The sequence below is a fragment of the Salmo trutta genome, chromosome 28 (genome assembly GCF_901001165.1).
Source record: "Salmo trutta chromosome 28, fSalTru1.1, whole genome shotgun sequence".
Lineage (NCBI taxonomy): Eukaryota > Metazoa > Chordata > Actinopteri > Salmoniformes > Salmonidae > Salmo > Salmo trutta.
In genome coordinates, this window is record NC_042984.1 from 8,939,802 (window position 1) to 9,061,697 (window position 121,896).

A 121,896-nucleotide genomic window follows, 5' to 3' on the forward strand; every position below is an offset into this window, starting at 1 on the left:
GTCCTACTAAGTGCAAACCAGATGGGATAGCGTATCGCAGCAGAATTCTGTGGTAGCCATGCTGGTTGTGTGCCTTGAGTTCTAAATAAATCAGACAGTGTAATCAGCAAAGCACCCCCTCACCTCCTCCATGCTTCACGGTGGGAACCACACATGCAGAGATCATCCGTTCACCGCGTCTCACAAAGAGGTTGGAACCAAAAATCTAATTTGGACTAATCAGACCAAAGGACAGATTTCCACCGGTCGAATGCCCATTGCTCGTGTTTCTTGGTCCAAGCAAGTCTCTTTTTCTTATTGGTGTCCTTTTAGTAGTGGTTTATTTGCAGCAATTTGACCATGAAAGCCTGATTCACGCAGTCTCCTCTGAACAGTTGATGTTGAGATGTGTCTGTTTCTTGAACACTGTGAAGCATTTATTTGGGCTTCAATTTCTGAGGCTGGTAACTCTAATGAACTTATCCTCTGCAGCAGAGGTAACTCTGGGTCTTCCATTCCTGTGGCGGTCCTCATGAGAGCCAGTTTCATCATAGCGCTTGATGGTTTTTGTGACTGCACTTGAAACTTTTCCAGATTGACTGACCTTCATGTCTTAATGTCATTTTTCTTTGCTTATTTGAGCTGTTCTTGCCATAATATGGACTTTGTGTTTTTTCAGATAGGGCTATCTTCTGTATACCACCCCTACCACAACACAACTGATTGGCTCAAACGCATTAAGGAAATAAATTGAAAAGCATTCCATCAAATCAATGTAAATTGTCCGATGGCGATTTTATGAATTGTTCAGCAGTCTTATGGCTTGGGGCTGGTTGAGAGAATGCCAAGAGTGTGCAAAGCTGTCAACAACGCAAAGGATTGCTACTTTGAAGAATCTCAAATATAAAATTGATTTTGATTTGTTTAACACTTTTTTGCTTTACTACATGATTGCATACAGTGGGGCAAAAAAGTATTTAGTCAGCCACCAATTGTGCAAGTTCTCCCACTTAAAAAGATGAGAGAGGCCTGTAATTTTCATCATAGGTACACTTCAACTATGACAGACAAAATGAGAAAAAAACCCCAGAAAATCACATTGTAGGATTTTTTATGAATTTATTTGCAAATTATGGTGGAAAATAAGTATTTGGTCAATAACAAAAGTTTATCGCAATACTTTGTTATATACCCTTTGTTGGCAATGACACAGGTCAAACGTTTTCTGTAAGTCTTCACAAGGTTTTCACACACTGTTGCTGGTATTTTGGCCCATTCCTCCATGCAAATCTCCTCTAGAGCAGTGATGTTTTGGGGCTGTCGCTGGGCAACATGGACTTTCAACACCCTCCAAAGATTTTCTATGGGGTTGAGATCTGGAGACTGGCTGGGCCACTCCTCCAGGACCTTGAAATGCTTCTTACGAAGCCACTCCTTCGTTGCCCGGGCAGTGTGTTTGGGATCATTGTCATGCTGAAAGACCCAGCCACGTTTCATCTTCAATGCCCTTGCTGATGGAAGGAGGTTTTCACTCAAAATCTCATGATACATGGCCCCATTCATTCTTTCCTTTACACGGATCAGTCGTCCTGGTCCCTTTGCAGAAAAACAGCCCCAAAGCATGATGTTTCCACCCCCATGCTTCACAGTAGGTATGGTGTTCTTTGGATGCAACTCAGCATTCTTTGTCCTCCAAACACGACGAGTTGAGGTTTTACCAAAAAGTTATATTTTGGTTTCATCTGACCATATGACATTCTCCCAATCCTCTTCTGGATCATCCAAATGCTCTCTAGCAAATTTCAGACGGGCCTGGACATGTACTGGCTTAAGCAGGGGGACACGTCTGGCACTGCAGGATTTGAGTCCCTGGCGGCGTAGTGTGTTACTGATGGTAGGCTTTGTTACTTTGGTCCCAGCTCTCTGCAGGTCATTCACTAGGTCCCCCCGTGTGGTTCTGGGATTTTTGCTCAACGTTCTTGTGATAATTTTGACCCCACGGGGTGAGATCTTGCGTGGAGCCCCACATCGAGGGTGATCATCAGTGGTCTTATATGTCTTCCATTTCCTAATAATTGCTCCCACAGTTGATTTCTTCAAACCAAGCTGCTTACCTATTGCAGATTCAGTCTTCCCAGCCTGGTGCAGGTCTACAATTTTGTTTCTGGTGTCCTTTGACAGGTCTTTGGTCTTGGCCATAGTGGAGTTTGGAGTGTGACTGTTTGAGGTTGTGGACAGGTGTCTTTTATACTGATAACAAGTTCAAACAGGTGCCATTAATACAGGTAACGAGTGGAGGACAGAGGAGCCTCTTAAAGAAGAAGTTACAGCTCTGTGAGAGCCAGAAATCTTGCTTGTTTGTAGGTGACCAAATACTTATTTTCCACCATAATTTGCAAATAAATTCATAAAAAATCCTACAATCTGATTTTCTGGATATTTTTTTCTCATTTTGTCTGTCATAGTTGATGTGTACCTATGATGAAAATTACAGGGCTCTCTCATCTTTTTAAGTGGGAGAACTTGCACAATTGGTGGCTGACTAAATACTGTTTTGCCCCACTGTATGTGTTATTTCATAGTTTTGATGTCTTCACTATTATTGTACAATGTAGAACATAGTAAAAATAAAGAAAAACCCTGGAATGAGTAGGTAGCGCCGTTATTGTGTATTTTATCTGAATCCTCGTGTTACTATTTGTATTTATTTTTTAACTGTATCGTTTGGAAGGGCTCGTTAGCAAGCATTACACCCGTTGTGTTCGCCGCATGTGACAAATAACATTTGATTTGATTTAGCGCTATTTGATATTTCTCACTTAAACAATAAATGTACAATTCCCCCAAAATAATCTCACGTGTTATAGGATCTTTGGTGTTTTCTTCTTCTTTTCATAATAGCTGCCATCGTCACGGCTGCTATCACAGCGAGTACCACCACCACACCAAATATTAATGTAGCTATAGGTGAGGTTTGTAGTCCACATTCAGAGTCGGACCAATGAGTTCCAGGTTTAATTTGCTGAAGCTTCAAGGTATCACATCTATAATAAGAGAAATAGACCACTGATAATCAAGAATTTGGTCATCCAACATTCAGTTTCACATTTCTATGTTAATATTGTAGTGTTTAGCTTATATTTTGAGGGAAATAACCATTATACATGAGCCACACTTACTGTGTGTGTGTCTGGCAGGATGTAAATGATCCATTTGAATAGGTATCACCAGTACAGTCAGAACACACAGTATCTGTAGATGTTGTTCCTGCACCAACACAGGTGAAACTCATTAAGGATCCTAACTTGAGATGTGCTTAACTCATGATTGCATAAATCATGTACTGATGTCAATGGAAGATTTGCATGAAGACATACCTGTGTGGTTGATGTATTGACCAGGTTTACAGCTGCTGTGTCTCTGGGCTGCTCTACAACCATCCTTAGTTGGGTCTAGACAGTAGAACCCCTCCAGTGTCCCACAGAGACTGTCTGATGAAGGTCTACATGACTGCTTTACCTTCAAACCCAAACCTATAGAGAAAACATGGCCTGTATTATCTGATGCAGATACAACTGACATATCCTCATAGCATAACAACATAGACTAACATATCAGTGTTTGTGTCTGGGTTTCAGTACAGACACACAGCACCACTCTTACCTGGATCACAGTTGGTACACACTTTGCATTTTATGAGACCATTGGGCTCATCAAGGAATGTAGAATCAACACAGGGCACACAGCTGGTGCTGGTGAATTCAGTACAATGCTTATATACACGATTTCCTGGGAAAGAAAATCACAACGTCATGTTTTTCTGTTAGTGTTGATGATGTATTAACGTCTGGTGATTCATATGATGTAAAGAGAGGGTCCTTACCTGGTGAACACATGGGACAACATTCATCCCCTATTCTGTACTCAGCTCTACCACATGCAATACAGGATCCAATGCTTACAAGCACCAATATAATAGGTATCTGGAAGTAGAGAACAGAATTCTAACCCAAATATTCACATTTCAAATGAAATTATTGTGATTATATGGGACGATTTCAAATAGGCATTTGTGAGTGTGGTGGCGCCCCCTGGTGTGTTTTAATTTTGTCTTTAAAGGTGTGACACCAGACCCTAAACCTAGGTCAGCGTTTCCCTAACTCGGTCCTGGGGACCCCAAGGGGTGAAAGTTTTGGTTGTCTCCCTAGCACTACACAGCTGACTCATAATCAAAGCTTGAAGATGAGTTCATTATCTGAATCAGCTGTTTAGTGCTAGGGCAAAAACGTATTGTGCACCCCTTAGGGTCCCCAGGACCGAGTTTGGGAAACGCTGACCTAGTGAAAATGTACATCTCTCCACCACGTTTTTTTTACGAGGTTTCAGTAAAATGGACAGAACTAGTAGGATAATAATAACAACTCTGATTTATATTTCGTAGATGAAATATTTACATTGAGAACTGTTTTTTTTGAACATGCCACGCCACAACATGTGCAAATCAGAAATATTTCACTTACAGTCCATATCAAGGTTTCAAACTGTGCCATGGTTCCTCAATCCTCTCCAACTCACTGGAAGACCCACACACTGGATTTGTTCTTAGGAGTTTTGATGTATCGAGATGAACTGACCTGTAGAGTTAATGTATTTTAATACATGTAAATATAATCTTTTCAGTTTGTAAATCATGAGATCTTTCTGAATTGAATCAGTCAAAAAAACAACGGTAATAAGATAGTTAACTGAATGAAACAGGTAAATAGTTATTAGAGAATCCTGCCATCTTGGCCACTCGATACAGCTACGACCGGAAGTGATTTTGTAGCAGGTTAGGAGAGCATTTTCGCTAACCCGAAACCCTAACCCTTTTCCTAACCTTAACCTAACTCTCCTAACCTGCTGCGTAAGATCTTCTAACGGTCCGTGCAATCCAGGATCCTTGAGACGTCCCTACCCCATTGTTCTGGGGCATTTGACTTGCTTTCTTTCCTCAACTTGATAATGGATCTGAGTAGCAGCATCGTTATCTGGCTCACTGTCTGCTAGGTCTAGCATCATCCTAGTTGGGAATAAATAAATAAATAGACTTAGACAATTATAGGGAACACACATTATGAACTAATTTGCAGTTAAGTGTGTATGTAGACATAATTAGGATTATTGTGTCATGTCATAAGTGTTCCCGCTACCCTAGTGTTAATTACTATTACATATGGAAAAAATACTGAATAGGTTACCATTGGCTCATAATGCCTTATAAAAGCCTAACTATTTATTTAGTAAATTAGTGCCTGGCTGTCATCAAATCAAAGTGTATTGGTCACATGCCCAGAATACAGGATGTAAACTTTGCAGTAAACAGGCTATCCTCAACAGCGCAATACACATGTACTGTACAACAAAATCCAGCCAAGTACTAAATTAAATTTTTTTTTTTTTTTTTAAAGAAGTTGTATATATTCCTAGTACTTTTACAATAGGAATATGCTGGGATCTGCAATAAAGTAAATAGTAGCAACAGCAGTATTGACCGTGTGTCAGTGTGAATTTTTTTAATTATACAGACACATGAGATATTTGAATAGAATACATATTGCCTACCATTTGTATTTTATAGTTATGCTTTTGTCTATTCAAATCTGGTCACTAACATAGGCCTATGACATTGCACCAAATTCTTGTCTCAAAAACATCTAATCTTTGCTTCAGAAGAAGGTTAGTGTTTTTTGTCATGAATGTTGTTCTGGAGGCAGCTCTGCAGAGTGGTCCCTAGTTGGCACAGCCACAAAGTCAGAAAATATCATTTTAAACCTATCCTTAACCACACTGCTAACCATAATGCCTAACTCTAACCTTAAATTAAGCCCAAAAAGCTCCTTTTTGTTTAAATTCATTTTTTACAAAATAGCCAATTTTGACTTTGCAGCTAGCCTATTTTAAGGGGGAAATGCTCAATTTTGCCTCCAGGACAAGACTCATGATCCTCTATTTAGGCAGCGCACGTGGCAATAGGCCTAGCTGATTAATGAGTTTCGGCTGTCAGTGAAAAGCATCTAAAATGTGTGAAGATAATGTGTCTTGAGTATAATTTAAATGTTATGACAAGAAGGGGAGGGGTGTGTGGAGAAGATATGGACGTCTTTCTGCAGAATGCACTCACTCAGCTCTCCAGAATGTGCTCCACTGTCTCCTGACAATTCCTGAACATTCATTGTGTCATTGTGTGAATTGTTTGTCCTTTGATTGTTTATTTGAATCAATTATCCATTACATATGTAACCAGTAGGCCTAGTAAATGCCCATCCCCCTCATTTTGTTACATTAATTACTGTTAATGCATGCATTACAGTCATTTACCGTTCTCATTCTGAGTGGAAACGTTGTTTGCAGAGTTCACAACCTGCTACACTTGTGAGAAACATTGTTTTGGTTTATTTCATGACCATCATTTAGGAGTATGGTCAAATTTCTTTTTTATTGTCTTTTGTTTGGAGTGCTTCATGTGAGCATGTGTGGTTTCTCTGTCCTGATAATGTTGAGGGAGCGTGTGCACATGAGCACGCCAGCCTCCTGAGTTGATACAATGTTGCACTTCACTAGAGATAGCTCAAGTCAAGACTGATAGAAAGGGAGGCAGACCAGCTGAGTAGAGATTCATGCGATTGAAAGAACCAGAATTTTCATCAGGATATTTTCTACTGTTTTTATTTGTTGGCCTTAGGCCTAGGTATTTTACAGTTAACGATGGAAGTTATATGCCTAATGCTGCATTGGCCTACAGGCTCTCTCTGAGTTCCATGCGTTAATGTCTTTAGCTACCAATGGATCGTGGTGTATCAATGTCCAGTTCTAAATTGGTTTAGGACCTATTTAACTGGTCTAAAGTTGTTTGTCACCCTTGGTGAACATAACTCAGAGAAAATACATATCACATCTGGCATTCCACAAGATTCGATTTTGGGTCCGGTACCGTTCAGTTTAAGTCGGAAGTTTTCATACACTTAGGTTGAAGTCATTAAAACTACTTTTTCAACCACTCCACAAATGTCTTGTCAAACACAAACTATAGTTTTGGCAAGTCGGTTAGGACATCTACTTTGTGCATGACACAAGTTATTTTTCCAACAATTGTTTACAGACAGATTATTTCACTTATAATTAACTCTATCACAATTCCAGTGGGTCAGAAGTTTACATACACTAAGTTGACTGTGCCTTTAAACAGCTTGGAAAATTCCAGAAAATGATGTCATGGCTTTTGAAGCTTCTGATAGGCTAATTGACATAATTTGAGTCAATTGGCAGTGTACCTGTGGATGTATTTCAATGCCTACCTTCAAACTCACTGCCTCTTTCCTTGACATCATGGGAAAATCAAATGAAAACAGCCAAGACCTCAGAAAAAAAATTGTTGACCTCCACAAGTCTGGTTCATCCTTGGGAGCAATTTCCAAACGTCTGAAGGCACCACGTTCATCTGTACAAACAATAGTACGCAAGTATAAACACCATGGGACCACGCAGCCGTCATACCACTCAGGAAGGAGGCACATTCTGTCTCCTAGAGATGAACGTACTTTGGTGCGAAAAGTGCAAATCAATCCCAGAACAACAGTAAAGGACCTTGTGAAGCTGCTGGAGGAAACAGGTACAAAAGTATCTATATCCACAGTAAAACGAGTCCTATATCGACATAACCTGAAAGGCCGCTCAGCAAGGAAGAAGCCACTGCTCCAAAACAGACCATAAAAAAGCCAGACTATGGTTTGCAACTGCACATGGGGACAAAGATCGTACTTTTTGGAGAAATGTCCTCTGGTCTGATGAACCAAAAATGGAACTGTTTGGCCATAATGACCATCATTATGTTTGGAGGAAAAAGGGGGAGGCTTGCAAGCCGAAAGCACCATCCCAACCGTGAAGCACGGGGGTGGCAGCATCATGTTGCGGAGGTGGCTTTGCTGCAGGAGGGACTGGTGCACTTCACAAAATAAATGGCATCATGAGGCAGGAAAATTATGTGGATGTATTAAAGCAACATCTTAAGACATCAGTCAGGAAGTTAAAGCTTGGTCGCAAATGGGTCTTTCAAATGGACAATGACCCCAAGCATACTTCCAAAGTTGTGGCAAAATGTGTTAAGGACAACAAAGTCAAGGTATTGGCGTGGCCATCACAAAGCCCTGACCTCAATCCTATAGAAAATTTGTAGGCAGAACTGAAAAAAGCGTGTGCAAGCAAGGAGGCCTACAAACCTGACCCAGTTGCACCAGCTCTGTCAGGAGGAATGGGCCAAAATTCACCCAATTTATTGTGGGAAGCTTGTGGAAGGCTACCCGAAACATTTGACCCAAGTTAAACAATTTCAAGGCAATGCTACCAAATACTAATTGAGTGTTTGTAAACTTCTGACCCACCGGGAATGTGATGAAAGAAATAAAAACTGAAATAAATCATTCTCTCTACTATTATTCTGACATTTCACATTCTTAAAATAAAGTGGTGATCCTAACTGACCTAAAACAGGGACATTTTACTAGGATTAAATGTCAGGAATTGTGAAAAACTGAGTTTAAATCTATTTGGCTAAGGTGTATGTAAACTTCCGACTTCAACTGTATATATATATATATATATATATATTACCCCTTGGCAGTGTTATCTTAAAGCCTAGTATTGATCTTCATTACTATGCAGACGATACACAAATGTACATTTCTGTGTCACCTGAGGATTTTAGCTCAAAATACTTGGATGGCTCACAACTTCCTCCAGCTAAATCAACACAAGACCAACCTACTTATTGTTGGAGCCAAATCAGAGAGAGAATCTGGCTGCACATTTTTAATTCACGGGCAACAAAGATAAAATACCAGGAAAAAAACCTAGGTGTCATTTTAGATTCTTAACTTATTTACGAATCACACATTAGGAATGTGACCAAAATAGCTTTTTACCACCTTAGGAACATTGCCAAAACGTGGGTCGTTTCGATTGAGTTCAGGAGTGAACTTTCAAAGCAGAAGGCAGTTGAGTCACCAAGAGGTAGAACAGACATTGTAAACAAAAGGGAGACAACAGCCTTGTCGTAAAATAATTTCGATTGAGTTCAGGAGTGAACTTTCAAAGCAGAAGGCAGTTGAGTCACCAAGAGGTAGAACAGACATTGTAAACAAAAGGGAGACAACAGCCTTGTCGTAAAATTACAAATACAGTCATTCATCAACATTAAAATGACATCACATGTTAAGTGCAGTAGCAGAAAACATAATAAGTAGGCTATTTTTATATACATAAATAATCCATATCTTACCCTGCCTTGGTTAGCATTTGGACTATTTTACTTTCACTTTCCAAATGACAAAATAAGGCATCAACGATGCTGAAGCCATGAAACTCCTGTCAATTTAGTGAAAGCCTATGTTCTATCAGTGGGTAAAATAAAACATTTCCTCCCATGTAACGTGTTAGTAGTCTGCCTGTGAAAATCAGGAAATCGTGTAAGGCTTCACAGCTATATCATTATTGTCACTGGAGATACAGGATTACACACATTTCATAACGCTTTCAAATCAATGACCTACACCCCAGACCGCCAAATCAGCCAGTCGATGGTCTTCCTCATCTGGAACACATCCATCCGTTTATATCGGCATGACGAAGTATAGCTTTAGTTTAGATGTGCTCAATCTAAACAGAGTACTAAATGATTAACCTCCAATTCTCCTTCAAGTACCATGTAGCAATGCGTTGAGTCTGTAGGATAACCGAACACGCTTCGAGCTAAAATGGGATTTAAATACCAAAAAGGTGTAATATATTATCTCCTGGAACACATCCAAGTCCTGTGAATACATCTTTATATTCACTCAAAATGTCAGTGTCTGTCCTTTGTTCAAGCTGGAATATTCTCGGTATTAAACCCATTTGCAGACAAGCTGATCTTCTAAGTATTGCATCTTGTTCCATCACTTGACATTCCAGGTCAAACACTTTCTCTTTGTATTGGCTGTTGTTTTCTTGCCTTTTTGCTCTATCTGGTGGGCAGAAAACGTCACTAGTTTGCGGTTGAATTTTTGCATGGAATCGCCACTCACTTTCACCTTCAGCGTTTTCAAGTCTCTCCCGGACAAGACTTTACATTCAGCTCCTGTATCCAGCTTAACAGTACATGTGTGGTTGTCTATTTCCAGTGTTTCTGAGTAATCTGCCTCGCACTTGGTCATTTGTGATTTCACACACAATTCCGTCCCGTATCAGTGACTCGGTAAATTGTTGAAACTCAAGTCATTTTTTAGATCAGTCGCATAAGCATCAAGTGACTTTGTTTGTCCTTGCACTGTCGTAAAAAGGATATCGGACTTTAAAAAAAAGATATCGGACTTACCTGAGGCGGTTTTTCTTGGCTCATAGTACGTCCGTCAAAATCGAAAGTATTGAATACTTTGCTTCCATCATCTCCGGCAACGTGCAGGAATGTGGCATATTTCACTTTTTTCGGATTTCTCGGAGATGCCACTGGCGATGATATATAGTAAAGGTTGAATTTCTGGATCCACACTAGATTTCCCTCTAGGTTCTGAGTAGTTGGTGGTCTCATTTGTTCCATGTTTCAGAATGTTGCGCTTTCCTTGTATAACTGTTTAACTTCTGACACCATGTAATATATTAGCACAATGAGGCAGGGATGCGGATGGCAGAACAACGTTTATCAGATGTCATGGGTTAAGGTCAAGGGCAGACGATCACATGTAGTAATTAGTAACAGCGCCACCCCACACGCACTCCAGGTAAGTATAGGAACATACATAACAAAAGGTTATCAAAAGGGATGTTTATTCAGAGTGGATATTAGTCCCATTGTGAATCCATATTAAATGTATGTTTTCTTAAAATAACATTAAGCCTGCAATTTAATTTGATGAATTTGTTTCTGTAATCCCCACTGTTTTCATGTAAATGTAACTACTTTTATTGCATTTTTTTTTTTAAATACAAACAATAATGCCGCAATGAAGCAGTAAGGCATACACATTAAGGGCTCTTCTTAGCATGATGCAGAGCATGTTCATTCTCATTCAATCTGATTGTGTCCCTCAAACGCCATTGTTTAGATTTACATAAAATAACATAAAAATATAGGACAAAACACACATCACAACAAGAAAGACACTACATCAAATCAAATCAAATGTATTTATAAAGCCCTTCTTACATCAGCTAATATCTCAAAGTGCTGTACAGAAACCCAGCCTAAAACCTCAAACAGCAAGCAATGCAGGTGTAGAAGCACAGTGGCTAGGAAAAACTCCCTAGAAAGGCCAAAACCTAGGAAGAAACCTAGAGAGGAACCAGGCTATGAGGGGTGGCCAGTCCTCTTCTGGCTGTGCCAGGTGGAGATTATAACAGAGATTATATACATAGAGACATAAGACAACATAGCATGGCAGCAACACATGAAAACACAACATGGCAGCAACACATGAAAACACAACATGGCAGCAGCACAACATGGTACAAACATTATTGGGCACAGACAACAGCACAAAGGGCAAGAAGGTAGAGACGACAATACATCACGCGAAGCAGCCACAACTCAACCTTTCTTGTGGGAACCCCACTTTGAATCCAGTTTATAAACTGTGACATACATTTTTCATTTCACATTCAAATCACTCTTAGTTAGTAGTTTGTTTTACTGTCCAAAATGACAAGGAATCCAGTCAATAGTAAGAGAGAGAAGGTCCATTTGCCTTCAATTGAGAACAGTCAGAAGTGTCCATCATGTGCCAGAGCAACAGCAGAGCATCCTAAAATCATCCCTAAATCTGCCCCCTCCCTCCAGTCTAAGATGACGGCCTTCTCATGTTGCCTGCTTATTGAATGGATGATAATGCATGTAAACCCTTCCAATTTCCATTAATAAAATCATATGCCCATAGGTAATAACACATCTAAACAAAACATTGAAATAAACATTTGTTTAGTGTTGGAGAGGTAAAACAAACAGCTTGTGTAAAAATAAAACTATACTTTTAATGAGTTAAGTGAAAGTTATTGAATGTTTCTTGCATGTAACTGAAGCCTGCAGGTTAATGGCTCCACAAAAGGAAATGGCAGGTTTAGCCTGCTTGGACCCAGGAGCAGCTAGAGAGGGACATCAGAACAAGTCTAACTTCACCAGTACCACCATGGCTGAGGACACAGGGGGGAAGGTACCATGGTGCATGACCCTACTACATGAGAAGGTTCATCATGTTATACAGATTGGTGTGGCCCAGTCTGAAAACCTCCCTCTAGACACTTTAAATGGTCCCTAGTAGATCTAGAAGGATCTGATGGTTGTTAGCACTATGTTTGGCTCAGTGGGGTGGGCATCATATTGGAGGATGGTAGTGAAATTGTAATCCCCTAGTATTGTGATCCCTCTTTTTACAGGAGTTTTTTTTACATGTTCTATTTATAGCTGTAAATTAACCAATGATATCAAGCCACACCTGGCCATGATTACAGACACCTGTGTGTGTCCTTTGACACAATATAAACTGGTGACGCACAGTGTTTGTTATTATACCCTGATGAAGACAACGTTCTGTTGAAACGTTGGTTATTAGGTTATTAAAATATTGCATCTGAGCTCCTAGAGTGTGGGGGCTCTCCTTTGTTATTTCAAGTGTTCTACTCCGTTAGCCAGCACCTTGCCTGAACAGGTGTGCATTTCTTTCGCCTCCAGGCGAGGAAATCCCTCACCTGTCAGTTTGAAGAGGTGAAGAAAGACCAAGAGATCTGTGTGCTTCAGGAGGAGCTGACAGAACTGACCATTTCTCATTATGAGGATGTGGTCAGAGGTCAGGTAGGAAGTAGGAACTTCTCTGTACTGTATATTTCTGAGTTCTGTGAGAGTATTGTAGCTCATGTACTGATCAACAAGTTGTGACCTTTGTTCATTTAATAAGGTTTAATGGGTATACATACACACATACTGATTACCACTAACTTTAACATTGCCATCTATCCCTCTATCTCTGACACTAACTACAGTATAAAAGTGATCTAACTTTAACAGTGTCATCTATCCCTCTTCCTTTGAACCATAAAGGTTGACTAATATTTACAACAAGATTGATCTTGTTTAGGGACAATACAATTATCCTACCTAGACTATAGTAGCCTACAACACCACAATACAATGATCCTACCTAGACTATAGTAGCCTACAACACCATAATACAATTATCCTACCTAGACTCTAGTAGCCTATAACACCACAATGCAATGAGTAATTGCATTATTGTTTTCAAGTGAGTACAAGATTTTACTCTAGGCTGCAGTGAAAATGTCATCCCTTAAGATGGCGCCGGAGAAGAAGGCTGACGTTTTACGTGTCCCCAACCTATTGTGTTTTTTTGTTCGTTTCTTTGCGTTGTTTGTAACTTTTTTTAAAATTTATTTCATACATAATGTTGCAGCTACCGTCTCTTATGACCGAAAATAACTTCTAGACATCAGGACTGCGATTACTCTCCACGGACTGACAGAATCCTTTTTTTCCTTTCACTAGTCTGATGAGCCCAACGTGAATGATTTACTGCTCTCCCGGGAACGGGCCCAGATCCCCATGATTTGCGTGAAGAGAAGGTGGAGAAAAAGGGGCCGGAGGGCGGGGCTGCCTTCTGAGAATTCGTAGGCGAACGAATAAACCCCCACTTCCTTCCATTCTGCTTGCAAACATGCAATCTTTGGAAAATAAAATCGATGACCCACGCGGAAGATTAAACTACCAACGGGACATTGAAAACTGTATCTTATGCTTCACGGAGTCGTGGCTGAACAACGACACTATCAACATACAGCTGGCTGGTTATACGCTGTAACAGCAGGATAGAACAGCGGCGTCTTGTAAGACAAGGGGCGGTGGACTATGTATTTTTGAAAATAACAGCTGGTGCACGATAACAAAGGAAGTCTCGAGCTATTGCTCGCCTGAGGTAGAGTATTTCATCATAAGCTGGAGACCACACAATTTACCTAGAGAGTTTTCATCTGTATTTTTCGTAGATGTTTACATGTTACCACAGACTGAGGCTGGCACTAAGACCGCATTGAATGAGCTGTATTCCGCCATAAGCAAACAAGAAAACGCTCACCCAGAGGCGGCTCTCCTAGTAGCCGGGGACTTTAATGTAGGGAAACTTAAATCAGTTTTACCAATGTTAGATTCTGGGTTAAACATGATACATCAGAGACATGATACATCAGAAGTAATACTATAGTATCCGATGAGTAATATAGACTGGTTTTTACATCAGAAGTTAATGGTTATCTGTAGGAGCCAGATGGCTTTGGAATGTGCTGAGTAGAGGGGAGGCAATCACATGATTGCTATAGGTGATAGGGGTGGAGAGCTTTGGATGAGGCATCAAGGGGGTTCAGGTCAGGTCACCTTAAGGGAGAAGGAACAGTTATTACCCCATCAAATCGTCTTCCTGTCGAACCATAAAAGATGTAAGGGTTGGAGAGAAGGAGGAGTGTTGTTGGAAACATGTTTTGTCTAATGCAGCTGTATTGGTCCTCCGGGAAGAATTCAACTTGGTTAAGCTTTCATAGTTTCCGTTGAGTTTTTTACTCTGAGAATTAGAACCTAACACCAAAATTCTATCAGCATGTTAAATGTGCAACCAGAGGGAAAGAAATTCTGGACCACCATTACTCCACACACAGAGACGCATACAAAGCTGTCTCTCGCCCTCCATTTGGCAAATCTGATTCTAATTCCATCCTCCTAATTCCTGCTTACAAGCAAAAATTAAAGCAGGAAGCACCAGTGACTCGATCGATAAAAAAGTGGTCAGATGAAACAGAAGCTAAGCTACAGGACTGTTTTGCTAGCACAGACTGGAATATGTTCTGGGATTCCTCCGATGGCATTGAGGAGTACACCACATCAGTCATTGGCTTCATCAATAAGTGCATAGATGACGTCGTCCCCACAGTGACCGTACGTACATACCCCAACCAGAAGCCATGGATTATAGGCAACATCCACACTGAGCTAAAGGCTAGAGCTGCCGCATTCAAGGAGCGAGACTAACCTGGAAGCTTATAAGAAATCCTGCAATGCCCTCTGAACGAACCATCAAACAAGCAAAGGGTCAATACAGGACTAAGATCGAATTGTACTACACCAGCTCTGACATTCGTCGGATGTGGCAGGGCTTGCAAAACATTACAGACTACAAAGGAAAGCACAGCCGAGAGCTGCCCAGTGACACGAGCCTACCAGACAAGCTAAACTACTTATATGCTCGCTTCGAGGAAAATAACACCGAAACATGCATGAGAGCAACAGCTGTTCCGGAAGACTGTGTGATCACGCTCTCCGCAGCTGATGTGAGTAAGACCTTTAAACAGGTCAACATTCACAAGGCCGCAGGGCCAGACGGATTACCAGGACGTGTATTGCGAGCATGCGCTGACCAACTGGCAAGTGCCTTCACTGACATTTTCAACCTCTCCCTGTCCGAGTCTGTAATACCAACATGTTTTAAGCAGACCACCATAGTGCCAGTGCCCAAGAACACTAAGGTAACCTGCCTAAATGACTACCGACTCGTAGCACTCACATCTGTAGCCATGAAGTGCTTTGAAAGGCTGGTCATGGCTCACATCAACACCATTATCCCAGAAAGCCTAGACCCACTCCAATTTGCATACCACCCCAACAGATCCACAGATGATGCAATCTCTATTGCAATCCACACTGCCCATCTGGACAAAAGGAACACCTACGTGAGAATGCTATTCATTGACTACAGCTCAGCGTTCAACACCATAGTGCCATCAAAACTCATCAATAAACTAAGGATCCTGGGACTAAACACCTCCCTGTGCAACTGGAACCTGGACTTCCTGACGGTCCGCCACCAGGTGGTAAGGATAGGTAACAACACATCCCCCACGCTGATCCTCAACACAGGATCCCCTCAGGGGTGCGTGCTCAGTCCCCTCCTGTACTCCCTGTTCACTCATGGCTGCACGGCCAGGCACGACTCCAACACCATCATTAAGTTTGCAGATGACACAACAGTGGTAGGCCTGATCACCGACAACGACGAGACAGCCTATAGGGAGGAGGTCAGAGACCTGGCCGTGTGGTGCCAGGACAACAGCCTCTCCCTCAACGTGATCAAGACAAAGGAGATGATTGTGGACTACAGGAAAAAGAGGACCGAGCACGCCCCATTCTCATTGACAGGGCTGTAGTGGGGCAGGTTGAGAGCTTCAAGTTCCTTGGCGTCCACATCACCAACAAACTATCATGGTCCAAACATACCAAGACAGTCGTGAAGAGGGCACGACAAAACCTTTCCCCCTCAGGAGACTGAAAAGATTTGGCATGGGTCCCCAGATCCTCAAAAGGTTCTACATCTGCACCATCGAGAGCATCCTGACCGGTTGCATCACCGCCAGGTATGGCAACTGCTCGGCATCTGACCGTAAGGCGCTACAGAGGGTAGTGCGAGCGGCCCAGCACATCACTGGGGCCAAGCTTCCTGCCATCCAGGACCTATATAATAGGCGGTATCAGAGGAAAGCCCACAAAATTGTCACTTGTTGCATTCGGCGCATGTGACAAATAAAGTTTAATTTGATTTGCTTATGCTGTTCACGACAGACACGTTGTGTTCCGGGACTTTTCAGGGGGTGTATTAATTAAGGAAACAGTTTACAATTTAAGAACCAAACGGAAACAGAGAAAAACTAAAGTTTATATTCGACAAATTCAGCTAGGACCCGCCCCATTTAGTTTGTTTCTGTTAAGAAATGTTTTGCAACAGAATTGGCATAATGAATATGCCCCTGCAGGACCATAAAACAAAACAAATAAATGATTTAACCCTCAAACTACCTACATATTTTACATGGATTATACCGTTCCGGGGTCATTTTAACACCAGAATGAAATTATTGGAAAAAGCGACAATCAAAGCCAAATATGAATATATTACTTATCAAAACATCATTAAAATAAAATAACCAAGAAAGACTGTAATTTTAGCAAAATTAGGCTACAGCTAATTTAAATGTAAAACAAAAACACATTTTCCAAAATACAATCCACATCAGTACTAAAATGCTGGTTTACCATCATTTCATTCACTTTTCAAACCACAAGATCTAGTATATAGTAGATAATTTCATATGCAATGAACTACATTTCCATGAAAAATGGGAGAAAGGGGACAGATTTTCTGTTGTTGTTGATAATCTACATATATTTAAAATCAACTTCACAAATGACATCCTGAAGATGGTGTGAGACACCTGGTAGACTAAAGACACTCTTAACTAGCGGAGCCAAGATCCACAAATGTTAGACTTACTGGAGCCTTCCAAACTACCAGGAAAACCAAGCAGGTCTGATACACTTTAAAGCTCATTACATTACCCACGCTCACAGTCGAGTGCTGACTGGGGAAAATGGTGCTAAATCAGCATTTTAACAACTTTGTCCCAGTGCTCTTTTTTTTAATCAATTATGCATGGCAAACAAATTGGATTTGCAAGTCATAAACGTAGACTCTTTATACAACTTTTAACCCAATTCACATTTAATTTTTGTTGGTTGGTAGCTCAATTAAATATCAATTAGAACTGAAATTTCAGCTGACATCTCTGCCCAGTAATCAGTGTCGGGGAAAAGTACCCACTTTTCATACTTGAGTAAAAGTAATGATAACTTAGAAAATGACTCAAGTAAAAGTGAAAGACACCCAGTAAAATACTACTTGAGTAAAAGTCTAAAAGTATTTGGTATTAAGTGTACTTAAGTATCTAAAGTAAAAGTATAATTTCAAATTCCTTTTATTAAGCAAACCAGACAGAACAATTTTCCTGTTTTTATTTACGTATAGTCAGGAGCACACTCCAACACTCAGACATCATTTACAAACAAATAATTTGTGGTTTAGTGAGACTGCCAGATCAGAGACAGTAGGGATGACCAGGGATGTTCTCTGTTTAGTGAGTCCACCAGATCAGAGACAGTAGGGATGACCAGGGATGTTCTCTGTTTAGTGAGTCCGCCAGATCAGAGACAGTAGGGATGACCAGGGATGTTCTCTGTTTAGTGAGTCCGCCAGATCAGAGACAGTAGGGATGACCAGGGATGTTCTCTGTTTAGTGAGTCCACCAGATCAGAGACAGTAGGGATGACCAGGGATGTTCTCTTAATAAGTGTGTGAATTGGACCATTTTCCTGTCCTGCTAAGCATTCAAAATGTCACGAATACTTTTGGGTGTCAGGGAAAATGAGTCAAAAGTACATTTATTTAGGAATTTAGTGAGGCAAAAGTAAAAGTTGACAAATATAAATAGTAAAGTACAGATACCCCCAAAAACTACTTAAGTAGTATTTTAAAGTATTTTTACTTAAGTACTTTATACCACTGTCCATTTGATAAGGTTTGATGGGTATACAGCCATATACTGATTACCACAGCAGTACTCTACCTTTGACCCTAACTACAGTATAAAATTGATCGAACTATAACAGTACCCTCTATCCCTGACCCTAACTACAGTATAGAAGTACTATCCCTGACCATAACTACAGTATAGAAGTACTATCCCTGACCCTAACTACAGTATAGAAGTACTATCCCTGACCCTAACTACAGTATAGAAGTACTATCCCTGACCCTAACTACAGTATAGAAGTACTATCCCTGACCATAACTACAGTATAGAAGTACTATCCCTGACCATAACTACAGTATAGAAGTACTATCCCTGACCCTAACTACAGTATAGAAGTACTATCCCTGACCCTAACTACAGTATAGAAGTACTATCCCTGACCATAACTACAGTATAGAAGTACTATCCCTGACCATAACTACAGTATAGAAGTACTATCCCTGACCCTAACTACAGTATAGAAGTACTATCCCTGACCCTAACTACAGTATAGAAGTACTATCCCTGACCATAACTACAGTATAGAAGTACTATCCCTGACCATAACTACAGTATAGAAGTACTATCCCTGACCCTAACTACAGTATAGAAGTACTATCCCTGACCCTAACTACAGTATAGAAGTACTATCCCTGACCATAAGTGTTCTAACTTCAAAACGGCAATATGTCCCGCTGCCTTTGAACCATAAAGGTTGACTAAAATTGAAACTAAAACAAAATTAAAAAGAAACAAAAAAGTAAAAACTTAACTTCAAGTCACAAGACTCAAGCTTAAACGGATACCCGAACCAACACAGCACCACTCACATCTAGAACTAAACTGCTAAACTAAAATAGAACATCTCTGATTGAAAGACAACCTGCTGTAAAATGTATACTGAAACTGGCATGAATTAACGTAAAATTAAATAATAAATTAACCCATAGAGACAGAGGGGGCGCTGTTTCGCTCCCTCGGATGCTTTCTCCGGTTAGATCAGTGGTTCTTAACCTGGGTTCGATCGAACCCCAGGTGTTCGGTGAGTCAGTCTCAGGGGTTCGGCGGAGGTCAAGACACACACCCGAGTCATATGATTCGTGATGACACGCCCCACTTGGCCATCGTTGGCTGCAGGTGATCACGCAACATCGCTTGGCCTATCTGTGCTGCAGGGAATTTGGCACGCTCAGTAGTCGAATTGTGACTGTCGTGATGGTACGTCGTGTGATTTCTTTCTTAATATTTTAATCCCTTCATACTAACTATGTCGAGCAAAAAAAGAAAGTGGTCGGACGAATATGTACAATATGGATTCACATGTATAACGGAACGTGATGAGAGTCAGCGTCCTAACTGCATGATTTGCAATGCCAAGTTGAGCAATTCTAGTCTAGCACCGGCAAAACTAAGAGAACACTTCCTTAAGCTGCATGGAGATGGACAATACAAGAACACAACGCTCGCTGAATTCAAGGTGAAGAGAGCCATTTTTCCAATTAAGAAGGGTTCGGTGAATGCGCATATGAAACTGGTGGGGGTCAGTACCTCCAACAAGGTTAAGAACCACTGGGTTAGATACATTCAGCCTCTTGCGAATAGAAAGACAATTATGAACCACAGAGAAATGATAGAAATTATTTAATGTTGTCCTTTTTTTCTTGGTAAATTTTTTGGCATCTAGGAATACACACCATTGCAATTAAGTAACTCACTGTGTGTTACATTCCCCAACGAGAGTAACTAAGAAATGAACCGTGGACAACCAAAACCTGAAGTTTTAAAATGGGTTCTGAAAAGCAAACATGCTGGCCAAGCAAACTCGAGTAGGGTGTTAATACATACAGACCATAGATGCCCACTAGATTTGCCTGATAACAGACAAATTACAAGAAAATAACCCACACCAACTTAGGTTAGGGAGTGAAAATAAACATGGAGCAAACCAAACAGGGAGACACAAGATAAATGGTTTTGTTTAACAACTTAGAACTAAACATTGGTGTTGCTTTTCCAGCCTCTCTCATGCCAACCAGAGCACTGGGCCAGCCACTCTTAAATATCACCCCTGCCAGCAAAGGTGAAACTATCATCTGACTAACAAGACAACAGGTGCAACACATCCTGACCAATGAGAATGATTCCAATCAAGGCTGGCCACACCCAAACTGTCTAACCTCAAACGAAAATCAAGCAAAACCCCAATGCCTATAACACTGTGAATGTTTTAAATTAAAATTGTCAAAAAGTAACAAAAATTGCTTCTTAGCAGAGAACAATTTCTCAAGCAAGAATTTTGCTAGGACTGTCTGGGAGTGGTCTGAGTGGGGAGGGGAAACCTAGCTGTCATTGGCAGAGAATTTTGGAACCCTTTCTTATTGGTCTATTAACTAATTTACCACCTGGTGATGTCACCAGGCATGCCAAAACTACATCCCACCAAAACAGCTCTTACATTAAAAGGGCATTATCGTCATTTTCACAATTTCACATTATTATTTTGACATCATACATTACTAACGTCCTGTTATTGTAATGGTGAGAGGTTAGCTTATCTTGGGGCGTCTAACTTTCTCACTCATCATTATTCACGATTCATTCAGGATTATCCGTAATCATGGAAGAATCCCCATTAAAGGGGAATGGAAACACTTTAGGAAGTAAATCCAAGCAAAGAGATGTACTCAAACCACTAATACTAAACATGTTCATTGAACATAAAAACATCTCTATAGTTAGTATTTTAATCAGCGACAAGGTTAATTGTAGCTATTGCCATAGTAACAACTGACGCCAGTGCGTCACTGGCAGGAATCATTAATTGTCTGTGGTAATTGATTTTTTGCGTTGAGAGTGAATGGAAGAGAGTGAGGTTAGGTGCAGACAACGAAGATGGCAAAAACAATTCAAACATGAACTATATGGCGTCCTAAATCCTAGTGTTTCCATTCCCCTTTAATGTAAAGGTGTTTAGAAACATTTCATTCTTATATACAATAAAAGTGACTTCAAAATGACACAATACATGATTTACCATTCATTTCTACTGGGCACAAAATAATCTGAAACACAACCAAAACAAACAAGCTTGTTGTAGTCATTGTGTGCTATGAATAGGGGACCAAATACTTTACTGTATACTTTTTATACACATACAGCACCAGTTAAGTTTGGACACACCTACTCATTCCAGGGTTTTTCTTTATTTTTACTATTTTCTACATTGTAGAATAATAGTGAAGACATTAACACTTTGAAATAACACACATGGAATCATGTAGTAACCAAAAAGTACAAAATACATTTTATATTTGAGATTCTTCAAAGTAGCCACCCTTTGCCTTGATGGCAGCTTTGCACACTCTTGGCATTCACTGTATTCAACAGTCCACTCCAGATAAGTACACTTAATAGTCAAAATGCAGGTGCAAATGCATTGCAGTTCATAAGTACTGGATTAATGTAATCTCCTGCCTATACTGTATCTGCATGCTCCAGTTTTACAGCCTTCTGGGTATCTGCATGCATTCATGGCACTTCATCAGAGTTTAGTGGATGCTGACTGTCAATCAGTTACAACATTACCAGGCACATTCTCTGCTGTTTTCACTCTGGAAAACAAGAAGCAAATGTAACCGATGTGAAATGGCTAGTTAGTTAGCGGTGGTGCGCGCTAATAGCGTTTCAATCGGTGACGTCACTCGCTCTGAGACTTGAAGTAGGGTTTCCCCTTGCGTTGCAAGGGCCGCGGCTTTTGTGGCACGATGGGTAACGATGCTTTGTGGGGTGTCAGTTGTTGATGTGTGCAAGGGTCCCTGGTTCGAGCCCAGGTTGGGGCGAAGAGAGGGACGGAACCTACACTGTTACACAAACAAGTCAATCATTTAGTTAGTAATATTATAAAGTACCAGTATTTAAATATTCTTTCCATGACCAAAATTAAAACACAAAGCAGACCGAACTCTTTGGTCCTTTAAAAACCTCCTGTATGTAAAATATTGTCTGCTAAAGCTTGTAATATAAATTCATGTGACTGCATGGCAACATAATGATGTTTGTTTACAACATTAGGGCTGTTTTCCTAACAAAGTTAAATCAGCTTTGTGTTTTGTTTCCTTGTCACGATACTAACGAGCATCACAATACTGTTATAGTCCCATCCCTAGTATAAAGTCATCTGCATTACTCAGTTATTACTACGATAGTCTGAAATATTGAATCTAAATAGATAACGTACAGGGAGTTACTGGTGACTTGTAGAGGTCCCGTTTCTTGCACAGGAACCTATGATGTATTACACAAGTTAGGATCGCTATAGCAACTAAAACAGACTAAATGACAATAACATTGGATTCTTTATCCATACAATTAACAGAATTGTACACTCACTACAAATCATTTTTCAGGAAAAACAAACTTTGACAATGGATTTGATTTCATAACAATGTTATTAGAGGGTTTATATTAAAACTTCAAATTACTAGGATTTGGATTTCAAAACATTTTAAACAATAGAAAAGTGAAATAGAATAACTTACCTCACAGAATTCATGCAGCTCTGAAAGTTCAGTAAAAAGAGTCATATTAATAGAAGCAAAACAAACTAGTTAAGATGGTGAGGAAGGTATTAATGCAAATAAATAGACTGACCTTTCTTACGTTTAGCTGAAAACACAAGAGTAATCAGATTAGTAGGGTAAAGACAACTCACCATGAATTGCATGTGTATGTATTAGAGTAGCAAGTTACATGACAATTACATGCTTTTAAAGAAATGACTCATTTAAAAGAGAAATAAAGTTAGATAAACAAAGGACTAACCTCTTGCCAGGTAGAAACAAAACAGTACAGCTACTAATAATAATAATAATAATAATATTGGAGCTATTAGAGTGGTATGGCTCCTTGGTGGCACTTTGTTACAAATAACATCTTGTCTAGAATTTCCATCTTCAGTCTTCACGCGTCTCATTGCTGCACAACTGCAGAGTAAGAAACACATAAACACTTATTTAATTATGCAGGTCAACTACAGCATATTGTAATGTCAGGTTTTATATGGATTAATGGTAAATCCATTTCAATTCAATCACTTTTTGACAGCATCCCATTTGATTTAAGCAAGACTTTCCATACATATTTGCCTATAGAAGAAGTGGTTATAAAGTTACTTTTTGGATCTGAATGACAAAACATTCAGGAGATGAAGGTGCTCAAATTTGACCCATTTTGCAAAGCCCACCATACCATGAGACATCCATGGCTTCATCACTGGAAAAGATAAACGGTTGTGTTTAATCATTTCTTGAAAAGAAAGTTGTGATACCTTCCATGCCTCGTTTTTCCCCCCAAAATGAAATAGTTTATAGTTTGAAACCCCTGTTTGTAAGCTTTTAAATTATATCAATCTCAATCATTTATCTTTTCCAGTGATGAAGACATGGATGTCTCATGGTATGGTTGTAAGGATCGACGCTGGTAGAGATGAGAAGCAGGTACAGAGAGAACGGAGAGAACATTTAATTATCAACGGACATGGAACTGAACAGGACAGAACAGCGTCTGGACAAGAACACATAACGACATTAATGCAGACACAGGGAACAAACGGGGAAGCAGACAGTTATAGACGGGGAAATCAACAAAGGGAAAGAGTCCAGGTGGGTCCAATGAGCACTGCTGCGTGTAATGATAGTGACAGGTGTGCGTAATGGGGCGGCAGCGTAGCCTAGTGGTTAGAGCGTTGGACTAGTAACCGAAAGGTTGCAAGATCGAATCCCTGAGCTGACAAGGTACAAATCTGTCGTTCTGCCCCTGAACAAGGCAGTTAACCCACTGTTCCTAGGCCGTCATTGAAAATAAGAGTTTGTTCTTAACTTACTTGCCTAGTTAAATAAAAATAAGGGTAGCCTGGTGCCCTTGAGAACCAGAGCAGGTGTGACAATGGTGGGGTATGCAAAATAGGTCAACACCTTTTATCTCTTTAATATTTTGGCATTCAGGTCCAAAAAATAATTTTCTGAGCACTTCTACAATGGGCAAATATGTATGGAAGGTTTTGTTTAAAAGAGGTGCTGTCAAAAAGTGAATGAATTCAAATGGATTTACCATTAATCCAGCCTGTAATTATATTGTCAACCATTATCTGGTTGCCAGAACATAATTTATAGATGGCTATCAGAGCATTGATACTGTTTAGTGAAATATAATATCATCAATGTCACCATTACTTTTAAAGAAAAAAGAAACCTAAAGCAATTCAAGAAACTCTAGAACACAAACGATGACCTACTCAGTCCAAGCAGTGCAGTTCACACCATGTTGTGAGTAAAAGCCATGCTGACACTCCTCACATATGGTATCTGTTGTCTTTGTTCCTATAAAGTGAGAACAAACAATGTTCTGTTCAAAAGTAAACCATTGAGGTGATGGAGAAGTCAAAATCACCTGAGGTATGACTTCACTTCAAAAATAAACCATTGCAAAAAAACACTAAGCTATCTAGAGCCCATGTTATATTCATTTATCAGAATTATAATGTCCTGTACGATATTTATCCTCTACTTCATACTTACCAGGTGATTTAGTACTCTGTCCCGGTGAACAGTGTGTATGTTCTACTGCAAAGTTACACTCAGAGTTGGATGAGTAGCTTCTACAGTAGTATCCATCTAGAACGTCGCAGACTGTGTTACTTGTTGGTTTGCATTCTGTCTGAGTGAACATGCCCTGTCCTGGAAAATATCAGGGTTGATTAATTTCAGTCAGAGGACCACTTATGAGAAGGCACCTCATACCCTTTTCACACTATTGTGGTGACCTGAAACGTAAGACACTGGCTCAGATATTTTCTATTTTACTTTCCAGTTGGTGGATGCAGAACCAAGCCAGTGCCATACAAGTCAGCTCAGCAGTGAAAAGGGGATGATGTCTACTGCTAAAAGGAAAGATGGGAAGGTTTGGAAGAAATGTAAATGTACCTGGGTCACAGGGACTGCAGGGAAAGCACTTGGTTAGACCATTGGCCTCGTTCATGAAGGTCCCTCTGATACAGGGTATGCAAGATGTGCTGAACACCAATGTACAATTTCTGCGGACCACCAAGCCTAATCATAGAAAATACAATTTATTAAAACTTGAGACATTACATATTTTCTTTAAGTAGCCTAGTTTTGTTGTTTGGCTATTTGAAGAGAACTCACAGCCCACCTCTTCCAATGCACTATGGAAAAGTGTGCATCGAATTCTACTAGAAGAGTATAACATCCTGGCATTTAAACCATACTCGATTTTCAAAAATGAATCTCCTATAAAAACATGTTAAGTGCACTTTGTTGATTTCAGTAGGGTATCCCCATATTTAATTGATCAGATGTTGTCAAAGCCGAAATGAGTGACATCTGTCCATTTAAAGTATACTTGATTTTTTTAAATATCACATACTACAAAACGTTCCTTTTTCACATACTCAGACGGCGACTATTTAAGACGCAAGTATGGGTATTCGGACAGAACCAGTGTTTCATGGAACACAGTTCTCTGCATCATTACGTTTTTTCTGGCCCCCGTTGACATCCAAGGGGGTTGTTTTCATAGGACCTGATCTACTATCTTTTTCACTACATACTGGCATGGTTCTGGAGATACTAAATATAATGTCAAAATGTGGAAAAGTGACCCTTTAAACGGGAAAATGCCGAATAGCGAAGCTTCTGCCGTGGTGTTTGAATGTAGCCTAAGTAGTTTTTGTTCTCCTTAAAATGATCATGAGTATTGCATCCTGGTCTTTTTTAGTTTTCTACCCAAAGTGGATTTCTGTTTTTTCATTGAAAAGTGTTTCTTGTTCTCTTGGCCTTTGTCAGCGCTTTTAAACTAAATACTAAATCAACTTTTGATTTCTGAGTGTGTCAGCACCGGGGACTCGGGATGTGGCTGCATTATTGATGTCATGTTAATCAGGCCTTTTGATTTGAACGGATTGTTTTAGTTTTGTAATCTAGGCTACCTTTTGAATTATTTAAGTTATGGATCAAGCCATAGCGGTCATTCTGATCTCGTTCCCAAATATCAGTACTTTAGTTTATTATGTTGCTGTCCAGCGGTTCTGAATTTGCGATGCACCCGACTGTCCACGTTTTTCTGTGCAATACCTTTTGATTTGAACATTTGAAAAGTTTTGATGTGTGTACTAGGCTATTTAATTTATATATGTTACAGCACTTTGATTTCATTAATAAATATGTTGAAATGGAACCAAACTATCTGTTTCTGTCCTCTTTAAATAGGATAGATAGACTTTATTGGCTACGGTATAGGCTCAGTGTGATAGGCCTACTCAGGCTGGTTATAGGCAGACTATCACTACATTCTAGTCAGAGTTTAGAGAAATTAATGGAAGTGGAACGCAGTCAGGAGCCGCTACTGTGCTGTGGCATACTTTTTACTAAACGATACGTGCTAAATAGTATGTGACGATGAGTACATAGTATGCAGTTTAAGCATGTAGTACGCTAGTATGTGTCTTCGGACACAGACAATGCCTCCCATTTACTGCATAAGGCCTCCGAAAACACTGTAGTGTGTGAGATATTGTAGGCTACCTGTAGAAATGCCCCTTGTTTACTGGTAACGTGCATTTCAACAACATTGAAAAAGCTAATGCATAAATTAACATTACCTTTACCACACATTGGGCAGCACTGCCCATCAACCTTTTTGTATTCTGCTGGACCACAATCGCTTCCAAATACATGCATAAAATTCAAACCTGAAACAGACAAAAAAGATGCATAGGCTAAGGGCCAGTCTGTTTGTTCTCTCTTGACAACTCCTTAATTGCCATGCCCTTAACAATGACATTGGAGTTGAAAATAACACAGTCAGGAACTTGTAATTAAAACAAATTATAACTTTGTGTCTTCCTCCCCCTAAGTGGAAATCTACAAGATAGTGGCCGGATGCCAACGACTGTCAGACTGACTTAAAACAACATCCCTCTATGGACTTCGAGTCAGGGGAGTGGTTTTTAAAAAAATAAAATAAAAAATCCAAGCTCCACAAACCTTGACCGTAGCAGGATGCGCAATTAATTTCGGCTCCGAAATACTGTAACCACGTCGTCAGATGAGTACGCTAGACTAACCAAAGTAAGTCTGATTTAAAAAATAATAATAATCTAAATCCATAAAACGTTAATTTAATCATCATTGGGGATTTTATGTCCGTCATCAGATTGAAACTCAATGTGCGCATCACTTCCGCTGCTCCCCCAACCTTGATGTTTTTCTTCTCATTGTCTAGCTAATGTCGTAAAACAGATTGTTGTAGCTAACTATACATGCAGACTATTGTAAGGGTTAGTGCTACCAAATATACATTGTTACGTCAACTCGAGTTTGCGGATTCAATCTGAAATGTGATAGTTTGACTATTTGATATAGCAGGACGCCCATTTTTATCACAACTTTGTAAAACCTAAATGTAACTAGTTAGGTAAACCAGCTAACTTACCAATGAGGACATACTGTGCAGACGAAAGGCATATCATTTTCACTTGATAAAGAAAGACGTCAGAACGTTGTGACGATACAATAATACTGATACTAGCCAACAATTATATGTCACATATGCTTTTAAAACACTATTATTAGTCAAATATCTGTGCCTCTTGTTTAGCCGGTATAGCAAGCAGGTTGCGTTGACATATGTAACCGGATATGACGTTATTGGCCCATTCAAATTCTTAGAAAACGCATATATTGCCTTAAGTATAACTGAAAACCATTGAATTTAGTCTATTATAATAGGTCTGAAATATTAGGAGGTACATTATACAAATAAACTTAACTGGCCCACTCACATCCTTGCAGTTCACATTTTGCTTTAACACATGTTTACAATATAAGGTCATTGGAACACTTGAACATAACATTTTACTGCAGCTCCTCTATTAATCCCAAGAGGGGACAATGGATTTGCCACCATATTTACACAGAAAAAAACATACATCAGAGAGACTGAGCACTGATGGCTGGTGAAACAAACACAACCCATGACCAATGCAAAATCTGTATTACGTGAATAATCTGCTAAACACTGTATAATACAATATGTACAAAATGTGCATCAAAAGCAAAGGAACTATACAATCATGGACAGTAAGAAAAGTCATGAAGTGTGTATTATTAATTGGAGTCCCATTGTGATGCATCAGGGTCACACACAGCCCCCACTTTGCACCATTGCCTCTGTGGGGAATGTGATTATACAAATCCATGGTCACACAACAAATCCATTTTTCCCAAACCAGTGTCAAGGCCATGTTTTTCAAAGGTCCTTTGCACATGTAACAGGGTTATATTGGTGATTTCCCCTTGCTACTTTATTGTTAAGCCAACGGGTTTTTGGTTTTGGTTTGGTCTTGCCTTCACCTACTCAACATGGCATCTTATTGGCTGGTTTGCGGGGCTTGCTTACGAGGGAGGATGTTTCAGTAAGAATCGTCCCAGTGAACAAGCACCAAACCAGTGGTAAGTTGTTGGTTGCAAAGCACTGTACGTCAAAAGTGATTTTTTTATACTCCCAAGTGATGATTTAAATGTACAATTTTAAATTAATTTGTTTGTAAATGTTACTAGAACACCACACATACGATGCAGCGTTTTTTGGTGAATATTTGTTGTGCATTTTGTTGTAGAGAATTCCAGCTAATACTAGCTAGCAACTTACTGTGTCTGGTGGGGGGATTGTATATTTTGTACAGTGCGTGAGTGCAGAGTTGGATGGTGAGCCGTGCATTGCATGACGTGCAATTTTGTGCTGTTCCCTATCAGAATAAATCTCAATGACTGGTGTTACAAATTGGAGTTCGTGTCGATGATTGATTGTAGACAACGCAAGAAGAGTACTGTTACACATAGTTTGTATCAACAGAATCTACAGTACACCATCACCAGAAGAACAAGTTCCATGGGGATGTTGTGGGATCATCTGTAGATTTCCTCAGTTTAAGGACAATTGCTCCAAAATGCAATTGTCTCCTGCACCATCTTCCAAAGACCAGGTACAGTGTCTTACAAAACTCCTTTAGATCCAGTTACGCTCAAATGACTTGGACTGACCATTAAACTTACGGCCACCTGACCTTCCCCTGGACAGACCTGGCTCCTACTAGGGTATACATCTTCATCCCCAGTATTGGAAGGTTTTACAAACAAAAACATTTAATTGGGAATTGTATTTTAGGGTTTCAGGCCATGTATCAAGGTCATAGTTTCTGTCCACTACATCTCAGGCCAATGAACCTCAGACTGGATTGTTGTAAAGAATGTCCTAGGGGCATGGATCTGGTAAGGATAATATTAATAACATGCCAAGTTTACATGAAAAAGATGAAAAGTACTAAATCATACATATTCTGGCTGAAGTTCATGAGAACTCATGCATACCATTCTGTACATATGTTAACAAAAAATTTACCTGTTCTTGTTCCCAGAAACAGCGTTCGGTCCCTCAGTGTCTGATTCCTTCAAATTAAACCTCAACTCAATAAAACATAAAAAGTGGAACCCTCGAGTCAATAGAAATAACAGAACAATTTCTGTCATCTATCTCCTTGCCACAGTGAGTATGATATAAAATACAGGGGGGGTGCACATTAACATACCACTATAGGCATTTGTAGGCCTTTGTCTCTGTAGAAATCCAAGCATTAGCGTTGAGACAAAATAATCAATATCGTCATATGACCAGTAGGAAGTGATATTGTCAGAATTGACAAAAACGGGGTATTTCTCACTGTTCATCTAGGCCAGGGATGGCCAACAGGCGGCCCGCATGCTTTTTATTTATTTTTTAAACTCAGTCACTTACTGTTGTAAGTTAGAATAGTAGAACACACAAGATGCAATTTCAAAATTTGGTTGTGCATCAGCAGTTTCTCTCAGTTCCTCTTGTGTCAGTTCTCAAAACATTTTCAGATATCTAAGTTAGTTTAGCGACCAGCTATCTAAACTTATCATGGTCGAATTACCGGCCAGGGGAACCTCATTGAATTTGTTAGTCTCACTCAGATATCATATTAAAAACTGCAAACATTTCCCTCTGACCCATGGCAAAATGTGCAGAATTACAGCAAACTTGCTTTAAAACTGCAACATTTTCTCTAGGCCCTAAAACTAAAATGTCTCTCCGGTGTCAAGAGGAGGGCCACTAAAATATGTTGCTCACAATGTGTCTGTATGTGTGTGGCGGGGGTGTTGCCCATCCCTGATCTAGGCAATTAATTAAAATGTTTCCCTCCCACCAGGTTTAATTTGCTCACTTAAACAATAAATGTACAATTCCCCCAAAATAATCTCACGTGTTATAGGATCTTTGGTGTTTTCTTCTTCTTTTCATAATAGCTGCCATCGTCACGGCTGCTATCACAGCGAGTACCACCACCACACCAAATATTAATGTAGCTATAGGTGAGGTTTGTGGTCCACATTCAGAGTCGGACCAATGAGTTCCAGGTTTAATTTGCTGAAGCTTCAAGGTATCACATCTATAATAAGAGAAATAGACCACTGATAATCAAGAATTTGGTCATCCAACATTTAGTTTCACATTTCTATGTTAATATTGTAGTGTTTAGCTTATATTTTTGGGGAAACAACCATTATACATGAGCCACACTTACTGTGTGTATGTCTGACAGGATGTAAATGATCCATCTGAATAGGTATCACCAGTACAGTCAGAACACACAGTATCTGTAGATGTTGTTCCTGCACCAACACAGGGTGAAACTCATTAAGGATCCTGACTTGAGATGTGCTTAACTCACGATTGCATAAATCATGTACAGATGTCAATGGAAGATTTGCATGAAGACATACCTATGTAGCTGATGTATTGAGCAGGTTTAGAGCAGGTTTACAGCTGCTGTGTCTCTGGGCTGCTCTACAACCATCCTTAGTTGGGTGTAGACAGTAGAACCCCTCCAGTGTCCCACAGACAGTGTCTGATGAAGGTCTACATGACTGCTTTACCTTCAAACCAAAGCCTGGGTCACAGTTTGTACACGGTATGCATGCCGTAAGACCATTGGGTTCATCAAGGAAAGTGGAGTCGGTACAGGGGACACAGGAAGTACTTGTATATTCTGTACAGTGTCTATATACCTGGTTTCCTGTGGGATAAAGGTCAGTGTCATGGATTGATTGATATTGAAATGTATTTTCTTCATAATAATCCATATAGTATACAGAGCTGGTCCTTACCTGGAGAACACATAGGACAGCATTCATCACCTATACTGTACTCAGCTCTACCACATGCAATACAGGATCCAGTGCTTACAAGCATAAATATAATAGGTATCTGGAAGATAGTATTTTAAACAAATAAAATCCCAAATGAAAACCGATGCTGTGTATTCATAAAACCTACAGAAGTAGTTAACAAAATTATAACCCAAATATTCACATTTCAAATAAAATTATAGTAATTATGTGGGACCATTTTGTGGTGTGTTTATAGTCTGTCTTTAAAGGTGTGACACCATACTCTAGATAATCTAGGTCAGCGATTCCCTGACTCGGTCCTGGGGACCCCAAGGGGTGCACATTTTGGTTGTCGCCCTAGCACTACACAGCTGACTCAAATAATCAGAGTTTGCCCTAGCAATACATAGCTGACTAGAATTATTAAAGCTTGATGTTAATTATTTGAATCAGTTGTGTTGCGCTAGGGCAAAAAACTAAACTTGCACCTTGAGTTCCACGGGACCTAGTTTGGAAAACGCTGACCTATGTTATTTGCAAATTCAGTTAATAAATGTGAAAATGTGCTTCTTTCCACCAAGTTTTTTTTTTTTTTACAAGGTTTCAGTAAAATGGACAGAACTAGTAGGCTAATAACTGTGATTTATTTTTCATAGAGAATATTTACAGTGCATTCAGAAAGTATTTTAGACCCCTTGACTTTTTCCACATTTTGCTGTTACAGCCTTATTCTAAAATGTATTAAATTGTTTTTTTAACCATCAATCTACACACAATACCCCATATTGACAAAGCAAAAACTGGTTTTTAGAAACGTTTGCAAAATTATTACAAATTTAAAAAACAAAACATATTTACATAAGTATTCAGACCCTTTCCTTGGTACTTTGTTGAAGCAGCTTTGGCAGCGATTACAGCCTTGAGACTTCTTGTGTATGACGCTACAAATCAAATTTATTTATATAGCCCTTCTTACATCAGCTGATATATCAAAGTGCTGTACAGAAACCCAGCCTAAAACCCCAAACAGCAAGCAATGCAGGTGTAAAAGCACGGTGGCTAGCAAAAACTCCCTAGAAAGGCCAAAACCTAGGAAGAAACCTAGAGAGGAACCAGGCTATGAGGGGTGGACAGTCCTCTTCTGGCTGTGCTGGGTGGAGACTATAACAGAACATGGCCAAGATGTTCAAATGTTCATAAATGACCAGCATGGTCAAATAATAGTAATCACAGTGAACAGGTCAGGGTTCCATAGTCGCAGGCAGAACAGTTGAAACTGGAGCAGCAGCACGGCCAGGTGGACTGGGGACAACGAGGAGTCATCATGCCAGGTAGTCCTGAGGTATGGTCCTAGGGCTCAGGTCCTCCTCCGAGAGAGAGAGAAAGAAAGAAAGAAAGAAAGAGAGAATTACAGAGAGCATACTTAAATTCACACAGGACACCGGATAAGACAGGAGAAATACTCCAGATATAACAGACTGACCCTAGCCCCCTGACACAAACTACTGCAGCATAAATACTGGAGGCTGAGACAGGAGGGGTCAGGAGACACTGTGGCCCCATCCGACGATACCCCCGGACAGGGCCAAACAGGCAGGATATAACCCCACTCACTTTGCCAAAGCATAGCCCCCACACCACTAGAGGGATATCTACAACCACCAACTTACCATCCTGAGACAAGGCCGAGTATAGCCCACAAAGATCTCCGCCACGGCACAACCCAAGGGGAGGCGCCAACCCAGACAGGAAGACCACGTCAGTGACTCAACCCACTCAAGTGACGCACCCCTCCTAAGGACGGCATGGAAGAGCACCAGTAAGCCAGTGACTCAGGCCCTGTACTAGGGTTAGAGGCAGAGAATCCCAGTGGAGAGAGGGGAACCGGCCAGGCAGAGACAGCAAGGGCGGTTCGTTGCTCCAGTGCCTTTCCGTTCACCTTCACACTCCTGGGCCAGACTACACTCAATCATAGGACCTACTGAAGAGATGCGTCTTCAATAAAGACTTAAAGGTTGAGACTGAGTCTGCGTCTCTCACATGGGTAGGCAGACTATTCCGTAAAAATGGAGCTCTATAGGAGAAAGCCCTGCCTCCAGCTGTTTGCTTAGAAATTCTAGGGACAGTTAGGAGGCCTGCGTCTTGTGACCATAGCGTACGTGTAGGTATGTACGGCAGGACCAAATTGGAAAGATAGGTAGGAGCAAGCCCATGTCATACTTTGTAGGTTAGCAGTAAAACCTTGAAATCAGCCCTTGCCTTGACAGGAAGCCAGTGTAGGGAGGCTAGCACTGGAGTAATATGAATCAGGATTCTAGCAGCTGTATTTAGCACTAACTGCAGTTTATTTAGTGCTTTATCCGGATAGCTGGAAAGTAGAGCTCTGCAGTAATCTAACCTAGAAGTAACAAAAGCATGGATTCATTTTTCTGCATCATTTTTGGACAGAAAATTTCAGATTTTTTAGCAATGTTACGTAAATGGAAAAAAGCTGTCCTTGAAACAGTCTTGATATGTTCGTCAAAAGAGAGATCAGGGTCCGAGGTCCTTCACAGTTTTATTTGAGACGACTGTACAACCATCAAGATTAATTGTCAGATTCAACAGAAGATCTTTGTTTCTTGGAACCTAGAAAGAGCATCTCTGTTTTGTCCGAGTTTAAAAGTAGAACGTTTGCAGCCATCCACTTCCATATGTCTGAAACACAGGCAGTGAAAGTTAACATTGTTTTTGAATGACATCCCCAAGAGGTAAAATATATAGTGAAAACAATAGTGGTCCTAAAACGGAACCTTGAGGAACACCGAAATTTACAGTTGATTTGTCAGAGGACAAGCCATTCACAGAGACAAACTGATATCTTTCTGACAGATAAGATCTAAACCAGGCCAGAACTTGACCGTGTAGACCAATTTGGGTTTCCAATCTCTCCAAATGAATGTGATGATCGATGGTATCAAAAGCAGCACTAAGGTCTAGGAGCACGAGGACAGATGCAGAGCCTCGGTCTGACGCCATTAAAAGGTAATTTACCACATTCAGAAGTGCAGTCTTAGTGCTATGATGGGGTCTAAAACCAGACTGAAGCATTTCGTATACATTGTTTGTCTTCACGAAGGCAGTGAGTTGTTGCGCAATAGCTTTTTCTAAAATGTGAGCGGAATAGGCTGATAGTTTTTTTTTATATTTTCTGGGTCAAGATTTGGCTTTTTCAAGAGAGGCTTTATTACTGCCTCTTTAGTGAGTTTGGTACACATCCGGTGGATAGAGACACGTTTATTATGTTCAACATAGGAGGGCCAAGCACAGGAAGCAGCTCTTTCAGTAGTTTAGTTGGAATAGGGTCCAGTATGCAGCTTGAAGGTTTAGAGGCCATGATTATTTTCGTCATTGTGTCAAGAGATATAGTACTAAAACACTTTAGTGTCTCCCTTGATCCTAGGTCCTGGCAGAGTTGTGGAGACTCAGGACAACGGAGCATTGGAGGAATACGCAGATTTAAAGAGGAGTCCGTCATTTGCTTTCTAATGATCATGATCTTTTCCTCAAAGAAGTTCATGAATTCATCACTGCTGAAGTGAGAGCCATCCTCTCTGGGGAATGTTGCTTTTAAGTTAGCTTTGCGACAGTATCAAAAATACATTTAGGATTGTTCTTATTTTCCTCAATTAAGTTGGAAAAATAGGATGATCGAGCAGCAGTGAGGGCTCTTCGATACTGCACGGTACTGTCTTTCCAAGGTAGTCGGAAGACTACCAGTTTGGTGTGGCGCCATTTCCATTCCAATTTTCTAGAAGCTTGCTTCAGAGCTCGGGTATTTTCTGTATACCAGGGAGCTAGTTTCATATGACAAATGTTTTTAGGGGTGCAACTGCATCTAGGGTATTGCGCAATGTTAAATTGAGTTCCTCAGTTAGGTGGTTAACTGATTTTTGTCCTCTGATGTCCTTGGGTAGGCAGAGGGAGTCTGGAAGGGCATCGAGGGATCTTTGGGTTGTCTGAGAATTTATAGCACAACTTTTGATGATCCTTGGTTGGGGTCTGAGCAGATTATTTGTTGCGATTGCAAACGTAATAAAATGGTGATCCGATAGTCCAGGATTATGAGGAACAACATTAAGATCCACAACATTTATTCCATGGGACAAACTAGGTCCAGAGTATGACTGTGGCAGTGAGTAGGTCCGGAGACATGTTGGACAAAACCCACTGAGTCGATGATGGCTCCGAAAGCCTTTTGGAGTGGGTCTGTGGACTTTTCCATGCGAATATTAAAGTCACCAAAAATGTGAATATTATCTGCTATGACTACAAGGTCCGATAGGAATTCAGGGAACTCAGTGAGGAACGCTGTATATGGCCCAGGAGGCCTGTTAACAGTAGCTATAAAAAGTGATTGAGTAGGCTGCATAGATTTCATGACTAGAAGCTCAAAAGACGAAAACGTCGTTTGTAAATTGAAATTTGCTATCGTAAATGTTAGCAACACCTCCGCCTTTGCGGGATGCGCGGGGGATCTGGTTACTAGTATAACCAGGAGGTGAGGCCTCATTTAACACAGTAAATTCATCAGGCTTAAGCCATGTTTCAGTCAGGCCAATCACATCAAGATTATGATCAGTGATTAGTTCATTGACTATAACTGCCTTGGAAGTGAGGGATCTAACATTAAGTAGCCCTATTTTGAGATGTGAGGTATCACAATCTCTTTCAATAATGGCAGGAATGGAGGAGGTCTTTATTCTAGTGTGATTGCTAAGGCGAACACTGCCATGTTTAGTTTTGTCCAACCTAGGTCGAGGCACAGACACAGTCTCAATGGGGATAGTAGCTGACTACACTGACTGTGCTAGTGGCAGACTCAACTAAGCTGGCAGGCTGGCTAACAGCCTGCTGCCTGGCCTGCACCCTATTTCATTGTGGAGCTAGGGGGGTTAGATCCCTGTCTATGTTCATAGATATGAGAGCACCCCTCCAGCTAGGATGGAGTCCGTCACTCCTCAACAGGCCAGGCTTGGTCCTGTTTGTGGGTGAGTCCCAGAAAGAGGGCCAATTATCTACAAATTATATCTTTTGGGAGGGGCAGAAAACAGTTTTCAACCAGCGATTGAGTTGTGAGACTGCTGTAGAGCTCATCACTCCCCCTAACTGGGAGGGGGCAGAGACAATTACTCGATGCCGACACATCTTTCTAGCTGATTTACACGCTGAAGCTATGTTGCGCTTGGTGACCTCTGACTGTTTCATCCTAACATCGTTGGTGCCAACGTGGATAACAATATCCCTCTACTCTCTACACTCGCCAGTTTTAGCTTTAGCCAGCACCATCTTCAGATTAGCCTTAACGTCGGTAGCCCTGCCCCCTGGTAAACAGTGTATGATCGCTGGATGATTCGTTTTAAGTCTAATACTGCGGGTAATGGAGTCGCCAATGACTAGGGTTTTCAATTTGTCAGAGCTAATGGTGGGAGGCTTCGGCGTCTCAGACCCCGTAACGGGAGGAGTAGAGACCAGAGAAGGCTCGGCCTCTGACTCCGACTCGCTGCTTAATTGGGAGAACCGGTTGAAAGTTTCTGTCGGCTGAATGAGCGATATCGGTTGAGCATTCCCACAGCATTTCCCTCCAGAAGCCATGAGAAAGTTGTCCGGCTGCGGGGACCGTGCGAGGGGATTTATACTATTATCTGTACTTACTGGTGGCACAGACGCTGTTTCATCCTTTCCTACACTGAAATGACCCTTGCCTAACGACTGCGTCTGAAGCTGGGCTTGCAGCACAGCTATCCTCGCCGTAAGGCGATCGTTCTCCTGTATATTATGAGTACAGCGACTGCAATTAGAAGGCATCATGTTAATGTTACTATTCAGCTTCGGCTGTTGGAGGTCCTGACAAACCATGTCCAGATAAAGCGTCCGGAGTGAAAAGTTGAATGAAAAAATGTTGAGTGAGGGAAAAACTAAAAATATAAGCGGTAATATAAACAGTAATTAAAAAGTAAAAACTGTAAAGTTGTCAGGTAGCAAAGTAAGGTTAGCAACAAAACGCACAGCAGCACGTAAACAAGTCTGCAAGTTGTGACCGGAGTCAGAAGACTCTTCTTGTTGTTTACAGTAATGCCCAGCCCGCCCATGTGGGTCAGGAGCATGTCTCTGTCTCTGGGTCCTGGTCGGGGCACAAATCAGCAAATCGTCCAGGTAATTGAGGATCAGCAATCCTTGGGACGTGAGAGGTGCCAGGACAGCGTCCATGCACTTTGTGAAAGTGCAGGGTGCCAAGGAGAGGCCGAAGTGAAGAACCATGAATTCGTAAGCCGTCCCTTTCGAAAGCTAATCGGAGGTACTGTCAATGAGCTGGGTGAACAGGAACATGAAAGTACGCATCCCTTAGATCCAGCATCACAAACCACTGGTCCCTGGACACGGCCTGCAACATGCAGGCTGGGGACAGCATATGGAACCTCAGTACCTTCCAGTACCCATTGAGGGTGCAGAGGTCCAGAATCGATCGAAACCCTCTGTCTCTTTTTGGGACCACAAAATAAGTGTAGAACCCACCTAGCCGTTCTGATGTCTCGATCCTGCGGATGGCACACTTGTCCAGGAGTGAGGAGATCTCCAGCCGCAGGGTTTTCTTCAGTGGGTCGGCCACCGGAATTGGAGTCAGTACCCCTCAAGCATTGTGGACAACACCCAGGGGTACTCCACACCTTCCTCCCACTTTACCCTTTGAGACCGGGAGAAGTGGCCAAGACCGGGAAGGGGGTGTCAGGGGTCCTGCCGGGGCCCGCCTCTTCTCTGGTGCCCGAGCGCCTGGGTCCCCCAGGCACGTCCCTATGGCAGTGACGGTTGACAGGTTGTTGCTCCACCGCACGCTGTGCCCCTCCCTGCTGTCGTCTCTCAGCACAAGACGATGGAGCAGGAGAGGAACCCCATTATCGTTCAGGTGCAGGTGGGTGACGACGGTCCGTCTGCCTTGGAGCCGGGGCCTGAGGCGGCGGCATGAACCATCTCAGGGTCTCCCGGGTCCCTACGAATCTTATCGGTCTGCTCCAGAATGTCATCAACCCCTGGGCCAAATGTCAGACCTGAGGTGATGGGAGAGTGCAAATGTGCACTGGAGAGCAGCTGGCAGACGGGATTGGGCCAGCCACAGATGGCCTGTCTGTTGGCGCGGGTCACATCCCTCTGGAGCAGGGAAGCAGGCGAAACACCTCCATTGCTTCCCGGAGGAGCTCCTCTGTGCCCTCCTGCACCCGGGGCAACAGAGCCTGCATGTAGGCCTGCAGCAGCATGGCCGCGTTGGTAAGGTGGCCAAGAGAGCAGAGGGACCCATATGTGGCTTTCAGGTCTGCATCAAAGACTCTGGGGGGTCCTGGCTTCAGTCGGGGGTTCCGCCCTATAATCTCCCGGTCCGGGAGGACCATGGCAGCTATCATGGTGTCCATGGTCGGGTACTCCCGGAGGCCGATTGACTCTGCGCCCGCAACATAACTCCATGGTCCAGTTTCTGCTGTGAGTCGGAAGTGCCCCCTGGCAGAGGCCCAGCTCCCCTGCAAGGCCTCATAGAACTTAGCAGAGATGGGGACAGATGGAGAGTCATCACTGTCCACCATTTCACAAAGTGAAGCCATAAGCTCAGCCAAGCCAACAAGGCCACGGAGCAGGGGTCCCTGGGAAAGCTTATGTCGTGACCCACTTGGAGGAATAGGAACCCGGTGAGGGATAAATTACCCAGTAACTCTTGATTTGCTTTTTTGTTTTTGTTTTACGCCAACTGCAATATTACCTAGCCGGTTTAATATCCAAGCAGTAAAAACAGCAACATATGATGGAGTAACTTCGTTAAGGAACTCCAAAGTTAATGTTTCAATGTAGTGGAAAGCCCACCACAATACTCTTACACTCTGCAAAAAAACCAGCAGGGTAATTAGCAGAGCAGCATGTTAGAGCAATTCACAACACACACATAGAACAAGCCAGTGGGCAAGTTGTGTAAGGTAAATTACAGTTTGTGGCAGCAAGAGCCACCATACTAATAGATGCACACGGAGTTGTAGTGTTACGGTGCATGTACACTAGATAGCGGTAAATTGCCTCGTGCCGTTTAGGCCGCCCATTGTGACTCGCTTGTGGGCTTGATGTCAGCATATAGCAGCATGTTCGATTGTGCGTCAAGAATTCAGCATAGCAAGTTTGTATGACGGTCTGGTTATTAAATGGGTAAATAGTTCAATAGTACTATGCTCTAAAACGCTCTGTTGACAGACGCTCTGTTTCCCTTATTCCAATTGTCCACATGGCTGGGAGAACCTATTCAAGCATGTAAATACATTTCTAAAATGTAAAAAAAATGACGTATTATTGGCTAACTAGCTACGGTGCAGGCTAACTCAAATGAGCTGCTAAATGAGTTAGCTAGTTGGCTAGCTAGATTTCTAACCAACTTTACATACTTTATAGATAGCTAGCTAAGTGAATGAAATATCACTAGCTACCTAACTAGATATTAGCTAGCTATCTTGATGTATTTATCACTGTAAAAAACAAACTCCAAATGCATTTGTAGGTAGCTAGCTAACAACCATGGAGGAGGGTGAAAGGATAGCAGCCCCAACTGTCAAAGTGAGAGAGTAGGCTTTTCTGGATAAGGCAGGTCATTTTGTGCAGTTCCAGTCCCTAGAAGTGAGGACGGAGATAATAGTAACATAATATTCAGTAATTTGTGTAATTTGAGTATTATGAAGTCCGTTTCTTGTGAGGTTTTCTGTCCTCAGATAAAGAGAGCTATGAAAGCCTGCCTACATATAAAGAGATCCCAATGAAGAGCAGTGGTTCTCAGTCCTGGTCCTGGGGACTCAAAGGGGTGCACATTTTTGTTTTTGCCTTAGCACTGCACAGCTGAATCAAATGATCAACTCATCATCAAGCTTCAAGTGGTATTTATGTATTCATTTGTGATGCTATCCTTGATATGATCCTGTTATTGTCACATGCTACACATGCACATGTGTGTGTCTATCACTCCAATGTTATCATGATTTGTAATCCACAATTAGTAATCCACAATGACATGGTGATGTAAAAGTCTACTAATGACATCTTCCATATTCCTACAGATACCTTGTAACTGGAGATTCTTTCAAAACGATTACCTAGTTACCGTGTAGGGCACTGCAAGGTTGGGTGACCAGGGCCATCTGGGACTGCCTCCTGGAGGAATTCAGGTGTGTGAAGACTACCTGTGTCCTTCATGAGGATGGACACAAGGACCAGTAGGGGATCTGCAGCTCTCCACTGTGTGCCAGAGGAGAAGTCTGCTGCTCTGCAGGATGTTTCAAGGATGTGGTCCAACAACGCAGCAAGAGAGGCAATCAGTGTGTAGGAAATCTTCACCTACTTATTCGAAGAGGGAACTGTTCCCTGGCAACACCATAGACTACACTATGCACAACCAAAGGCTATTTTAAGAGCCATTCACATTACAATAAGAGTAGTCTTCCATTTACTTAGCTATGTCAACGGCAGTTATTCAATTCCCAGTTTCTCTCCCTTTGATTTCTACTTCCTAGGTAAGGGTGCTGTTTAGGTAAGGGTGTGATGTCTGTAGAAAAACAAAACAGGCTATTTTAACTCACCTATATTGAAAAAATGTAGAACAATTACACACCCTATAACCCACACCTACACAGTGATGTATCAATCTGATTGATGGATTGTGTTGTGCAGTAAGCAGGCTCAGGTGTATAACTGTGGCTCCTTCTACCTTCAAAGAATAGGCAAGAGGGCCAACCATGGAGAATAGTAACACTTCATTATTTCTATAACTACGCTGTATTGTTTGTCCTCGTGTGTCCGTTCATGTTTTTCAGCATAAAGTCTCTGCAGCCACTTACTGTGGTGTGGACACCAGGTGAGGCCACACACAAATTCATGTTGAACAGTCTCTTTAACTACCTTAGTCTCGCTCCTTCACTTTATCCCTCTCTCCTCTTCTCCCTAAATCCTCTAGGTTATATCAGCTGTGTCGGTGAACTCCTCTCGCATCTGTGCATGTGTAGCATGTGACAAAACATTTTTTTTTACAAGATGGCGTAGCAGTGCAGACGTTGTCGTTCTCCTGGGTAATTTTTTTTCTTCGTCTTTCTTTGTATATATTTCAACCTCTTTTTCCATTTTTAAATTAAATATACCTTCCGGCAACCCGCCTCACCCAACGTGATAAAAAAGCTAGCCATCAGCATCTAACTAGCTATTTAGTTATCGTTAGTCACTGTTAGCGGCCTTTACCTTTAGCACAGACACCAGCTGTTTTTAGCCTGGTTTTTCTCCACTACAACAGCGGATTCATGCCGTAAGCCCTGGACCATTACTCTTGATTATCGCAGCTAGCTAGCTGCTACCGAGTGGCCCAGCCCCGAAGCTAGCCTTGAGCCAGGCCCATCTCCCGGCCTGCTCAGTGGACCCTATGATCATTCGGCTACACAGCTGATGCCTCCCGGACTCTTCACTAACACGACTAGAATCCACCACATCACCGGAACCTTGCCGTAAGCTCTGGACCTTTGCATCGGATCATCGCAGCTAGCTAGCAGCTACCGAGTGGCTATAGTGGCTAACGCCCTTGTCCCGAAGTTAGCACCAGTTGCCTCGAGCCAGGCGCATCTCCCGGCTAGAAAACTAAATTACTCCAGCTACAATACCTCTTGCCAACTGGCCTGGACCCTTTGTCGACACGGAGCCCCGCCGATCCATCACGACTGGTCTGGCGACATAATTCCATCCGTTGTGCCCTCAACCGGCCTTTGCCGGACATCGGTGAAGACGCTTCTTCTACCCCGGCCTGCTAACTTTTTTTGGAACGCTGCTTGCTAGCGTAGAAACGACTACCTAGCGGCTTCCCTGTTTCATATATTGCTGTTCACTGGACCCTATGATCACTTGGCTACATAGCTGACGCCTGCTGGACTGTTCATTAATCACGGTACTCCATTTAGTTTATTTAGTTTATCTGTCGGCCCCAGCCTCGAACTCAGGCCATGAGTGTAGTTAACTGACCCTCTCTGCCCATTCATCGCCATTTTACCTGTTGTTATGTTAGCTGATTAGCTGTTGTTGTCTTACCCATTGTTGTCTTAGCTAGCTCTCCCAATCAACCCCTGTGATTGCTTTATGCCTCGCTTTATGTCTCTCTCAAATGTCAACGTCTTGTATACTGTTGTTTAGGATAGTTATCATTGTTTTAGTTTACTGTGGAGCCCCTAGTCCCACTCAACATACCTCAGATACCTCTTTTGTCCCACCTCCCACACATGCGGTGACCTCACCCAGCATAACTAGTGCGTCCAGAGATGCAACCTCTCTTATCGTCACTCAATGCCTAGGTTTACCTGCACTGTACCCTGAATCTATCCTACCACGCCCAGAAATCACACTCCGCCAATTCTGATGTCCTTGCCGTGTCTGAATCCTGGCTTAGGAAGGACACCAAAAATTCAGAGATTTCCATCCCCAATTACAACATTTTCCGTCAAGATAGAACTGCCAAAGAGGGAGGAGTTGCAATCTACTGCAGAAATAGCCTGCAAAGTCCTGTCATACTTTCCAGGTCTATGCCCAAACTTCTAATTTTAAAAATGAATCTCTCCAGAAATAAGTCTCTCACTGTTGCCGCCTGTTATAGAACCCGCTCAGCTCCCAGTTGTGCCCTGGACACCATATGTGAATTGATTGCCCCCATCTATCTTCAGAGTTCGTTCTGTTAGGTGACCTAAACTGGGATATGCTTAACACCCCGGCAGTCCTACAATCTAAACTAGATGCCCTCAATCTCACACAAATTATCAAGGAACCCACCAGGTACAACCCTAAATCCGTAAACATGGGCACCCTCATAGATATTATCCTGACCAACCTGATCTCAGTGATCACTGCCTCATTGCCTGCATCCGCTATGTGTCCGCGGTCAAACGACCACCCCTCATCAATGTCAAATGCTCCCTAAAACACTTCTGCGAGCAGGCCTTTCTAATCAACCTGGCCCGGGTATCCTGGAAGGATATTGACCTCATCCTGAGTGTAGAGGATGCCTGGTTATTCTTTAAAAGTGCCTTCCTTACCATCTTAAATAAGCATGCCCCATTCAATAAATGTAGAACTAAGAACAGATATAGCACTAGGTTCACTCCAGACCTGACTGCCCTCGACCAGCACAAAAACAGCCTGTGGCGGACTGCACTAGCATCGAATAGTCCCCGCGACATGCAACTTTTCAGGGAAGTCAGGAACCAATACACGCAGTCAGTTAGGAAAGCTAAGGTTAGCTTTTTCAAACAAATTTGCATCCTGTAGCTCTAACTCCAGAAAGTTTTGGGACACTGTAAAGTCCATGGAGAATAAGAGCACCTTCTCCCAGCTGCCCACTGCACTGAGGCTAGGAAACACAGTCACCACCGATAAATCCATGATAATCGAGAATTTCAATAAGCATTTCTCTACGGCTGGCCATGCTTTCCACCTGGCTACCCCAACCCCGGCCAACTGCTCTGCAACCCCTGCAGCTAATTGCTCTGCAGCTACTTGCCCAAGCCTCCCAGCTTCTCCTTCACCCAAATCCAGATAGCAGATGTTCTGAAAGAGCTGCAAAACCTGGACCCGTACAAATCAGCTGGGCTGGACAATCTGGACCCTCTCTTTCTAAAATTATCCACCGCCATTGTTGCAACCCCTATTACCAGTCTGTTCAACCTCTCTTTCGTATCGTCCGAGATTCCTAAAGATTGGAAAGCTGCCGCAGTCATCCCCCTTTTCAAAGGGGGTGACACTCTAGACCCAAACTGTTGCAGACCTATATCCATCCTGCCCTGCCTTTCTAAAGTCTTCGAAAGCCAAGTTTCCATATATAAATAAAGTACAGATACCTCAAAAAACAACTTAAGTAGTACTTTAAAGTATTTTTACTTAAATACTTAGCACCACTGCTCGCTGGCAACGTTCTTGTCCCTTGCTTGCTAGCTAGCCAACTAGCTACGGCTAACACAGTCACGACCTCTGTGTTAGCCATAGCTAGCAAGCAAGTTATAAGAACATTGTTACTGAGCATGGCAACAGAAAATAAATATGTTTCGCGTCCATAAATATCGAACTAATCGAACAAACGACAACGCCTCTAGCAACCTAAAGATGAGAAATAATTGTTATAAAAATGAAAATATCAACGAAATGTTATTTCTACCAGTAAATGTATGCTTTAATATTGTTTTCTTTGGCAACTGTGGTATAAGAGGAATAAATGCCTCTGTTTTTTACATTACCTCGGAAAAATGAACTCTCCGCAGGCGTTTATCCCTTACTACATGTCTTCCAGCATGAAAGGCTGAGATTGAAGATCATCCAGGCTGTGTTCTCTTCTCCTGGAGCCCAACACCCCCAGACTGAAGTCAGTGATCAGGCTCTTCTCCCCACCATGCAGGTACCTCTAGGGAGTTTAGGTCTGGGTACAGTTTGTGACAAATCACTGTGTAACAAGCTGGGTATATGTCCAGGTCATTTTTTTTCACCCTGTAGATATCAGATTCCTAAAAGGTAAAAACCCTTGGATATACTGAGTACCAGATATGCTACCCATTGTTGAAACACCTATTTACCAAATACTCACGTTTTATGAAGCCCTGACTAATGGTTGCCTTTCCTAGCATGTAGACATAAACTGTGAACATAAGAATTTATAGGGTACATTTTTTTTATTGATGACCATTGAAAGTTTTACCAAAAACTGCAGCAGAAAGGGGAGAAAATCCCTCCTCTTACTCTCACTGATGTACAGGGAACTCAAGCTGAGACTGGGGGAGTGAAAGCAGCAGCTTCAACACCACAGAAGAAGATCTAATGAGAGAAAGCAGCAGCTCCAACATTACAGAAGAAGATCTAATGAGAGAAAGCAGCAGCTCCAACATTACAGAAGAAGATCTAATGAGCGAAAGCAGCAACTCCAACACCACAGAAGAAGATCTAATGAGGGAAATCAGCAGCTCCAACACCACAGAAGAAGATCTAATGTCACACACAGAGGAGGGGCTAGTGACACAGCTGAAACTGGGACAATGTTTTTATATTATTCTTTATCTATTCAGGGAAAACCCATTGAGACCAGGGTCTCATTTCCAAGGTTACCCTGACCACAACAATACAACAACCAATACAATGTAAAAGAAAGCAGCAATCAATAAAAAAACTAAATGTATGAAAAACAGTGACATTCCTTAGCTACTACGTCATCAATTAACACCCTAAACTGCCCGAGCGGCACCAGAACATCTAATTGTAATGAGTTCTGCAAATTTTTCCAGCAGTGAGGTGCATTAAAACTAAATGTTGATTTACCTAATATGTTGGAGACCTGAGGAACCTCAAGAGATAACCAACCCTGTGAACGGGTTTGGTAACTGATGGTTTTATACTTCAGCAACGAAGGTAAGTAAGTTGGAAGCTTGTGTAGTAGAGCTTTGTAAACAAAAAGGGAATAGTGAAGTGATCTACGGGACTTTAATGAGGAACAGCCAAACTTTGATACAGGATGCAGTGATGAATATTAAAACTGTCAACAGTGATAAAGCGAAGGAAGCCATGCTATTTAGGGAGAGGCAAGATGTCCTCCACGCATTTCCAATAATATACACAGCAGCTGTACTTTTATCCAATTCTTCACTAACAAAATGTACCCCCATTACATTCATTTACTATGTACCACTATAGTCTCATATTTCCATTGTCTTATTTCTGATAGCGCAACTGTTGACCGATTTATTGGTGATGAGGTAATGAAGTCACACAGCTAAATATTTTTTCGCAAACTAGTCTGACCACATCTTCATTGCCAGCAATAGTCCGTTCTGTCAGCTTCTCCTGAAGCACACAGATCTCTTGGTCTTTTTTCAAATATTTTTTCTTCAAACACAGGTGAGTGATTTCTGTATATTCTGCTCCTGTAAAAAGAGGGGTTACAATACTTCAACTACAGTCACTACCAACCTCCAATATGGTTTCCACCTCACTGAGCCAACCATAGTGCTAACAACCATCAGATCCTTCTAGATCTACTAGGGGCCATTTAAAGTGTCTACAGGGAGGTTTTCAGACTGGGCCACACCAATCGGTATAAAATGATGAACCTTCTCATGTAGTAGGGTCATGTACCATGGTACCTTCCACCCTGTGTCCTCAGCCATGGTGGTACTGAGAGGCTGCTGCCTACATACAGACTTGAAATCATTGGCCACTTTAATAAATTGATCATTAGTCACTTTAATAATGCCACTTTAATAATGTTTACATATCTTGCATTACTCATCTCATTTGTATGTACTGTATTTTATACCATCTATTGCATCTTGCCTATGCCACTCTGTCATTGCTCATTCATATATTTATATGTATTTATTCATATTCCATTCCTTTACTTAGTTTTGTGTGTATTAGGTAGTTGTTGCGGAATTGTTAGATTACATGTTAGATATTGCTGCACTGTCGGAACTAGAAGCACAAGCATTTCGCTACACTCGCAATAACATCTGCTAACCATGTGTATGTGACCAATAACATTTGATTTGATTTACTGGTGAAGTTGGGCTTGTTCTGATGTCCCTCTCTGGCTGCTCCGGGGTCCAAGCAGACTAAGCTGGTCATTTCCCTTTCTGCCATTAGCCATTAACCTGCAGGCTTCAGAGAAAAACATTCCCAGCTGAGAAGCATAACACAATTATATGTGTAAATGCAATCTAAGGTCTTTGAGTACAGATTCATCCATTCAAAAAGTTAGTAACATAAGTAGGCCTGTCAACCTACAACAGAGGGAGGGTGCAGATTTAGGGAAGACTTTAGGATGCACTGCTGATGCTCATGGACACTTCTGATTGTCCTCATTCAAAGGCAGATGGGTCTCTCTCTGACCTTTGACTGGATTTCTTGAAATTGACAGTGTCAGATCAGTCTGTCAAAAGAAAGTGATTGTAGTATGTTCACCTGGTAAACTCTTTGATCACTCCACTGGGCAGAGATGTCAGATTAACATTCAGTTTTGATTGATATTTCATTGAGTTGCCAACCAACATAATTTTAATGTGAATTGGGTTAAAGCTGCAATATGTAACTTTCTGGATGACCCGACCATATTCACATAGTACTATGAGTTATGGATCTGTCATTCTAATTGAAAGCAAGTCTAAGAAGCAGTAGATGTGTACTATTTGTGCTATTTCTATGCTTCCCGTTCTTAAATTTCCTTTATGCGTCTTTAACTTTCTGTTTTGTACACCAGCTTCAAACAGCTGAAAATACAATACTTTTGGTTAATGAAAATATATTTCAAAGCGGTTTAGATGGTACAATGATTCACTACGTTATACATGGCTTGTTGTGTCACATATGCTGAAATTAAGCGAACTATTATAATTTAAGCAACCAGGAAATTGCAAAGTGATTTCTGCATATTGCACATTTAAAAGTTGTATAAAGAGATGGTCTACGTTCATGACGGGAAAATCCAATTTGTTTTCCATGTATACTGAACAAAAATATAAACGCAACATGTAAAGTGTTGGTCCCATGTTTCATGAGCTGAAATAAAAGATTCCAGAAATGTTCCATATGCACAAAAGCTTATTTATCTCAAATGTTGTCCACAAATCTGTTTAGATCCCTGTTAGTGAGTATTACTCCTTTGCCAAGACAATCCATCCACCTGACAGCTGTGGCATATCAAGAAGCTGATAAACAGCATGATCATTACATGGGTGCATCTTGTGCTGGGGACAATAAAAGGCGACTCTAAAATGTGCAGTTTAGCTACAGGAATGTCCGCCAGAACGGTTGCCAGATCATTGAATATTAATTTCTCTACCATAAGCCACCTCCAACACCATTTTAAAGAATTTGTACATCCAACACGCCTCACAACCGCAGACCACGTGTAACCACGCCAGTCCAGGACCTCCACATCCGGCGGAGGAGTATTTCTGTCTGGAATAAAGACATTTTATGGGGAAAAACTAATTCTGATTGTGTCGGCCTGGCTCCCAAGTGGGTGGGCCTATGCCCTCCCAGGCCCACCCATGGCTGCGCCCCTGCCCAGTCATGTGAAATCCATAGATTAGGGCCTAATTAATTTATTGACTTATTTCCTTACATGAACTGTAACTCAGTAAAACCTTTGAAATTGTTGCATGTTGCGTATATTTTACATTTGACATTTTAGTCATTTAGCAGACGCTCTTAACCAGAGCGACTTACAGTAGTGAATACGTACATTTCATTTTCATTTCATGCATTTTTTCATTAAAAAAAAATATATTTGCACTGGCCCACCTGTGGGAAAAGAACCCACAACCCTGGCGTTGCACACACCAGCTGGCGTTGCAAACACCATGCTCTACCAACTGAGCCACAGGGAAGGCATATATTCTTGTTAAGTTTATTTCCAAGCTCCATTTCTTGTGATCTTTACTAGTCACACATGCATAGACCAGAGAGAGAGAGAGGGAATTCTTTATTTTCACTTTCAGGAACTTGCTGACAACATGATTTATGGTCTAATTAAACCAACACAATCACAAATAATTGTATTATTTCAGCCTGCCAGGCAGCTCTAGAAACATGTCGCCGAATGCTGAAGCGCGTAACAAACATCTGTCCTCGGTTGCAACACTCACTACCGAGTTCCAAACTGCCTCTGGAAGCAACTTCAGGACAAGAGCTGTTCATCGGGAGTTTCATGAAATGGGTTTCCAAGGCCGAGCAGTCGCACAAGCCTCAGATCACCATGTGCAATGCCGAGCATCGCCATTGAACTCCTGAGCAGTGGAAACGCGTTCTCTGGAGTGATGAATCACACTTAACCATCTGGCTGTCCGACGGACGAATCTGGGTTTGGCGGATGCCAGGAGAACGCTACCTGCCCCAATGCATAGTGCCAACTGTAAAGTTGGGTGGACGATGAATAATGGTCTGGGGCTGTTTTCATGGTTCGGGCTAGGCCGAAATCTTAACGCTACAGCATACAATGACATTCTAGACAATTCTGTGCTTCCAACTTTGTGGCAAGTTTGGGGAAGACCCTTTCCTCTTTCAGCATGACAATGCCCCCGTGCACAAAGCGAAGTCCTTACAGAAATGGTTTGTCGAGATCGGTGTGGTATAACTTGACTGGCCTGCACAGAGCCCATCCAACACCTTTGGGATGACTGGAACGTTGACTGCGAGCCAAGCCCAATCGCCCAACATCAGTGCCCGAACTCACTAATGCTCTTGTGGCTAAATGGAAGAAAGTCCCCGCAGCAATGTTCCAACATCTAGTGGAAAGCCTTCCCAGAAGAGTGGAGGCTGTTGTAGCAGCAAAGGGGGAACCAACTCCAAATGAATGCCCTTGATTTTTGAATTAGGTGTTCCACGAGCTGGTGTCCACATACTTTTGGTCATGTAGTGTATGAGTCATGTCACCAAATAATTGATTAAAATACACTGTTTTGCAATGAAGGTCTACAGTAGCCTCAACAGCACTCTCTGGGGTAGCACCATGGTGTAGCCGGAGGACAGCTAGTTTCCGTCCTCCTCTGGGTACATTGACTTCAATACAAAACCTAGGAGGCTAATGGTTCTCACCCCCTTCCATAGACTTACACAGTAATTATGACAACTTCCAGAGGACGTCCTCCAATCTATCAGAGCTCTTGCAGCATGAACTGACATGTTGTCCACCCAATCAAAGGATCAGAGAATGAATCTAGTACTGAAAGCATAAGCTACAGCTAGCTAGCACTGCAGTGCCTAAAATGTGGTGAGAGGTAAAACAAAGGTAATGTGGTTCGGTAAGAAGAATGCTCAATCCCCCCTATCTGAGATACATATGGCAACCCTCAAACTCCACATTCAACACCCGTTCTGCCAGTCACATTCTGTTAAAGTTCCCTAAAGCACACACATCACTGGGTCTTTCCTCTTTTCAGTTCGCTGCATCTAGTGACTGGAACGAGCTGCAAAAAACACTCAAGCTGGACAGTTTTATCTCAATCTCTACATTCAAAGACACACTGACACTTGAGGCTGCTTCGCATGATGTATTGTTGTCTTGACCTTTATTCACTTTGTGCTGTTGTCTGTGCCCAACAATGTTTGTACCATGTTTGTGCTGCTACCATGTTGTTCTGCAGCCATGCTGTGTTGTTGTCTTAGGGCCCTCTTTATGTAGTGTTATCTCTCTTGTCGTGATGTGTGTTTTGTCCTAAATCTTTTTTTTTTTTTTTTAAACAGCCCACCGTACGCCACGCACAAGGCTTTTTCCTCTTGGTAGGCCATCATTGTAAATAAGAATTTGTTCATAATTTACTTGCCTAGTTACATAAAGGTTAAATAATTAAAAATGACAACAAATTGATACAAAGACAGACATTAGTTTAAAAGTTTTGAACAAATACATTTCTTCAAAAATGAAGAGAGAGGTAGCTATATTTTGTTGTATTTTTTTTCACTTACTTTGCTAGTGAATGCAGCTAGCTAGTTTAGCCTCCTCAAACACCCGGCTCAAAGAGAGAGGGATGCTTCGTTAGCTAGCTTGCTAATGGCTATCGAACATTGGTACTCTTCCAAGTTAGGCTAAGCTTTTGGTTTTATTAATTTATTGCCACCAGGGCCTGCCGGTGTAACTGCTAAACTTCAGTTCCAAGATGGCGTAGCAGTAGGACGTCTGATTGTCTTGTCGTGTCCCATGTATATATATATTTTTTCGTATATATTTCGTATATATTTTTTCAATTTTTTTTATCTCAATTTCCATCTACGGACTGAACATACTCTCCTGCAACCCGCCTCACCCAATGTGGTTCGGATCTGCTATTTTTTTACACTTTAGAACCGGAACCCCCATCAGAAGCTAGCCAGATAACTAGCTACTAGCTAGTAGTCAGTTAGCCACTGCTAGCGGTCATCACCGTTAACTCGGACATCAGCCAGCCTCAGCCCGGTCAATTCCTGCCAGTCTGCACAGCACAATATCAACCCAGATAATATCGGACTGCTTTTTCTCTACCTCATCTCCGGATTCCTACCACAAGCTCTGAACCTTTACACCGGATCATCGCAGCTAGCCAGGTGCTATCCGAGTTGCTACTCCTGGCTAACGTCTCTGTCCCGAAGCAAGCACCAGTGAGCCTGGAGCTAGCCTCGAACTAGGCCCGTCTCCCGGCTAGCTGAAGAGGTCCATCAGCCAATTCTTGGGCTACAATACCTATTTTGCCAATTGGCCTGGACCCTTTTACTGCCGACACGGAGCCCCGCCGATCCATCACGACTGGTCTGCTGACGTAACCGTCCGAGGGGGTTTCAACAGGCTCTTCCGTTGCGACATCCCCCGAAGGCCCATCTGCTAGCCCCGGCCTGCTAGCTGTCTGAATCGCCGTGTCTCCAGCTTGCCTAGCTACTCACTGGACCCTATGATCACTTGGCTATACAAGACTCTCCTTAATGTCAAAATGCCTTGTCTATTGCTGTTTTGGTTAGTGATTATTGTCTTATTTCACTGTAGAGCCTCTAGCCCTGCTCAATATGCCTTAGCTAGCCCTTTTGTTCCACCCGCAACACATGCAGTGACCTCACCTGGCTTAAATGGTGCCTCTCGAGACAAAACCTCTCATCGCCACTCAATGCCTAGGTTTATCTCCACTGTATTCACATCCTACCATACCCTTGCCTGTACATTATGCCTTGAATCTATTCTTCCGCGCCCAGAAATCAGCTCCTTTTACTCTCTGTTCCGAACGCACTACACAACCAGTTCTTATAGCCTTTAGCTGTACCCTTATCCTACCCCTCCTCTGTTCCTCTGGTGATGTAGAGGTTAACCCAGGCCCTGCAGCCCATAGCTCCACTCCCATTCCCCAGGCGCTCTCATTTGTTGACTTCTGTAACCGTAAAAGCCTTGGTTTCATGCATGTTAACATTAGAAGCCTCCTCCCTAAGTTTGTTTTATTCACTGCTTAAGCACACTCCGCCAACCCGGATGTCCTAGCCGTGTCTGAATCCTGGCTTAGGAAGGCTACCAAAAATCCTGCAATTTCCATCCCTAACTATAACATTTCCCGACAAGATAGAAATGCCAAAGGGGGCAGAGTTGCAATCGACTGCAGAGATAGCCTGCAGAGTTTTGTCATACTATCCAGGTCTGTGCCCAAACAATTCGAATTTCTACTTATAAAAATCCACCTTTCCCGAAACAAGGCTCTCACAGTTGCAGCTTGTTATAGACCCCCTTCAGCCCCCAGCTGTGCCCTGGACACCATATGTGAATTGATTGCCCCCCATCTACCTTCAGAGTTCGTACTGTTAGGTGACCTAAACTGGGACATGCTTCACACCCCGGCCGTCCTACAATCTAAGCTAGATGTCTTCAATCTCACACAAATTATCAAGGAACCTCCCAGGTACAACCCTAAATCCGTAACCATGGGCACCCTCTTAGATATCATTCTGACCAACTTGCCCTCTAAATACACCTCTGCAGTCTTTAACCAGGATCTCAGCGATCACTGCCTCATTGCCTGCGTGAGTAATGGGTCGGCGGTCAAACGACCACCCCTCATCACTGTCAAACGCTCCCTAAAACACTTCAGCGAGCAGGCCTTTCTAATCGACCTGGCCCGAGTATCCTGGAAGGATATTGACCTCATCCCGTCAGTAGAGGATGCCTGGTTGCTCTTTAAAAGTGCTTTCTTCACCATCTAAAATAAGCATGCCCCGTTCAAAAAAATGTAGAACTAAGAACATATATAGCCCTTGGTTCACCCCAGACTTGACTGCCCTTGACCAGCAAAAAAACATCCTGTGACGTTCTGCATTAGCATCGAATAGCCCCCGCGATATGCAACTTTTCAGGGAAGTCAGGAACCAACATACTCAGTTAGGAAAGCTAAGGCTAGCTTTTTCAAACAGAAATTTGCATCCTGCAGCACAAATCCAGACAGCTGATGTTTTGAAAGAGCTGCAAAATCTGAATCGCTACTAATCAGCTGGGCTAGACAATCTGGACCCTCTCTTTCAAAAATTATCTGCCAAAATTGTTGCAACCCCTATTACTAGCCTATTCAACCTCTATTTTGTATTGTCTGAGATCCCCAAATATTGGAAAGCTGCCACGGTCATCCCCCTCTTCAAAGGGGAGACACTCTAGACCCAAACTGTTATAGACCTATATCCATCCTGGGTTCAATTCTCAGGCCGACTCTTTTCTCTGTATATATCAATGATGTCACTCTTGCTGCTGGTAATAACTCTGATCCACCTCTACGCAGACGACACCATTCTGTATACATCTGGCCCTTCTTTGGACACCGTGCTAACAAACCTCCAAACGAGATTCAATGCCACACAACACTCCTTCCGAGGCCTCCAACTGCTTTTAAATGCTAGTTAAACTAAGTGTATGCTCTTCAACCGATCGCTGCCCGCACCCTCCCGCCCGACTAGCATCACTACTCTGGACGGTTCTGACTAGAATATGTGGACAACTACAAATACCTAGGTGTCTGGTTAGACTGTAAACTCTCCTTCCAGACTCACATTAAGCATCTCCAATCCAAAACTAAATCTAGAATCGGCTTCCTATTTCGCAACAAAGCATCCTTCACTCATGCTGCCAAACATACCTTCGTAAAACTGACTATCCTACCGATCCTTAACTTCAGCGATGTAATTTACAAAATAGCCTCCAACACTCTACTCAGCAAACTGGATGTATTCTATCACAGTGCCATCCGTTTTGTCACCAAAGCCCCATATACTTCCCACCACTGCAACCTGTTTGCGCTCATTGGCTGACCCTCGCTTCATGCTCGTCGCCAAACCCACTGGCTCCAGGTCATCTATAAGTCTATGCTAGGTAAAGCCCCGCCTTACCTCAGCTCACTGGTCACCATAGCAACACCCACCCGTAGCACGCACTCCAGCAGGTATATTTCACTGGTAATCCCCAAAGCCAATACTTCCTTTGGCCACCTTTCCTTCCAGTTCTCTGCTGCCAATGACTGGAACGAATTGCAAAAATCACTGAAGCTGGAGTCATATCTCCCTCTAACTTTAAGCATCAGCTGTCAGAGCAGTTTACCGATCACTGTACCTGTACACAGCCCATCTGTAAATAGCACATCCAACTACCTCATCCACATTTTGTTATTTATCCTCTTTCTCTTTTGCACTCCAGTATCTCTACCTGCACATCATCATCTGCACATCTATCACAGTGTTAATGTTAAATTGTAATTATTTCGCCTCTATGGCCTATTTATTGCCTTACCTCTCTACTCTTCAGCATTTGCACACACTGTACATATATTTTTCTATTGTGTTATTGACTATACGTTTGTTTGTGTAACTCTGTGTTGTTTTAGTCGCACTGCTTTGCTTTATCTTGGCCAGGTCACAGTTGTAAATGAGTACTTGTTCTCAACTGGCCTACGTGGTAAAAAACTAAAAAGGTGAAATAAAATGTAAATTAAAAAAATAAAAACTGGTTGATAGTAAACCTGCTACAAACGCATATAACTATGTTGACTATGACGTTAGCTAATATGATGACAACGATGTAGGCTGTGTGTAGCGGTTATAGTAGGAAGGTTTGGCTTGGAAAAGTTTTTTTTTCACCTGGTCACAGACAGCTGTTGAAGTCCACAAACAAAGGGAAAAGGTGAGAGGAGAGCACGTAGATGTGAGAAAGAATTATACACCAAGCAAAGTGATCATGCTGTTTATATGGGGCTGCTTTGAAAGTGAACTGTGTTTGCGGGTGATCAGGGGTGTATTCATTCTGCTGACTCTGAAGAAAAACGTTTCTTAGAAGCAAACGGAACGGGGATAAACATTCTTGAACTTGTCCAATAGAAACTCTTGTTTGCAGCTGTTTGGACTATTGATTACACCCAAGATCAGCTAGATGCAGGCAAGAGTGTGCAAGGTGGTATTGAATGTGTCATTGCCTGTCACCTTGATTTCTCGACTTGTTCACCTACTTTGTAAAATTTTAATCGTAGGCTAGGTTGTAGCAATCTCATGATGGGTATAGGGAAAATTTGAGTATTATGTAGTAGCCTAAACCTAGCCTAGCCTGTTACATTGAGCTGGGTGAATGGAATATGAATGACAGTCATGAATATGCTGTAATATAAATAAGGCCATGCTCATTAAAATAAATCGCCCTCCCTAATCTTATACGGCACTGACCACCACTGCCTTCCATCCTTCCTTGAGGTATAAATGACAGGTGAAACCCATGTGGAGACAATTCACCTGTCCAATCAGTGAGTTTCCAAGGAAGGATGCACTTTTTAAAGGAATGTCAACATAATCCTTCTCATTTGGAATCTCTAAAGAAATGAATAATTGTTTTGGAATTTAGTCAATAATACACGTCTGAAATATCAGGAGGTTCATTATACAGATTAACTAAACAGACCCTTGCAGTTTTCACATTTTGCTTCAATGAATTTGCTTCATTCAATAGCATTTTTACAATGTAGCTAACATCATTGGGACACTCGTACATAAGAACATAAAGAAAGTTAGATGGTTTAATTGTATTCATTTTATTGCAGATCCTCTACTTATTAATCCCAAGAGAGGGACGTTAGTCACCAGCAATACACTTACAGCAACAATAGACTGAGCACTGATGGCTGGTGAAACAAGCATAACCCATGACTTACAGAGAAGCAAATGGATTCAATAGAATAGACTGTTAACCCATGGAATCAAAAACATCAACACATGATCAATAATGGCATGGAATAATGTGCAAAGTATAAAACAATATCTACAAAATACATATAAAAAGCAAAGAAACTGTACAAACAAGGTGAAAAATCTGTCGATGGCTGACCCTGTAAAACAACACATTTCACCGCACGTATCCTGGTGTATGTGACAATAAAATATTTTGGGAGGATTGTAAGAACAGAACAGTATACAAAACATTTGCATGAAATAGTTGGCCCATTGGTATTCATCATGGGTCACACTGGACATAGCCTACTACACTGCACCATTGCCGTGTAGTAGGTCTGTGGAATTATACAAATTCATGGTTACACAACAAGTGGAGTCCATTTTTCCAAACCAGTGTCCAGGCCATCTCATTCAGATGTCCTTTGCACAGTTTGTGTCAACAGAATCTATAGTACATCACTAGAAGCACAAGTTCCATAAGGTCCATGGATAGGTTGTGGGATCATCTGTAGATTTCCTCAGTTCAATGGCAATTGATCCAAGTTGTCACTGAATCTTGCACCACCATCCAAAGACCAGGTGCAGTGTCTTTCAAAAGTTTGGACATCTACACAGTCAAGGGTTATTCTTTATTTGAACTATTTTCTACATTGTAGAATAATAGCGAAGACATCAACACTATGAAATGACACATATGGAATCATGTAGTAACCAAAAAAAGTGTTAAACAAATCAAAATAGCAAGTTGAGATTATTCAAAGTAGCCACCCTTTGCCTTGACAGCTTTGCACACTCTTGGCATTCTCTCAACCAGCTTCAATTGGAATGCTTTTCCAACAGTCTTGAAGCAGTTCCCACATATGCTGAGCACTTATTGGCTGCTTTTCCTTCACTCTGCGGTCCAACTCATCCCAAACCATCTCAATTCGGTTGAGGTCGGGTGATTGTGGAGGCCAGGTCATCTGATGCAGCACTCCATCACTCTCCTTCTTGGTCAAATATCCCTTACACAGCCTGGAGGTGTGTTGGGTCATTGTCCTGTTGAAAAACAAATTATAGTCCTACTAAGTGCAAACCAGATGGGATAGCGTATCGCAGCAGAATTCTGTGGTAGCCATGCTGGTTGTGTGCCTTGAGTTCTAAATAAATCAGACAGTGTAATCAGCAAAGCACCCCCTCACCTCCTCCATGCTTCACGGTGGGAACCACACATGCAGAGATCATCCGTTCACCGCGTCTCACAAAGAGGTTGGAACCAAAAATCTAATTTGGACTAATCAGACCAAAGGACAGATTTCCACCGGTCGAATGCCCATTGCTCGTGTTTCTTGGTCCAAGCAAGTCTCTTTTTCTTATTGGTGTCCTTTTAGTAGTGGTTTATTTGCAGCAATTTGACCATGAAAGCCTGATTCACGCAGTCTCCTCTGAACAGTTGATGTTGAGATGTGTCTGTTTCTTGAACACTGTGAAGCATTTATTTGGGCTTCAATTTCTGAGGCTGGTAACTCTAATGAACTTATCCTCTGCAGCAGAGGTAACTCTGGGTCTTCCATTCCTGTGGCGGTCCTCATGAGAGCCAGTTTCATCATAGCGCTTGATGGTTTTTGTGACTGCACTTGAAACTTTTCCAGATTGACTGACCTTCATGTCTTAATGTCATTTTTCTTTGCTTATTTGAGCTGTTCTTGCCATAATATGGACTTTGTGTTTTTTCAGATAGGGCTATCTTCTGTATACCACCCCTACCACAACACAACTGATTGGCTCAAACGCATTAAGGAAATAAATTGAAAAGCATTCCATCAAATCAATGTAAATTGTCCGATGGCGATTTTATGAATTGTTCAGCAGTCTTATGGCTTGGGGCTGGTTGAGAGAATGCCAAGAGTGTGCAAAGCTGTCAACAACGCAAAGGATTGCTACTTTGAAGAATCTCAAATATAAAATTGATTTTGATTTGTTTAACACTTTTTTGCTTTACTACATGATTGCATACAGTGGGGCAAAAAAGTATTTAGTCAGCCACCAATTGTGCAAGTTCTCCCACTTAAAAAGATGAGAGAGGCCTGTAATTTTCATCATAGGTACACTTCAACTATGACAGACAAAATGAGAAAAAAACCCCAGAAAATCACATTGTAGGATTTTTTATGAATTTATTTGCAAATTATGGTGGAAAATAAGTATTTGGTCAATAACAAAAGTTTATCGCAATACTTTGTTATATACCCTTTGTTGGCAATGACACAGGTCAAACGTTTTCTGTAAGTCTTCACAAGGTTTTCACACACTGTTGCTGGTATTTTGGCCCATTCCTCCATGCAAATCTCCTCTAGAGCAGTGATGTTTTGGGGCTGTCGCTGGGCAACATGGACTTTCAACACCCTCCAAAGATTTTCTATGGGGTTGAGATCTGGAGACTGGCTGGGCCACTCCTCCAGGACCTTGAAATGCTTCTTACGAAGCCACTCCTTCGTTGCCCGGGCAGTGTGTTTGGGATCATTGTCATGCTGAAAGACCCAGCCACGTTTCATCTTCAATGCCCTTGCTGATGGAAGGAGGTTTTCACTCAAAATCTCATGATACATGGCCCCATTCATTCTTTCCTTTACACGGATCAGTCGTCCTGGTCCCTTTGCAGAAAAACAGCCCCAAAGCATGATGTTTCCACCCCCATGCTTCACAGTAGGTATGGTGTTCTTTGGATGCAACTCAGCATTCTTTGTCCTCCAAACACGACGAGTTGAGGTTTTACCAAAAAGTTATATTTTGGTTTCATCTGACCATATGACATTCTCCCAATCCTCTTCTGGATCATCCAAATGCTCTCTAGCAAATTTCAGACGGGCCTGGACATGTACTGGCTTAAGCAGGGGGACACGTCTGGCACTGCAGGATTTGAGTCCCTGGCGGCGTAGTGTGTTACTGATGGTAGGCTTTGTTACTTTGGTCCCAGCTCTCTGCAGGTCATTCACTAGGTCCCCCCGTGTGGTTCTGGGATTTTTGCTCAACGTTCTTGTGATAATTTTGACCCCACGGGGTGAGATCTTGCGTGGAGCCCCACATCGAGGGTGATCATCAGTGGTCTTATATGTCTTCCATTTCCTAATAATTGCTCCCACAGTTGATTTCTTCAAACCAAGCTGCTTACCTATTGCAGATTCAGTCTTCCCAGCCTGGTGCAGGTCTACAATTTTGTTTCTGGTGTCCTTTGACAGGTCTTTGGTCTTGGCCATAGTGGAGTTTGGAGTGTGACTGTTTGAGGTTGTGGACAGGTGTCTTTTATACTGATAACAAGTTCAAACAGGTGCCATTAATACAGGTAACGAGTGGAGGACAGAGGAGCCTCTTAAAGAAGAAGTTACAGCTCTGTGAGAGCCAGAAATCTTGCTTGTTTGTAGGTGACCAAATACTTATTTTCCACCATAATTTGCAAATAAATTCATAAAAAATCCTACAATCTGATTTTCTGGATATTTTTTTCTCATTTTGTCTGTCATAGTTGATGTGTACCTATGATGAAAATTACAGGGCTCTCTCATCTTTTTAAGTGGGAGAACTTGCACAATTGGTGGCTGACTAAATACTGTTTTGCCCCACTGTATGTGTTATTTCATAGTTTTGATGTCTTCACTATTATTGTACAATGTAGAACATAGTAAAAATAAAGAAAAACCCTGGAATGAGTAGGTAGCGCCGTTATTGTGTATTTTATCTGAATCCTCGTGTTACTATTTGTATTTATTTTTTAACTGTATCGTTTGGAAGGGCTCGTTAGCAAGCATTACACCCGTTGTGTTCGCCGCATGTGACAAATAACATTTGATTTGATTTAGCGCTATTTGATATTTCTCACTTAAACAATAAATGTACAATTCCCCCAAAATAATCTCACGTGTTATAGGATCTTTGGTGTTTTCTTCTTCTTTTCATAATAGCTGCCATCGTCACGGCTGCTATCACAGCGAGTACCACCACCACACCAAATATTAATGTAGCTATAGGTGAGGTTTGTAGTCCACATTCAGAGTCGGACCAATGAGTTCCAGGTTTAATTTGCTGAAGCTTCAAGGTATCACATCTATAATAAGAGAAATAGACCACTGATAATCAAGAATTTGGTCATCCAACATTCAGTTTCACATTTCTATGTTAATATTGTAGTGTTTAGCTTATATTTTGAGGGAAATAACCATTATACATGAGCCACACTTACTGTGTGTGTGTCTGGCAGGATGTAAATGATCCATTTGAATAGGTATCACCAGTACAGTCAGAACACACAGTATCTGTAGATGTTGTTCCTGCACCAACACAGGTGAAACTCATTAAGGATCCTAACTTGAGATGTGCTTAACTCATGATTGCATAAATCATGTACTGATGTCAATGGAAGATTTGCATGAAGACATACCTGTGTGGTTGATGTATTGACCAGGTTTACAGCTGCTGTGTCTCTGGGCTGCTCTACAACCATCCTTAGTTGGGTCTAGACAGTAGAACCCCTCCAGTGTCCCACAGACAGTGTCTGATGAAGGTCTACATGACTGCTTTACCATCAAACCCAAACCTATAGAGAAAACATGGCATGTATTATCTGATGCAGATACAACTGACACATCCTCATAGCATAACAACATAGACTAACATATCAGTGTTTGTGTCTGGGTTTCAGTACAGACACACAGGACCACTCTTACCTGGATAACAGTTGGTACACACTTTGCATTTTATGAGACCATTGGGCTCATCAAGGAATGTAGAATCAACACAGGGCACACAGCTGGTACTGGCGAATTCAGTACAATGCTTATATACACGATTTCCTGGGGAAGAGAGAATGACAATGTCATGTTTTTCTGTTAGTGTTGATGATGTATTAACGTCTGGTGATTCATATGATGTAGAGAGGGTCCTTACCTGGTAAACACATGGGACAACATTCATCCCCTATTCTGTACTCAGCTCTACCACATGCAATACAGCATCCAATGCTTACAAGCACCAATATAATAGGTATCTGGAAGTAGAGAACAGAATTCTAACCCAAATATTCACATTTCAAATGAAATTATTGTGATTATATGGGACGATTTCAAATAGGCATTTGTGAGTGTGGTGGCGCCCCCTGGTGTGTTTTAATTTTGTCTTTAAAGGTGTGACACCAGACCCTAAACCTAGGTCAGCGTTTCCCTAACTCGGTCCTGGGGACCCCAAGGGGTGAAAGTTTTGGTTGTCTCCCTAGCACTACACAGCTGACTCAAATAATCAGTGCTTCATGATGAGTTCATTATCTGAATCAGCTGTTTAGTGCTAGGGCAAAAACGTATTGTGCACCCCTTAGGGTCCCCAGGACCGAGTTTGGGAAACGCTGACCTAGTGAAAATGTACATCTCTCCACCACGTTTTTTTTACGAGGTTTCAGTAAAATGGACAGAACTAGTAGGATAATAATAACAACTCTGATTTATATTTCGTAGATGAAATATTTACATTGAGAACTGTTTTTTTTGAACATGCCACGCCACAACATGTGCAAATCAGAAATATTTCACTTACAGTCCATATCAAGGTTTCAAACTGTGCCATGGTTCCTCAATCCTCTCCAACTCACTGGAAGACCCACACACTGGATTTGTTCTTAGGAGTTTTGATGTATCGAGATGAACTGACCTGTAGAGTTAATGTATTTTAATACATGTAAATATAATCTTTTCAGTTTGTAAATCATGAGATCTTTCTGAATTGAATCAGTCAAAAAAACAACGGTAATAAGATAGTTAACTGAATGAAACAGGTAAATAGTTATTAGAGAATCCTGCCATCTTGGCCACTCGATACAGCTACGACCGGAAGTGATTTTGTAGCAGGTTAGGAGAGCATTTTCGCTAACCCGAAACCCTAACCCTTTTCCTAACCTTAACCTAACTCTCCTAACCTGCTGCGTAAGATCTTCTAACGGTCCGTGCAATCCAGGATCCTTGAGACGTCCCTACCCCATTGTTCTGGGGCATTTGACTTGCTTTCTTTCCTCAACTTGATAATGGATCTGAGTAGCAGCATCGTTATCTGGTTCACTGTCTGCTAGGTCTAGCATCATCCTAGTTGGGAATAAATAAATAAATAGACTTAGACAATTATAGGGAACACACATTATGAACTAATTTGCAGTTAAGTGTGTATGTAGACATAATTAGGATTATTGTGTCATGTCATAAGTGTTCCCGCTACCCTAGTGTTAATTACTATTACATATGGAAAAAATACTGAATAGGTTACCATTGGCTCATAATGCCTTATAAAAGCCTAACTATTTATTTAGTAAATTAGTGCCTGGCTGTCATCAAATCAAAGTGTATTGGTCACATGCCCAGAATACAGGATGTAAACTTTGCAGTAAACAGGCTATCCTCAACAGCGCAATACACATGTACTGTACAACAAAATCCAGCCAAGTACTAAATTAAATTAAAAAATTTTTTTTAAAGAAGTTGTATATATTCCTAGTACTTTTACAATAGGAATATGCTGGGATCTGCAATAAAGTAAATAGTAGCAACAGCAGTATTGACCGTGTGTCAGTGTGAATTTTTTTAATTATACAGACACATGAGATATTTGAATAGAATACATATTGCCTACCATTTGTATTTTATAGTTATGCTTTTGTCTATTCAAATCTGGTCACTAACATAGGCCTATGACATTGCACCAAATTCTTGTCTCAAAAACATCTAATCTTTGCTTCAGAAGAAGGTTAGTGTTTTTTGTCATGAATGTTGTTCTGGAGGCAGCTCTGCAGAGTGGTCCCTAGTTGGCACAGCCACAAAGTCAGAAAATATCATTTTAAACCTATCCTTAACCACACTGCTAACCATAATGCCTAACTCTAACCTTAAATTAAGCCCAAAAAGCTCCTTTTTGTTTAAATTCATTTTTTACAAAATAGCCAATTTTGACTTTGCAGCTAGCCTATTTTAAGGGGGAAATGCTCAATTTTGCCTCCAGGACAAGACTCATGATCCTCTATTTAGGCAGCGCACGTGGCAATAGGCCTAGCTGATTAATGAGTTTCGGCTGTCAGTGAAAAGCATCTAAAATGTGTGAAGATAATGTGTCTAGAGTATAATTTAAATGTTATGACAAGAAGGGGAGGGGTGTGTGGAGAAGATATGGACGTCTTTCTGCAGAATGCACTCACTCAGCTCTCCAGAATGTGCTCCACTGTCTCCTGACAATTCCTGAACATTCATTGTGTCATTGTGTGAATTGTTTGTCCTTTGATTGTTTATTTGAATCAATTATCCATTACATATGTAACCAGTAGGCCTAGTAAATGCCCATCCCCCTCATTTTGTTACATTAATTACTGTTAATGCATGCATTACAGTCATTTACCGTTCTCATTCTGAGTGGAAACGTTGTTTGCAGAGTTCACAACCTGCTACACTTGTGAGAAACATTGTTTTGGTTTATTTCATGACCATCATTTAGGAGTATGGTCAATTTTTTTTTTATTGTCTTTTGTTTGGAGTGCTTCATGTGAGCATGTGTGGTTTCTCTGTCCTGATAATGTTGAGGGAGCGTGTGCACATGAGCACGCCAGCCTCCTGAGTTGATACAATGTTGCACTTCACTAGAGATAGCTCAAGTCAAGACCGATAGAAAGGGAGGCAGACCAGCTGAGTAGAGATTCATGCGATTGAAAGAACCAGAATTTTCATCAGGATATTTTCTACTGTTTTTATTTGTTGGCCTTAGGCCTAGGTATTTTACAGTTAACGATGGAAGTTATATGCCTAATGCTGCATTGGCCTACAGGCTCTCTCTGAGTTCCATGCGTTAATGTCTTTAGCTACCAATGGATCGTGGTGTATCAATGTCCAGTTCTAAATTGGTTTAGGACCTATTTAACTGGTCTAAAGTTGTTTGTCACCCTTGGTGAACATAACTCAGAGAAAATACATATCACATCTGGCATTCCACAAGATTCGATTTTGGGTCCGGTACCGTTCAGTTTAAGTCGGAAGTTTTCATACACTTAGGTTGAAGTCATTAAAACTACTTTTTCAACCACTCCACAAATGTCTTGTCAAACACAAACTATAGTTTTGGCAAGTCGGTTAGGACATCTACTTTGTGCATGACACAAGTTATTTTTCCAACAATTGTTTACAGACAGATTATTTCACTTATAATTAACTCTATCACAATTCCAGTGGGTCAGAAGTTTACATACACTAAGTTGACTGTGCCTTTAAACAGCTTGGAAAATTCCAGAAAATGATGTCATGGCTTTAGAAGCTTCTGATAGGCTAATTGACATAATTTGAGTCAATTGGCAGTGTACCTGTGGATGTATTTCAAGGCCTACCTTCAAACTCACTGCCTCTTTCCTTGACATCATGGGAAAATCAAATGAAAACAGCCAAGACCTCAGAAAAAAAATTGTTGACCTCCACAAGTCTGGTTCATCCTTGGGAGCAATTTCCAAACGTCTGAAGGCACCACGTTCATCTGTACAAACAATAGCACGCAAGTATAAACACCATGGGACCACGCAGCCGTCATACCACTCAGGAAGGAGGCACATTCTGTCTCCTAGAGATGAACGTACTTTGGTGCGAAAAGTGCAAATCAATCCCAGAACAACAGTAAAGGACCTTGTGAAGCTGCTGGAGGAAACAGGTACAAAAGTATCTATATCCACAGTAAAACGAGTCCTATATCGACATAACCTGAAAGGCCGCTCAGCAAGGAAGAAGCCACTGCTCCAAAACAGACCATAAAAAAGCCAGACTATGGTTTGCAACTGCACATGAGGACAAAGATCGTACTTTTTGGAGAAATGTCCTCTGGTCTGATGAACCAAAAATGGAACTGTTTGGCCATAATGACCATCATTATGTTTGGAGGAAAAAGGGGGAGGCTTGCAAGCCGAAAGCACCATCCCAACCGTGAAGCACGGGGGTGGCAGCATCATGTTGCGGAGGTGGCTTTGCTGCAGGAGGGACTGGTGCACTTCACAAAATAAATGGCATCATGAGGCAGGAAAATTATGTGGATGTATTAAAGCAACATCTTAAGACATCAGTCAGGAAGTTAAAGCTTGGTCGCAAATGGGTCTTTCAAATGGACAATGACCCCAAGCATACTTCCAAAGTTGTGGCAAAATGTGTTAAGGACAACAAAGTCAAGGTATTGGCGTGGCCATCACAAAGACCTGACCACAAACCTATAGAAAATTTGTAGGCAGAACTGAAAAAAGCGTGTGCAAGCAAGGAGGCCTACAAACCTGACCCAGTTGCACCAGCTCTGTCAGGAGGAATGGGCCAAAATTCACCCAATTTATTGTGGGAAGCTTGTGGAAGGCTACCCGAAACATTTGACCCAAGTTAAACAATTTCAAGGCAATGCTACCAAATACTAATTGAGTGTATGTAAACTTCTGACCCACCGGGAATGTGATGAAAGAAATAAAAACTGAAATAAATAATTCTCTCTACTATTATTCTGACATTTCACATTCTTAAAATAAAGCGGTGATCCTAACTGACCTAAAACAGGGACATTTTACTAGGATTAAATGTCAGGAATTGTGAAAAACTGAGTTTAAATCTATTTGGCTAAGGTGTATGTAAACTTCCGACTTCAACTGTATATATATATGTTACCCCTTGGCAGTGTTATCTTAAAGCCTAGTATTGATCTTCATTACTATGCAGACGATACACAAATTTACATTTCTGTGTCACCTGAGGATTTTAGCTCAAAATACTTGGATGGCTCACAACTTCCTCCAGCTAAATCAACACAAGACCAACCTACTTATTGTTGGAGCCAAAGCAGAGAGAGAATCTGGCTGCACATTTTTAAGTCACGGGCAACAAAGATAAAATACCAGGAAAAAAACCTAGGTGTCATTTTAGATTCTTAACTTATTTACGAATCACACATTAGGAATGTGACCAAAATAGCTTTTTACCACCTTAGGAACATTGCCAAAACGCGGGTCGTTTCGATTGAGTTCAGGAGTGAACTTTCAAAGCAGAAGGCAGTTGAGTCACCAAGAGGTAGAACAGACATTGTAAACAAAAGGGAGACAACAGCCTTGTCGTAAAATTACAAATACAGTCATTCATCAACATTAAAATGACATCACATGTTAAGTGCAGTAGCAGAAAACATAATAAGTAGGCTATTTTTATATACATAAATAATCCATATCTTACCCTGCCTTGGTTAGCATTTGGACTATTTTACTTTCACTTTCCAAATGACAAAATAAGGCATCAACGATGCTGAAGCCATGAAACTCCTGTCAATTTAGTGAAAGCCTATGTTCTATCAGTGGGTAAAATAAAACATTTCCTCCCATGTAACGTGTTAGTAGTCTGCCTGTGAAAATCAGGAAATCGTGTAAGGCTTCACAGCTATATCATTATTGTCACTGGAGATACAGGATTACACACATTTCATAACGCTTTCAAATCAATGACCTACACCCCAGACCGCCAAATCAGCCAGTCGATGGTCTTCCTCATCTGGAACACATCCATCCGTTTATATCGGCATGACGAAGTATAGCTTTAGTTTAGATGTGCTCAATCTAAACAGAGTACTAAATGATTAACCTCCAATTCTCCTTCAAGTACCATGTAGCAATGCGTTGAGTCTGTAGGATAACCGAACACGCTTCGAGCTAAAATGGGATTTAAATACCAAAAAGGTGTAATATATTATCTCCTGGAACACATCCAAGTCCTGTGAATACATCTTTATATTCACTCAAAATGTCAGTGTCTGTCCTTTGTTCAAGCTGGAATATTCTCGGTATTAAACCCATTTGCAGACAAGCTGATCTTCCAAGTATTGCATCTTGTTCCATCACTTGACATTCCAGGTCAAACACTTTCTCTTTGTATTGGCTGTTGTTTTCTTGCCTTTTTGCTCTATCTGGTGGGCAGAAAACGTCACTAGTTTGCGGTTGGATTTTTGCATGGAATCGCCACTCACTTTCACCTTCAGCGTTTTCAAGTCTCTCCCGGACAAAACTTTACATTCAGCTCCTGTATCCAGCTTAACAGTACATGTGTTGTTGTCTATTTCCAGTGTTTCTGAGTAATCTGCCTCGCACTTGGTCATTTGTGATTTCACACACAATTCCGTCCCGTATCAGTGACTCGGTAAATTGTTGAAACTCAAGTCATTTTTTAGATCAGTCGCATAAGCATCAAGTGACTTTGTTTGTCCTTGCACTGTCGTAAAAAAGATATCGGACTTACCTGAGGCGGTTTTTCTTGGCTCATAGTACGTCCGTCAAAATCGAAAGTATTGAATACCTTGCTTCCATCATCTCCGGCAACGTGCAGGAATGTGGCACATTTCACTTTTTTCGGATTTCTCGGAGATGCCACTGGCGATGATATATAGTAAAGGTTGAATTTCTGGATCCACACTAGATTTCCCTCTAGGTTCTGAGTAGTTGGTGGTCTCATTTGTTCCATGTTTCAGAATGTTGCGCTTTCCTTGTATAACTGTTTAACTTCTGACACCATGTAATATATTAGCACACTGAGGCAGGGATTCGGATGCTCAGAACAACGTTTATCAGATGTCATGGGTTAAGGTCAAGGGCAGACGATCACATGTAGTAATTAGTAACAGCGCCACCCCACACGCACTCCAGGTAAGTATAGGAACATACATAACAAAAGGTTATCAAAAGGGATGTTTATTCAGAGTGGATATTAGTCCCATTGTGAATCCATATTAAATGTATGTTTTCTTAAAATAACATTAAGCCTGCAATTTAATTTGATGAATTCGTTTCTGTAATCCCCACTGTTTTCATGTAAATGTAACTACTTTTATTGCATTTTTTTTTTAAATACAAACAATAATGCCGCAATGAAGCAGTAAGGCATACACATTAAGGGCTCTTCTTAGCATGATGCAGAGCATGTTCATTCTCATTCAATCTGATTGTGTCCCTCAAACGCCATTGTTTAGATTTACATAAAATAACATAAAAATATAGGACAAAACACACATCACAACAAGAAAGACACTACATCAAATCAAATCAAATGTATTTATAAAGCCCTTCTTACATCAGCTAATATCTCAAAGTGCTGTACAGAAACCCAGCCTAAAACCCCAAACAGCAAGCAATGCAGGTGTAGAAGCACAGTGGCTAGGAAAAACTCCCTAGAAAGGCCAAAACCTAGGAAGAAACCTAGAGAGGAACCAGGCTATGAGGGGTGGCCAGTCCTCTTCTGGCTGTGCCAGGTGGAGATTATAACAGAGATTATATACATAAAGACATAAGACAACATAGCATGGCAGCAACACATGAAAACACAACATGGCAGCAACACATGAAAACACAACATGGCAGCAGCACAACATGGTACAAACATTATTGGGCACAGACAACAGCACAAAGGGCAAGAAGGTAGAGACGACAATACATCACGCGAAGCAGCCACAACTCAACCTTTCTTGTGGGAACCCCACTTTGAATCCAGTTTATAAACTGTGACATACATTTTTCATTTCACATTCAAATCACTCTTAGTTAGTAGTTTGTTTTACTGTCCAAAATGACAAGGAATCCAGTCAATAGTAAGAGAGAGAAGGTCCATTTGCCTTCAATTGAGAACAGTCAGAAGTGTCCATCATGTGCCAGAGCAACAGCAGAGCATCCCAACGTCATCCCTAAATCTGCCCCCTCCCTCCAGTCTAAGATGACGGCCTTCTCATGTTGCCTGCTTATTGAATGGATGATAATGCATGTAAACCCTTCCAATTTCCATTAATAAAATCATATGCCCATAGGTAATAACACATCTAAACAAAACATTGAAATAAACATTTGTTTAGTGTTGGAGAGGTAAAACAAACAGCTTGTGTAAAAATAAAACTATACTTTTAATGAGTTAAGTGAAAGTTATTGAATGTTTCTTGCATGTAACTGAAGCCTGCAGGTTAATGGCTCCACAAAAGGAAATGGCAGGTTTAGCCTGCTTGGACCCAGGAGCAGCTAGAGAGGGACATCAGAACAAGTCTAACTTCACCAGTACCACCATGGCTGAGGACACAGGGGGGAAGGTACCATGGTGCATGACCCTACTACATGAGAAGGTTCATCATGTTATACAGATTGGTGTGGCCCAGTCTGAAAACCTCCCTCTAGACACTTTAAATGGTCCCTAGTAGATCTAGAAGGATCTGATGGTTGTTAGCACTATGTTTGGCTCAGTGGGGTGGGCATCATATTGGAGGATGGTAGTGAAATTGTAATCCCCTAGTATTGTGATCCCTCTTTTTACAGGAGTTTTTTTTACATGTTCTATTTATAGCTGTAAATTAACCAATGATATCAAGCCACACCTGGCCATGATTACAGACACCTGTGTGTGTCCTTTGACACAATATAATCTGGTGACACACAGTGTTTGTTATTATACCCTGATGAAGACAACGTTCTGTTGAAACGTTGGTTATTAGGTTGTTAAAATATTGCATCTGAGCTCCTAGAGTGTGGGGGCTCTCCTTTGTTATTTCAAGTGTTCTACTCCGTTAGCCAGCACCTTGCCTGAACAGGTGTGCATTTCTTTCGCCTCCAGGCGAGGAAATCCCTCACCTGTCAGTTTGAAGAGGTGAAGAAAGACCAAGAGATCTGTGTGCTTCAGGAGGAGCTGACAGAACTGACCATTTCTCATTATGAGGATGTGGTCAGAGGTCAGGTAGGAAGTAGGAACTTCTCTGTACTGTATATTTCTGAGTTCTGTGAGAGTATTGTAGCTCATGTACTGATCAACAAGTTGTGACCTTTGTTCATTTAATAAGGTTTAATGGGTATACATACAGACATACTGATTACCACTAACTTTAACATTGCCATCTATCCCTCTATCTCTGACACTAACTACAGTATAAAAGTGATCTAACTTTAACAGTGTCATCTATCCCTCTTCCTTTGAACCATAAAGGTTGACTAATATTTACAACAAGATTGATCTTGTTTAGGGACAATACAATTATCCTACCTAGACTATAGTAGCCTACAACACCACAATACAATGATCCTACCTAGACTATAGTAGCCTACAACACCATAATACAATTATCCTACCTAGACTCTAGTAGCCTATAACACCACAATGCAATGAGTAATTGCATTATTGTTTTCAAGTGAGTACAAGATTTTACTCTAGGCTGCAGTGAAAATGTCATCCCTTAAGATGGCGCCGGAGAAGAAGGCTGACGTTTTACGTGTCCCCAACCTATTGTGTTTTTTCGTTCGTTTCTTTGCGTTGTTTGTAACTTATTTTTTAAATTTATTTCATACATAATGTTGCAGCTACCGTCTCTTATGACCGAAAATAACTTCTAGACATCAGGACTGCGATTACTCTCCACGGACTGACAGAATCCTTTTTTTCCTTTCACGAGTCTGATGAGCCCAACGTGAATGATTTACTGCTCTCCCGGGAACGGGCCCAGATCCCCGTGATTTGCGTGAAGAGAAGGTGGAGAAAAAGGGGCCGGAGGGCGGGCTGCCTTCTGAGAATTCGTAGGCGAACGAATAAACCCCCACTTCCTTCCATTCTGCTTGCAAACATGCAATCTTTGGAAAATAAAATCGATGACCCACGCGGAAGATTAAACTTCCAACGGGACATTGAAAACTGTATCTTATGCTTCACGGAGTCGTGGCTGAACAACGACACTATCAACATACAGCTGGCTGGTTATACGCTGTAACAGCAGGATAGAACAGCGGCGTCTGGTAAGACAAGGGGCGGTGGACTATGTATTTTTGAAAATAACAGCTGGTGCACGATAACAAAGGAAGTCTCGAGCTATTGCTCGCCTGAGGTAGAGTATTTCATCATAAGCTGGAGACCACACAATTTACCTAGAGAGTTTTCATCTGTATTTTTCGTAGATGTTTACATGTCACCACAGAGTGAGGCTGGCACTAAGACCGCATTGAATGAGCTGTATTCCGCCATAAGCAAACAAGAAAACGCTCACACAGAGGCGGCTCTCCTAGTAGCCGAGGACTTTAATGTAGGGAAACTTAAATCAGTTTTACCAATGTTAGATTCTGGGTTAAACATGATACATCAGAAGTAATACTATAGTATCCGATGAGTAATGTAGACTGGTTTTTACATCAGAAGTTAATGGTTATCAGTAGGAGCCAGATGGCTTTGGAATGTGCTGAGGGGAGGCAATCACATACATTTACATTTAAGTCATTTAGCAGACGCTCTTATCCAGAGCAACTTACAAATTGGTGCATTCACCCTATGATATCCAGTGGAACAACCACTTTACAATAGTGATTGCTATAGGTGATAGGGGTGGAGAGCTTTGGATGAGGCATCAAGGGGGTTCAGGTCAGGTCACCTTAAGGGAGAAGGAACAGTTATTACCCCATCAATTCGTCTTCCTGTCGAACCATAAAAGATGTAAGGGTTGGAGAGAAGGAGGAGTGTTGTTGGAAACATGTTTTGTCTAATGCAGCTGTATTGGTCCTCCGGGAAGAATTCAACTTGGTTAAGCTTTCATAGTTTCCGTTGAGTTTTTTACTCTGAGAATTAGAACCTAACACCAAAATTCTATCAGCATGTTAAATGTGCAACCAGAGGGAAAACAATTCTGGACCACCGTTACTCCACAAAGAGAGACGCACACAAAGCTGTCCCTCACCCTCCATTTGGCAAATCTGATTCTAATTCTATCCTCCTGATTCCTGCTTACAAGCAAAAAATAAAAGCAGGAAGCACCAGTGACTCGATCGATAAAAAAGTGGTCAGATGAAACAGATGCTAAGCTACAGGACTGTTTTGCTAGCACAGACTGGAATATGTTCTGGGATTCCTCCGATGGCATTGAGGAGTACACCACATCAGTCATTGGCTTCATCAATAAGTGCATAGATGACGTCGTCCCCACAGTGACCGTACCTACATACCCCAACCAGAAGCCATGGAATATAGGCAACATCCACACTGAGCTAAAGGCTAGAGCTGCCGCTTTCAAGGAGCGAGACTAACCTGGAAGCTTATAAGAAATCCCGCAATGCCCTCTGAACAAAGCATCAAACAAGCAAAGCATCAATACAGGACTAAGATCGAATTGTACTACACCAGCTCTGACATTCGTCGGATGTTGTCACGTCCTGACCAGCAGAGGGAGCAATTGTATTAGTTTTGGTAAGGACGTGGCAGAGATTTTGTGTTACGTGTGAGTTGGTTGGACTCCCAATTGAAGGCAGGTGTGTTGAGTTGCCTTTGATTGGGAGTCCTATATACTAGTGTGTGTTTTTCCTTGGGGTTGTGGGTAGTTGTTTTTGCACTGCGTTTTGTGTGCCTGCAAAACTGTTCCTGTCGTGTTTATTGTTTTTTTTCCTGTGGATGCTTTACTTGTGTTTATTAAAAATATGAGTATCCACATTCCCGCTGCGCCTTGGTCCATTCCTGACGACAGACCTTACAGATGTGGCAGGGCTTGCAAAACATTACAGACTACAAAGGAAAACACAGCCGAGAGCTGCCCAGTGACACGAGCCTACCAGACGAGCTAAACTACTTATATGCTCGCTTCGAAGAAAATAACACCGAAACATGCATGAGAACATCAGCTGTTCCGGAAGACTGTGTGATCACGCTCTCCGCAGCTGATGTGAGTAAGACCTTTAAACAGGTCAACATTCACAAGGCCGCAGGGCCAGACGGATTACCAGGACGTGTATTGCGAGCATGCGCTGACCAACTGGCAAGTGTCTTCACTGACATTTTCAACCTCTCCCTGTCCGAGTCTGTAATACCAACATGTTCTAAGCAGACCACCATAGTGCCAGTGCCCAAGAACACTAAGGTAACCTGCCTAAATGACTACCGACCCGTAGCACTCACGTCTGTAGCCATGAAGTGCTTTGAAAGGCTGGTCATGGCTCACATCAACACCATTATCCCAGAAAGCCTAGACCCACTCCAATTTGCATACCACCCCAACAGATCCACAGATGATGCAATCTCTATTGCAATCCACACTGCCCATCTGGACAAAAGGAACACCTATGTGAGAATGCTATTCATTGACTACAGCTCAGCGTTCAACACCATAGTGCCATCAAAACTCATCAATAAGCTAAGGATCCTGGGACTAAACACCTCCCTCTGCAACTGGATCCTGGACTTCCTGACAGTCCGCCCCCAGGTGGTAAGGATAGGTAACAACACATCCTCCACGCTGATCCTCAACACAGGGTCCCCTCAGGGGTGCGTGCTCAGTCCCCTCCTGTACTCCCTGTTCACTCATGACTGCACGGCCAGGCACGACTCCAACACCATCATTAAGTTTGCAGATGACACAACAGCCTGATCACCGACAACGACGAGACAGCCTACAGGGAGGAGGTCAGAGACCTGGCCGTGTGGTGCCAGGACAACAGCCTCTCCCTCAACGTGATCAAGACAAAGGAGATGATTGTGGACCACAGGAAAAAGAGGACCGAGCACGCCCCATTCTCATTGACAGGGCTGTAGTGGGGCAGGTTGAGAGCTTCAAGTTCCTTGGCGTCCACATCACCAACAAACTATCATGGTCCAAACATACCAAGACAGTCGTGAAGAGGGCACGACAAAACCTTTCCCCCTCAGGAGACTGAAAAGATTTGGCATGGGTCCCCAGATCCTCAAAAGGTTCTACAGCTGCACCATCGAGAGCATCCTGACCGGTTGCATCACCGCCAGGTATGGCAACTGCTCGGCATCTGACCGTAAGGCGCTACAGAGGGTAGTGCGAGCGGCCCAGCACATCACTGGGGCCAAGCTTCCTGCCATCCAGGACCTATATAATAGGCGGTGTCAGAGGAAAGCCCACAAAATTGTCACTTGTTGTATTCGGCGCATGTGACAAATAAAGTTTAATTTGATTTGCTAATGCTGTTCACGACAGACACTTTGTGTTCCGGGACTGTTCCGGGGGTGTATTAATTAAGGAAACCGTTTACAATTTAAGAACCAAACGGAAACAGAGTAAAACTAAAGTTTATATTCGACAAATTCAGCTAGGTCCCACCCCATTTAGTTTGTTTCCGTTAAGAAACGTTTTGCAACAGAATTGGCATAATGAATATGCCCCAGCAGGACCATAAAACAAAACAAATAAATGATTTAACTCTCAAACTACCTACATATTTTACATGGATTATACCGTTCCGGGGTCATTTTAACACCAGAATGAAATTATTGGAAAAAGCGACAATCAAAGCCAAATATGAATATATTTCTTACCAAAACATCATTAAAATAAAATAAAAATAACCAAGAAAGACTGTAATTTTAGCAAAATTAGGCTACAGCTAATTTAAAAGTTAAAACAAAAACACATGTTCCGAAATACAATCCACATCAGTACTAAAATGCTGGTTTACCATCATTTATTCACTTTTCAAACCACAAGATCTAGTATATAGTAGATAATTTCATATGCAATGAACAACATTTCCATGAAAAATGGGCGAAAAGGGACAGATTTTTGTTGTTGTTGATAATCTACATATATTTAAAATTAACTTCACAAATGACATCCTGAAGATGGTGTGAGACACCTGGTAGACTAAAGACACTCTTAACTAGCGGAGCCAAGACCCACAAATGTTAGACTTACTGGAGCCCTCCAAACTACCAGGAAACCAAGCAGGTCTAATGCACTATAGAGCTCATTACATTACCCACACTCACAGTGGAGTGATGACTGGGGAAAATGGCTCTAAATCAGCATATTAACAACTTTGTCCCAGTGCTCTTTTTTAATCAATTATGCATTGCAAACAAATTGGATTTGCAAGTCATAAACGTAGACTCTTTATACAACTTTTAACCCAATTCACATTTAATTTTTGTTGGTTGGTAACTCAATTAAATATCAATTAGAACTGAAATTTCAGCTGACATCTCTGCCCAGTAATAAGTGTCGGGGAAAAGTACCCACTTTTCATACTTGAGTAAAACTAATGATAACTTAGAAAATGACTCAAGTAAAAGTGAAAGACACCCAGTAAAATACTACTTGAGTAAAAGTCTAAAAGTATTTGGTATTAAGTGTACTTAAGTATCTAAAGTAAAAGTATAATTTCAAATTCCTTATATTAAGCAAACCAGACAGAACGATTTTCCTGTTTTTATTTACGGATAGTCAGGAGCACACTCCAACACTCAGACATCATTTACAAACAAATAATTTGTGGTTTAGTGAGACTGCCAGATCAGAGGCAGTAGGGATGACCAGGGATGTTCTCTGTTTAGTGAGTCCACCAGATCAGAGACAGTAGGGATGACCAGGGATGTTCTCTGTTTAGTGAGTCCGCCAGATCAGAGACAGTAGGGATGACCAGGGATGTTCTCTGTTTAGTGAGTCCACCAGATCAGAGACAGTAGGGATGACCAGGGATGTTCTCTGTTTAGTGAGTCCGCCAGATCAGAGGCCGTATGGATTCCTAGTGATGTTCTCTTAATAAGTGTGTGAATTGGACCATTTTCCTGTCCTGCTAAGCATTCAAAATGTCACGAGTACTTTTGGGTGTCAGGGAAAATGAGTCAAAAGTACATTTATTTAGGAATTTAGTGAGGCAAAAGTAAAAGTTGACAAATATAAATAGTAAAGTACAGATACCCCCCAAAACTACTTAAGTAGTAGTTTAAAGTATTTTTACTTAAGTACTTTATACCACTGTCCATTTGATAAGGTTTGATGGGTATACAGCCATATACTGATTACCACAGCAGTACTCTACCTTTGACCCTAACTACAGTATAAAACTGATCGAACTATAACAGTACCCTCTATCCCTGACCCTAACTACAGTATAGAAGTACTATCCCTGACCCTAACTACAGTATAGAAGTACTATCCCTGACCCTAACTACAGTATAGAAGTACTATCCCTGACCATAACTACAGTATAGAAGTACTATCCCTGACCCTAACTACAGTATAGAAGTACTATCCCTGACCATAACTACAGTATAGAAGTACTATCCCTGACCCTAACTACAGTATAGAAGTACTATCCCTGACCCTAAGTGTTCTAACTTCAAAATGGCAGTATGTCCCGCTGCCTTTGAAGCATAAAGGTTGACTAAAATTGAAACTAAAACAAAATTAAAAAGAAACAAAAAAGTAAAAACTTAACTTCAAGTCACAAGACTCTTCAAGCTTAAACGGATACCCGAACCAACACAGCACCACTCACATCTAGAATTAAACTGTTAAACTAAAATTAACTTTGCTCATCTGACATGTTTCTGTGTTTCTTTGTATTGTAGGCCTTGAATGATGTCCTCATCCAATTCTCTTACTTTGTCTAAAATGTAAACTAAAATAGAACATCTCTGATTGAAAGACAACCTGCTGTAAAATGTATACTGAAACTGGCATGAATTAACGTAAAATTAAATAATTAATTAACCCATAGAGACAGAGGGGGCGCTGTTTCGCTCCCTCGGATGCTTTCTCCGGTTAGATACATTCAGCCTCTTGCGAATAGAAAGACAATTATGAACCACAGAGAAATGATAGAAATTATTTAATGTTGTCCTTTTTTTCTTGGTACATTTTTTGGCATCTAGGAATACACACCATTGCAATTAAGTAACTCACTGTGTGTTACATTCCCCAACGAGAGTAACTAAGAAATTAACCGTGGACAACCAAAACCTGAAGTTTTAAAATGGGTTCTGAAAAGCAAACATGCTGGCCAAGCAAACTCGAGTAGGGTGTTAATACATACAGACCATAGATGCCCACTAGATTTGCCTGATAACAGACAAATTACAAGAAAATAACCCACACCAACTTAGGTTAGGGAGTGAAAATAAACATGGAGCAAACCAAACAGGGAGACGCAAGATAAATGGTTTTGTTTAACAACTTAGAACTAAACATTGGTGTTGCTTTTCCAGCCTCTCTCATGCCAACCAGAGCACTGGGCCAGCCACTCTTAAATATCACCCCTGCCAGCAAAGGTGAAACTAACATCTGAATAACAAGACAACAGGTGCAACACATCCTGACCAACGAGAATGATTCCAATCAAGGCTGGCCACACCCAAACTGTCCAACCTCAAATGAAAATCAAGCAAGAAAATCAAGCAAAACCCCAATGCCTATAACACTGTGAATGTTTTAAATTAAAATTGTCAAAAAGTAACAAAAATTGCTTCTTAGCAAAGAACAATTTCTTAAGCAAGAATTTTGCTAGGACTGTCTGAGAGTGGTCTGAGTGGGTAACCTAGCTGTTATTGGCAGAGAATTTTGGAACTCTTTCTTATTGGTCTATTAACTAATTTTGGCATGCCTGGTGATGTCACCAGGCATGCCAAAACTACATCCCACCAAAACAGCTCTTACATTAAAAGGGCATTATCGTCATTTTCACAATTTCACATTATTATTTTGACATCATACATTACTAACGTCCTGTTATTGTAATGGTGAGAGGTTAGCATGTCTTGGGGCGTCTAACTTTCTCACTCATCATTATTCACGATTCATTCAGGATTATCCGTAATCATGGAAGAATCCCCATTAAAGGGGAATGGAAACACTTTAGGAAGTAAATCCAAGCAAAGAGATGTACTCAAACCACTAATACTAAACATGTTCATTGAACATAAAAACATCTCTATAGTTAGTATTTTAATCAGCGACAAGGTTAATTGTAGCTATTGCCATAGTAACAACTGACGCCAGAGCGTCACTGGCAGGAATCATTAATTGTCTGTGGTAATTGATTTTTTGCGTTGAGAGTGAATGGAAGAGAGTGAGGTTAGGTGCAGACAACGAAGATGGCAAAAACAATTCAAACATGAACTATATGGCGTCCTAAATCCTAGTGTTTCCATTCCCTTTAATGTAAAGGTGTTTAGAAACATTTCATTCTTATATACAATAAAAGTGACTTCAAAATGACACAATACATGATTTACCATTCATTTCTACTGGGCACAAAATAATCTGAAACACAACCAAAACAAACAAGCTTGTTGTAGTCATTGTGTGCTATGAATAGGGGACCAAATACTTTACTGTATACTTTTTATACACATACAGCACCAGTTAAGTTTGGACACACCTACTCATTCCAGGGTTTTTCTTTATTTTTACTATTTTCTACATTGTAGAATAATAGTGAAGACATTAACACTTTGAAATAACACACATGGAATCATGTAGTAACCAAAAAGTACAAAATACATTTTATATTTGAGATTCTTCAAAGTAGCCACCCTTTGCCTTGATGGCAGCTTTGCACACTCTTGGCATTCACTGTATTCAACAGTCCACTCCAGATAAGTACACTTAATAGTAAAAATGCAGGTGCAAATGCATTGCAGTTCATAAGTACTGGATTCATGTAATCTCCTACCTATACTGTATCTGCATGCTCCAGTTTTACAGCCTTCTGGGTATCTGCATGCATTCATGGCACTTCATCAGAGTTTAGTGGATGCTGACTGTCAATCAGTTACAACATTACCAGGCACATTCTCTGCTGTTTTCACTCTGGAAAACAAGAAGCAAACAAGTCAATCATTTAGTTAGTAATATTATAAAGTACCAGTATTTAAATATTCTTTCCATGACCAAAATTAAAACACAAAGCAGACCGAACTCTTTTGTACATTAATAACCTTCTGAATGTAAAATATTGTCTGCTATAGCTTGTAATATAAATGCATGTGACTGCATGACAACATAATGATGTTTGTTTCCTAAATTAGGGCTGTTTTCCTAACAAAGTTAAATCAGCTTTGTGTTTTGTTTCCTTGTCACAATACTAACGAGCATCACAATACTGTTATAGTCCCATCCCTAGTATAAAGTCATCTTCATTACTCAGTTATTACTATGATAGTCTGAAATATTGAATCTAAATGGATAACGTACAGGGAGTTACTGGTGACTTGTAGAGGTCCCGTTTCTTGCACAGGAACCTATGATGTATTACACAAGTTAGGATCGCTATAGCAACTAAAGCAGACTAAATTACAATAATATTGGATTCTTTATCCATACAATTAACAGAATTGTTCACTCACTACAAATAATTTTTCAGGAAAAACTAACTTTGACAATGGATTTGATTTCATAACAATGTTATTAGAGGGTTTATATTAAAACTTCAAATTACTAGGATTTGGATTTCAAAACATTTTAAACAATAGAAAAGTTAAATAGAATAACTTACCTCACAGAATTCATGCAGCTCTGAAAGTTCAGTAAAAAGAGTCATATTAATAGAAGCAAAACAAACTAGTTAAGATGGTGAGGAAGGTATTAATGCAAATAAATATAGACTGACCTTTCTTACGTTTAGCTGAAAACACAAGAGTAATCAGATTAGTAGGGTAAAGACAACTCACCATGAATTGCATGTGTATGTATTAGAGTAGCAAGTTACATGACAATTACATGCTTTTAAAGAAATGACTCATTTAAAAGAGAAATAAAGTTATATAAACAAAGGACTAACCTCATGCCAGGTAGAAACAAAACAGTACAGCTACTAATAATAATAATAATAATAATAATAATGTTGGAGCTATTAGAGTGGTATGGCTCCTTGGTGGCACTTTGTTACAAATAACATCTTGTCTAGAATTTCCATCTTCAGTCTTCACGCGTCCCATTGCTGCACAACTGCAGAGTAAGAAACACATAAACACTTATTTAATTATGCAGGTCAACTACAGCATATTGTAATGTCAGGTTTTATATGGATTAATGGTAAATCCATTTCAATTCAATCACTTTTTGACAGCATCCCATTTGATTTAATCATAAACTTTCCATACATATTTGCCTATAGAAGATGTGGTTATAAAGTTACTTTTTGGATCTGAATGACAAAACATTCAGCAGATGAAGGTGCTCAAATTTGACCCATTTTGCATAGCCCATCATACCATGAGACATCCATGTCTTCATCACTGGAAAAGATAAACGCTTGAGTTTAATCATTTCTTGAAAAGAAAGTTGTGATACCTTCCATGCCTCGTTTTTCCCCCCAAAATGATAAAATAGTTTGAAACCCCTGTTTGTAAGCTTTTAAATTATATCAATCTCAATCATTTATCTTTTCCAGTGATGAAGACATGGATGTCTCATGGTATGGTTGTAAGGATCGACGCTGGTAGAGATGAGAAGCAGGTACAGAGAGACGGAGAGAACGGAGAGAACATTTAATTATCAACGGACATGGAACGGAACAGGACAGAACAGCGTCTGGACAAGAACGCAAAACGACATTAATGGGAAGGGAACAAACGGGGAAGCAGACAGTTATAGACGGGGAAATCAACAAAGGGAAAGAGTCCAGGTGAGTCCAATGAGCGCGGCTGCGTGTAATGATAGTGACAGGTGTGCGTAATGGGGCGGCAGCGTAGCCTAGTGGTTAGAGCGTTGGACTAGTAACTGAAAGGTTGCAAGATTGAATCCCTGAGCTGACAAGGTACAAATCTGTCATTCTGCCCCTGAACAAGGCAGTTAGCCCACTGTTCCTAGGTCGTCATTGAAAATAAGAGTTTGTTCTTAACTGACTTGCCTAGTTAAATAAAAATAAGGGCAGCCTGGTGCCCTCGAGAACCAGAGAGGGGGAGCAGGTGTGACAATGGTGGGGTATGCAAAATAGGTCAACACCTTTTATCTCTTGAATGTTTTGGCATTCAGGTCCAAAAAGCCACTTTCTGAGCACTTCTACAATGGGCAAATATGTATGGAAGGTTTTGTTCAAAAGAGGTGCTGTCAAAAAGTGAATGAATTCAAATGGATTTACCATTAAGCCAACCTGTAATTATATTGTCAACCATTATCTGGTTGCCAGAACATAATTTATAGATTGCTATCAGAGCATTGATCCTGCTTTGTGAAATATAATATCATCAATGTCACCATTACTTTTAAAGAAAAAAGAAACCTAAAGCAATTCAACAAACTCTAGAACACAAACGATGACCTACTCAGTCCAAGCAGTGCAGTTCACACCATGTTGTGAGTAAAAGCCATGCTGACACTCCTCACACATGGTATCTGTTGTCTTTGTTCCTATAAGGTGAGAACAAACAATGTTCTGTTCAAAAGTAAACAACTGAGGTGATGGTGAAGTCAAAATCACCTGAGGTATGACTTCACTTCAAAAATAAACCAGTTATCAGAATTATAATGTCCTGTACGATATTTATCCTCTACTTCATACTTACCAGGTGATTTAGTACTCTGGCCAGGTGAACAGTGTGTATGTTCTACTGCAAAGTTACACTCAGAGTTGGATGAGTAGCTTCTACAGTAGTATCCATCTAGAACGTCGCAGACTGTGTTACTTGTTGGTTTGCATTCTGTCAGAGTGAACAGGCCCTGTCCTGGAAAATATCAGGGTTGATTCATTTCAGTCAGAGGACCACTTATGAGAAGGCACCTCATACCCTTTTCACACTATTGTGGTGACCTGAAACGTAAGACACTGGCTCAGATATTTTCTATTTTACTTTCCAGTTGGTGGATGCAGAACCAAGCCAGTGCCATACAACTCAGCTCAGCAGTGAAAAGGGGATGATGTCTACTGCTAAAAGGAAAGATGGGAAGGTTTGGAAGAAATGTAAATGTACCTGGGTCACAGGGACTGCAGGGAAAGCACTTGGTTAGACCATTGGCCTCGTTCATGAAGGTCCCTCTGATACAAGGTATGCAAGATGTGCTGGACTCTATTGTACAATCTCTGCGGACCACCAAGCCTAATCATAGAAAATACAATTTATTAAAACTTATTGAGACGTCACATATTTTCTTTAAAAGGACAGTTTTCCACTTTTTAACATTATATTCACTATCTCCACAACCATACCAGAATGTAGTGAAAAAGATAGAAGAACGTGTCTTAAGAAAACGACACCCTATGATGTCACAGGGGGGTTATAAAAAATGTAAACACAAAGATGCAGAGAGCTATGTTCCATGAAACATGCCTCTTATTTACAGCATGAGACTGAAATACTGTATTGTGTGAGATTGTAGGCTACCCCCCCCCCCCCTTGTTTACTGTTAACGTATTTCTACTACCCGTTGTGTGCAATTGTAAAAAAATTCATTTTTAAAGATGAAGCATTCATTTACATTACCTTTATTACACATTGGGCAGCACTGACCATCACTAGTTTTATATTCTGCTGGACCACAATCCTTTCCAAGTACAAGCACCAAATGAAAACCTGAAACAACATAAAATATGTATAGGCTAAGTGGCAGTTTGAAGTGACTCAAATACATTTTTTTGGCATGTCCAATTATAATCTGTTATTTTTCCTGCAGTCTAAACAGCCAAAAAGCACATGGTATCAGATATTTCAAGACACATTTCAAACCACCTTCGTAGGTGGTTTGAAGTCAGATACAAATCTGTGACTTGTGTCTGAACGTTCAAATCTGATTTATTTCAAGTCGTTTTTAGACTGTAATTTTGGCATATCTTGTTGCTTGCTAGCTACTCGGACAGTTTGACAAGAACATGTGGTAGCTAATTAGCTTTTTAATTGGGCTCCCAAGTGGCACAGCGGTCTAAGGCACTGCAGCTCAGTGGTAGATGCGTCACTACAGACACCCTGGTTCGAATCCAGGCTGTATCACAACCAGCCGTGATTGGGAGTCCCATAGGGCGATTGGCCCAGCGTCGTCTGGGTTTGGCTGGTGTAGGCCGTCATTGTAAATAAGAATTTGTTCTTAACTGACTTGCCTAGTTAAATAAAGGTAAAAAAAGTGTGAATGTGCAAGAAAGCTAAACAGGTACCTAGCTAGCTAGTTTTGGCTAGCCAAAGAGGACTAATTTTGAAAGTTGGATCATCTTGTCCTTTGAGGCTTTAAAAGTGTTTTTACACTATGATTTTCAACATTCAAAGCAACTGGGAAACTTCCATGACGACGCATTGTTGTCACCTTAGGTTGTTACATAACTTCTGAGTGATGGGAAGCAGGAGCACCACTACATATCAGACTACACCACAGAAATAAGAATGAATAGAACATACTGAAGCTCTAACCCTGGCAATTGACTGGTAAACTCATGGGTACACTTGCAATGGCTGCCTGGTATTGTGATGCAATAATTTTCATAACATTTTGGAATGTTTTATCAACTGATGCTGGATTGCCATGGTAATGTAGATCGTTAATTCAAACAATGCTAACTGATGTGGCTCATGCAATGGCATTTATTTATTTGCAAAATGGCTGCCATTCCACCCCTTAGTCCATCATTGACTTGAATGGAAACGCTCTTTCTATTCGTTCTTATTTCTATGGCGCACACGCCTGTCATTACTATGATAAATAGCGTAGCCATGTCGGAAAATTACAGCTTTCTGACTCTAAACACACATACAGTTTTTAAAACAGAAAAGCCTCTGATGATACCACTGGGTGTTACTCAGTGGCTGGGGGGCAGCACTCAGCCTGTGGAAGTTGGGTTGGGGACTTAGTCTCTGAGTGGATAAAAGAACACGGGTCACCAGGTGCACAGAGCTTGTTTCAGGTTACCAGGTGCACAAGGAGGCCTCCATCAAGGTGGGGGCCACTCCGAGTCCAAGCAAGGGCGAACGAGGATGGGGGCAGCACTCAGGTGGTTGTTGGAGTGGGGACTTCGTCTGTGAGCAGAAAAAAAACAGGCGGTCACCAGGAGCACAGAGCCTGTTTCGGTTTACTAGGTGCACAAAGCCTGTTACGGGTCACCAGGTGCACATGGTTCCTGACAGCGGGACTATAGACGTTTTAGTAATTCCAGGGAGTAAGCTATACTCTAAGGCTAAGGGAGAGGGAGAGGGGTGTTGACTGGGTAAGGAGAGTAGGTGTGGAGGCCTGGAGGTCTATAGTTCCAGGGAGTAAGCTGTACATTCTCAGGCCAAGGGAGAGGGCAGACAGGCGGGCAGGGAGTATAGGCCTAGAGGCCAGGAGTCAGAGGTCACCAGGTCAATGGGGGCCTGCCTGGAAGTCAGGAAGGCCCCAGGGAGAAGGCCCAAGTGAATAGGTGTGTGAGTGACTGTCCTTCAGGGGAGCAGAGAAGGCAAATTAAATGTAAAATCGTGTGAGATGAAAATGGACAAACTAAAGGGTTTGCAATGTGTAGACCCACTGAGTGTACATTCTGAACCTTGTTTGAAGTCAGTAGGTCACATGACCAAGGAGCTATTGAAATTAGAAACATTGAAAATTCATGTAAAAATGTGTTGAGATGAAAATTGACAAACTAACGAGTGTGCAATGTGTAGGGCCACTGAGTGTACATTCTGAACCTTGTTTGAAGTCAGTAGGTCACATGACCAAAGAGCTATTGAAATTCTAACATTTAAATCAATAATTTTAAATCGTGCAAGATGTAAATCGACAAAAGAAAGGTGTGTGCAATGTGTGACTATGCCAATGTGTTAGCTAGAACCAGTTTTTAACGTTTAGGAGTAATTGAAATATGAAAAATTAGATTTGTCACTATGTTGACGGTCCCTAACTGCTGTTGGTGGACATAAGGAAAACTACAGCCGAATATTAGTCGAATATCCAACCTGAAACTGACTTTACCTCGGTCACCTGTGTAGTTGGAAGCTCCGTTATCTATTTCGGGTCGGAAACGTCAGGTGAGTACGCTAGACTAATTTCCAAGTATCTCTGAATACAAGGCTATCATAAAAATGCAATTTAACCAACATTTGGGATTTTGGTAGTAATTTTATGCTCTGTCATTATCAGCTTGAAACTTCTGAATGTGCGCACGACTTCCAAGGCTCCACCCCAACCTTATTTTAATCTAATCAATCTAGTTTAGATAATATAAAAATATTGTGGTAGCTATACATGCCGACCATTTTTAGGGGTAACTTGATGCTGCTAGGCAAGTAAGGATTCAACACCGATGAAAGCATCATCTTTGCATTCAACATATTTGGCAACATGCATGCACATGGTTGTGGTGATTGCGAAGTTAGTAGCTAATACTGTAGTACAGTAGCTTGCTGATCCCATTTTGGGGGGTAGCTAGAATCGCCAATTTGATAGTTGGACTAACATTACTTGATTTTCATTAGGACAGTAACGTTAGCTAAAATAGCCGGTTAGCTAGATACAGTTCGCTAATTTACCAAGGAGGATACTGTTCAGATTGAAGGCATTACATTTTCACATGCTGGTTTTGCTAATAACGTTACTCTAGTAGATAGCTAAAGTTTGCTGATTACATATTGGGGGTAGCTAGAATCGCCAACTTCATAGTTGGACTAACGTTATTTGATTCTCATTAGAACAGTAGTTAAGGACTTAGCTAGATACAGTTCGTTAACTTACCAAGGAGGAAATACTGTTCAGACGGAAGGCGTACCATTTTCACTTGCTGATGAAAAATGTCTACGCTCTCTACGTTGACAATAGATTAAACTTTACAGATAATTAAAAAAAATAAGTGTTATTTTTACATTTACGTCATTTGCTCCATTGGTATGCATCATTGGTCACACACTGGACATAGCCTATAATACTTTGCACCATTGTCCATTGTGTTTTACTCTGTGGGGAATCGGATGATACAAATCCATGGTCACACAAGAAGTGGAGTCCATTTTTTTCCATACCAGTGTCCAGGCCATATTATTCACAGGTCATTTTACAGTTTGTATCAACAGAATCTACAGTAGTACATCATCACCAGAAACACAAGTTCCATAAGGTCCATGGTGATGTTGTGGGATCATCTGTTTGTTACATTTTAGGGTTTCAGGCTGTCTATCGAGGTCATGGTCTTTTTAATCTGTACACCACAAAACAAATGTGCCAACCTCCAACTTTTATTTAAAAATGGAGTCTAGATCACATTTACTATGTAGTGGACAGAAATGGTGCCCTAATGCCTAGTCTAGTTTTCAAGCCAATGAACCACACATTAACCTGGATTGTTCCGATAAATATCCTGGAGGCTTTAATCCGGTAAGCATAAAATTCATAAGAGTCAAATTTACAAAAATATGTATAAAGTATTAAATCAGAAATATTTTTCTGTCAAATCTGGCTGAAATTCATGAACTCATACAATTCTGTACATACAAACCCTGCTAAGTTATAGGCTACCTTACCTGTTGTTGTTCCCACAAACAGCATTGATGTTCCCTGTGTCTGAAACCTAGTAAAAGGAAACCTCAACTCAATAAAACATTAAAAAGTGCAACCCTCGTGGCAATATAAATTCCTGTCAACCATCTCCTTACCACAGTGATTATGATAGAAAAACATACAGTGGGGGAAAAATGTATTTGATCCCCTGCTGATTTTGTACGTTTGCCCACTGATAAAGAAATGATCAGTCTATAATTTTAATGGTAGGTTTATTTGAACAGTGAGAGACAGAATAACAACAAAAAAATCCAGAAAAACGCATGTCAAAAATCAATCAATCCGATTCCAAACTCTCCACCATGGCCAAGACCAAAGAGTTGTATGGCATTGAAGCTCGTCTGGAGGTTAGTTAACACAGTGTCCAAAGAAGGGCCAGAAGTATACAGAATGGTGTCGTATGCGTAGAGGTGGATCAGAGAATCACCAGCAGCAAGAGCGACATAATTGATGTATACAGAGAAGAGTCAGCCCAAGAATTGAACCCTGTGGCACCCCCATAGAGACTGCCAGAGGTCCGGACAACAGGCCCTCCGATTTGACACACTGAACTCTATCAGAGAAGTAGTTGGTGAACCAGGCGAGGCAATCATTTGAGAAACCAAGGCTGTTGAGTCTGCCAATAAGAATGTGGTGATTGACAGTCGAAAGCCTTGGCCAGGTCGATGAATACAGCTGCACAGTAATGTCTCTTATCGATGGCGGTTATGATATCGTTAAGGACCTTGAGCGTGGCTGAGGTGCACCCATGACCGGCTCTGAAACCAGATTGCATAGCGGAGAAGGTACGGTGTGATTCAAATGGTGGGTAATCTGTTTGTTAACTTGGCCTTTGAAGACCTTAGAGATGCAGGGTAGGATAGATATAGGTCTGTAGCAGTTTGGGTCTAGAGTGTCTCCCCTTTTGAAGAGGAGGATGACCGCAGCAGCTTTCCAATCTTTGGGAATCTCAGACGATACGAAAGAGGTTGAATAGGCTAGTAATAGGGGTTGCAACAATTTCGGCAGATAATTTTAGAAAGAGAGGGTCCAGATTGTCTAGCCCGGCTGATTTGTAGGGGTCCAGATTTTGCAGCTCTTTCAGAACATTAGCTATCTGGATATGGGTGAAGGAGAAATGGTGGGGGCTTGGGCGGGTTGCTGTGGAGGGTGCCAGGCAGTTGACCGGGTAGGGGTAGCCAGGTGGAAAGCATGGCCAGCCGTAGAAAAATGCTTATTGAAATTCTCAATTATAGTGGATTTATCGGTTGTAACAGTGTTTCCTAGCCTCAGAGCAGTGGGTAGCTGGGAGGAGGTGCTCTTATTCTCCATGGACTTTACAGTGTCCCAGAACTTTTTTGAGTTTGTACTGCAGGATGCAAATTTCTGTTTAAAAAAGCTAGCTTTAGCTTTCCTAACTGCCTGTGTATATTGGTTCCTAACTTCCCTGAAAAGTTGCATATCAGGGGGGCTATTCGATGCTAATGCAGAATGCCACAGGATGTTTTTGTGCTGGTCAAGGGCAGACAGGTCTGGAGTGAACCAAGGGCTATATCTTTTCCTGGTTCTACATTTTTTGAATGGGGCATGCTTATTTAAGATGGTGAGGAAGGCATTTTTAAAGAACAACCAGGCATCCTCTACTGTCGGGATGAGGTCAGTGTCATTCCAGGATAGGTCGATTAGAAAGGCCTACTCGCAGAAGTGTTTTAGGGAGCGTTTGACAGTGTTGAGGGGTGGTCGTTTGATCGCAGACCCATTACGGATGCAGGCAATGAGGCAGTGATCGCTGAGATCTTGGTTGAAAACAGCAGAGGTGTATTTGGAGGGCGAGTTAGTTAGGATGATATCTATGAGGGTGCCCGTGTTTACGGATTTGGGGTTATATCTGGTAGGTTCATTGATAAGTTGTGTGAGGTTGAGGGCATCAAGCTTAGATTGTAGGATGGCCGGGGTGTTAAGCATGTCCCAGTTTAGGTCACCTAGCAGTACGAGCTCAGAAGATAGATGGGGGCAATCAGATTACATATGGTGTCGAGGGCACAGCTGGGGGCGGAGGGTGGTCTATAGCAAGCGGCAACAGTACGGTGCATGTGACTAATACAATTAGATTAAGTTCAGTGCTGGATGTTTCTCACTTGTTCATCTGGACAATTAAAACAATACATGAAACTGTACAATTCCCCCAATTTTTTTTATTTATTTTATTTATTTATTTATTTCACCTTTATTTAACCAGGTAGGCAAGTTGAGAACAAGTTCTCATTTACAATTACGACCTGGCCAAGATAAAGCAAAGCAGTTCGACAACATACAACAACACAGAGTTACACATGGAGTAAACTACATACAGTCAATAATACAGTAGAAAAAAAATAAATAAAAAAAATAAGACTATATACAATGTGAGCAAATGATGTGAGATAAGGGAGGTAAAAGCAAAAAAATGCCAATTAATCTCACCAGATGTAGGCTCTTATTTTTTTCACAGCTAGGAACAACACAACAGCAGATTTGATTACAGCCATGGAAAGGGAGGTCTGTGGTCCACATTCAGAGTCGGAGAGTTCCAGGTTTAATTTGCTGAAGCTTCAAGGTATCACATCTATAATAAGAGAAATAGACCACTGGTACATCAACAATTTAGTCATCTAACTTTCAGTTTTACATTATGAAAACTGTTCCAAACTGTTTGACTCAGGCCCCTCTTCCAGCATTGGGGAACATCCTGCTCCCATGTCTATTTCTATGGACACAAGCACTGTTCATGACACACATTGTTCACATCCCTCTTGTTGGTGGGGTGGAGAGAATTTAGCAGGTTTAAAGCATATTTCCAGCAATTCTATGCATTTTGTCACAGGGTGCAGAGAACATTTTGCTGTTTTAAAAGCTAATTTTCTTACAATTCTATACATTTTGCCATGTCTAATATGTATTCATGTCATATTTGAGTGTCTGAAACATTACAACATAATCTATGGGCTACATAACCTAGCAAAAAATGTTTGCTGACATGGGCTAGTTGATCTGGACATTTCTGACACGTTATAAATTGCTCTCTAAGTTATGCAATGCCTGACATTTTTTTCACCTTTATTTAACCAGGTAAGCTGGTTGAGAACAAGTTCTCATTTACAACTGCGACCTGGCCAAGATAAAGCAAAGCAGTGCGACACATACAACACAGTTACACATGGAATAAACAAATGTACAGTCAAAACACCAATAGAAAAAAAGAAGGTCTATATATTGTGTGCAAAGGAGGTAAGGCAATAAATAGGCCATAGTAGCGAAGTAATTACAAGTTAGCAAATTAACCTTGGAGTGATAGATGAGCAGATGATGATGATGTGCAAGTAGAAATGACAGGAAAACTGATGATGCACTACCCAATTTCGAAATTGCACCTTGGGAATTCTGATCAGTTTTAAGTTATAACTCGAAAAAATGTAAAGCGAGGTGTCACTTCGCTTTGGGAGTTTTGACGCGTATACTAATGCAAAGACATATGTTACATGTAGTTACGGTTATGCTACCTAATGTTACCCTTTAAGCCCGTGTCTAGCTAAAACAACGCTGACCAGCCTCTTGGTGTTTGTCTTTTATCATGTATGTAGATAGGCTAGCATAATGAAGGTACAATAATGTAATTTAGATAAACTACATTTTGTCTTGGCTACACAAACCGCTGGACAGCGCATGCTCTTAATTAAGGACGTGAAGCGTCGTGTCCTTTAGGACTAGCACTAACGTAAAATAAAACTTTAGCTAACAGTTCATTTCGAACATCATATTTCAAAATACGATATTACACATATTTAATCAATATTGAATACACTTTTCCTACACATGTAACAGAGCAGTTTTACCTGTTAGATTAACTCGGACTAGTTTTCACTTTCGTTTATGAACGAGATACTTTCAAGTCTTCGTGCTATCTGGGATCCTTGGGACGTCCCTAACCCTTAAAGCTGAAGTATGTTCACTATTTCTATGCTTCCCTTGTTTAAGTAAATGTTTTGTGTCTTATTTTCATTTTCACTTCTCACAAATGACAACAGAAAAAACGACAAGCAGATAGCAGAGGCATATTCACACTTGAAGATTTGTGTTTGTGGCACAGATTCGTTTTAGGTCTTATAGGTCTTATACAAAAAGATAACATAACTTCAGGACCCCACTCAGGGCTAGCCTCTCAGCCTGTGGAGCTCCTCTTCTAGCATGGCTATCTGCTGGCTCTTCTCCTGTACCTCCCTATCCACCTCCCTTAGTTCATCTGGAGGTCAGGAATCTATCAACTCAGCCTTCAATACAAAGAAACACACAGAAAACAGATGACCAAGGTTACTTCTGCTACTCATTTTAAAATATTTATTTTCTTTACAATTTTGGCTTTTCATTCGTTTTTTTTCTCCATTTCACGGGTTTTTAGATTTAATTCTAGATGTGTGTTGTGGTCTGTTGGTTTTGGTATCAGTTTTAGTTTGAACAGTCTTGTAACCTGAAGTTTCTACTTTCTTTTTTGTTTCTTTTCAAGTTTAGTTTAAGATTCAATTTTAGTCAACCATGAGTGTTTTAAGGCAGAGGGATAGATGACACTGTTAAAGTTAGAGCACTGCTGTGGTAATCAGTATATGGCTGTATACCCATTGAACCTTATCAAATGAACAAAGGTCACAACTTGTTGTTCAGTACACGTATGAGTGCATGATTATTGTACACGCTCATAGCACTGAAATATACACTGAGTGTACAGAACAGCCTCAATTCGTCAGGGAATGGACTCTACAAGGTGTCGAAAGCGTTCCACAGGGTTGCTGGCCCATGTTGACTCCAATACTTCCCATAGTTGTGTCAAGTTGGCTGGATGTCCTTTGGGTGGGGGCCCATTTTTTATATACAGGGAAACTATTGTGTAAAAAACCCAGCAACGTTGCAGTTCTTGACACAAAATGGTGCAACTGAGACTGCTCTTCTCTGTGTCACGGAGGCTCTCCGCACTGCTAAAGCTAACTCTCTCTCCTCTGCTCTCATCCTTCTAGACCTATCTGCTGCCTTTGATACTGTGAACCATCAGATCCTCCTCTCCACCCTCTCCGAGTTGGGCATCTCCGGCGCGGCCCACGCTTGGATTGCGTCCTACCTGACAGGTCGCTCCTACCAGGTGGCGTGGCGAGAATCTGTCTCCGCACCACGTGCTCTCACCACTGGTGTCCCCCAGGGCTCTGTTCTAGGCCCTCTCCTATTCTCGCTATACACCAAGTCACTTGGCTCTGTCATATCCTCACATGGTCTCTCCTATCATTGCTATGCAGACGACACACAATTAATCTTCTCCTTTCCCCCTTCTGATAACCAGGTGGCGAATCGCATCTCTGCATGTCTGGCAGACATATCAGTGTGGATGACGGATCACCACCTCAAGCTGAACCTCGGCAAGACGGAGCTGCTCTTCCTCCCGGGGAAGGACTGCCCGTTCCATGATCTCGCCATCACGGTTGACAACTCCCTTGTGTCCTCCTCCCAGAGTGCTAAGAACCTTGGCGTGACCCTGGACAACACCCTGTCGTTCTCCACTAACATCAAGGCGGTGACCCGATCCTGTAGGTTCATGCTCTACAACATTCGCAGAGTACGACCCGGCCTCACACAGGAAGCGGCGCAGGTCCTAATCCAGGCACTTGTCATCTCCCGTCTGGATTACTGCAACTCGCTGTTGGCTGGGCTCCCTGCCTGTGCCATTAAACCCCTACAACTCATCCAGAACGCCGCAGCCCGTCTGGTGTTCAACCTTCCCAAGTTCTCTCACGTCACCCTGCTCATCCGCTCTCTCCACTGGCTTCCAGTTGAAGCTCGCATCCGCTACAAGACCATGGTGCTTGCCTACGGAGCTGTGAGGGGAACGGCACCTCCGTACCTTCAGGCTCTGATCAGGCCCTACACCCAAACAAGGGCACTGCGTTCATCCACCTCTGGCCTGCTCGCCTCCCTACCTCTGAGGAAGCACAGTTCCCGCTCAGCCCAGTCAAAACTGTTCGCTGCTCTGGCACCCCTATGGTGGAACAAGCTCCCTCACGACGCCAGGACAGCGGAGTCAATCACCACCTTCCGGAGACACCTGAAACCCCACCTCTTTAAGGAATACCTGGGATAGGATAAAGTAATCCTTCTAACCCCCCCCCCTAAAAATATTTAGATGCACTATTGTAAAGTGGTTGTTCCACTGGATATCATAAGGTGAATGCACCAATTTGTAAGTCGCTCTGGATAAGAGCGTCTGCAAAATGACTTAAATGTAATGTACTACCATACCCCGTTCAAAGGCACTTAAACCTGGTCATTCGGTTGAAAAACATTTCTTAAAACAGCAGCTAACAGAACAAAACAGGGATAAACATTCTTGAATTTGTCCAATAGAAACTTGTTTGCAGTTGTTTGGACTATTGATTACACCCTAGATCAGCTAGATGCAGGCAAGAGTGTGCAAGGCGGTATTGAATGTGTCATTGTCACCTTGATTTCTCGACTTGTGCACCTACTTTGTAAACTTTTAATCGTAGGCTAGGTTGTAGCAATCTCATGATGGGTATAGGGACAATTTGAGTATTATGTAGTAGCCTAAACCTAGCCTAGCCTGTTACATTGAGCTGGGTGAATGGAATATGAATGAGTCATCAATATGCTGTAATATAAGTAAGGCTATGCTCATTAAAATAAATCGTCCTCCCTAATCTTAAATGGCACTGACCGCCACTGCCTTCCATCCTTCCTTGAGGTATAAATGACAGGTGAACCCACGTGGAGCCAATTCACCTGTCCAATCAGTAAGTCTCCAAGGAAGGATGCACTTTTTAAAGGAATGTCAACATAATTTCTTTAGAGATTCCAAATGAGAAGGATTAAGAATTGTTTTGGAATTTAGTCAATAATACACGTCTGAAATATCAGGAGGTTCATTATACAGATTAACTCAACAGACCTACTCACACCCTTGCAGTTTTCACATTTTGCTTTATTCAATAGCATTTTTACAATGTAGCTAATGTCATTGGGACACTTGAACATAAGAAAGTTAGCTGGCTTAATTGTATTGCAGATCCTCTATTTATTAATCCCAATTAGTCACCATCAATACACTTACAGCAACTATAGGCTGAGCACTGATGGCTGGTGAAATAAGCACAACCCATGACTTACAGAGAAGCAAATGGATTCAATAGAATAGACTGTAAACCCATGGAATCAAAAACATCAAAACTTTATTAGTACAATGAATGATGGCATTGAATAATGTGCAACGTGTAAAACAATACCTACAAAATACACAAAGGAACTGTACAATACAAATAACTACACAATCAAGGTGAAAAATCTGTCGATGTGTCCTTGAGCAAGGCACTGAACCCTAATTTACTCCAGGGGCAGAGTGGCTGACCCTGTAAAACAACACATTTCACAGCACGTATCCCAGTGTGACAATAAAATATATATTTTAGGAGGATTGTAAGAATAGAACTGCCAACAAAACATTAGTCCCATTGCTTTGCATCAGGGCTCCCCAGTGGCGCAGGTCTAAGGCACTACATCTCAGTGCAAGAGGAGTCACTACAGTCCCTGGTTCTAATCCAGGCTGTATCACATCCAGCTGTGAATGGGAGTCCCATAAGGCGGTGCACAATTGGCCCAGCATCGTCCAGGGTAGGCTGTCATTGTAAATAAGAATTTGTTCTCATCCGACTTGCCTAGTTAAATAAAAAATAAAAAATAAAAAAATGGGTCACACTGGACATAGCCTACACTGCACCATTGCCTCTTGATGTTTACTCTGTGGGATTATACAAATCCATGGTCACTCAACAAGTAGAGTCCATTTTTTCCCCATACCAGTGTCCAGGAAATCTCATTCGTATGTCCTTTGCACAGTTTGTGTCAACAGAATCTACAGAACATCATAAGGTCCATGGGGATGCTGTGGGATCATCTGTAGATTTCCTCAGTTCAAGGGCAATTGCTCAATATATCTACATTTACATTTACATTTTAATCATTTAGCAGACGCTCTTATCCAGAGCGACTTACAGTGGTGAATGCATACATTTTATACAATTTCATACATATCATACATTTTTTTTCTGTATCTGGCAACTGTATCCAAAGACCAGGTGGAGTGTCCTACAAAATCTAATTTGTGTTTTATTCTAATTACCGTCAACTGACTTGGACTGACCAATTGAAATCATGGACACACCTGACCTTTCCCAGAACACAACAGATCGGGCTCCTACTAAGGTTTCCTTCATCCCCAGTATTGGAAGACAGGCTGTCTATCAAGGTCATGGCCTTTTTAATCTTTACACCACAAAACAAATGTGCCAGCCTCCAACTTTTATTTAAAAACAGTGTCTAGATCACATTCACCATGTAGTGGACAGAAATTGGGCCCTACTGCCTAGTCTAGTTTTCAAGCCAATGAACCACACATTAGACTGGATTGTTCTGATGAATGTCCGGGAGACTTGAATCTGTATAATATTCATAAGACACATTTTAGCTCAAATCTGGCTGAAATTCATGAACAGGCATACTGTACCATTCTGATGTTATAGGCTACCTTACCTGTTCTTGTTCCCACAAACAGCATTGATGTTCCCTCTGTGTCTGATACCTAGTAAAAGGAAACCTGAACTCAATAAAACACAAAAGTGCAACCCTTGAGGTAATACAGATTCCTGTCAGCCATCTCCTTACCACATTGAGTATGATAGAAAATACAGTGGGTATTGGGGGGTTATTCATTAACATACCTCTGTAGGGCTTTGTGTCTCTGGAAAAGTCCTCCCTAGAAAAGTACAAGAATCAACATTGAGACAAAAACTAATTTAGAACTCAATAACATACTGTTTGACAGGGGCATTGTCATGATTTTCAGAACATTATTGTGCATTTCATTTTCTTCATCTTGTACTGGTACTTCCTGTATGTAGCACTATTCTTGCGTATTTAATTGTATTCATCTTGTGTGCTTTAGTATTTATTTTAATAATTTAGCAGACACTCTTTTCCAGAGCTACTTAAAGTAGTGAGTGCCTACATTTTCCATACTGTTCCCCCATGAGAATTGAGCCCACAACCCTGGCATTGCAAGCGCCATGCTCTACCAACTGAGCCACACAGGAACTGTACTGGTACTCCCTGTATATATCTACATTCTTGTGTATTTTATTTGAATCCTCGTGTTACTAATTTGTATTTATTTTTTAACTGCATCGTTTGGAAGGGCTCGTAAGCAAACATTTCACGGTAAAGTCCGTTGTATTCGGCACATAAAATGTGATTTGATTCAGTGTTGAATGTTTCTCACTTGTTCATCTGGGCAATTAAACAATAAATGAAACTGTACAAGTCCCCAAAATAATCTCACCAGATACAGGAGCTTTTCTTTTTCTTCTAATAGCTACTGCCGTCACTGCTGATATCACAGCTAGTACCACCCCCACCACCACAGCAGATATTATTGCTATGGGAGGGGAGGTCTGTGGTCCACATTCAAAGTCGGACCAATGAGTTCCAGGTTTAATTTGCTGAAGCTTCAAGGTATCACATCTATAATAAGAGAAATAGACCACTGGTAAATCGACAATTTAGTCATCCAACTTTCAGTTTTACATTATGAAAACTGTTCACATTTTGCAGTATTTGAAGGAAATAACCATTATACATGAGCCATACTTACTGTGTGTGTGTCTGGCAGGATGTAAATGATCCATCTGAATAGGTATCACCAGTACAGTCATAACACACAGTATCTGTAGATGTTGTTCCTGCACCAACACAGGGTGAAACTCATTAAGGATCCTAACTTGAGATGTGCTTAACTCACGACTACATAAATCATGTACTGATGTCAATGGAAGATTTGCATGAAGACATACCTGTGTGGCTGATGTATTGACCAGGTTTACAGCTGCTGTGTCTCTGGGCTGCTCTACAACCATCCTTAGTTGGGTCTAGACAGTAGAACCCCTCCAGTGTCCCACAGACAGTGTCTGATGAAGGTCTACATGGCTGCTTTACCTTCAAACCAAAGCCTGGGTCACAGTTTGTACACAGTATGCATGCCGTAAGACCATTGGGTTCATCAAGGAAAGTGGAGTCGGTACAGGGGACACAGGAAGTACTTGTAAATTCTGTACAGTGTCTATGTACCCGGTTTCCTGTGGAATAAAAGGTCAGTGTCATGGATTGATTGATATTGGAATTTATTTTCTTCATAATAATCCATATAGTATACAGAGCTGGTCCTTACCTGGAGAACACATAGGACAGCATTCATCACCTGTTCTGTACTCTGCTCTACCACATGCAATAGAGCGCTGAATGTTTAGAAGTGTCAAAATGATAGCTAGGTTAATCTGTAAATAGAGAAAATGAACACATTACCACTGTTAAAAAATAGGGGGAGGGGGTCACACATTGATGAAGCAGGGTTGAAGAGAGTTTAGGGTTAAAGTAGAGATAATACTGGAGGAGAGTTCAGATTGAGGAGCGATTGAGAGAAAGCATAGTTAAAGATTTATATGTTTTGATTAATAAATGTTAGTGAAATTTACTTACTCAGATAGATTTTTTCAAAGAGGAAATATAATAATTAGCTTTTGCAAGACCATGTCCCCTGCTGGAAGATTTGACAATGTTCAAAGACCAAACAATTTTCAAAACAAGAATTTGACACAGAAAATGTATAAACCCAGGATGACTGAATTGAGAACCAAGCAACCATTTTGGTAAAGATTTAGGAAGTTATAGAAATGCATGTATTAATGTCTACATTCGTTTTTGATAAGTAGCCTATATTCCGTTAGACAAAATAATTAATAAAGTATGCATTAATGTATGTGAATTAACATGGACTCTTAATCTATGCGTTAAAGTATTTTTTGGTTGTTGTACTAATTAGGGATGTGCGATATGTCGGTGAACATATTGGAATCGGTAGATATTAGCTGAAAATGCCAACATCGGTATTGGCTGATGTCTAGTTTAACGCCGATGTGCAAAACCGACGTCAAAGCTGACGTGCATACCTATATAACGTAGGTAAATGCCGTAATGACGCCACATAACATTTTGCGCTACACGTGCAACACAGCATTCATAACCTAGCCCACAATGTCTGCTGTGTAGATTGAGCAGTCAACAAGTCGTGCAGTCATTTGAAAGAGCAAGAATTTCAGTGAGACAACTCAAAAGGCGAAATCCATTAAAGCCAAGATAATGGAATTCATTGCCCTTGGCAAGCAATCCGTTGTCTGTCGTGGGTGATGTTGGCTTTCGCCGACTGGTCGAGCACCGATACACACTACCAAGTGCGCTATTTTTCAGATGTTGCCCTACCGGATTTACACAGTAATAGCTTCAATACATACATACATACTATGGAATGCCGTTAGCACTGTCAACACTGTACAAAAAAATCTGCAAACAAGCAAACACCGGCCACGAACGATGTGTTTACAATACCGCGTAGGTAATAAAGCATCATTTGTTCGACTGCAACTTCTGGGGTAGCTAGCTTTAGCTTGGTACCTAGCTAGCACCAATACAACCAGCCTGAAAACAATGACCAGTAGAAACTGCAGTCATTTTCATTATTCTTAGCAATGATTTTCGGAATCTTTTTGAGTAAGTATTAGCTAGGTTGCCACTTGTTGTTCGACTATTGAATAGCTAGCCAGCTACTTAACCCTGTTGCCCAAAGCGAACGTTATAAGCAGCCAGCTAGCTTCATCTGGCTAGTGACGCTCGACAGGACTTGGTTATGTGTTGTGTAGCTAGCCACAATAAGGATTAGGCACAATAGTGGAACTTGCGTTTTGCCGTAAATAAAAGTATGTAATTGACAGTGATGCAAATGAATACAAATAGTAGAATTATGCCATACTTTTATTTTGAAGGCTAACCGCAAAGTCCACTATTGTGGCTAGCTTCACATAGATGGATCTGACCACCATTAATCAAATACAGTGTTATAAATCAGGGTTATTTTAGATGACACCTAGCAGCTATATAGTTAGCTAGCTAACTAGCTATTGAAACAGATGTCGTTTTGCTATGTTTTTGGGGGAGAACATTGTTTACTTCCATGAGCTAGCTAGCTTTTATTTATTTTTTATGACCAGCACTTTTGGTGCTCGAAACAACTTCACCAGCATCATAGCATACGCATCTATGAATCGTTGTGACATGAAATACAAGTGATAGTGTAATCAAATCGTTATCTACTGGTCATTGTTTTATTTTTTGACACGCAAAGACCCAAACAGTGTTCCATAGAAATCCTGGTTGAGAATGAAACGACTGAACAAATGAACAACGAAACAGCACAGCAAGTAAGTGAAAGAAATAGCTTTTGATTATGTTTTACTGGTAATGGGGACATCGTAAACGCCAACAAAACTTTTTGGTGTGTGTAACCTTTCTTTAACTAGGCAAGTCGGTTAAGAACAAATTTTTTGATTCTTGGTCACCTTCCTGACAAAGGCCCTTCTCCCCCGATGGCTCAGTTTGGCCGGGCGGCCAGCTCTAGGAAGAGTCTAGGTGTTTCCAAACTTCTTCCATTAAAGAATGATGGAGGCCACTGTGTTCTTGGGGATCTTCAATGCTGCAGACATTTTTTGGTACCCTTCCCCAGATCTTCCCCTTGTGCCTCGACACAAGCCTGTCTCGGAGCTCTAAGGACAATTCCTTTGAACTCATGGCTTGGTTTTTGCTCTGACATGCACTGTCAACTGTGGGAACTTATATACACAGGTGTGAGCCTTTCCAAATCGGGTCCAATCAATTGAATTTATCACAGGTGGACTCCAATCAAGTTGTATAAACATTTCAAGGATGATCAATGGAAACAGGATGCACCTGAGCTCAATTTTGAGTCTCATAGCAAAGGATCGGAATACTTATGTAAATAAGATATTTCAGTTTTTATAAAATGTGAAAACATTTATAAAAACCTGTTTTTGCTTTGTCATTATGGGGTATTGTGTGTAGATTAATGAGGAAAAACATTGATTTAATCCATTTTAGAATAAGGCTGTAACTTAACAAAATGTGGAAAAGGTGAAGGTCTGAACTTTCCGAATGCACTGTACATCATTGGTGTATACTCTGAGCATATTATCTGGAGCCATTTACTGCTGCAGTGTGGAATGATGCCAAGCTACTAAGCTTACAAAACCCAAACGTTTAACTTACTATCCATATCAAGCTTTGAAACTGCGCCATGGTTCTCCAATCCTCAACATCTCAGTGGAAGAAGGTCCACCACCCTGGAATCTTAGTTTTGAAATAAGGACATCCCTGTTGTCCTCACCCTCATGTAGAACTTGACACACACACACACACAATTATTAGAAAAGTGTAATACCATTCAATTTAAAAATATTTGCCGTACAATATTTAACAAACATAATATTAGAATGGATTATTTTTGGTTCAATGGAATTTTATAGTATATGGCAATTTTATTTTTCAGTGTTATGCGAACCAACATACTAAAACCTAAAGATGCTGTTCTCCAATTGCCAAGCAACCAAAATGCCTTCATCACACAGTGATTTGTAGTACAACGGGGGTGTCATGCTGGATGCTGATTACCGACTAAATGTATATTCTTCTGTTAAAGGGTAGGAAGCATGAGTTTTTACTCACCAATGTAACACAGTGTGGTCAAAGACTTAGTTGTAGTCACGATCTAGTTACCTATAAGTACAAACATAGTTATGTTTTGGGGTTATTATACACAGCACATGACCAAAGGTATATGGACACCTCATTGAACATCTCATTCCAATATCATGGGCATTAATATGGATACAAAGACATTCTAGACAATTCTGTGTTTCCAACTTCATAGCAACAGTTTGGGGAAGGCCCTTTCCTGTTTCAGCATGACAATGCCCCCAAGCAAGGTCTGTACAGAAATGGTTTGTCGAGTTCGGTGTGGAAGAACTTGACTGGCCTGCAGAGCCCTGACCTCAACCCCATCGGACACCTTTGGGATGAATTGGAACACCGACTGCGAGCCAGGCCTAATCGCCCAACCTCACTAATCCTCGTGGCTTAATGGAAGCAATGTTCCAACATCTAGTGGAAAGCCTTCCCAGAAGATTGGAGGCTGTTATAGCAGCAAAGGGGGGACCAACTCCAAATTAATGCCCATGAGTTTGAAACAAGATGTTCGACAAACAGGTGTCCACATAATTTTGGTCATGTAGAGCATGTCACAGTGGTTTAGATGGTACAATGACTCTCTACAGCAGGGGTTCCCAAACTGTTTGACTCAGGCCCCCCTTCCAGCATTGGGGAACATCCCACACCCATGTCTATTTCTATGGACACAAGCACTGTTCATGACACACACTGTTCACACCCCTCTTGTTGGTGGAGAGAATTTAGCAGGTTTAAAGCATATTTCCTGCAATTGTACACATTTTGTCACGGGGTGCAGAGAACAGTTTTGCTGTTTTAAAAAGGTAATGTTCTTGCAATTATATACACTTTGTCATGTCAAATGTGTATTCATGTGATCTTTGACCGGATCAAACATTACAACAAAATCTATGGCTATTAAACCTAGCTAAAAAAAAATTACTGACATGGCTAGTTGATCTGGACATTTCTGACAAGTTATAAATTGTTCTGTTATGCAATGCCTGAGAAGAGAAACTGAAAGACGCCCTACCCAATTTCGAAATTATCATCAGAGATAAGCAATAACTCAATGTAAAAGTGAGATGTCACCTTGCTTTGGGAGATCTGATGTGTATACTAATGCAAAGTCATTTGTTACATGTTGTTACGGTTATGCTACTTAATGTTACCCTTTAAACCCGTATCTAGCTAAAACAACGCTGACCAGCTTCTTGGTGTTTGTCTTGTATTGTCTTGGCTGGACAGCGTCGTGTCCTTCAGGGCTAGCACTAACTAACGTAAAATAACACTTTAGCTAACAGTTGATTTTCGTGTTCGAAATTATATTTCAAAATACGATATTAGACTTATTTAATCGATAATGAATACACTTTTTCTACACATGTAACAGAGCAGTCTTACCTGTTCTTACCTGGTCGACCAGACCAAATGTGCATAGACATTTGAGTTATAGATCTGTCATTCTCATTTAACTACTTTAGGGTCTCATCGGTTCTCTCCCCTTTAATATGTGATTCTTTCTGTTTTTATTCTTTATTTTGTTTAACAAGTGCCTGAAGCTGTTCTATATACGGTAGACCAATGGGGGCCAAAGACTCCATTTTAGTATATGGACACCAAGTGGTATAGAATACAAGTATATAAACTTTATCCAAATGCAATGTAATAGACCAATTTATCTCCGGGCTTGACGTCTATCTTATTGAGAGATTCTTAAAGCTAGCATTATACACAAGCAAAGGTGCCTTACCCTATGCTTTGACCTCTTTCTCCCCTCTCTCTCCAGATGAAATCTTGCGACTTGTGATGGCCGGCCGCCCAACAACCTGCCCGCTTGACCCTATCCCCTCCTCTCTTCTCCAGACCATTTCCGGAGACCTTCTCCCCTACCTCACCTCGCTCATCAACTCATCCTTGACCGCTGGCTACGTCCCTTCCGTCTTCAAGAGAGCGAGAGTTGCACCCCTTCTCAAAAAACCTACACTCGATCCCTCCAATGTCAACAACTACAGACCAGTATCCCTTCTTTCTTTTCTCTCCAAAACTCTTGAGCGTGCCGTCCTTGGCCAGCTCTCTTGCTATTTTTCTCAGAATGACCTTCTTGATCCAAATCAGTCAGGTTTCAAGACTGGCCATTCAACTGAGACCGCTCTTCTCTGTGTCACGGAGGCTCTCCGCACTGCTAAAGCTAACTCTCTCTCCTTTGCTCTCATCCTTCTAGACCTATCTGCTGCCTTTGATACTGTGAACCATCAGATCCTCCTCTCCACCCTCTCCAAGTTGGGCATCTCCGGCGCGGCTCACTCTTGGATTGCGTCCTACCTGACAGGTCGCTCCTACCAGGTGGCGTGGCGAGAATCCGTCTCCGCACCACGTGCTCTCACCACTGGTGTCCCCCAGGGCTCAGTTCTAGGCCCTCTCCTATTCTCGCTATACACCAATTCACTTGGCTCTGTCATATCCTCACATGGTCTCTCCTATCATTGTTACGCAGACGACACACAATTAATCTTCTCCTTTCCCCCTTCTGAAAACCAGGTGGTGAATCGCATCTCTGCAAGTCTGGCAGACATATCAGTGTGGATGACGGATCATCACCTCAAGCTGAACCTCGGCAAGACGGAGCAGATCTTCCTCCTGGGGAAGGACTGCCCGTTCCATGATCTCGCCATCACGGTTGACAACTCCATTGTGTCCTCCTCCCAGAGTGCTAAGAGCTTTGGCGGGACCCTGGACAACACCCTGTCGTTCTCAGCTAATATCAAGGCGGTGACCCGATCCTGTAGGTTCATACTCTACAACATTCGCAGAGTACGACCCTGCCTTACACAGGAAGCGGCGCAGGTCCGAATCCAGGCACTTGTCATCTCCCGTCTGGATTACTGCAATTCGCTGCTGGCGGGGCTCCCTGCCTGTGCCATTAAACCCCTACAACTCATCCAGAACGCCGCAGCCCGTCTGGTGTTCAACCTTCCAAAGTTCTCGCACGTCACCCCGCTCCTCCGCACACTCCACTGGCTTCCAGTTGAAGCTCGCATCTGCTACAAGACCATGGTGCTTGCCTACGGAGCTGTGAGGGGAACGGCACCTCCGTACCTTCAGGCTCGGATCAGTCCCTACACCCAAAGAAGGGCACTGCGTTCATCCACCTCTGGCCTGCTCGCCTCCCTACCTCTGTGGAAGCACAGTTCCCACTCAGCCCAGTCAAAACTGTTCGCTGCTCTGGCACCCCAATGGTGGAACAAGCTCCCTCACGACGCCAGGACAGCGGAGTCAATCACCACCTTCCGGGGACACCTGAAACCCCACCTCTTTAAGGAATACCTGGGATAAGATAAAGTAATCCTTCTACCCACCCCAACCCACCCCCCCACCCCCACCCCCAAAAGATATAGATGTACTATTGTAAAGTGGTTGTTCCACTGGATATCATAAGGTGAATGCACCAATTTGTAAGTCGCTCTGGATAAGAGCGTCTGCTAAATGACGTAAATGTAAATGTGCTAGGTCTGTCTTTATGTTATTAATTTGTAGTACTGTATCCTGTAACCACCAGTCACTGCTTATTCAGTGGTCTCCAACTTCACCTCTGGAGCTTAGAAATGATGAAGATAACACTGAGAGACAGTGCCACTCTGTTAGAGAGGAATTTGGTGCTGAAGTACAATAATACTTCACAAGTCCTTTTGATTAGCCAAGGTTCATTTGTATGCAGCGAGGGATGGAAGGTTTTATTAAAATGTAAATTTAAGGGATTTTTTAGTTGCTCCTCCAGCTGTTCATTTGTATATTTTGACATGACAAAGTTGTGTATTTGTGGATCTACTGTATTGGTATTTACATAATTGTACTAACCACCGTTCACTGAGCTCTGTGTCACTGTAGCATTGTTATGTCACTACCTGCTTTTGATTTTCATGTTAAGACACTGGATGTACCACTAACTGTAAAGGTGACAGCTCGATAAATGATATGGGGAGAGAAAGTCACCTCAGGAGCCACATGACACCTATGGATTCTTGGACTCTTCTGTAACTGGATAGTGTTTTATAGATCACTGCATTATTAGAACGTACTATAGATTCACCTCTGAACTTGGAACCTGTTTGATGTATGACCAATGGTAGTGCCGTGAACATGTTACAATTATTCACGTGATTATTTTGACACTGTTATACTACTACATAATGTTGATTGTTACATGGTATTTATCAGTTTTATATGTTCAAATGGTGGGTTTGTTTTTAGAGAGAAGTGTTAATTAGAGCTGCTTTGTGGAAAATAAATACCATTGTTTTACAATAAGTTGAATTGTTATGAAAATAAATAACATTTCATAAAAGCTCTTTTCAATGAATGAAACAGTTTGAATGAATAAAACAGTTTGTTTACATCATACCAGTTAAGAGGTGCTGTTTTTTTTCCAGCCCCAAAAAATACACATTTTTGCCATTGTCAAGAGTGGCATAGGAGCTAAAACAATATCCTACATAGTGTGGGAGGACTGCACCTAAAAAGGCTGGAGACTCATAACTAATCGAAGAGCATGTATATGTCCTGACCAAAAGATGAGGAGTCAGTGGTAGGGTTCACTTGACGTTGCAGCACAGCAAGATTCTCAGTAGACGGGGCATGGGATGTCTGGAACAATGACCCCATTATCAGTGTTTTTAAGATTATCCTCCTGATAAAGCAGGTCCTCCACCTGCTGAATCTGGAATGCTCAAAATAAACAAATCTGTATTAGTGACGATAAATTTAAAGGAAGATCTGTCAAGCCATTCACATCCCAGACTCATACCTCTGCATATTCTGGCTCAGACACAGGTGTTTGGAGCATTCCAATATGCCACAGCTGATGAGGTGTCAGGTTCGCCTCAGTACTTAAAGGGTGATTATTCCATGGTTTTTTCATTAATGCATGTGAGCCAGGTTCCATGTACAACAAGACAGGCAGAGAGGAAGAGAGAAAAAGAACACAGAACAGTTTAATTACCTCTGATTATGGACACTTTTGTCAGCAATAAAGCTTCCACAGCCTGTTTCTCGGACAGTGAACATACATCTGGCAATATCTACATTTTCATCCCCTTGATCAGCTCGCACTCTGAAAGTAAAGAAAACAGCTTATTTTTTGTAGATATGAAAACAATAACTGAGATATGACCGTTCAATCTAAAGCAGCAGATGTCATTTTCAGGATACGTCAATACAGCACAGAAAGCAATGTTCTGAGGTTTGATGAGGAAGATGTCAAGGATTTTTAATCAGAAAGTAACTCCTCACAAGATGTTACAATACATTAGTGGTTAGGATGAATATGCATAATACAAGTAATTATTTTGTTCATTCTCCTATATCAATATTTACCTTGAAGGGCATCCATTTCTGCCGACTCCATTCATAAAGTATCCAAAAGCAGTTGCTGCTTTGTTATTGGCCGCAGTGTCCAGATAGAACATCTATACAAGAGGTAGCCTACACTTAACATCAGACTGGTATTGTGGTTGTTCATTAGGGGATGGGAAATATGCAATATGCATACAAAATAATATACTTACCTTCCTTGAAAATCCATCTATACTGCCAAAGATGACAATGTTGTACCTTGAAAAAAAAGCACTGGAATTAAAAGTGAAATGTTGAACCTATTAACCTGCTTCATTATTTATGTATTACCAGTTGATGAAGAACAACTCCAATTTCATACATCATGAACATTTGTCTACGAATAAGTAAGAATAAAACAGTTTAAATAACTTCTTAGATTTGATGGAGACATTATACATCTTAGTACCTTATCAATTTATGATTTGTATCAATGTGGACGAGAGACAGGGGAGCAGGAACAGAGTATCTTCGCCAAGCAATGCAACGAAGCTGGTTCATTCTGGCAATGATACCTGCACTATCTACATGCTCCAAAGACTCCCTAACTCTTTGCCATTGTACACAATAGCCCATTGCTCTGAGACTTTCTTTGACCATTCTAAAGCCCGCATGGGGCATCCTTGCCTTCATGGCCCTGACTTTCTGGTCTAACTCTTCATCTGACATATCAGAATAGCATTCCCTGACAGACATATTGTGTTCTTTCATCCTTCTGTAAATGGTCGACCTTGAAATGCCATGCATGTCAGCTAAGTTAGCCAGAGGAAAAGCAGTATCCAGCATACTTTGAAGGGTGTCACAAGTAATTTCTAGTTTTGACTGTCCTACATTCCCACTATAAGAACTGATAACAACTTAATTAAATAGTGAAGGGACAACTTTGTGTGTGAGATAGGTGCTGACAACTTTAATAAACTGTTGCAGACCATCTACCACCTCCGCGGGAATATCAATATAATTTACCCCAGCTCGAACAAACTAACTCGTGTGCACACAAACAGGAGATCAATCAATGGGTAATCTGCAGATGATAGAGCTTAACTTATCCCTCAACCTGATCAATAGCTGCTGAGCCATTCTTCCCTGCAATGAAACAATATCCCAATTAGTTAATGTTATATGATTAAAAACAATGCATATGATAACACTGAGTGCAAGTGTGTGTGTTTTAAAGTAGACCTATGTATCATTAGCTAATGGAAACGCAGTAATATTTTTCTGCAAAAAAAGTTAACCGTTGCACTGTCATGAAATACGATAATATATTGACTATGAAACAAATATGACATGGCCTGCTTATGAGTTGCCCCAAAAAATGTTTAAACAAAACTCCAATTTAATTTCACTACCCTCCATTTTGGCTAGACTGCCCCCTTTGCTTGCAGTGCCTCTTCTTTTTTTTTGCTTTTGAAACTTTTTTTGTTGTTAACCAAAAGCATTTAGCTACGATTGCCTGTTCTCACCAGGAACTAAAACAGGAAGCGCTCATGCTCAGGTCTATCCAATGCTGGTCTGACCAATCGGATTCCACGCTTCAAGATTGCTTCGATCACGTGGACTGGGATATGCTCCAGGCAGCCTCAGACAATAACATTGACGTATACGCTGACTCGGTGAGCGAGTTTATTTGCAAGTGCATCGGAGACGTTGTACCCACTGTGACTATTAAAACTTTCCCTAACCAGAAACCGTAGATTGATGGCAGCATTCACGCAAAACTTAAAGCGCGAACCACCGCTTTTAATCATGGAAAGGCGACGAAACATAACCGAATACAAACAGTGTAGTAATTCCCTCTGCAAGGTTGATCAATCAAGCAAAGCATCAGTTTAGAGACAAAGTAGAGACGCAATTCAACGGCTCAAACATGAGACGTATGTAGCAGGGTCTACAGACAATCACAGATTACAAAAAGAAAACCAGCCCCGTTGCGGACATTGACGTCTTGCTCCCAGACAAATTAAACAACTTCGTTGCTTGCTTTGAGGACTATACAGTGCCACTGACACGCCTGCTACCAAAGCCTGTGGGCTCTCCTTCTCCGTGGCCAACATGAATAAAACATTTAAACGTGTTAACCCTCGCAAAGCTGCTGGCCCAGACGGCATCCCTAGCCGCGTCCTCAGAGCATCCGCAGACCAGCTGGCTGGTGTGTTTACGGACAAATTCAATCAATCCCTGTCCCAGTCTGCTGTCCCCACATGCTTCAAGATGGCCACCATTGTTCCTGTTCCCAAGAAAGCTAAGGTAACTGAACTAAATGACTTTCGCCCCATTGCACTCACTTCTGTCATCATGAAGTGCTTTGAGAGACTAGTCAACGATCATATCACCTCCACCCTACCTGATACCCTAGACCCACTCCAATCTGCTTACCACCCTAATAGGTCCACAGACGATGCAATCGCCATCACACTGCACACTGCCCTATCCCATCTGGACAAGAGGAATACCTAAGTAAGAATACTGTTCATTGACTACAGCTCAGCATTTAACATCATAGTACCCTCCAAACTCGTCATTAAGCTTGAGACCCTGGGTCTCGACCCCGCTCTGTGCAACTGGGTCCTGGATTTTCTAACGGGCCGCCCCCAGGTGGTGAAGGTAGGAAACAAAATCTCCACCCCGCTGATCCTCAACAATGGGGCCCTGCAAGGGTGCGTTCTCAACCCTCTCCTGTACTCCCTGTTCACCCATGACTGCGTGGCCATGCACGCCTCCAACTCAATCATCAAGTTTGCAGACGACGCTACAGGGATAGGCTCGATTACCAACAACGATGAGACAGCGTAAAGGGAGAAGGTGAGGGCCCTCGGAGTGTGGTGTCAGGAACATAACCTCTCACTCAAGGTCAACAAAACAAAGGAGATGATTGTGGACTTCAGGAAACAGAAGAGGGAGCAGCCCCCTATCTACATTGACGGGACAGTAGTGGAGAGGGTGGAGAGTTTTAAGTTCCTCGGCGTACACATCACAGACAAACTGAAATGGTCCACCCACACAGACAGCGTGGTGAAGAAGGCACAGCAGCGCCTCTTCAACCTCAGGAGGCTGAAGAAATTCGGCTTGTCACCAAAAACACTCACAAACTTTTACAGATGCACAATCGAGAGCATCCTGTCGGGCTGTATCACCGCCTGGTACGGCAACTGCTCTGCCCATAACCGGAAGGCTCTCCAGAGGGTAGTGAGGTCTGCACAACGCATCACCGGGTGCAAACTACCTGCCCTCCAGGACACCTACACCACCCGATGTCACAGGAAGGCCAAAAAGATCATCAAGGACAACAACCACCCGAGCCACTGCCTGTTGACCCCGCTATCATCCAGAAGGCGAGGTCAATACAGGTGCATCAAAGTGGGGACCGAGAGACTGAAAAACAGCTTCTATCTCAAGGCCATCAGACTGTTAAACAGCCATCACTAACATTGAGTGGCTGCTGCCATCATACTGACTCAACTCCAGCCACTTTAATAATGGAACAATTTATGTAATCAATTTATCACTAGCCACTTTATATTATATAATATAATGTTTACTTACCCTACATTACTCATCTCTTATGTATATACTGTACGCTATACCACCTACTGCATCTTGCCATCTTGATGTAATGTATCACTAGCCACCTTAAACAATGCCACTTCATATAATGTTTTCATACCCTGCATTACTCATCTCATATGTATATACTGTACTCTATACCATCTACTGCATCTTGCCTATGCCGGTCGGCCATCACTCATTTATATATTTATATGTACATGTTCGTATTCATTCCTTTACACTTGTGTGTATAAGGTAGTTGTTGTGGAATTGTTAGGTTATATTACTTGTTAGATATTACTGCATGGTCGGAACTAGAAGCAGAACTAGAACATAGAACTAGAAGCACAAGCATTTCGCTACACTTGCATTAACACCTGCTAACCATGTGTATGTGACAAATACATTTGATTTGATTTAATAAACATAATATAGTACTGTACGTTGGCTGGCCACCCTTGAGTTCAGTCACCACCATCAATGTGAATAAAACCGAACTGAATCATAATAAAATATAACCTTTCAGTTTGTAAAGGATGATATCTTGCTTAATTGAATGACTGAAAAAGAACTGTAATAAGCTAATTATCAACCGAGAAATTGGCAAATAGTTAGAGAATGGTGCCATCTTGTGGTGAAGTAGCCTTGTACATGGAGGAATGTCCGTTCTACCAAAGACAGTACAGTATGAAGACAGACTAAAACTGCTTCACCAATAGGAATCCTCGATGACACTTGTAGGTGACGTCATGGCGACTCATGCGTAGAAACACGTAATCGGGTCTGTCGTCTCGAGACGATTGGTCTAACTGTCGATCTGCGCATGTGCAAGCTGTCAAATCAGACACTTTCGATATAAAGTCGTTTTTGAAAAAAATATAAACGTGTCAGTTTATCACTTTCACTAGGTTGGAGTAATAACATGTTCAACTAAAGTTTCAAGGTTTTACTTTCATTTTTGGTTCTTTTCAAATTGAGTCAACCATGAGTGTTTTAAGGCAGAGGGATAGATGACACTGTTAAAGTTAGAGCACTGCTGGGTTAATCAGTATATGGCTGTATACCCATTGAACCTTATCAAATGAACAAAGGTCACAACTTGTTGTTCAGTACACGTATGAGTGCATGATTATTTTACACGCTCATAGCACTCAAATATACACTGAGTGTACAGAACAGCCTCAATTCGTCAGGACATGGACGCTACAAGGTGTCGAAAGCGTTCCACAGGGTTGCTGGCCCATGTTGACTCCAATACTTCCCACAGTTGTGTCAAGTTGGCTGGATGTCCTTTGGGTGATGGACCATTTTTTATATACAGGGAAACTATTGTGTAAAAAAAACCCAGCAGTGTTGCAGTTCTTGACACAAAACGGCGCCTGACACCTACTACCATACCCCGTTCAAAGGCACTTAAACCTGGTCATTCGGTTGAAAAACATTTCTTAAACAGCAGCTAACGGAACAAAACAGGGATAAACATTCTTGAATTTGTCCAATATAAACTCGTTTGCAGTTGTTTGGTCTATTGATTACACCCAAGATCAGCTAGATGCAGGCAAGAGTGTGCAAGGCGGTATTGAATGTGTCATTGTCTGTCACCTTGATTTCTTGACTTGTGCACCTACTTTGTAAACTTTTAATTGTAGGCTAGGTTGTAGCAATCTCATGATGGGTATTGGGAAAATTTGAGTATTATGTAGTAGCCTAAACCTAGCCTAGCCTGTTACATTGAGCTGGGTGAATGGAATATGAATGAGTCATCAATATGCTGTAATATAAATAAGGCTATGCTCATTAAAACAAATCGTCCTCCCTAATCTTAAATGGCACTGACCACCACTGCCTTCCATCCTTCCATGAGGTATAAATGACAGGTGAAACCCATGTGGAGCCAATTCACCTGTCCAATCAGTAAGTCTCCAAGGAAGGATGCACTTTTTAAAGGAATGTCAACATAATTTCTTTAGCGATTCCAAATGAGAAGGATTAAGAATTGTTTTGGAATTTGGTCAATAATACATGTCTGAAATATCAGGAAGTTCATTATACAGATTAACTCAACAGACCTACTCACACCCTTGCAGTTTTCACATTTTGCTTTATTCAATAGCATTTTTACAATGTAGCTAATGTCATTGGGACACTTGAACATAAGAAAGTTAGCTGGCTTAATTGTATTGCAGATCCTCTATTTATTAATCCCAAGAGGGGACATTAGTCACCATCAATACACTTACAGCAACTATAGGCTGAGCACTAATGGCTGGTGAAATAAGCATAACCCATGGCTTACAGAGAAGCAAATGGATTCAATAGAATAGACTGTAAACCCATGGAATCAAAAACATCAATACATTATTAATACAATGAATAATGACATTGAATAATGTGCAATGTATAAAACAATACCTACAAAATACACAAAGGAACTGTACAATACAAATAACTATACAATCAAGGTGAAATCTGTCGACGTGTCCTTGAGCAAGGCACTGAACCCTAATTTACTCCAGGGGCAGAGTGGCTGACCCTGTAAAACACCATTTCACAGCACGTATCCAGTGTGACAATAAAACATATTTTAGGAGGATTGTAAGAATAGAACTGTATGCAAAACATTAGTCCCATTGCTTTGCATCAGGGCTCCCCAGTGGCGCAGGTCTAAGGCACTACATCTCAGTGCAAGAGGAGTCACTACAGTCCCTGGTTCTAATCCAGGCTGTATCACATCCAGCTGTGATGGGAGTCCCATAAGGCGGTGCACAATTGGCCCAGCATCGTCCAGGGTAGGCTGTCATTGTAAATAAGAATTTGTTCTCATCCGACTTGCCTAGTTAAATAAAAAAAAAAATTTTTAAAAATGGGTCACACTGGACATAGCCTACACTGCACCATTGCCTCTTGATGTTTACTCTGTGGGATTATACAAATCCATGGTCACTCAACAAGTAGAGTCCATTTTTTCCCCATACCAGTGTCCAGGAAATCTCATTCGTATGTCCTTTGCACAGTTTGTGTCAACAGAATCTACAGAACATCATCATAAGGTCCATGGGGATGCTGTGGGATCATCTGTAGATTTCCTCAGTTCAAGGGCAATTGCTCAATATATCATTTACATTTTAATCATTTAGCAGACGCTCTTATCCAGAGCGACTTACAGTGGTGAATGCATACATTTCATACAAATCATGCATTTTTTTTCTGTATCTGGCACCAGTATCCAAAGACCAGGTGGAGTGTCCTACAAAATCTAATTTGTGTTTTATTCTAATTACCGTCAACTGACTTGGACTGACCAATTGAAATCATGGACACACCTGACCTTTCCCAGAACACAACAGATTGGGCTCCTACTAAGGTTTCCTTCATCCCCAGTATTGGAAGACAGGCTGTCTATCAAGGTCATGGCCTTTTTAATCGTTACACACAAAACAAAATGTGCCAGCCTCCAACTTTTATTTAAAAACAGAGCCTAGATCATATTCACCATGTAGTGGACTGAAATTGGGCCCTACTGCCTTGTCTCATTTTCAAGCCAATGAACCACACATTAGACTGGATTTTTCTGATGAATGTCCTGGAGGCTTGAATCTGTATAATATTCATAAGACACATTTTAGCTCAAATCTGGCTGAAATTCATGAACAGGCATACTGTACCATTCTGATGTTATAGGCCACCTTACCTGTTCTTGTTCCCACAAACAGCATTGATGTTCCCTCTGTGTCTGATACCTAGTAAAAGGAAACCTCAACTCAATAAAACTTTAAAAAGTGCAACCCTTGAGGTAATACAGATTCCTGTCAGCCATCTCCTTACCACATTGAGTATGATAGAGAACACTGCTGTATAAAGTGGGTATTGGGGGGGTTATTCATTAACATACCTCTGTAGGGCTTTGTGTCTCTGGAAAAGTCCTCCCTGGAAAAGTACAAGAATCAACATTGAGACAAAAACTAATTTAGAACTCGATAACATACTGTCTGACAGGAGCATTGTCATGATTATCAGAACATTATTGTGCATTTCATTTTCTTCATCTTGTACTGGTACTTCCTGTATGTAGCACTATTCTTGTGTATTTAATTGTATTCATCTTGTGTGCTTTGGTATTTATTTTAATAATTTAGCAGACACTCTTTTCCAGAGCTACTTAAAGTAGTGAGTGCATACATTTTCCATACTGTTCCCCCATGGGAATTGAACCCACAACCCTAGCATTGCAAGCACCATGCTCTACCAACTGAGCAACACGGGAACTGTACTGGTACTCCCTGTATATAGCTGCATTCTTGTGTATTTGATTTGAAACCTTGTGTTACTATTTTGTATTTGTTTTTTTAACTGCATCGTTTGGAAGGGCTCGTAAGCAAGCATTTCATGGTGAAGTCCGTTGTATTCGGCACATAAAATGTGATTTGATTCAGTGTTGGATGTTTCTCACTTGTTCATCTGTGCAATTAAAACAAATGAAAGTGTATAATTCCTCCAAATAATCTCACCAGATACAGGAGCTTTTCTTTTTCTTCTAATAGCTACTGCCATCACTGCTGATATCACAGCTAGTACCACCCCCACCACCACAGCAGATATTATTGCTATGGGAGGGGAGGTCTGTGGTCCACATTCAAAGTCGGACCAATGAGTTCCAGGTTTAATTTGCTGAAGCTTCAAGGTATCACATCTATAATAAGAGAAATAGACCACTGGTAAATCGACAATTTAGTCATCCAACTTTCAGTTTTACATTATGAAAACTGTTCACATTTTGCAGTATTTGAAGGAAATAACCATTATACATGAGCCATACTTACTGTGTGTGTGTCTGGCAGGATGTAAATGATCCATCTGAATAGGTATCACCAGTACAGTCATAACACACAGTATCTGTAGATGTTGTTCCTGCACCAACACAGGGTGAAACTCATTAAGGATCCTAACTTGAGATGTGCTTAACTCACGACTACATAAATCATGTACTGATGTCAATGGAAGATTTGCATGAAGACATACCTGTGTGGCTGATGTATTGACCAGGTTTACAGCTGCTGTGTCTCTGGGCTGCTCTACAACCATCCTTAGTTGGGTCTAGACAGTAGAACCCCTCCAGTGTCCCACAGACAGTGTCTGATGAAGGTGTACATGACCGCTTTACCTTCAAACCAAAGCCTGGGTCACAGTTTGTACACGGTATGCATGCCGTAAGACCATTGGGTTCATCGAGGAAAGTGGAGTCGGTACAGGGGACACAGGAAGTACTTGTAAATTCTGTACAGTGTCTATGTACCCGGTTTCCTGTGGGATAGAAGGTCAGTGTCATGGATTGATTGATATTGGAATTTATTTTATAGTATACAGAGCTGGTCCTTACCTGGAGAACACATAGGACAGCATTCATCACCTGTTCTGTACTCTGCTCTACCACATGCAATAGAGCGCTGGATGTTTAGAAGTGTCAAAATGATAGCTAGGTTCATCTGTAAATAGAGAAAATGAACACATTACCGCTGTTAAAAAATAGGGGGAGGGGGTCACACATTGATGAAGCAGGGTTGAAGAGAGTTTAGGGTTAAAGTAGAGATAATACTGGAGGAGAGTTCAGATTGAGGAGCGATTGAGAGAAAGCATAGTTAAAGATTTATATGTTTTGATTAATAAATGTTAGTGAAATTTACTTACTCAGATTGATTTTTTCAAAGAGGAAATATAATAATTAGCTTTTGCAAGGCCATGTCCCCCAGGATGACTGAATTGAGAACCAAGCAGCCATTTTGGTAAAGATTTAGGAAGTTATAGAAATGCATGTATTAATGTCTACATTCGTTTTTGATAAGTAGCCTATATTCCATTAGACAAAATAATTAATAAGTATGCATTAATGTATGTGAATTAACATGGACTTTTATCCTATGCGTTAAAGTATTTTTTTGTTGTACTAATTAGGGATGTGCGATATGTCGGTGAACATATTGGAATCGGCAGATATTAGCTGAAAATGCCAACATCGGTATTGGCTGATGTCTAGTTTAACGCCGATGTGCAAAACCGACGTCAAAGCTGACGTGCATACCTATATAACGTAGGTACATGCCGTTATGACGCCACGTAACATTTTGCGCTACACGTGCAACACAGCATTCATAACCTAGCCCACAATGTCTGCTGTGTAGATTGAGCAGTCAACAAGTCGTGCAGTCATTTGAAAGAGCAAGAATATCAGCGAGACAACTCAAAAGGCGAATTCCATTAAAGCCAAGATAATGGAATTCATTGCCCTTGGCAAGCAATCCGTTGTCTGTCGTGGGTGATGTTGGCTTTCGCCGACTGGTCGAGCACCGGTACACACTACCAAGTGCGCTATTTTTCAGATGTTGCCCTACCGAATTTAGACAGTAATAGCTTCAATACATACATACTATGGAATGCCGTTAGCACTGTCAACACTGTACAAAAAAGTCTGCAAACAAGCAAACACCGGCCACGAACGATGTGTTTACAATACCGCGTAGGTAATAAAGCATCATTTGTTCGACTGCAACTTCTGGGGTAGCTAGCTTTAGCTTGGTACCTAGTTAGCACCAATACAACCAGCCTGAAAACAATGACCAGTAGAAACTGCAGTCATTTTCATTATTCTTAGCAATGATTTTTGTGATCTTTTTAAGTATTAGCTAGGTTGCCACTTGTTGTTCGACTATTGAATAGCTAGCCAGCTACTTAACCCTGTTGCCCAAAGCGAACGTTATAAGCAGCCAGCTAGCTTCATCTGGCTAGTGAGGCTCGACCGGACTTGGTTATGTGTTGTGTAGCTAGCCACAATAAGGATTAGGCACAATAGTGGAATTTGCGTTTTTCCTTAAATAAAAGTATGTAATTGACAGTGATGCAAATGAATACAAATAGTAGAATTATGCCATACTTTTATTTTGAAGGCTAACCGCAAAGTCCACTATTGTGGCTAGCTTCACATAGATGGATCTGACCACCATTAATCAAATACAAACTGTGTTATAAATTAGGGTTATTTTAGATGACACCTAGCAGCTATATAGTTAGTTAGCTAGCTAACTAGCTATTGAAACAGATGTCGTTTTGCTATGTTTTTGGGGAAGAACATTGTTTGCTTCCATGAGCTAGCTAGCTTTTATTTATTTTTTATGACCAGCCCTGTAGGTGCGCGAAACAACTTCACCAGCATCATAGCATACGCATCTATGAATCGTTGTGACATGAAATACAAGTGATAGTGTAATCAAATCGTTATCTACTGGTCATTGTTTTATTTTTTGACACGCAAAGACCCAAACGGTGTTCCATAGAAATCCTGGTTGAGAATGAAACGACTGAACAAATGAACAACGAAACAGCACAGCAAGTAAGTGAAAGAAATAGGTTTTACTGGTAATGGGGACATCGTAAACGGCAACAAAATAACCTTTTGGTCAGTCTGGTGTGTGTAACCTTTCTTTAACTAGGCAAGTCAGTTAAGAACAAATTCTTATTTACAATGACGGTCTACCCCGGGTAAACCCGGACGACGCTGGGCCAATTGTGCGCCGCCCTATCCGCCCTATCTGCTTATAACGTTAGCTTTGGGCAACAGGGTTAAGTAGCTGGCTAGCTATTTATTTTCATGAACTGAAGTTCAATTTCAATAGTCGAACAACAAGTGGCAACCTAGCTAATACTTACTCAAAAAGATTCAGAAAATCATGGCTAAGAATAATGAAAATGACTGCAGTTTCTACTGGTCATTGTTTTCAGGCTGGTTGTATAGCTTGCTACCTAGCTAGCACCAAAAGTTAGCTACCCCAGAAGTTGCGGTCGAACTAATTATGCTTTATTACCAACGAAGTATTGTAAACACATAGTTCGTGGCCGGTGTTTGCAGACTTTTGTACAGCTTTGACAATGCTACTGTATTTATTTTGACACGCAAAGACCCAAACGGCGTTCCATAGTATGTATGTCGTGAAGCTAATAGCAGTGACGCTATAACTGCGTAACTCTGGTAGGGCAACATCAAAAAAAAAATAGCACACTTGGTAATGTGTACCGGTGCTCGACCAGTCGGCGAAAGCCAACATCACCCACGACCGAGAACGGCTGATTGTCAAGGGCAATGAATTCCATTATCTTGGCTTCAATGGAATTTGCCTTTTGAGTTGTCTCGCTGAAATTATCTTACGCTTTCAAAATGACTGCTCGACTTGTTGACTGCTCGATCCATACTGCAGACATTGTGGGCTAGGTTAGGAATGCTGTGCAAAATGTTGTGCAACGTGGCGTCATTACGTCATGTACCTACGTTATATAGGTATGCACGGTAGCTTTGATATCGGTTTTTAACATCGGCGTTAAACTTGACATCAGGCTTATACCGATGTTGGCATTTTTAGCTAATATCGGTCGATTCCAATATGTTCACCAATATATCGTGCATCTCTAGTTATAGCCTTATTCCAAAAAATATTAAATAGTTTTTTTCCCCACTCATCAATCTACACACACAACACCCCACAATGAGAAAGCAATAACAGGTTAGATTTTTTGCACATTTATAAAACATTTAAATAATTATTACATTTACCTAAGTATTAAGACTGTTTACTCAGTACTTTGTTGAAGCACCTATGGCAGTGATTACAGCCTTGAGTCTTCTTGGGTATGATGCTGCAAGCTTGGCAAACCTGTATTTGGGGAGGTTCTCCCATTCTTCTCTGCAGATCCTCTGAAGCTCTGTAAGGTTGGATGGGGAGCGTTGCTGCACAGCTATTTTCAGGTCTCTCCAGAGATGTTTGATCGGGATCAAGTCCGGGCTCTGGCTGGGCCACTCAAGGATATTCAAAGACTTGTCCCAAAACCACTCCTGCATTGTCTTAGCTGTGTGCTTAGGGTTGTTGTCCTGTTGGAAGGTGAACCTTCGCCCCAGTCTGAGGTCCTGAGTGCTCCGGAGCAGGTTTTCATCAAGGATCTCTCTATACTTTGCACTGTTCATCTTTGCCTCGATCCTGACAAGTCTCCCAGTCCCTGAAAAATATCCCCACAGCATGATGCTTGGCATTCAGGCCAAAGAGTTCAATCTTGGTTTCATCAGACCAGAGAATCTTGTTTCTCATGGTCTGAGAGTCCTTCAGGTGCCTTTTGGCAAACTCATGTGACTTTTACTGAGGCGTGCGTGGCTTCCGTCTGGCCACTCTACCATAAAGGCGTGATTGGTGGAGTCCTGTAGAGGTGGTTGTCCTTCTGGAAGGTTCTCCCATCTCCACAGAGGAACTCTGTCATCGGATTCTTGGTCACCTCCCGACAAAGGCCCTACTCCCCCGATGGCTCGGTTTGGCCGGGCGGCGAGCTCTAGGAAGAGTCTAGGTGTTTCCAAACTTCTTCCATTAAAGAATGATGGAGGCCACTGTGTTCTTGGGGATCTTCAATGCTGCAGACATTTTTTGGTACCCTTCCCCAGATCTGTGCCTTGACACAATCCTGTCTCGGAGCTCTACGGACAATTCCTTTGAACTCATGGCTTGGTTTTTGCTCTGACATGCACTGTCAACTGTGGGAACTTATATACACAGGTGTGAGCCTTTCCAAATCGGGTCCAATCAATTGAATTTATCACAGGTGGACTCCAATCAAGTTGTATAAACATTTCAAGGAGGATCAATGGAAACAGGATGCACCTAAGCTCAATTTTGAGTCTCATAGCAAAGGATCGGAATACTTATGTAAATAAGATATTTAAGTTTTTATAAATGTGAAAACATTTCTAAAAACCTGTTTTTGCTTTGTCATTATGGGGTATTGTGTTTGATGAGGAAAAACATTGATTTAATCCATTTTAGAATAAGGCTGTAACGTAACAAAATGTGGAAAAGGTGAAGGTCTGAACTTTCCGAATGCACTGTACATCATTGGTGTATACTCTGAGCATACTATCTGGTGCCATTTACTGCTGCAGTGTGAAATGATGCCAAGCTACTAAGCTTACAAAACCCAAATGTTTAACTTACTATCCATATCAAGCTTTGAAACTGCGACATGGTTCTCCAATCCTCAACATCTCAGTGGAAGAAGGTCCACCACCCTGGAATCTTAGTTTTGAACTAAGGACATCCCTGTTGTCCTCACCCTCATGTAGAACTTGAGTCACACACACACACACACACACACACACACACACACACACACACACACACACACAAAATTATTAGAAAAGTGTAATACCATTCAATTTAAAAATATTTGCCATACAATATTTAACAAACATTATATTAGAATGGATTATTTTTGGTTCAATGGAATTTTATAGTATATGGCAATTTTATTTTTCAGTGTTATGCGAACCAACATACTAAAACCTAAAGATGCTGTTCTCCAATTGCCAAGCAACCAAAATGCCTTCATCACACAGTGATTTGTAGTACAACGGGGGTGTCATGCTGGATGCTGATTACCGACTAAATGTATATTCTTCTGTTAAAGGGTAGGAAGCATGAGTTTTTACTCACCAATGTAACACAGTGTGGTCAAAGACTTAGTTGTAGTCACGATCTAGTTACCTATAAGTACAAACATAGTTATGTTTTGGGGTTATTATACACAGCACATGACCAAAGGTATATGGACACCTCATTGAACATCTCATTCCAATATCATGGGCATTAATATGGATACAAAGACATTCTAGACAATTCTGTGTTTCCAACTTCATAGCAACAGTTTGGGGAAGGCCCTTTCCTGTTTCAGCATGACAATGCCCCCAAGCAAGGTCTGTACAGAAATGGTTTGTCGAGTTCGGTGTGGAAGAACTTGACTGGCCTGCAGAGCCCTGACCTCAACCCCATCGGACACCTTTGGGATGAATTGGAACACCGACTGCGAGCCAGGCCTAATCGCCCAACCTCACTAATCCTCGTGGCTTAATGGAAGCAAGTCCCTGCAGCAATGTTCCAACATCTAGTGGAAAGCCTTCCCAGAAGATTGGAGGCTGTTATAGCAGCAAAGGGGGGACCAACTCCAAATTAATGCCCATGAGTTTGAAACAAGATGTTCGACAAACAGGTGTCCACATAATTTTGGTCATGTAGAGCATGTCACAGTGGTTTAGATGGTACAATGACTCTCTACAGCAGGGGTTCCCAAACTGTTTGACTCAGGCCCCCCTTCCAGCATTGGGGAACATCCCACACCCATGTCTATTTCTATGGACACAAGCACTATTCATGACACACACTGTTCACACCCCTCTTGTTGGTGGAGAGAATTTAGCAGGTTTAAAGCATATTTCCTGCAATTGTACACATTTTGTCACGGGGTTCAGAGAACAGTTTTGCTGTTTTAAAAAGGTAATGTTCTTGCAATTATATACACTTTGTCATGTCAAATGTGTATTCATGTGATCTTTGACCGGATCAAACATTACAACAAAATCTATGGCTATTAAACCTAGCTAAAAAATTTTTACTGACATGGCTAGTTGATCTGGACATTTCTGACAAGTTATAAATTGTTCTGTTATGCAATGCCTGAGAAGAGAAACTGAAAGACGCCCTACCCAATTTCGAAATTATCATCAGAGATAAGCAATAACTCAATGTAAAAGTGAGATGTCACCTTGCTTTGGGAGATCTGATGTGTATACTAATGCAAAGTCATATGTTACATGTTGTTACGGTTATGCTACCTAATGTTACCCTTTAAACCCGTATCTAGCTAAAACAACGCTGACCAGCTTCTTGGTGTTTGTCTTTTATTGTCTTGGCTGGACAGCGTCGTGTCTTTCAGGGCTAGCACTAACTAACGTAAAATAACACTTTAGCTAACAGTTGATTTTCGTATTCGAAATTATATTTCAAAATACGATATTACACAAATTTAATCGATAATGAATACACTTTTCCTACACATGTAACAGAGCAGTCTTACCTGTTAGATTAAGTCGGACTAGTTTACACTTTCGTTTATGAACAAGATACTTTCCAGCGTTAGTGCTATCTGGGATCCTTGGGACGTCCCTAACCCTTAAAGCTGCAGTATGAACCTTTTGGTCGACCAGACCAAATGTGCATAGACATTTGAGTTATAGATCTGTCATTCTCATTTAAAGCAAGTCTAAGAAGCGGTATAACTGTTATACAGTATGTTCACTGTTTCTATGCTTCCCATGTTTAAGTATATGTTTTGCGTCTTTTATTTTCATTTTGGAAATATTATATTTTTGGTTATGGAAAACAAATTTCACAGCGGTTTAGATGGTACAATGGTACACTTAAGGACGTGAACCGTCCTACACAATTAATAGAGCAGTCTTACCTGTTGACCTCAGACTTCTTGTTCTTGAAATTGGCGAATCGCAAACAACTGACAGGTGCACACACCAGCACCTACTGTGTGAGGCCAGTCACCTATCTATACCGCTATTTGTCTTGACTACACAAACGGCTGGACAGCGTGTGCACTACAGGAAGCGAAGCAATCTGGCCATGTACTATCTCCACCCGGCACAGCCAAAAGAGGACTGGTCACCCCTCAGAGCCTGGTACCTCTCTAGGTTTCTTCCTAGGTTCCTGCC

At 41.3% G+C, this 121,896-nt stretch overlaps 6 protein-coding genes and 3 long non-coding RNA genes across 15 annotated transcripts; 1 reads left to right on the top strand and 8 right to left on the bottom strand.

The window, feature by feature from the left end:
* Positions 1–2,647: 2,647 nt before the first annotated feature.
* On the bottom strand, positions 2,648–10,032 carry LOC115165388 (tumor necrosis factor receptor superfamily member 14-like). Of its 2 annotated transcripts, XM_029718481.1 has the most exons (7): positions 9,296–10,026; positions 4,500–4,613; positions 3,863–3,962; positions 3,643–3,768; positions 3,357–3,512; positions 3,159–3,246; positions 2,648–3,023 (listed from the first exon to the last, which is right to left on the bottom strand). In XM_029718481.1, the coding sequence occupies exons 2-7, from the start codon at positions 4,527–4,529 to the stop codon at positions 2,834–2,836; spliced, it is 690 nt and encodes a 229-aa protein (XP_029574341.1). In that variant the 5' UTR covers positions 4,530–4,613; positions 9,296–10,026; the 3' UTR covers positions 2,648–2,833. The 2 variants fall into 2 exon arrangements, with proteins under 2 accessions (XP_029574341.1, XP_029574342.1); XM_029718482.1 differs by lacking the exon at positions 3,159–3,246 and having other exon boundaries at positions 2,891–3,023; positions 9,296–10,032.
* Positions 10,033–21,722: 11,690 nt separating this feature from the next.
* On the bottom strand, positions 21,723–28,137 carry LOC115165385 (tumor necrosis factor receptor superfamily member 14-like). Its single transcript, XM_029718479.1, has 10 exons — positions 27,952–28,137; positions 27,119–27,208; positions 25,422–25,547; positions 25,017–25,175; positions 24,734–24,818; positions 23,263–23,423; positions 23,092–23,106; positions 22,980–22,999; positions 22,679–22,725; positions 21,723–22,052 (listed from the first exon to the last, which is right to left on the bottom strand). Exons 1-10 carry the CDS (start codon positions 27,986–27,988, stop codon positions 22,007–22,009), a joined length of 786 nt encoding a protein of 261 aa, XP_029574339.1. The 5' UTR covers positions 27,989–28,137; the 3' UTR covers positions 21,723–22,006.
* A 2,622-nt stretch (positions 28,138–30,759) lies between these two features.
* Positions 30,760–31,291, bottom strand: LOC115165395 (uncharacterized). The gene is made up of 2 exons (XR_003870151.1): positions 31,124–31,291; positions 30,760–30,988 (listed from the first exon to the last, which is right to left on the bottom strand). It is a non-coding gene; the product is annotated as an uncharacterized LOC115165395 (long non-coding RNA).
* A 13,636-nt stretch (positions 31,292–44,927) lies between these two features.
* On the top strand, positions 44,928–45,955 carry LOC115165399 (uncharacterized). The gene is made up of 2 exons (XR_003870155.1): positions 44,928–45,177; positions 45,532–45,955. It is a non-coding gene; the product is annotated as an uncharacterized LOC115165399 (long non-coding RNA).
* A 14,215-nt stretch (positions 45,956–60,170) lies between these two features.
* LOC115165389 (tumor necrosis factor receptor superfamily member 14-like) lies at positions 60,171–68,036 on the bottom strand. Of its 2 annotated transcripts, none has more exons than XM_029718484.1 (7): positions 67,751–68,036; positions 62,025–62,138; positions 61,386–61,485; positions 61,166–61,291; positions 60,880–61,035; positions 60,682–60,769; positions 60,171–60,546 (listed from the first exon to the last, which is right to left on the bottom strand). In XM_029718484.1, exons 2-7 carry the CDS (start codon positions 62,052–62,054, stop codon positions 60,357–60,359), a joined length of 690 nt encoding a protein of 229 aa, XP_029574344.1. In that variant the 5' UTR covers positions 62,055–62,138; positions 67,751–68,036; the 3' UTR covers positions 60,171–60,356. The 2 variants fall into 2 exon arrangements, with proteins under 2 accessions (XP_029574344.1, XP_029574343.1); XM_029718483.1 differs by having other exon boundaries at positions 66,698–68,036.
* Positions 68,037–78,725: 10,689 nt separating this feature from the next.
* LOC115165390 (tumor necrosis factor receptor superfamily member 14-like) lies at positions 78,726–83,066 on the bottom strand. The gene is made up of 9 exons (XM_029718485.1): positions 82,667–83,066; positions 82,157–82,282; positions 81,752–81,910; positions 81,512–81,596; positions 80,026–80,192; positions 79,855–79,869; positions 79,741–79,760; positions 79,440–79,486; positions 78,726–79,055 (listed from the first exon to the last, which is right to left on the bottom strand). Exons 1-5 carry the CDS (start codon positions 82,812–82,814, stop codon positions 80,027–80,029), a joined length of 684 nt encoding a protein of 227 aa, XP_029574345.1. The 5' UTR covers positions 82,815–83,066; the 3' UTR covers positions 78,726–79,055; positions 79,440–79,486; positions 79,741–79,760; positions 79,855–79,869; position 80,026.
* Positions 83,067–89,148: 6,082 nt separating this feature from the next.
* Positions 89,149–91,005, bottom strand: LOC115165396 (uncharacterized). The gene is made up of 2 exons (XR_003870152.1): positions 90,542–91,005; positions 89,149–89,274 (listed from the first exon to the last, which is right to left on the bottom strand). It is a non-coding gene; the product is annotated as an uncharacterized LOC115165396 (long non-coding RNA).
* Positions 91,006–94,796: 3,791 nt separating this feature from the next.
* Positions 94,797–100,492, bottom strand: LOC115165380 (tumor necrosis factor receptor superfamily member 14-like). Of its 3 annotated transcripts, XM_029718466.1 has the most exons (9): positions 100,380–100,490; positions 99,924–100,053; positions 96,979–97,084; positions 96,605–96,886; positions 96,406–96,493; positions 96,094–96,275; positions 95,477–95,511; positions 95,289–95,337; positions 94,797–95,194 (listed from the first exon to the last, which is right to left on the bottom strand). In XM_029718466.1, the coding sequence occupies exons 2-9, from the start codon at positions 99,951–99,953 to the stop codon at positions 95,154–95,156; spliced, it is 813 nt and encodes a 270-aa protein (XP_029574326.1). In that variant the 5' UTR covers positions 99,954–100,053; positions 100,380–100,490; the 3' UTR covers positions 94,797–95,153. The 3 variants fall into 3 exon arrangements, with proteins under 3 accessions (XP_029574326.1, XP_029574325.1, XP_029574327.1); XM_029718465.1 differs by having other exon boundaries at positions 94,797–95,337; positions 100,380–100,492; XM_029718467.1 differs by having other exon boundaries at positions 94,797–95,337; positions 95,477–95,496; positions 100,380–100,491.
* An 11,950-nt stretch (positions 100,493–112,442) lies between these two features.
* On the bottom strand, positions 112,443–121,346 carry LOC115165382 (tumor necrosis factor receptor superfamily member 5-like). 3 transcript variants are annotated; one of them, XM_029718472.1, is made up of 10 exons: positions 121,251–121,346; positions 119,834–119,884; positions 119,336–119,465; positions 114,697–114,802; positions 114,339–114,620; positions 114,140–114,227; positions 113,828–114,009; positions 113,212–113,246; positions 113,011–113,059; positions 112,443–112,916 (listed from the first exon to the last, which is right to left on the bottom strand). In XM_029718472.1, exons 3-10 carry the CDS (start codon positions 119,363–119,365, stop codon positions 112,876–112,878), a joined length of 813 nt encoding a protein of 270 aa, XP_029574332.1. In that variant the 5' UTR covers positions 119,366–119,465; positions 119,834–119,884; positions 121,251–121,346; the 3' UTR covers positions 112,443–112,875. The 3 variants fall into 3 exon arrangements, with proteins under 3 accessions (XP_029574332.1, XP_029574333.1, XP_029574334.1); XM_029718473.1 differs by lacking the exon at positions 119,834–119,884 and having other exon boundaries at positions 121,251–121,322; XM_029718474.1 differs by lacking the exons at positions 119,336–119,465; positions 119,834–119,884; positions 121,251–121,346 and adding an exon at positions 115,005–115,395.
* Positions 121,347–121,896: the final 550 nt, after the last annotated feature.

What these genes read in the sequence shown, in the direction of transcription:
- LOC115165385 (XM_029718479.1), bottom strand. Translation starts at nt 27,988, where the DNA reads ATGATATGCCTTTCGTCTGCACAGTATGTCCTCATTG. An exon ending in CTGCAGTCCCTGTGACCCAG is followed by an intron (nt 25,176 to 25,421) that starts GTACATTTACAT and finishes GATATTTTCCAG; the next exon opens with GACAGGGCATGTTCACTCAG. An exon ending in CAAGTCACCAGTAACTCCCT is followed by an intron (nt 22,053 to 22,678) that starts GTACGTTATCTA and finishes CTTGTTTTCCAG; the next exon opens with AGTGAAAACAGCAGAGAATG.
- LOC115165389 (XM_029718484.1), bottom strand. Translation starts at nt 62,054, where the DNA reads ATGGCACAGTTTGAAACCTTGATATGGACT. An exon ending in TCAATACATCAACCACACAG is followed by an intron (nt 60,770 to 60,879) that starts GTATGTCTTCAT and finishes GTGTTGGTGCAG; the next exon opens with GAACAACATCTACAGATACT. An exon ending in TCCTGCCAGACACACACACA is followed by an intron (nt 60,547 to 60,681) that starts GTAAGTGTGGCT and finishes CTCTTATTATAG; the next exon opens with ATGTGATACCTTGAAGCTTC.
- LOC115165390 (XM_029718485.1), bottom strand. Translation starts at nt 82,814, where the DNA reads ATGTATTTGAGTCACTTCAAACTGCCACTTAGCCTATACATATTTTAT. An exon ending in CTGCCCAATGTGTAATAAAG is followed by an intron (nt 82,283 to 82,666) that starts GTAATGTAAATG and finishes TTCTATGATTAG; the next exon opens with GCTTGGTGGTCCGCAGAGAT. An exon ending in CTGCAGTCCCTGTGACCCAG is followed by an intron (nt 81,911 to 82,156) that starts GTACATTTACAT and finishes GATATTTTCCAG; the next exon opens with GACAGGGCCTGTTCACTCTG.
- LOC115165388 (XM_029718481.1), bottom strand. Translation starts at nt 4,529, where the DNA reads ATGGCACAGTTTGAAACCTTGATATGGACT. An exon ending in GTGTACCAACTGTGATCCAG is followed by an intron (nt 3,513 to 3,642) that starts GTAAGAGTGGTG and finishes TTTTCTCTATAG; the next exon opens with GTTTGGGTTTGAAGGTAAAG. An exon ending in TCCTGCCAGACACACACACA is followed by an intron (nt 3,024 to 3,158) that starts GTAAGTGTGGCT and finishes CTCTTATTATAG; the next exon opens with ATGTGATACCTTGAAGCTTC.
- LOC115165380 (XM_029718465.1), bottom strand. Translation starts at nt 99,953, where the DNA reads ATGGCGCAGTTTCAAAGCTTGATATGGATA. An exon ending in CTGTCCTATGTGTTCTCCAG is followed by an intron (nt 96,887 to 96,978) that starts GTAAGGACCAGC and finishes TTTATTCCACAG; the next exon opens with GAAACCGGGTACATAGACAC. An exon ending in AGACACAAAGCCCTACAGAG is followed by an intron (nt 95,338 to 95,476) that starts GTATGTTAATGA and finishes TCCTTTTACTAG; the next exon opens with GTATCAGACACAGAGGGAAC.
- LOC115165382 (XM_029718472.1), bottom strand. Translation starts at nt 119,365, where the DNA reads ATGTCGCAGTTTCAAAGCTTGATATGGATA. An exon ending in TCAATACATCAGCCACACAG is followed by an intron (nt 114,228 to 114,338) that starts GTATGTCTTCAT and finishes GTGTTGGTGCAG; the next exon opens with GAACAACATCTACAGATACT. An exon ending in GTTTGTGGGAACAAGAACAG is followed by an intron (nt 112,917 to 113,010) that starts GTAAGGTGGCCT and finishes AATATTATACAG; the next exon opens with ATTCAAGCCTCCAGGACATT.